The sequence below is a fragment of the Polypterus senegalus genome, chromosome 5 (assembly GCF_016835505.1).
Source record: "Polypterus senegalus isolate Bchr_013 chromosome 5, ASM1683550v1, whole genome shotgun sequence".
NCBI classification, from domain to species: domain Eukaryota; kingdom Metazoa; phylum Chordata; class Cladistia; order Polypteriformes; family Polypteridae; genus Polypterus; species Polypterus senegalus.
This window is the reverse complement of record NC_053158.1, coordinates 57,769,042-57,913,220: the sequence shown is the minus strand read 5'-3', so window position 1 is coordinate 57,913,220 and position 144,179 is coordinate 57,769,042. Positions and strand designations below refer to the sequence as shown.

Below are 144,179 nucleotides of genomic sequence, written 5' to 3'. Positions count from 1 at the left end.
TAATTTTATTTGACTTTCTTCTAGTATTTGGGTGGATATTTTCAGATTTATTTTAGATTTTGGAACATGTGGATTGCAGTTCTGAAAAGGGTTCTCCTGACTGAAATGTATTTAACTCACTTATTTGTGTATCGTTTTGATGCCATTTTGTTTGTCTCTGGAGCAGTTGGTACCTCACTAATAGGTAATGACAATGGAAGTAATCAGCCCTGACATTACAGGGTCATGGGTGTAAAGGTCACAACAAACACTTCCTAATCATCTGAGTTTACAGGGTGAAAACTATGGGACAGAATCCTTTCTAATACTGCATGTGTTTAACTTTCTGGTTATGAATCTTTGCCGGGTTTCTTGTCCACATTTTATCTTCTAGTTCAATTCTAAATTATTTTCTGTCTCACAATTTTTGGCAGAACAGGTAGTAGCTCGGACCAGAAGAACAATAATTGAGGTAATCGCATTAAGAGTAGGAAGAGGTCATAGATTTGCAGATAAAGATATCGTGAATGAAGAGTACATTATTGGCTTTGCAATCAACCTAAAAAAACTTAGTAAACATTATTCTGAAAGCTTGTAGATTGCTTATAAACTGTATATGTTCTATAAAGCATAAGTCCTATGCTACAAAGTAATGAATTTGAAAGGTCTGTAATATAAATAAAAATATTTGAGAATTAAAGTGTAGAAACCATTTAAAGCACCAAGAACCATCATAACTTACATAATTACCTGATGTTGCATTGTTGTATTAATGTTGTAATGACAAGATGAATTCATAACACCTAAGTTGCAAGTCAGCACAATCAATTCATCTACAGATAACTAGAGACATGCTTCTGTGCAATGTATACAATTAAAACATAAAAAAAAATAATTTGGTTTCCATTAAACCCAAAACCATTAAACCATTAAAATGAAGTTTAATCTTACATCCAGTTTTATCGTTAACTAGTTATGAAGAGAACAAAAACATGGTGCTTAATGAGCACTGCACGTTTTCCAGCTTCTGATAATACTCAGTAGTTGTCACAAGCCTTTCAGTTATTTAGAGGCACACTTGGGATGTGCAGCTTAGATTTTTGCTACCTTGCAATAATCTTGTAATGACGAAAAATATGTCAGTTGTTGACTACAATATTTAAGGTTTAGTTGAATGCACTTTTTATTTTCTTATACAAAGATTAGCATATACCAATGTAGTCATATTTTAATTCTAATTTAATAATGTCATCTTAATTGTGCTTATTGTCACCATAGTTTTGTGAATGTGTGGATACAGTTCTTACTGTAAACTCCTGCTAACCAATAAACTAGTAAATTCTGTTATTTTTAGGCAAATTTTACATGTTTAAAATGAAAATGTGAATATTTGGTTAATAAAGTACTGTCTTAAAATTATTCTATGAATGGATTCAAGTTAGGTTAGAACAGGACATTTTTTTATAAAATGTTTGATGTGAACATCATTAAAAAGAAAACATTGACAGAAAAAAACAGATGTAAACTGTTCTACTAATTCATTAATCAGGCATTGATTGTCCAGGGAAGTTGTGGAGAGGTGAACGTGTGACAATTAGTCCAGGAAAGTACATGAGAAAGCAGCCTGTGTATTTTTGCAAATTTGCTAATTTACGTCCATCTAATACTGTACTGCAAAGCTAGAAAAAGAAAACATGACTTTTTTCTGTGTAGTTTTTGTTACTAATCACACAAATTCGCAGAAAAAGATTGGGATAGAAATCCCTGTTTAATTGATGGGTGCGGGTTGTGTAGTTCGGGTAGTTGTCAGTGCTGCTATTAGACAAAAATAAAGTAAAGCAAATCTTAATTCCCACGTGGTGTTGTGTTGTGTCTGACTCTTCCTTTTTAGAATTAGACATGGCAGAGAATGAAAGCATGTGCGGGGAAGACCTAATGTCAAAGAATCCTTCTGGATTGATTGTTTCAAGACTAGAGAAGAGGCAGACGTGTTTGAATTCCCTCTACCATGACCCTTTTTGTTTAGCCCCAGTGGGTTTGGACACACAATCATGCTGTTAGGTTACAAAATTAGTCCTGTCTTTACCTTTAGCCTTCTATTGTCTGTCTTTCCCATCTATTCAAACACAGACAGGCAATTTCAATGACTGTCCTCTTCAGGGAGTAGTTTTAAGTTCGATTCACAGACTGATTATATTTGGAGGTGTATACTTATTTTATGAATTGAAGATATACTTTAAATACATAAGATAGTTTCTTAAGGTCCAGCAGTTATTGATGTTGTAGTGATTTGAGTCTCATTTATTTTCCAGTGTGAATGTGTGCCCATGTTGCACTGACTTTGCATCTATAAAGGCCTTTTGTCGAGCATCCATTGTTGCTTCAGTCGACTATTCCTAACCTACTATTCCATGTACACTTAAACTTCATGGATGTCTGGTATGTTTACTACAGGAGCAAAAAACAAAACTGATAAAAAGTTAACATTATGTTAACAAAATTCTTTATATGACAATTTGGGGTTAAGAAAACCTAGCTTTGTTCATCAAATTTAATATTAAACATTGTGTATAATTAGGACTGAAAATAAATAGAGAATATAATCCCTTAGGCAATTCTCAACCCACCATTAGGGCTGACTGATTTTTCTTACAAAGCACACACAAAAGTTGAAAATCTCAAGTCCTCTTACACAAAATGGAATCAACAAGCAGATATTTTTATTCACACAAAAATAACAATCCACTTTATTGTTACAAGAAAAGCCATTATTTTGTTTACTTCACGTGGGAGGAGGGTGGAGGAGTAACAAGAATGCAAGCAAAAAAAAAGAAAACTTTGGCAGGCTATAAAGAAAAACTTGGATACCTGCTTCTAACGTCTGGCATTTGGCACTGATTTAAATCCAGACGGGGTGCATCAATTTTATAACACTTTCCCACTCTTAAAGTAGTGCCAACCTTACAAAAATGCTGCTGTTTGAAAAATGAATGTCAGTACACACTGAACACACTTTTTACAAGCTATTAAAGTTCTCCTGCATTTAACTATGCCGTCAACATACACTACATTTAAATAGAATTGGTCTATTATGAACTGAAAGCGGCTTTTTCAGAAGCTTCCATCTACCATATCTGTCACTCAAAACAAGCCCCATAATATTTTTGAAGTGGATTTATAAATAAGTGCTTTGTAAAAAGTTTTTACCACTAGTTAGAAATTCCATACTGACTTTCCTCACTTGACTAATACAAGTACGTGTGGTGGCTGCGATTATATCCTTGTAAAATAATGGCCAGAGTGACTTACACATAATTCCAGTTTTATTGTGTGCCTATGAAAAATAATTCTTGTGTTCATTTATGTAGATTACAGTGTTGGGAATGAATGATGTATAACATGGCAGTGACCTTTTAATTAGACCATTTGTAGCTAATGACTTCATTAATTACTGTGCATTTGCATAATTTTCATCTTTTGGAAAAAAGAAATCCCATTGTTTCCTCAAAACTCAAGAAACCTGTCAAGTTTTATTTTTATTGCAGTAGAAGGCACATTTTTGCATCCCCCCTACTAGGCATGAGACAATGCGGTTAATCCACATATAATGCATTTTGTGAAAGGGGTTGTAAATGTCTTGCCATTTGTACAATTGTCATGTATTGTTCATGAGTTTAAATGTTTGCAAATCATGAAAGGTGATTTTTATTGGTTAGTTGTAGGCACTCACTTTTTGGTAATGAACATTTCTCCAGCATCGGATTAAATCTATTCATTTTCTAAACCCACTTCATCTATCACATGAGCCTATGTTGGCAGCCATCATTGTAAAGTAGTAACCAATCTTGGATAGGTATGCTTGAAGACTTTGACATTTATTGATTTATTCATTTTATGAAATGGCTTCTTTAAATGCTAAATCACAAGGAGCCAATCTATCCCAGAAGCATCGGGCACAATGCGGGAACCAACATTGGATGGGATGCCAGTTAATTGCAGGGCACACTTATTTTTTGATTTTCCAAGCATACTTATTTCAGTACAAAGTTATATAGGCATGGATCCTACTCTTGCAACATCAATCAAAAGGAAGGAACCAACCTTGGACTAGGAATGAGTCCATGACAAACTACACCCATTCTCTCATCCAACATTCACTCTCCCAAGGACATTGTTATGAGTGAATGCACAATAACATAGTAAATGGTTGTGAGGCCTTGTGAAATACCCATAAACCAGGGCCTAAGTCCTTCCCTATCCTGACCAAAAAATCAGCTTCACCCTGGACAGTCTGACCCCAAACTGTAATGGCAGGCATTGGCATATTTAAGCCCCAAAAATGGGAAAAAGGCTTTTAAAGTGTATATATATATATTGAAATACCTCACAATGCACAGAAAGTGTAAAACCTCAGACTTGAGAGTCAAGTCCAATTTGAAATATTTCTAAATAAAGAACTACAGACAGAAGAAAATAAATGAAGAGATCAGAAGAACTATATTTACTATAAAAGGACTATACAAAAGACAATCAATGAACCACCAAAGGATCTGTACCTCCACCTGAGGGGAGTCCTTCACCTGTGATGACCGCAATCCTTGGGGCTCCACCCACCAAACACAAGGGACACATGAGAATGTGCAATACACAGGTAGGTAAATAATAATCAAATTGAACAAAAGTGTATAAGTATAAAAAAATCTGAAAAACAATACTTTAAAATAAACAAAGAAAACATAGAAAAGGAAAATAAACATGAACCAGTTGATACACCCTGCCTGAAACATAACAGCCAACTCATTGTCATAATGTTACCTAAACCTGCATATCTGGGATGTGGAAGAACACGTGAACACCCAAAGGCAAATGATGAGAGCACAATGACAACATGTAATCTCCACATTGTCCTTAGCTGAACTATAATTAAATGTGGCTCCCTGGAGCCGTGAAGACGTTTTATTAAACCACTATACTAGAGCACTACCATGTTAGAGTGTTACATGGTTATTGTGTAATCGAGCCATTAACTAACTCTCATATGTGTTTGGATCACAGTGAGTCTGGGCTTGTTCTGACAGTCCTGGTGAACACCAGCTGATTGCGGGACACTTGTAGTCTTTTTCAAGGGTTCCATTTTTTTATTTTGCATTTATTGCAGCAATTTTCCCTAAACTTTTTCTCCTTCTCCCATTCATTCTAGGATAGTTCAGTTTGAGGTATTGAGTTTCACTCACTCAATTATACAACTGTTGTACTGTTATATAGGGAATCCATACCTGTTCCACAAAAGGAATATTTCATCCAAATCATATGTTACCAAGAGCATACCAAGATAAGAAACTTCAGTGGAGTTTTTTTCTTATTTTCATTGGAGAATAACCTCCACTTCCCCGCATAAGAGATGACAACTTATGTTGCCAAGTTAAAAAAAAAGAAAACTTTGCTGTTTTATGCAAAATGAAGTGGTGACAGATTGAAAAAACTTAAATTTAGGTGTTGCAGCAAATCCATACCAAGAACACACTCCCTTTAAGGGGAATTATTTTGATTACTACATTAGTATAAGTAATGGAAATACCCATTAGGGGCATTGGAGAATTGGAGACCATTCCTTTTAGTATTGCAATATAGTTAGACACATTAATGAAATGAAAAATGAATAAAGACAATGCAAAATGAAAGAATAAACCGTTGCCACAGTATTAGATGAACAGCACATTGAATGTAGTTTCACTGTAGGAAGCCATGAACCTACCTCGTACATCATTCCATGTTATGTGGTGCAAAATACATAGATTCCTTCGATTCACAATCTATACTAATAAAAGGCAAAGCCCTCACTCACTCACTCACTCACTCACTCACTGACTCACTGACTCACTCACTCACTCACTCATCACTAATTCTCCAACTTCCCGTGTAGGTAGAAGGCTGAAATTTGGCAGGCTTATTCCTTACAGCTTACTTACAAAAGTTGGGCAGGTTTCATTTCGAAATTCTACGCGTAAGGGTCATAACTGGAACCTATTTTTCTACATATAATGTAATAGAGTTGAGTTGGAGATGGCCGTGGGGGGCGGAGTTTCGTGTGACATCATCACGCCTCCTACGTAAGTACGTAGAGAACAAGGAAGAACTCCAAACAGCGATGAGCACAAAACGCCATTTCACAATTGAGAAGGCAGAAAAACATTATGAAGCAAATGATGCATACAAGCATATTCATAAGTACAGCTACTGCGGAAACAAAGCACGGCGTGAACCGTAAGTTTATATTAAATTAAGTTCATAGACAGGCTGCCACTAGCGTTTGTAATTTAGTGCCTGCCCATATAAGGCCGTCCATCAGCGGCAATCCAATACAAACACTGCCGGTAAATATTCACGTGTGAAGGACTGTGCTTATGCAGAGGAAGATGAGATGGTCAGGGTGGTGTTTGGCACAAACTCATTGAAACTGCGAGAGAAACTTTTAAGTGCCGGGTCTTAGCTGACATTACACGAGATGGCACCAGCACAGCTGGGAACCTTCGATGCAAGAACACCAAGCGGCTCACGTGAACTGACGCAGTGCACAGACAAAAAGCAACAGTTCCAAAGAGTGCTGAACAAAAACCGAATTACACAATTGAGAAGGCAGCAAAAAAATATGAAGCGTCTGATACATAGAATCATATTCATAAGTGCAGCTACTGCGGAAACAAAGCACACGGTGGAAAAAGTGAATGTCCCGCTAAAGGAAGACAGTGTAAAAAAACCCGTGCATGCAGTTTGTCACATCTCAGATAAAGAGGAAGGCGAGCTGTTTATTGATGCAGTAAGAAACTAATCGATGAATGAAACCTCTTATCTTTACAGCGATTGACAAACACGGAATGTAACTTGAACACAACACATCGTACAAATACGACCTGATTGAAACAAATAATGATAATCAAATCCTTGATGACAGCAACATTCAATAACACTCACAAAACAATTACTGTATATTGACAATCATGTTACGTTATTTTTAAAATGTTCCCTTTTTCATAACTTCTACTTCTCCACTGCGATACGCGGTATATATATAAATGTATATATATACCCGATCTACAATACATACTCGCATAGACAAGCCACACGCTGTGGCTAATTGTAGAGTCTTACCTCTAATGCCGACATTCGAGGTTCGATTCGAGAGGGATGCACTGAGTATGTGCGCGCTACCGATTCATTTTACCTTCGCATCTCCTTGGTTTGGGGCGTATGAAAAATATTAGGTTAGCAGAATCATTTTACGTTATTTTTAAAATGTTTCCCTTTATCAGCACAAGCAAAGCTTCGATGCATGTACTCCATAACGCGTTAAAAAAATTACGCATTTAATCACACTTTCAATTCCAAGCAAACGGGAACTTTTGTCAATGCATGATTTCCTGGTACATCCATTACACTGATGCACACATCACAGCTACAAAAATGTTAGAGTCGGAATAAAGCGCGTTCCTACGACTGATCATTTCGACTTCCCGAGCAAAGCCTTGATAAAAGCATGGTTTTGTGCACACTGAAAAGCAAGCAAAATTAGATGCATTACAGAAAGCGGACTTTGTGGCTCTTACTGGGGATCATTGGACTTCCGTGACCGTTAGTAATTCTGATTACATCTAATTACAAAATGTTCAATGATCACACTGTTTTAGCCTAATGTACAAAATAATTTTGGCTAAGGTTACTCAGAGTTTAAAGATTAAGTTGGTCAAATTACCTTTTATGTTTCTGACTTATTTTTTAAGAAGAAAAACTGCACTTTATGTTGAAATTTTGGTTATTATTATTTAAAGACAATACTATTCTGAAAATCTACTTAAAGTACTTAAACTACCACTTTATTTTTAAGTCTGCCCAATTTTAACCAGGGATGATATTTTTGTTTCTGTTTTGAATTCAAATGCAGTTTAAAGCTTTTTTTCAGAAATTAAAACAGCTTCAGTTTACAATATTCATGTACATGTCTATTATTTGATTCTGTAAGCCCACTAAAACACTTTTAAATTAAAAAAAAACATTTGCGATTTGGGGCAAATTCGTGTCTTGATTACATACGATTAATCAAGATTAATTCTTACACAGCCTCTAATTAATTGGATTAATTTTTTAATCGAGTCCCACCTAATATATATATATGTGGATATATATATGTAGATATATATATGTATATATAGTATATGTAGATATATATATGTATATATGTATATGTATATATATATGTGTATAGTATGTATATATATATATGTATATATATATATGTATATATATATGTATCTGTGTGTGTATATATAACACTCATGACAATGACAAAACTATTACATTGTCAATCATGTTACGTTATTATTAAAATGTTTCCTTTTCTTTTTACTTCTCCGCTGCCAATCGCAGGTATTTTGCTATATATATATAAAAATATATATGTATATATAAACAGATAGATATGACAACAACACTCATATCAATAACAAAACAATTACATTACCAATCATCTTACGTTATTTTTAAAATGTTTGCTTTTCTTTTTCATAACTTCTTTAACACACTACTTCTCCGCTGCGAAGCGCGGGTATTTTGCTAGTTTTATATATAAATGTCTACTGGTGGAAGTGTGTGTGCCTGTCCTGCCCGGAAGTGAGAGGTGGAGTTGGGGTAAGGGCTCCGCCTCCGAGGAAAAACTCACTTAGCCGCTAATAGTCCTAGTGAGCTGAATGACTTCTGGCCTGTCGCTCTGAAGTCACATGTGATGAAGACCATGGAGCGGCTGCTGCTTCACCACCTGAGGCCACAGGTCTGCCAGGCCCTCGACCCTGGGAACGGAGGATGCCATCATCTATATGCTACACCAATCCCTCTCCCACTTGGACAGAGGCACTGGTGCAGTAAGAATTATGTTTCTGGACTTCTCTAGCGCCTTCAACACCATCCAACCTCTGCTCCTTAGGGACAAGCTGACAGAGATGGGAGTAGATTCATACCTGGTAGCATGGATCGTGGACTATCATACAGACAGACCTCAGTATGTGCGTCTCGGGAACTGCAGGTCTGACATTGTGGTCAGAAACACAGGAGCTGTTCAGCTTATATACATATGACGTCCAATACAACTCGGAGTCCTGCCACGTGCAAAAGTTCGCTGATGACACTGCTATCGTGGGTTACATCAAGGATGGGCAGGAGGAGGAGTATAGGAACCTAATCGAGGACTTTGTTAAATGGTGCGACTCAAACCACCTACAACTGAACACCAGCAAAACCAAGGAGCTGATGGTGGATTTTAGGAGGACCAGGATCCTCATGAACCTCGTGACCATCAGAGCTGACTGTGTGCAGAGGGTGCAGACCTATAAATACCTGGGGGTGCAGCTGGATGATAAATTGGACTGGACTGCCAATACTGATGCTCTGTGCAAGAGAGGACAGAGCCGACTATACTTCCTTAGAAGGCTGGCGTCCTTCAACATCTGCAATAAGATGCTACAGATGTTCTATTAGACGGTTGTGGCGAGCGCCCTCTTCTACGTGCTGGGGAGGCAGCATAAAGAAGAGGGACGCCTCACGCCTGGACAAACTGGTGAGGAAGGCAGGCTCTACTGTAGGCACGGAGCTGGACAGTTTGACATCTGTGGCAGAGCGATGGGTGCTGAGCAGGCTCCTGTCAACCATGGAGAATCCACTGCATCCACTGAGCACTATCATCTCCAGACAGAGGAGCAGCTTCAGCAACAGACTACTGTCACTGTCCTGCTCCACTGACAGATTGAGGAAACGTTAACATTATACAAAGTTATTGTCTGTTATACCTGCATTTTTAATCACTCTTTAATTTGATATTGTTTTTTATCAGTATGCTGCTGCTGGAGTATGTGAATTTCCCCTTGGGATGAAAGAATGAAATTTCACTGAAAGATGCTGAGAAATTAGTTCATGCGTTTGTTTTCAGTCGACTAGATTACTGTAACGCAATCCTCTCAGGACTACCGAAAAAAGACATAAATTGTTTGCAACTAGTGCAGAATGCAGCTGCTAGAATCCTAGCCAGGAAAAGAAAATCCGAGAACATTTCTCCAGTTTTGATGTCACTAAACTGGTTACCTGTGTCATTCAGGATTGACTTTAAAATTCTGCTTATGGTTTATAAAGCCTTAAATAATCTCGCTCCATCTTATATATCGGAATGTCTGACACCTTATATTCCAATTCGTAACCTCAGATCCTCAAATGAATGTCTCCTTAGAATTCCAAGAGCAAAACGTAAAAGAAGCGGTGAAGCGGCCTTCTGCTGTTATGCTACTAAAATCTGGAATAGCCTGCCAATAGGAATTTGCCAGGCTAATACAGTGGAGCACTTCAAAAAAACTGCTAAAAACACATTATTTTAACATGGCCTTCTCATAACTTCACTGTAATTTAATCCTGATACTCTGTATATCCAATTCATCCATCCATTTTCTAACCCGCTGAATCCAAATACAGGGTCACGGGGGTCTGCTGGAGCCAATCCCAGACAACACAGGGCACGAACCAATCCTGGGCAGGACACACACAAACACTAGGGCCAATTTAGAATCGCCAATCCACCTAACCTGCATGTCTTTGGATTGTGGGAGGAAACCCACGCAGATATGGGGAGAACATGCAAACTCCACGCAGGGAGGACCTGGGAAGCGAACCCAGGTCTCCTAACTGCGAGGCAGCAGCGCTACCACTGCACCACCGTGCCGCCCTTATCCAATTCATTATAATAACTATTCATGGTGGCTCTAAAATCTGTACTAACCCCTACTCTCTCTTGTTTCTTTTTCCAGTGTCCTTTTGCCACCACCATCTACTCAAAGCACCGTGATGTTCCAACAGTGATGGATTAAAAGCCAGAAGTCTGCATGACCATCATCATCAAGTCCATCTATAAGAACCCTAAATACACAGAGGACTATTTCATTTATGTTAGGTAGAATGCTCAGAGGTGATTGGGCGGTCTCGTGGCCTGGAACCCCTGCAGATTTAATTTTTTTCTCCAGCCGTCTGGAGTTTTGTTTTTTCTGTCCTCCCTGGCCATCGGACCTTACTCCTTTTCTATGTTAACTAATGTCTTATTTTAATTTCTTATTTTGTCTTTTATTTTTCTTCATTATGTAAAGCACTTTGAGCTACTTTTTTGTATGAAAATGTGCTATATAAATAAATGTTGTTGTTGTTGTTGTTCTAAGTAAAAACAAATTAACATGATCTATATGGGTTAAATACATAAACATGACATAATATTTTCTTAGGAGACTGTACTCCTTTAATACGGGTAAAGACATCAATGACAAGTGTGATGTTCTACACTGTGGTGTGCTGGGCCTGTAACATCACTTAAATAGAGGCCCCAGCAAGTTAACAAGCTACATAAAAAGGCAGGCTCACTTATGGTGCACACTTTCGACTCACTGGAGGATGTAGCAAGAGTAGAGAGTGCCATTATGAATAATACTACACATCTTCTGTTGGACACACTAGCATTGAGGACTTTTGTGGCAATAAATTATTCAACAGAAGTCTTTCATGAAACACTGCTGGATCTCCTTCTTACTGTAACTGCAGCAATACGATTTATCACTGGGACTGTGATGACTCTTTTATCTCTTGACAAGTGTTGTTTTTTACTTTCTGTTCCTTTTTAGTCATTCTAGTGTGTATCTGACAGAGGGTTTTTCTTTGTCATAATATAAAGATATATTTATTTATTTATTTATTTATTTATTTATTTATTTATTTATTTATTTATGTATGTATTTATGTATTACCAAATAAACAAATAAAGTATCTATCTATCTATCTATCTATCTATCTATCTATCTATCTATCTATCTATCTATCTATCTATCTATCTAATAACACAAGCGAGGCCAGCACGTCAGCAAAACAAAACCTCAGGAGAAAGACAAAATCGCTTAACTGCTACAGGTATCCCTTTTACTTTTCCTCCTGCCACTAATGCACAAGTGATGTGAGCACATCGGCAAAACAAATCCTCCTAGAAGAGAGAAGCCCAGAGTAATTCCTTTCAGTTACCTGACATCTCTACTTTTCAGTTTTTTTCTGACGATTTCAATAGTTTTTAGGACTTCGGGCTTTTTACAGCACAGGCTTACACAGCTGGTATAATATAAAAAGTCAATTGACAGTTCACATAGGAAAACTGAAAGAAGTGTAATCCTCCTGATTGGTGAAGCCATATATTCCAAATGAATGAAGATGGTTGAATAAAATTATTGTTTGTGAAAATTAAAATGTGTGACAGGAGCAGCAAAGATGAAGAAACAAAAGGAGATAGACCATATGTGGATTTTATATATTGTCAGTTAACACTCATACGTTAACTTTGGTCCAATAAAAAGAATAACATTATTCATTAAAATATACTTTTTATAATATTTTGGTAATGCTGAAATGCCACAATGAGATCTACATAATATATTAGTTGGGGTAAATCTTGGTTATGGAGACACTAATTAGGATCAGTCAGACGCTGTTTAGGAAAGTAAAGTTAATGTTCATACAGAAATGAACTTGAAGTATTGGATACATAAAATAAAAAAACAAAAATGTATCCTACAATACAGAGTAATTTAGCAATATCCCACAATACACAAGTGATTTGCATTTCAGAGTCTGAAGTTGCAGGATAATACTAAGCATGAAGAAAAGTGCAATGCTTGCCCCATCATGTTATATTGATCTGTGATATATGGGAAAATAATCATCTTCAAGCATCCAGTCTTCATGTAAAAGGAAATTAAAAATTCAATCTGTTTATAATATTAAAACACTGAGTGTCTTTTTTTTTTGAGGAACATCTGCAGTTTGCTCATAATTGTCAGTTCAATCTGTGATAACATCATACATTATGCGCAGGCAAAGCTATTTAAAACAAGTAGATGGAAGCCATAGGATCACATTATTTGATTTTGTTAGTGACATGAGTGAATGAGAATAGCAACCCTGTTGGGGGTTTTACGCATACTGTAACATGTATGTGACGAATGAGCCACCATCTAAAAAACATTCATGTTATGTCCCAAAGAAGGAAAGCATAACTTCTGGAGTATAACAGAGGGGCAGAGTCAGTCCTACAGCAGGGGTACTGACAGAAGTAAATCAGAAAACCTAACTTGTAGTAATGTCATGACAATTATTTATATGAATGGCAGACAATCATGCAACCAAGGCTCCACTCCTGTTGGCAAAAACAAAATATAACAATCTGGAAGAGATATAATAGAAAGTAATGGATTGGAAAAATATCAGCTAGTGCAATTAATCTTGGTTTAGGATTATTCCTGCTGATAATAGTCCAGTATTTTATAAAACCAATGAATTCATCATGCAGGATGTCCATAATGCAGGATAGAATGTAGTGTCACACACGTTTGTGATGCACATGTTGGGTTCTTTCATATGAGCACTATAGAGCAACATTTGGATGCCATTGAACATCTGAATACTGGTGAAGATCAGGCTTATGTCTAGCCATATGAAAACTAGCATCTCTTATTCACACCAGAAGTCCTTATGTGTGTATTTGGGGGTTGTTTTGCTTGTTATAAAATTAAAATATATATTCTTTTTTTCCTAAAGCATCTGTAAAGGTTTAATTTCACCATTGGGACAAATAAAATATATCTTTTGTAATCACCCGAGTAATCTGACAAAGTCCCAAGGTAATAGTTGGCGAGCCACCTGGGCATGAGTGTTCAAATAAACAAGTGCACAATGAGTCTGCATAATGAGTCTGCATAAACAGAAACCAACAATTTTTATAAGGCTGTGACCAGGGGAGGCAGAGCCTTCTCTGCGTGCATCAAGATGCCCTTATTGGGCAGATTCTAGGAGCTGCTGGTGAAAGAAACAATAAGATTAGTGACAGCAACCCCCATGTTCCAGAATGTTATTACCTCTATCTATCTATCTATCTATCTATCTATCTATCTATCTATCTATCTATCTATCTATCTATCTATCTATCTATCTATCTATCTATCTATCTATCATTCAAAAGTCTGGACTAACTAAGGGTAAGAGCACTATTGGAGCACTAAAGGAATGGCTTTTGACTGGTAGTGTACGTTCATTAAAAGAGAGAAAAAGAACCAGGCATATCATGAACAATTTTTTTTTTAAAGCATTTTATTGATTTTATTAAAATCAAATAACATTCCATACAAGCAAGTCAAGTTTAACAAAACTAGGTTCGAAACAAATCAACCCCCACTCATAATATCATGAACAATTCCGAAAATGCTTTAACTGTAAGTTAAAAAAAAATTAAAAGGGTTAACTGGCAGAGAAATGCTCAGAATAAGATCATTTAGAAAAAGAGTGAGGGAGAGAGGGAAGAGGATTTTTTTAATAATTACATTTTGGAGAGATTCAACAGAGTGATCAGTCAGACAGGGTTAGTTTCACTAGAGACCATATTAACAGAAGTAGGGTTATATAACGTGCTTGTTAAACAGTGTGGAGCCGACCCGGACACAGACAGGCGGACATGTTCTTAATCACCACCACACGTTTATTATTTACAATATTAACAAAAGTCCAGTGTCACTCAGACACAAACAAACCCCAACACACAGTCCTGGCCTCACAATGCCTTTCTTCAGGCCACCTCCACACACCTCTCGTGCCTTGTCATTCTTCCACCCGACTCCAGCCTCGAATGAAGGGAGACGGCCCCTTTTATACACTCCCAGACGAGCTCCAGGTGGTTCCCGGCATTCCCCTCTTGGCCATGCCCCAGCGTGGCGGAAGTGCCGGCTGTTCTCCCGGCAGCTCTCCGGGTGTCCTCCTAAATCTTCCCCCCAGCATTTCCTGGTGTGGCGGAAGTGCTGAGGTCACAAGTCCCTAAGGCATTGGGGCGCCTCCTGGCGGTGACCACGGGCCCCTACAGGGTGGGGCTTCCATGCTCTGAACCCGTGGCCCCCAAAGCAACCAGGAAGGCGGCCCCACGTGATCCCAGATGGGCACACGCCCACTTCCGGTCCTCCAAGGCGTCCCGGCCGGGTCGTCGCCCCTGGCATCCGCGACAACAGGTAAGAATCAACAAAGTAAAAAAGTTGGCAGCTTTTGAAAAGGACAAAAGACAAAATAAATCATGATGTACAAGCAAGATTAAACTTTGGGGGAAAAAAAGACACCAAACGCTGTATGAACAAATCTGTAATATTGTCTCTGAGAAGTTGCACAATGTACTATTTGCATAAATAAATGGAACAAAATTACACAAATTCTGACAGACAACACTTAGGTGAGCCAACAAGGACTTGCTTCACTTCACTCATCTAACCTTGCAAGCCAACGGTACTTTAAACTCCCATCTAATTAAGCTGCTGTTATTCAGCCCGGGTGAAACATCACAGTGCTGAGAATCCAAAACTAAATGTACAAGCAAAAAAATATCACTGAGAGCACATTAAAACAGAATACGATCTTCAAAAGAAAAGTTATCATTCTGGAAAATGTCAGAAGCAAATTAGGCAGAAGTTCACAAAGATGGCTGGCATTAGGTTGTCCAGTAAAGATCAGATAAATTGACATTTCTTATGTATTATTTTATCAAGGAAAACTCACCAAACACAACAACAGAGTAGCCATTAACAGAACCCAGAAAAATAACAGATTGGAAGTCAAAGAGATGGAAATCAATCAATTTTAGAAATTAAAAGCTAGAAAATGCCCTCAACTGGCTGGTGATCCTGACCCATACCATAAGCCTAGATCTTTCAAGGAACGTAACTATAAATTCAAATGAATCTTATGGCCTTCCAAATTCAATTAAGGGGCAATAAGATGTATTGAAATGCACTACTATTCATCAGCAACTAATATGCAGCAATGTAACACATTGTAGCCAATACAGGCCTGCATTACTTTAATATACTTTTGACACATCTTCATGAAATTAAGACTTTTTTAAGGCAAATAATGATATCTGAGTCACTTTATGTTAAGTATGCCTGATAAAGTGCCTACTCTATGTAACCTTATGCTTTGTTACTCTAATCTAACACAATGTCTGATTAATTGTTATCCATGAATCATGGTTTGTTTTATTCCAGTAACCCTGAACTAGACTAGGCTTTATTTAAATATGTTTTAGTTTTATGTATATTTCTTGTAATTATGCCATTGGTAAATCTGCAGAAAAGTCCTTGGCTCGCCTTGACCATTCAATTGGATTGATCAGGTTTGGAAATGGATGCTGGCAAAGTAAATACAATTATTTCCCAATATGTCACAATGTGCAGTATATGAAATTACAGTCTTAGATAGTTTATCTTTCATATATTAAAAAAAAAGAAAAATAAATAATTTTACAGAATTTTCTTATTCTTTCAGGAAGGGTAAATAACATGCACTTTAATATCCTAAAGACTGAAGAAGATGATATGCACATTGTCTTTCCTGAAATATTTTTACATGGAAATATTACTTTTTCCCACCACATTGCTGCACACTGTTGTCAAGCTTTTCTTGCAGGTGTATCTCCATGTGGTATCTCCAATGTCCCTCGAGCAAAGACTGCTAAAGTTTACTGCAAGCTATTGAAGAGATTTGAACATACGACTGTAGGATTTCAAGGCCACCTCATTAACCTTTCGTTCATGCTGCCTGGTATTATTGGAGTTCTGCCTTAATAATGTATAGAATGGATTGAGGTATAGAACTGATTTATGTAGAAGATTGCAGCCTTACCAAAGAAAACTGAAATATTAAGGAGCCATATTTTAGCTAACAAATTCAGGAAAATGTGAAAGCTTTCAGAATTTACCAATAAAGCTGAAAGGTTTTAAATTAAGCATCACGTGTTCCCTTAAAGACCTATGATCCTAATACATCAAAATAACAGCTTTAGCTTAAATCAGCGTGACTTATTTCACCACAACTGCTTTATTTCTTTTTCCTCAATAATTGTAAATCTACACTGACATGTCTTTGTGCACAAGCTTAGTGGAAGAAATAGGCTGTTCTGTGAGCTGAAAGGAACATGGATGATGTTACTTCTTGTAAAGCAAACTGATAAAAGCACCACATAAAATAAAGACTAATGCTTATCCAAGATAAACAGAATCTATAACCATCTGCACCTCTGAATCTTTCACCAGCCCTTCAACGTTCAGGTCTTTAAGTCATTGACAGGCTTGCTTTATCTAAAGCAGGCACACTGCCCCATTCCTTATGCTCATGGAATGAATACTCATGTATCCCATCTCATTTTCCTCACATAAATCAATCTTCTCTTTACTATTAGCTAGGAGGTATTTGGAATTACTTCCCAAACCTCTTGGCTTTACCCTCTTTGTCAAGGAAGGTCAGACATCTCCAACGACTGTTGGGTCAGTTGTCCTCTAGCACCCTGGGGCAATGTCCTTTATTCTTGGAGAAACATTACCATGCTTTTCTACCTGGTATCCATTTTAAATCCCATTATTATTTCACAAAAACTTTGAACAGCACAGTCTGATTCTGAATCGAAAACCATTGAGCTTGGCATTTCCATCAGGACTGATGGAATGTCAGTAATGGCTGGCTCTGTTGCAAGCCCAGTCGTTTCCGTGGAGACATCCACTTGGTACACACCTAACATTTGTAAAGGCATTAAACACAAAACTCAAGCAAACTGGCTCTGCCACACCTTATTTTGTTTGTATTACACATTCTGTCCCATGTCTGACACCTGCTTAATGTTGTACAGCAATTAAAAATGATACAATGGGCCAAGGGCAACATCCTGGCTAATACTCAGTTATGAACAAAGTCAAAAGTTACAATGGCGTATCCAGAGGTGGGTAGTAACGAGTAACTTTTTTAAAAAATTGTACTTCTAGGAGTAGTTTTACTGCACCATACTTTTTACTTTTACTTTTAGAAACGCTACTCTTACTCTGCTACATTGGGCAACACTCGACTCATTACTTTTTTCCATTTACACATTAGACAGTGGATCTTCTGCATGACATTTTCACCAATCAGACATGGCAATAATAATCACAAGATTCCATTTCAACAATTAGACGTAGCAGCAATAATCACAAGATTCTGTTTCACCAATCAAACGTAGCAACAATAATCACATGCTCCGTTTCATCAATCAGACGTAGCAACAATAATCACATGGCTCCGTTTCACAAATCAGACATAGCCATGCAGTCACATGACCACACACAAACTGTGGCAGCATAGCGGCACAAACTCCTCACAGACAGCTGACAGGGAAAGACAGAATACAAGTGGAACCTCGGTTTGTGAGCATAATTCATTCCAGAAACATGCTCGCAATCCAAAGCACTCGTATATCAAAGCGAATTTCCCCATAAGAAATAATGGAAACTCAGGTGATTCGTTCCACAACCCAAAACTATTCATATAAAAATGATTAATACAAAATATAAAAATACATATGAAACAAATTAACCTGCACTTTACCTTTGAAAAGAATCATGGCTGGTGTGAGTGAGTTTCTAAATTCTTGTAGGATTTCACCCAACGGGACAACACACGGAAGAGCGTCCCAGAGCAACCGCAGGCACCCAGCGCCGTAAAAGCGAATCTGAAAAGATCACGGTCATTCTATAAGCACCTGCCATTGATGGGTGATACAAGGAACATGGAACATTATAAATGCGTAGGGCACAGTATTACTTGGCCACTAACCTGGCCATGACGCTGCCTGACTTCTGTGTTTGTGTATAGTACAGTGGCAGATCCCGCTACAATAAATAACCACTCTGTACCTGTTTCAAGCTGAATAAAGATGGTGTCGCTAAAGTATTGAGACTCAGCTTCGTGTTTTGGGGTGCAAGACGGGGACTCACATGTCACAGCACACACACATAGTCACAATGCTGTAATACACAGTATATGCTCGTATGGATGTTGACTATATGAGTGAGGCACACCGACTGACAATTGCCCACAATTCCGCAGAGAGAGAGAGAATCATCAGCTCAGTTGTGATCACGTGACACTCGGCACACAAAGTGTATATGGACTACTCGTATTGCAAGACATTGCTCATTTATCAACTCAAAATTTATTAAAAATTTTAGCTTGTCTTGCAAAACACTCGCAAACCAAGTTACTCGCAATCCAAGGTTCCACTGTACATGAAAAATGAGAGCCAACTCCTGCTGAAGCTTAACTATCACTTCACTGAGTGAAGAACAAGCATGTTTTAACCAAACATGCACAGACACAGACAGTCAAGGTAAAGTGAGACTTCTTGTACGTGCACAAGCTGCCTTGTTCTGTTATTTTCTACCAGCTGTGCTATTTGGAGGGCAAGTGAATATACAGTATTATACTGTCAGTGAACAGTAGACCTTGTCACTGTAAGTAGTTTGCACTGTTCAGACATACATGTTACCTACTGTAGGTACTGGCTTCAAAAGCTTTGTTGTGAAAAACTGAGATTTGGAACTTTGTGTTATTTGTGCGTTATTTATTTTTACTCATTTTTTTATTTTATTATTTGGAAATAGCAGAATTTGTACATTATTTTATATTACATCATTTCTAAAAAACAACATTATATTATAACATTTCTAAAAAAATAAATCATTTATTATGATCAAACAGTCTTTTCACAAAATACTTTTTTTACTCTTTCTTGAGTAATTTTTTGGATGACTACTTTTTACTTCTACTTGAGTAATATTATTTTGAAGTAACGCTACTCTTACTTGAGTACAATTTTACTTTAGTAGTACAACTACTCTACCCACCTCTGGGCGTATCGCTCTGTAAAACAAAACCAGCTGCACAAACCCAGATCCTAACAAGCCAATTTAAACAGAGGCATGGCATTGAGATTAACTGAAGTCAGTCATGTGACAATTCATGCTGTAAACTTCAACGCAAACAGATATTCTGCATTCTGCTTAGTAAGTTCTTATTCATCTTTAATTTCATTGGTCACAAGATGTTTAGTTCTATCGAAATATGGCCTAATTCAACGTGCCTGAAAACTTCATATGCCAAGGTTAAATATAAATAGAGTCAGTTACAGTTTTGGTTTTGTCCTAATGTCATATCCAAACAGTTTTTTTGTTCTGAAATCCCTCTAAAGATTTTGGTTTTGGCTATACCTCAGCTGAACTGAAATCTTTAGGGTTAGATCCTGCCTTATGGAGATCTCAAATTCAGACTGACTCTGATCATTTCTGCAGCTTTCGAGTTTCCAAACAACTAGCCTAATCCTGTTAATGGCATTATTGAAGAAGCAGAAGAAGCCATTAGCAGATTTGGTATATAATTTGATGCTTCTAGGTTATGATGAATGTTTCCTGATATCAACACCAGCATCTAGGTGGAGTGGTGGTGGCTAAAGGATCTAGGCTGGCAACTCGAATGTTGCCAGTTCAAATCCTGGGAGTGCTAGAAGGAATGCTACTCCATTGGGCCCATGAGCAAAGCCATAAAACTCTGAGTAGTTGGGGTTTGCAAAAAATAAATTCCAGATACACAAAATTGTAAATGACAAATAACGTTATTATTATGTTTAGTAATGCTTCCTGAATCGAGGCACATTTATGCAGCTTGGCCACCTTCTATATATATTTACTAGGCATGAGATATATATATTTACTTAGTCTACATAAAATAGGTATAGTGACACAAGCTTTATAATACAATATTCCCACAATACAGTGCATCCTTGGAACAATGGGCATATTAAGAAATAAATAGTATTGTTTTTGGGAAAAATGAAAATGATTAAAGGTTAAATCAATAAAACATACAAAAATTGTTTAAAACAATACAAATGTATAAATTCTTCACTGTTTCTGTCTGACACAAACATCTTTATTGAGTTTTGCGATGGCAACATTCAATGTGAAACAAAACTTGTGTGTTTCTCTCATACTCTCTAAATGCCATGCATGCTAAAAGGCTCTTGGCATTTCTAACTAAGCAAGTACAGAGCTAACTTAATAGACATTGTATCTGTGACTTACACTATAATAACATTTCAGAAATTAACATTTTATAAATTTATAATCAATATATACTGTCGCAGATGCCAGGGTCGACGACCCGGCCGGGACACCTTGGAGGACCGGAAGTGGGTGTGTGCCCATCTGGGATCACGTGGGGGCCACCTTCCTGGTTGCTTTGGGGGCCACGGGTACAGGGCATGGAAGCTCTACCCTGTAGGGGCCCGTGGTCACCGCCAGGAGGCGCCCCAATGCCTGAAGAATTAGGATGGCGCCCGGAGAGCTGCTGGGAGGACAGCCGGCACTTCCGCCACGCTGGGGCGTGGCCAGACGAGGAATGCTGGGAACACCTGGGGCTCATCCGGGGACTGTTTAAAAGGGGCCATCTCCATTCATTCAGCGCTAGAGTCGGGTGGAAGGAGGACAAGGCAGAAGAGAGTGGAGGCGGCCCGAGAAGAAGGCATTTGAGTGGCCAGGACTGTGTTGGGGTTTGTGCACTACTTTGGGTCTTAGTGACCATTAGTTGGGTCTGTGTGACCATTGAACTTGTCTGTAAATATTGTAAATAAACGTGTGGTGGTTGAGAAACAACATGTCCGCCTGTCTGTGTCCGGGTTGGCTCCACAATACACAATATGATCTGTGCAAAATGAGGGAAATTGATGTCAGGATCATTTACTGAAATGCAGGTATGCACCATTTTGGTTTTTAATTTTATTAATTTTATTGTAATCATTCCATACAAATCGATCAATTTTTACAAAGAATAGGATTGAAAACAAGTTGACCCCCACGTCTGAAAGAGAAGCTGGGACTTGATTGCAGCGTTCACATGTTGGATCATGACCTGGGAACATTTTGGACAGTTTTAGGTGAGACAGATGTGCTCAATATATAATTTTGAGTTGAATAATTGTATGCTTTGCGCATATGGAGCTCGAGTGAAGTCTTTGCATTGCTACTTTCCACTCCTTTTCTGATATATTGATTAAGAGATCTTTTTCCCATTGTCCTCTTGGATCTTTGAAAGGGAGGGAATGTAAAATAATTTTATACATTGTAGAGATGGTGTCTAAGTCCTTGAAATTGAGCAATATTTTTTTCAGCATGGACGAGGGTGCAAGATGAGGAAAATCGGGCAGGTTCGGTTAGGTATGCACCATTTTGATGCTCAGAAGCTTGCAGTGAAGGAAAGCAGTGCAAATTACAGTTCTCAGACATTTTAAACTATAAAAAATGAAAATATTTCTTACAATCTTTAAAAAAAATTTAATTATGCACTTAATATTTTAGTACAGTAACTGGTTTATACTTTATGTAAAGAAAAGTTACTGAACCTCCTTTATAGAAATGGCAATATTCTGCATTATGTTTCACTAGGACAGGGACTGCCAAGTCAACAGTTTTCTTTCTTTTTATATTTCTTTCTTTTTAGTCATTTTGGTGTGTGATCAGACCATTTCATCTACATGTATATATTTGTTTATCTATTTAGCTTCTGTAAAATGTCAATTTTTCCCCTCAATACAAATAAAGTTCTATCTATCTATCTATCTATCTATCTATCTATCTATCTATCTATCTATCTATCTATCTATTATATAGTGCCTTTCACATCTGTCAATGCATTTATAAAGCATTATCATATGAGTGAAGATGACACTGGGGCTGTGTTTTGCTGTACCTCTGCCTGTTTTGTCATTCATGCGCCATTTTAAATTATTCTAAAGCATTTGTATACACTCGACAGTTTTTACAACAAGCATATATGAGACCATGTGTTTCTGTATATTCAGTGCAAGAAGGGACAGATGAACATATTGTGCCTGATGGGCTCACTTACATCTGAGTGTACATCTGGTTACCCCTTTTAATTATTTCACAAGGGGTTGCTCTTTCAAAGTAATTATGACAAAATATTAAAACCTTAATTTTAGCCCCATACTACGCTGTGTATAAACTACCAGATGCTCACAAGGAATGAACAATCATTGCCTAAAGTAAATTTCTGTGTTTAGTTGTCTACTTAAGGGGAACATAACCCCATACACCTTTTTTATATCAGCTACTCTGGTATACAGTATATCTAGATATCACAGCAAACTGAAGTTTTCATGTGTTAAAGTGTTCTCTTTTATGTGTGTGTGATTCATATAGACACAATGGTGACAAATAATAAAAGCCTTCACTGTATTTTTTTAAATATGCATGACCTGAAAGTTTTGTTTTGTTAAATTCTTAGTATCAGTAGTTTTGTTAAGAATACATTTTTCAGATTTTACTCAATACCAATAATAGTTTGTCTCTTTGCTCTCCATTCCTCCACTGGAGTCAATGGCAGTGTTCCTTCCTTCTGTCCAATGTGTAGTGTATGCTCTCCAGTCTCCTATCCCTGCATTCCTCTCATTTATCACTTTCAGACATGTCAATCAACACCTTGCATGTGTAGTCGGTCTCATGTTACTTCTAGCTTCATGATTTCTGATCTCAACAAATTTTCAGTGGCTAACAAAATTTCATTCCCTTCAACTGACCATCAGCTAACAATATTAACTTATATTGCTGATTTTGTAAGATAGTCTGTTGTAAGATCTCTTTTTTCACCATCTTTACTTTGCAACTGGATTTTTTATGTCCATTTGCATATGTTATATTTTGCCTGTTTTACACCATGTTATGGACCCCTTATTTATTGTTTTGTTATAGTTGTTAACTTGCTAATTTTGAGTTAACACAACTCCTCCAGCTTCGTGGCTGTCACTTTTGTATCCATCCTTTAATATGTTTTTCAGCTTGGTCAAGATTTCTGAGCTCATAAATGACCTTCCCAAATTAGAATTAGTCATGCATGCCCAAGAAGGAAAAGAAAATGTGTCATGGCCTGTGTGCATGATTAGTCCATGGCAATGTTCTTTCCTGTTGTAATTTGGAAATGATTAAAAGAGACGTGAGACCACCTAAATGCTCCACAAAGCAAGACCTTCACTAGCAAACCGAGAAGAAACTCAATCCAAGCCAGCCATTTCCCCAACTGCTACCTGCAGGATTCGTCCTAGACAGGTCTAAAGTGGAAAACATGACAACAAGAAACATGAAAAATAATGATTCAGAATTAACAAAAACAATAATAAAACAGAAAATAAATACAAGCCAGAGGGAAAAACTCAATGGCTGTAATGCAACACTCCCTTGTGTCAAATAGTATGTACCCTAAAGTTGTGGGACTCAGAAGGAGGTTTGTGAATGTTGTGTTATGTTAATTGCAGTTGCACATTAATATATGTAGAATAGATAGATAGATAGATAGCACTTTGTTTATTTAGCTTTTTACAATACATACACACATAAATAAATAAATATCTTTATATTATGACAAAGAAAAACCCTCTGTCAGATACACACTAGAATGACTAAAAAGGAACAGAAAGTAAAAAAGCAACACTTGTCAAGAGATAAAAAGAGTCATCACAGTCCCAGTGATAAATCGTATTGCTGCAGTTACAGTAAGAAGGAGATCCAGCAGTGTTTCATGAAACACTTCTGTTAAATAATTTATTGCCACAAAAGTCCTCAATGCTAGTGTGTCCAACAGAAGATGTGTAGTATTATTCATAATGGCACTCTCTACTCTTGCTACATCCTCCAGTGAGTCGAAAGTGTGCACCATAAGTGCCTGCCTTTTTATGTAGCTTGTTAACTTGCTGGGGCCTCTATTTAAGTGATGTTACAGGCCCAGCACACCACAGTGTAGAACATTACATTTGCCATTTATGTCTTTACCCGTATTAAAGGAGTACAGTCTCCTAAGAAAATATTATGTCATGTTTATGTATTTAACCCATATAGATCATTAATTTGTTTTTACTTAGAACAACAACAACAACATTTATTTATATAGCACATTTTCATACAAAAAAGTGGCTCAAAGTGCTTTACAAAATAAAGAAAAATGAAAGAAAAAAATAAGAAATTAAAATAAGACAACATTAGTTAACATAGAAAAAGAGTATGGTCTGATGGCCAGGGAGGGCAGAAAAAACAAAAAAAAAAAACTCCAGACAGCTGGAGAAAAAAATAAAATCTGCAGGGGTTCCAGGCCACAGGATTGCCCAGTCCCCTCCGGGCATGCTACCTAACATAAATGAAATAGTCCTCTTTGTATTTAGGGTTCTCATGGAAGGACTTGATGATGATGGTCATGCAGACTTCTGGCTTTTAATCCATCACTGTTGGAACATAACGGTGCTTTGAGTAGATGGTGGCACACCAGGAAAAGAAACAGAAGAGAGAGTAGGGGTTAGTACAGATTTTAGAGCCACCATGAATAGTTATTATAATGAATTGGATATACAGAGTATCAGGGTTGAATTACAGTGAAGTTATGAGAAAGCCATGTTAAAATAATGTGTTTTTAGCAGTTTTTTAAAGTGCTCCACTGTATTAGCCTGGCAAATTCCTATTGGCAGGCTATTCCAGATTTTAGGTGCATAACAGCAGAAGGCTGCCTCACCACTTCTTTTAAGTTTTGTTCTTGGAATTCTAAGGAGACACTCATTTGAGGATCTGAGGTTACGATTTGGAATATAAGGTGTCAGACATTCTGATATATAAGATGGAGCGAGATTATTTAAGGCTTTATAAACCATAAGCAGAATTTTAAAGTCAATCCTGAATGACACAGGTAACCAGTGTAGTGACATCAAAACTGGAGAAATGTGCTCGGATTTTCTTTTCCTGGTTAGGATTCTAGCAGCTGCATTCTGCACTCGTTGCAAACAATTTATGTCTTTTTTGGTTATTCCTGAGAGGATTGCTTTACAGTAATCTAGTCGACTGAAAATAAATGCGTGAACTAATTTCTCAGCATCTTTCAGTGATATAAGAGGTCTAACTTTTGCTATGTTTCTTAAGTGAAAAAATGCTGTCCTAGTGATCTGATTAATATGTGATTTAAAATTCAGATTACAGTCAACAGTTACCCCTAAGCTTTAAGCATTAAGAAATTTTATTAAATATTAAATGATGTGGATTGATCAAACATCTGTATTCAATTGTTCCATCATTCATCATTTTCAGGCCTGTCTATCCATTGCATGGTTGTGAGAAGCCAATTACTATCTCAGCAGCACTGGACACAAGGTGGGAACCAACCCATAGATTGACTATCACAGGGTACTTTTGCATTCACAATCCCTTTCAGAAAAGGGCTATTCACATAAGGCAGATGTGTTTGAGATTTGGGGGGAGCACTAGTAGTACTTGAAGGAAACCCCATGCAGACTCTTAAGCGAACAGGCAAACTCTACAAAGACAGTGTCCAAGCCTCAACCAAGTCTTCTGCAGCTATGAGGCGGCAGCAGCACTAATCACTGAAACACTGTGCCACATGACATACAATTATGTAAATGTATGTATGGACACAAGCAGGTAGAATATCTACATTCAGTCCAGGAAACAACAAGTTGTTCAGCAATAATCAGCACCAACAGAATACTGAGATATAAGAATTGTATTTTTAAATAGAAGCCTTAGAAAAGCAGCTAAAAGCAGCTAATGTCTGTGGTGGAAACGAGAGATGGGTTGCTTAGTCAGGATTTCCTCAGATAACTGGCAAGTGTCAACCTGTAAGACTTCTTTAAGACATAACTAAGTATGGGGCTCTTTTATTTGATCATTATTAGATACTTGAAACTAAGTTCTAGTATCACTATATATTCCAACCATCCATTTCCTGATTCCTTTTAATCCATTTCATGAACATGGAGTACGAGAGTCTATTGCAAAAACAACATGGGCAAGTCATGAACGAACCCTGAATGGGCTGCCAGGCTATCAAGGAGCACATTTTCAAGCTCACACACTATCATTCATAATGGGCAAGTTTGGAGGTGTAAATATTCTGGGGAGAACCTCCAAACACCGCACAGATTGTCACTGTGCCACTCTCGTATTATACATATAATATGCACTCACTGAGAAAATTACATGTATTAGGAACAGTTGTACACCTGCTTGTCTATGCAGTTGTTCAATGTGCCAATCACATGGCAGCAGCCCAATGCACAAAATCATGCAGATACAGGTCAAAACCTTTAATTAATGTTCAAACCAAAAACCAGAATGGGAAAAAAATGTGATCTCGGTGATACTTATTGTGGCATTGTTGGTACTTGACAGGCTGCTTTGAGTATTTTTATAACTGCTGATCTCCTGTGCTGATTTACATGCACAACAGTCTTGAGAGTTTACTAAGAATGGTTTGAACAGCCAAAAACATCCAGTGAGCAGCAGTTCTGACAGACAAAAGTACTTTGTTGTTGAAAGAGGTAAGAGGAGAATGGCCAGCCTGGTTTGAGCAGGCAAAATGGCTACATTAACTCAAACAACCACTTTGTACAAATGTGGTGAACAGAAAAGCATCTCAGAATGCACAACAGATTGAACCTTGAGGTGGATGGGCTACAACAACAGAAGACCAAGTCGGGGTCCATTCCTGTCAGCCAAGAACAGGAAGCTGAAGTGGCAGTGGGCACAGAATAACCAGAACTGCGCAGTTGAAGACTGGAAAAACATGGCCAGGTCTGATTAATTTGTTTGCTGCTAACAGCATGAATCCATGTGCCCAGTCTACCTTGCATCAACAGTCCAGACAGGTGGTGGTGGTGAAATGGTGTGGGGAATATTTTCTTATCAAACTTTGGGTTCATTAATAACAATCGACTATCAGTTGAATGTCATAGCCTCTTTGAGTATTGTTGCTGACCATGTGAGTTCATTCATGGGCACAATTTACTCATCTTCTAATGTCTACTTCATGTATTATAATGCACCATGTCACAAAGCAAAGGTCATCTCAAACTGGTTTCATGAATTCAGTGTTCTTTAGTGGCCTGCCCAATTACCAGATCTGAATCTAGTAGAACATGTTTGGGATGTGGTAATAGAACAGGAGATTCACAGCAGCTCAGAAATCTGCAGAAACTAAGTGATATAATCACAACAACATGGTGCATAATTTTAAAGAAATGCTTCCACCATTTTGCTGAATCCATGCCATGAAGAGCTGAGGCTGTTTTGAAAGCAAAGGGGCCCTACCCAGCATAAGTACAGCGCTCCTAATAATGTGCTCACTAAGTCTATATTGAAATAGTGTTCTTATTTTTTTTTTATTATATTTTTATTAATTTTATTGCAATCCATACAAATTAATCAAGTTTTTACATAAAGAAAAATTGAGTTAAGGAGTTAAGTTGAGTTAAATCAAAAAATTGAGTTAAGGAGTTAAGTTGAGTTAAATCGATCCCCACCCCTGAGAGAGAGAGCAAGGCAAATGGTGTGAAATTTAAGGCTTGTAAACATACCTAAATTAATAAATTCTCTGTGCTTTATGAGCTTATTTTAAAATATTACTGATTAGATTCTGCCATGTTTCGAAAAAAGTCTGTACGGATCCTCCAATTGAGTATTTGATTTTTTCCAACTTCAAATAATAATAACACATCAGTTTCCCACTGACTTAAAAGAGGAGAGTTTGGGTTCTTCCAGTTTATCAGAATAAGTCTGCGTGCCAAAAGTGTAGTGAATGCAATCACATTTTGTTTGTCTTTCGCCACTTTAAGTCCATCTGGAAGAACCCCAAACACAGCTGTTAATGGGTTAGGAGGGATTGTGAGTCCACGGCTGTCTGAAAGGTAATTAAAAATTTTGATCCAGAATAATGTTAATTTGGTGCAGGCCCAGAATATGTGACACAGTGAGGCTGGGACTTGGTTGCAACGTTCGCAGGTTGGATCATGTCCTGGAAACATTTTGGAGAGTTTTAGTCGCGACAGATGTGCTCGATATATAATTTTAAGTTGTATAATTGTATGCTTTGCGCATATGGAGCTCGAGTGAATTCTCAGCATTGCTACTTTCCACTCTTTTTCTGATATATTAATTGAGAGATCTTTTTCCCAGTGTCCTCTTGAATCTTTGAAAGGGAGGGATTGTAAAATGATTTTATATATTGTAGAGATTGTGTCTAAGTCCTTGAGATTGAGCAATATTTTTTCCAGCATGGATGAGGGTGCAAGATGAGGAAAATCGGGAAGGTTCTGTTTAACAAAGTTCCTGATTTGAAGATAGTGAAAGAAATGTGTAGCTGGAATGTTAAATTTGGAATGTAATTGTTCATAGGATGCAAAGACGTTGTCTATATAAAGATCTCTGAGCAAGTTAATTCCAAATTTTTTCCAAATTTCTCTTGCAGAGGTGCCACAGATAGAAGCTTCTCCGTCTTAAAATGCTTTCTACATTGGTTCCAGATTCTAAGTGAGTGGAGCACAATTGAGTTATTTGTATATTGCCAATAACAATAGAATAAGGAATACAAAGAAGTACTGCAGGATTTTACTTCTATTGCGGACCAAGCTTGTGTATGTTCTTCTATTTGTGTCCAGGTTCTTATTGCCTGTATATTTGCTGCCCAGTAATAAAACTGGAAGTTAGGTAGAGCCATGCCGCCTTCTGCGTTTTGTCTTTGTAGGGTCGCTCTTTGGATGCGTGGATGTTTAGAATTCCAAATAAATTAGGTTATTGTTGAATCTAATTGCTTAAAGAATGATTTGGAATAAAAAAAGAAGCTTAGGAAGAATATTCATCTTAACAGTGTTAATTCTTTCAGCTAATGTGAGATGAAGGGTTGACCATCCGTGCAAGTCTTGCTTAATTTTTTCCATGCAGACGGCAAAATTTTGTTGATAAAGAGCTTTATGTTTACTTGTGATGTTTACCCCTAGGTATTTAAACTGTTCTGCAATGATAAAAGGTAGGGTGTCTACTCTAATATTATATGCTTGAGAGTTCACTGGAAAGAGTGCACTTTTATTCAGATTAATTCTGAGATCAGAAATCTTTTGAAATTCTGTGAGTGCTGCTAAGACTGCAGGCACAGAATTTTCTGGGTCTGATATATACAGTACCATATCATCTGCATATAATGAAATTTTCTGTTCCAGTCCTTCTTTGATAATCCCCTTTATCTGATCAGTATTTCAACAGTGTATTGGAAGTGGTTCAATGGCAATTGCAAACAATAGTGGTGACAAGGTACATCCTTGTCTAGATAGATAGATAGATAGATAGATAGATAGATAGATAGATAGATAGATAGATAGATAGATAGATAGATAGATAGATAGATACTAGTACCACGTTCTAGTTTAAAGTAGTCTGAGCAAGTGTTGTTGATACAAATTGAAGCTTCTGGGTTAGTATACAGTAATTTGATCCATGCACAAATGTTCGGGCCAAACCCAAACTTCTCCCATGTAGTAAAAAGGTATTTCCATTCAATCATGTCAAATGCTTTTTCTGCATCCAATGATAACAATATTTCTGGGGTGTTTGATTTAGTTGGTGAGTATATTACATTAAACAGGCATTGAAGATTTGAAGATAAGTGTCGGCCCCTAATAAATCCAGTTTGATCTTGTGATATTACACAGGGGAGCTTTTAGCTATGATTTTAGAGAGTATTTTAACGTCATTATTCAGAAGTGAAATTGGTCTGTATGATGCATTTTGTAATAAGTCCTTATTTTGTTTTGGAAAAACGGTGATTAGTGCTTGGCGAAAAGTTTAAGGGAAAAGTTTGGTTATCTCTGGCTTCTGTAAATGTTGCTAATAGGAGGGGAGCTAGCTAAGCGGAGAATTTCTTGTAAAATTCTGCAGGGTAGCCATCAGGGCCTGCTGCTTTCCCGCCTTGGAGTGACTTTATAGCATCTAGTAATTCTGATAATACCAGAGGTTTATCAAGTTTTTCCACAATAAAAGTGTCTATTTCTGGTATTTGTAATGTATCCAGAAATGCATTAGATTGTGTATTGGGGCCCTACCCAGCATAAGTACAGCGCTCCTAATAATGTGCTCACTAAGTCTATATTGAAATAGTATTCTGAAAATTCACATTAATTATTGAATGTAGGTGTGGTACCAAAAATATTAGCACTTTAGGGGCTTGCCATAGTTCATCTATGAGACACTTATGGCTGTGTAACACTAATTCTTTGTTAAACGCACTTACAGGAGCAAAGCATTAATGGATATGCAACAGGAAGCCCCTGTTTTCATTTTGTCATTGTTGCTTCGGAAGTCCTAGAAGATACTAAACTAAATATGTATTAAAGTCTTGATACATACAGCAACTGTCTAATAGATACATACATTAATGTATCCCCTATTGTAAAGTGTTACCCACAAAAATAAATAAATGCAAGGCTTATTACTTAGACAGATTAATGAAGACATGTCTTCTGGTAAGAAAGATGAAGCCTGCTCCGTTGAATATATTTTATAGAGCTCCTTATCAACTTTTAAGTACACTCTGGTTTTTATCTCTGGCGTGGGTCCATTTGCAGAGCAATGTAAACATTTCGATCCTGGGTCGCCTTTGTACAATATTTATGAAGACTGATTTCCAAGCAATTAAGCTTTTACATCTTTTAACTGCGCCATTAGCTCACCTTGGTGACAGGCAGAACTAAGCGACTAGCACTTCAAGTTCATTTGATGGTAATATTTCAAAGCAGAAAAAAAAAAATCCTTGAAGCAGTCCTAACATAAAATCCACCCAGCTTACTTAGTGCTGCTTTGCAGGCCATTTTCAAGGTGGGCTGTCCTTCTGGTAAGATAATGAATTCATTGTGTAATATATTGTATTCAGTGCTAGCTATTGCATTTCTTTTATGTGAAGATTTTCAAAGTCTGAGTCCAAAAATGGACACATTCATCTGAATTGTCTTACATAAACATTTTTATCTGTGTCTCATTGCTGATTTAGTGTGTCAAATCTGTTATCCTTTACAAAAATCTACATTTTTATCTGCTTCACAGATTTTTTGACTTTGATAACTTCGCCAAGCTTTGAAATTAAATGTTCAAAACAAAAGACACAGCGAATTTCCATAAATTTGTATTCAGGCTGGATGAACTGAAAATGTCTTTGGCTGCTTTCTTTCTTAAAATAAGCCTAGTTATCCTTTATAACCAAATACCGTTTACTTAATGTGATAAAGTATCAGACATAGTCCCCTTTACTTTAGATTAGACATCCATTGCCCTGTGATGAACTCAGAGTCATGTCCAGCGTTGGACCCCATGGTGCTAGGACAGGCACCAGCTTCACACAACTTTAAAATGAATAAATGGGTTAGAAAATGAAGCTGCTGTGGGGTAAATGGATAGCTGGAAAATACATATGCAGTAACTCTCAGTTTTAGTAACAAGGTTAATCTGTCATGGCAGTTTTAATCATGCTATGTATTTGTTTTGCTTTGCTCTTTGTTATACCGACTTCTCCCTTTCAGTCGCTGAAGACCAGACTCTGGGAAATAGAATTTTTTTTTTTTGGTTGAAAAGGCTATTGCATTTACATGCTCAGTAGCTGCCCCCCTTTATAGATGTAAATGCTTTTACAGAAAGCTAACATTCACAGCCATGTTTATAATGTTGATAAAGTGACCGAGTAACCAAACACAATCTCATTATTTGAGGTGAACTGCAAACACTCTTTATTTTAGACTCACGCAGCAGTGACAGGTTAAGTGACTAGCTTTGAGTCATGTACTGAGTCAGTGGTGGGGATAAAACATACAACCTGAACCATTGGACCGTACTGCCTGCCTACAGGAGCAAGTCATAAGGTAAATATGCCTCTTGGTATTCTGCCCAATTCTGTCTGCAAAGCTCACTTTCTTTGTGCTGTGCTTATTTTTGCTGCTTCAACATTCAGGCTCAGGTCTTTTTCTTCCATTTTCCTATTCCTCTGCATTCATTCATTCTAATGATGTAGATCTCCCAACTCTTATTGTCTTTATTTCTATCAATCCATTTTCTTAATCCTACTGTCTCACTTCAGGGTTGTTGGGTGTTTAGCTTCCAACAATGCAATAAGTATCAAATCATATTTCAGATGCAAAACCTGATGAAAATTACTAACATCACATTGCTAAAAATGTGGACAATCAACCTACTTTCCATTGTAGGCAGCCTGGTTAAGCATTAACTTCCATTAACCCAATAAGGAAATAAGCAAGTGGAATAATAGATAGAAAAAAATAATAATTTACCAGCCATGGGTGCCTTCTAGATGTGACCTCCTACTTTCAACCTGGTGCTATTAGGATAAGCACTAAGCTCCATGGCCCTGGAATCAAATAAACATGTTTAGGAAGTGAATTGATGAATATATGGAGGAATGAATGGAGAAACTGATATTTGATTGAGGTGGTGGTGCTTAATATGTAAAAGAATATTGTACTGGACTGTTGTTCCATCCAGAGAAGTCTCCTGCACTGTACCCGGTCCTGGGTAGGCTCTAAGTTCTGAAATGGAATAGGCAGATTTGGAAATTAGATGCACAAAGAGATAATCATTTTCTGGACTGGCACCTTTTTCAGGGTTGATTCCTGCCTTTAACCCAATGCTGCCACGTAGGGTACTAGCTCCTCAGGACTTTGCCAGGAAAATAAAGGATGGATGAATGGATCAAACAATAGCTGAAAAAAATGGCACAAAAAATTATTAGTCTTATTTCACCATGCTGCACTAGATTCTGCCAATATAAAGTATTCTTTAGTTCTTACTGGCAAATTTTTCCCCTAGGGGCAAATAAAGTTCTATCTAATCTAATTCATAATGAAACAAGCATGGCTGGAAAATGAATAGAAGAATTGAAGGAAGGTAAGCTGGGAAAATAATATTTTGTTAGGCTGGCATCCTACAATTTTTTTCCAATTCTTTAGCCTGACGCTTCTCAGACAGGCTCTAATTCCCTATAATAGTTTAATGGAATAAAGGAAATGGAAACATGGATGGACAGAAATGTGGAAATATATACTGGCCTTCTTTCCGGGCTTGACTTTCATACTGAGCTTCTTGCTACTGATTTAGACTGTTTTTCTAAGGACCCTGGAAAAAATAGGTGAGTTTGGAAAATGGAAGAATAGAGGGATGACTCAATTTAAGAATGGATGGGAAAATGTTTTTACATCTATTCATTCATCTATCCATCCATTCATTTTCTAAATATTATTTTTCCTTTTTTTCCTTTGATCTAGTTAGACTGATGTCCACAGGAAAAAAATATTTTGTTGTGCTGGCATTGAAAGTTGGTTTCTGCCATGGGCCAATTGCTGGTGAGGCTTGAATTTCATGTAACCCTGAAATGGGGTTCAAATTGGATGGGTATATAGAATAAAGGATATCCTACTAGACACTGTTTTCATACTGGGATACACAGGTCAACTGGAAGAGTAGACTTATTTTTCCAGAAGTCGTGTCTGTAACCTCACTTTGATCAGACATGGTTCCTCTATCCAGGAGTACGAAAACTATCATGGTGGTCAAACTAACAGTACCCTGAGAGGACATGCTAGCTATATCCCACCAATTCATGAAGGCCAAGTATCCAGATTTGATTGAAGTAGACAAAGGATGGCATGCAATCTTATCCCACATCAAAGTTGGCTGCTGGGGCTTCCCAGAAACATCAGTGTACTGTTTCTTACAGAAGACAGGTCACAGGTGAGATAACCTTGGCAGTTGAGACTGTCTCAAGATAGTAGTGCCTGATGGGAGCTCACAGTTGGAACCTGTTTGCAAGCGTGGGCTAACTTAGCCACAGCATACAAGTTAAAGGGCGAAACACTTCTGACTCTGAGGTACCTACTGAAGATGCACAGTGGTTTCCAACAATACACATGCTCTGATTTGCCATCAGAAAAGACAAACAAGACATTCAAGAAGAGAAACGAGCAGTTTGCGAGTTCGAGTAGCTCCTACAGTTTCTGCTTGTAGCAAAGCAATTTTGATGTTTACTTCACCTGAAACATGCAGACCTCTGGACTTCCCAAGATTAAGATTGCAGCCCCAGTCATTCACGAATACCACCGGGTTGCTGCACCACATGTGCCTGACACTTAACAGATGCTAAAGCTGTCATTCTTCATCTTCTTCCTGTCACATAATTGCTTTCTGGAATTTGCTGCACACTCAACAGATGTCACTGCTCTTCTTTTTCTTCTTCTAAAGAACAACTTTTTTGTTTTGCATTTTCATAGCTACATTTTAGTTCAACTCTTCAATGAACCAGCAATCTTTATGAATCTTTTATATTTATTAGTCTTTTTCTGGTATTTCTGTGGTGGTATTCTGCCCCACCACTATGTGATCAAAGTCCTGTGCAGCCACCTGTGACATTTGAATGAAAGTGGAAACCTCAGTCTGCCTCAAAAACCACTGTGTTGAATCCTCAGAGATTTAAACAGAATGCCCAGAATGCCTGGGTGGTCTATTAGCCTAGTACCCCTACACATTTTGGGTTTTTTTTTCTCAGGCTTAACTGAAGTTTTTTTTTTTTTCTATCCACCCTGGCCAATTGACGTTGTCAACAGAATGTCACTTAAAAACTTAAAAAATCATTTTTTTATTTAAGAATATTTGCTGGTACTATGAGCAACATTGTTTGTATGAAAATATGCTATAGAAATAAATGTTTTCCTTCTGCCTTTTCACTTCTTATGTATTTTGTCTGAAAGACACAGACTCCAATAACTTCAGGAAGGTTGACTAGATTAATATTGTGCATCACCAGCATGCATCACACCATAGGCTTTCGATTAAAACCAAGATCAAGGTTCTAGACCCAGTAGTTCATGATTAATCAATCTTGTAAAAGACAGACACAATATATTGAGACTGAGTTGGCATTTTATTCAGGGCTGTTTCCTGTGGTGGTCCTCATTCAGCTGGTTTAATCTTTAGTTTCTATGACTCTGTAATAGAATATGAGGTTTTAGAAAATCGATGGATGGATGGGTTGATAAATAATAATTGACTGAATCAGATCTCCAATATAGGCCATAGGCTAGAAGGCTATGCTGCTAAGACAGGTTCAGTAAATACAGTAGATTGTTGGCTATGGTCTATCAGCAAGAGTGAAAGATAAGGTCTACTAGACGTTAGTGAGACCAGCTTTGTTATATGGGTTGAAGATGGTAGCACTGACCAAAAAACAGGAGACAAAGCTGGAGGTGGCAGAGTTAAAGATGTTAAGATTTGCATTGGGTATGACAAGGATGGACAGGATTAGAAATGAGTACATTAGGGGATCAGCTCAGGTTGGACGGTTTGGAGACAAAATCAGAGAGGTGATATTAGGTTGGTGTGGACATGTACAGAGCTGAGATGCTGGGTATATTGGGAAAAGGATGCTAAGGATAGAGCTGGCAAGCAAGTGGAAAAGAGGAAGACCTAAGAGGAGGTTTATGGATGTGGTGAGAGGGGACATGCAGGTGATGGTGTAACAGAGCAAGATACAGAGGACAGGAAGATATGGAAAATGATGATCTGCTGTGAGTAGCCAAAAGAAGAAGAAGTCTATCTAATTTCATAATCTGCTTATCCAATGTATATTCACAGGAAGTCTGATTCACTCAGGCTGCCACAGGCACAAGCCAGGCACACACCCTGCTAGTAAGAAGCAGCTGCACACACATTGTGGCGATTTAGAGCAGCATAGGGAATTTGAGTTCTTCTCTTGTGGGTTCACCCTGTGTCTTGTGAGTTTTTACTGGTACTCTTCTTGTAAATTGCATCCCAAAGATGTGGCTTTAAATGAGTGATTGTACCCTGTAATTTGCTGGTGTCTGATTCATAGTTGCTTCCTACCTTGAACAATCTCACAATAGAAAAATTGCTGTAAGAAAATAAATCTTGATGTGACATATTGGCTTTCTTCGAGACCATGTCACATTAGGTGACTTTTCCAGCGATTTTCAGTCATAGCCTTCATTTATGTAATCTTAAAGAGTCTGAGGTAGTCCTGTGAATGACATTCCCAGCAACTCATTCCAACTAAGTCATGCCAACAGAATCAAACCGGTTTAGTCGTAGAGTTGGGCTGTGCGTGCAAGAGATGAATGCTCATTGGAAAGGCCAATGCATATATACAGTAACGCAGTGACAAAGAATAAGGAACATGGGTGTTTTGGACCTAATAAACAGAAAAGGAGCTTGCCTGTCTGAGGTTTCATGTTTTATAGAATGGAAAAAACAAAAAGAAGGGCAGAAATTGAAGCTGAACTCAACGTACCCGTTAACCCTTCATACAGGACTGGCTCCATCAGGAAGCACAATATTGGCTGTCACAAAAAAGGTGAGAGCTCAACTGTGCTTGAAATTTGTCATGTGGTTGCTAACTTTGACATACCCGGTTGTGTAAACTGACACGATCCAGCAATGAGATCAGCAACTGCTGCTCGTAAGTCTGATATAACCTATGACTATAAGTCACGTAATGTGACAACAGCTTCTGTCAGAGGGAACTAAAGTGTCACACTTACACAGGGAGAACGTGAAAACTTCATAGAGAACACGGCCCATTTAGTAATTAAACCAGGATTACCATGCTGATTTAAGGCATTTACATTTTAATAATAATGATTTCTTATATTTTGAAACAATAAACTTATTCTAGATTGTCAGGGTGCTGCTGAGGTTAGTGGTTCACAGACCCACCATCCTGGCTTTACATCTAGTGCTCCATTGTTAATTTGGGCTTCCATTCTCCCCGTGGTACTAAAAGATCCTCTCACATCCCCAAAGAAATGCTGGTTAGGTTAGCCGGTGTTTTCAAATTGGCCTTGATGTGGTTATATGTGTGAGTGTCCCCTACAATGGCCTGGCATCCTCCAACCCCTACCGTCCCAAAACAGAATTAAGTGGGATCAACAATGTTATGTTAAAATTATACTGTTTCTTATCATTTTCTTTTTACTTTTCCCTTTCCATCCATTTAACTGTTACATTAATACCTGTGTATATCTGTTTTTCAATCTGTTTATAAATGATCTCCTTTTGTTTTAGCCCATTTTCTTTTACCTTATAAACTATCAATAATAACTGAGGAAACTGGCTTTAGAGTTTCTTTTAAGACACCATTCCAGAAATTACAATATTATGGAAGCCTGATGTCTTTTGTCATCATCATTTTTTTTTTTTTAAATTAACCAGCACCGTGTCAAGTATTCTTCTGGTTTGATGAAAAAGGTTTGAGCAAGCCGTTTTGTGTGCTGCCTGGTTGCTATTCTTATCCACTCCATGGCTCCCTTTCTTCCATAATATAATTTTCCCTGACTCAGGGTGAAATCGGATTGACTAATATAGGGTTTGAAGTGAATGCCGGCAGCACTTCTGCGTGTACCATCTACTGAAAATCTTGAAAAGCCAAAACTGCTCTTTGTCTACTGAGATGACTCCTCTGTAGGGCATTTATGAAGGGGCCTCAGCTTACACACTGCTTCAAAAGATCGCAGATTTCCAAAAGGACACTGGTTTATAAAGCAGCACTGAAAACCTGCCGACAATACTGGCGCTAAGTGCAAAATTAGCAAGCCGTTTGATGAGGGCGGGCAAAGAAAAGGTTAAATCCTCCCAAGTTAATAAAATGTTACCAAGACATGTTACCTAGAAGGAGAAGGGTCAGCTTTCTTGTCTTTTTTTTTTGTTTACTTCAGTGGACTCCTGCTGAGTTTTTCAGTCAATACATTCTGATTTGCTTGCAGGACCTCGTTTGGAGGCACAGATCTCTCACCCATGCTGTTTGTGATGATGCTCTTTTATCAGGCATTTCATTTTCTCAGAACGTTCAGGTACATTTTCTTCCTGTCTTTGATTGGACCTAGGTGTTAAACATTTTAGTTACCCCTCCAGGCTCCATTAGATTGATCAGGATTTTGCATGGTAACGAGGGGATGCACACAGAGCTCATGCTGATTGAGTGATTCAGGGCAAAAAAATCATAAATTAATGATATGCAATGGAGGGTAAACAGAGACAGGATCTGAAAAACTATACACAACAAAAAGCCAGGTACAATACTGCATAAACATGAGGAAGAACTGATAAAAATGAAATCTTTTAATTGGATGCAATACTTGGCTAGCACAATTCCTCACAGCTTCAGAGACCTGGGGCCTGCCACACTTATTTATATATATGTGGGTATGTGTGAGTGTGTTCTTGTCCCTCTAGGTACTACAAGTTTTCTCCCACATCCCAAAGATTTGGGGTTAGTTTTATTGATTGCACTAAAGTGGACCACAGCAAGTGTGTGTGTGTGTGTGAATATGATGAATTATTGCCCCATCCAGCACTGGTTGTCACTTAGTGGACAATGCTACAAGGTTGATTGGATGTATGGCTGCAAAATATGAGTCTAAACTTCTTCTTTTTTTATTCTTGTTTTCATCTTCTTTTTATTCGGATGGTCAGAATTCTCCATCAGGTTTGGATGTCACCAAGGTCACAAATTTAGAGCAGAAACAAAAGCATCAGGAGATTAAATCTGGTCAATAAAACAATGTGGCAGCCTATGAACTGGTGCTTTGGAAGGATGCTATTTAGAGAAAGAATTGGAAATGCTATTGTGAGAAAAAACAATGATTATGTTACATTGCAAGTTGAGCACCGACTCACTGACTTACAAAGAGGATCTGTTTTTGGACTTTTGGCTTTCCTTACACTTTCCTCTTACAGTTTCTTCTTGCAGCTACTGTGGCCTGTGAGTTAAGCTGTTGGATCACAAACCAAAAGTATACCAGGGCAAGACTGTATGCCCCCAGCAATTTACTAAACCTGCCAGTGATCCAGCTCTAAAAATACTAAGAAAACTATGTTATACCTGGAAAGCACATTAGGATGGGATTTTCTATAGAAATATACTATGTATACTTCACATACACTCATATACCATGAATTTTGCAGATAGATGGTTTATGGGGTCATTATTGTCATGTGAAACTGTGACCGCCCTTGCACTTTTCTTTGACAGCTACCAGTGTTGATCGGTGAAATTCAGCAAAAAGGTTTTCGCTGAGAATATGATATGTTCACTGAAGACCTTGTTCACTGAATATTTCTTTGCCGTGCAAATGGAAACAGTTTTTTTCCAGATGTCCCAAGATGCTTTGGAATCCCTGTGTGCCATCACAGAGCAGTAGCAGCCAAGCATACAACTTTTACACATGACATGACAATCAGCAGGATGCAAGTGCACAAGGAAAAAAAACAAAATGCTGTTTCGGCTACTAAGATGCGCTGAGACCATCCATTGATGAATTTTCACTATCTCTAACCGCGCTTGTTTCCTGAACTTATTGTCGTTTCAAATTCCAGGTCTCTTCCATCACTGTATGTGGGTCGTCAGTGAAATTAAAAAAGTAAATATGACTCCCAAAGCCACAAAGGTTGAGAAATACGTCAGATTTGCTGCATATCTGGCATGCGTTTGAAAAAAATAAAAAACTTGCAGTATTGCGAGTACTGACCCCAGATACATAATACTGATCCTTGTGCTGCTCGCAGCGCAGCACTGCATGGTTAATGGTGCAGGTCAAATTAGCTATGTGCCCAGCAACAATCTCAAAATAAGCCTTAAAGAAGTCCTTTTCCTCCCCTTCCATCTTCAGAGAACACATGACTTACTGTGAAGTAATAGAAACAAAAGATTTATTACTATTTAGAAGGTGTTTCTTTCTTCTTAATAGAAGAAAAAAGTGCAAAGCATTTGCCCAGATCAGGGGTTCTCAAACTTGGTCCTGGGGGACCCCTGTGGCAGCAGGTTTTTGTTCCAACCAGCCTCTGTTTTTAATTGGACTCCTGGGCTAATTAAGTGAACTGTTGTTTCCCAGATTCCCTGTTTTAGGAGTAATATACAGTGGGATGCTAAAGTTTGGGCAACCTTGTTAATAGTCATTATTTTCCTGTATAAATCGTTGGTTGTTACGATAAAAAATGTCAGTTAAATATATCATATTGCACACTTTCTGTAAATCCAATAAACTTCATTTCACTTCTCAAATATCACTGTGTGTGTCTCCTATATGATATATTTAACTGACATTTTTTATCGTAACAACCAACGATTTATACAGGAAAATAATGACTATTAACAAGGTTGCCCAAACTTTTGCATCCCACTGTAGAAATTAAAAAAACTAAGTTTGGTAAAAAAAAAAAAAAAAAGTATTAAAATGTACTAAGCCATAGCAAAAACAGAAATATTTCTAAGTTTTTTATAAATGTAAAAATCATGCTGCTGTGCATTTCTGAATGTCAAATAAAAGAAAAAAATACCAGATAATTAAATGAGATCAGTACTATCAGGTATTGTTACTGATTAGGAGACTGGTTGGAACAAAAACCTGCAGCCACAGGGGTCCCCCAGGACCGAGTTTGAGAACCCCTGGCCCAGATACATAGGAAACAAAAAAGATGTGCCTGGAGCCGCAAAATAGAATGAGCCAGTCCCACACCATCACTTTGTTGCATAGCTAATGTGTGTCCCACAAATGGAACAGTGTGAGTACAATGATCTATAGTTTATTTGCTTGTTGCTAATTTGAGGCTGTTTGATGCAGTTTGCTTGTGGTATTCATTCCATCTGTGTCTTTTGTTGCTTAAGGCACAGTGGCACAGTGCTTAACAATGCTGCCTCACCACTCAGATCACATAGTTGGACTCAATAATGGGTCCTGCATAGTTGGCAGACTTTTCACCTGCCCCGAGGGACATCTAATACACCATTGCACCATTATAGCCTCTCAGAACTACTGTAGTTTAGTTCCTCCTGCCCCATTACCTTTAATGCATTATACAATTTAATATGAGTTTTTCTAAGCATTATAATAAACACATCAATTATAGTTATCCTTCTATATAAAAGCGGTCGGGATTGTCCTTCCGTCCCGTGAGTGCTACGCAGGCGCAGAGTTTCACACACGCCCCGTCTGTTTTGCAATGCACGATGGGATTTGTAGTTTCGTTTTTTCAGGTAACAGATGATTTTCTACTCCAGACTGTGTGATATCTTCTTCTTTCTTACTATATAAAAGCGGTTGGGATTGTCCTTCCGTCCTGTAAGTGGAAAGTCCGCTTATCACAGACTTACTATTTGCAGCTTGCGGTACGAAGCGACATGATGTGAGTAGAGTTCTGGTGCTCCCATCGTTCCCTTGCTTTTGTGCGCGATGCGCTGGAAAAATAGACAAAATTATGTCTCTGGAAATAATTAATGTTGATGGAGTACAAATGCCATACTGCGTAGTAAATATCAGGGGGGTTCAAAAGGGCGACCTCAATATAGAAAAAAAGTTTATATTTCATCACAAAAATAACAGAAACTATGAGTATTAAAGTAATACCGCTCAAATGCAATATAACCAAATTAATGAGTTTGTATAAAATACCAAATTGATCTACATATTGAATTGCCTTAAGAACTGGTCAACTTAAAAGTTGGTCGCCTTAAAAGGCGGGTCAGCCTAGTACAGTATATATTGCATATGTTGTATATGCCAATGGATACTCACTCTTGATCTTTTGTGTAGCTCTCTGTCCGTTGAAGGATGGCTTGCTGCTGTCGCACTATTTGCAATTCAAGTGACTTTGGCAGGCTTGCTGTTTTTATATGCTACCCTGCAACTGGCGCTCAAGCTGGTTTTTGCATGATGGCTGATGAAACTTGTCAGCCTCTTTGCATAGCCTTCCCTTTTGAATATGCTGTACCCAGAAACCACTTAGAATTCCTTGCAGTTGCACACAAACCCATTAATGATGAGAAAGACACATCAGCAGTGGTCTTGAGCACTTTGTTGTCAGGGGGCAGAGCAGGGAGGGTGAATGTTGCTTTGGCATGTAATCAAGCAGTGGTGTCAATCATATGTTTTCATCATATGTGGATTAGACAAAAATTCTTGTGTAGGTCTGCAGATGTAGTGGTCGTTTGGCTGTCATCCTGCACTGAACTAATGCTGCAAATGCTACTCCAGATCTCAACTTCAAAACTCTCCAGGAATGCCTCAGAAAAAAAACAGTCCATTTTAGGTCTTCTCCTTGTTCTTCTTCTGACAATATAGCCAGCGCCAAGTGCCAGAGGACTCTCAATCTTTATATTGCTCTTTTCACAAGCTGGCTGCTGCTACACTAGTTACTAATCATGCAACCTTGACAGTCTTGCTGTTTTCACATGCTCCGATGAAGATGGCTCTGGAGAAGGCCCACCAAACTCCTCTCTAGCACAAGAGTCTTATTATCTCCTGGTTTCCAACTCCAGAATCCCCTAGCCACACGTGAGAAGTCACTTTTAAGGGATAACCCTGAAATGCTTGATATAAACCAGAAGAGTCAGCCCCGAGCAGCACAAAGCTGTTAGACCATCACACACATCTGCCTGATGGTCCCATAACTGACAGTCACTGTGTTCGCCTCACTTTTGGCATTCATTTTATTTTTAAAAGGAACTCAGGGAAACTACAGCAAATAATTCTTTTGCTACTTTACCTACTCCTATGTCTTTTTTAGCTTTCACTGCATAGACTGTAGGTGTGCATGTGAATATAAAAATTTTGAGTAGATTTATACATTTGTATTTATACTGTACATGTCTGTGTCAGGATGTGAGTCCATAGACAGTGTAAATCTAAAATGAGTCATTCAATCCAAATGAAATTTTGTGAACTTATTAGAACTGTAAATGATAGAAGTTTGTCACTAGTGGATTTTGCTCTACAGCAGTAACTAGATATATTGTGTATTATGTACATAGAAGGAAAGCATTGTGGAGGAGTCAAAATTTCAAAATCACAGCTTTATGTAGGTGGGAAAATCATGTGCTGGACACATTAGATATTTATTTTAATGCAGTATCTCCACTAGGGACCCTGGTGGCTTTATTCATGTAGGATTTCTTTTAAAGAAGCCTAAAAATTAGCTCTTGTTTTTTCTTTAAATCGTCAAGATAATGATAAACTGATTCTAGACAGGCCTTAATATTGTTTAAAAAATAAGGCACAGGCAAACATTTAAGAAATGTTTCAGCATTCTGCATATTTCTATTTACAAAGGTAGAAACAGTTACAGTCAGAGCATATTCTTCTTCAGGCAAAGATCACATACTGTTTTGAAAATGTTCTGAAATAAAAATAGACAGAATTAATGATAAAAAATGAAAATGGCAGCAGAACTGCTACTTCTCTTCCCTATAACACTGGCAGTTCCTTTCCTCCACTTGCTAGGCAAGTCAGCTCTCTTTTTGAGATTCTGACATGATCAGGGTGTCAGGTTTTAGAGCTGCATGCTTAACATTTTCATAGTCTCAGAAATGCATAGTTTTATTCATCTCCACAGAGCAAGTTTTTACAATCACACACACGCGCACACACATATATACTGTATATGTATATATATATATATATATATATATATATATATATATACATACACACTGTGTCTATACAAAGTATTCATCCTCTTGGACATTTTTTTTACTTTTGATATTGAATCACAGTGGATTTAATTTGGCTTTTTTGACATTGATGAACAGAAAATGGTCAAACGTTTTAGAACACCCTAATTTTTCCAGTTTTTATCAAAATTTAAGCAGTTCTTAATTGCAGTGGTTAACCTGAAGTTGTACAAAACTAGCAGTAAAATGCTAGAGATTAAAAAATATAAGGTTACCATAAACTGAAATGTAATGAGAGTTATGCAAAAAGTCCTTTTTCAGGGAACAATTAAAGGTCAAGATCTTACAGTATTTTCACAATAGAAGATAATTAAGACTTGAACGTTGATGCAAACAATTCCTACAGGTGTTCCAACTTTTGTTGATTACTTACAAATCCTTAGTCTGTAGAAAAGCACTGTTACAACAAAATGTATCACTACATCCTCCTAAGCATTATTTTAACAGTACTAAACCGCATATCACTATCATAATGGTGAGAAAAGGGCAATTAATAAGAGAAGACAGACAATAAGAACTCTTGAAAGTGTAGGTCTTTCCTTTAGAGAAATTGAAAAGAAAGCCAAAGTGTCAGGGACACCATCAATAGGACTTGGAAATTGGAGACAACTTTGACAGGAGGAGGTCTGGCAGATCCAAAGCCAAAAGAGAATCAGAAGACATGTTTCTGAGAGTCAACAGCTTGTGTGATAGATGTGTCACAGGACAGTGATCAAAGTAAGCAAGTGTCACTTTCAAATGATCTGCAGGTTTGACAGGTGAGAGTGGCAGTAAGAAAGTTGTTGCTAAAATTGAAAAATAAGAAGAAAAGGGTTTTTTGGACCAGGAACTACTGCCAATCTGAAGGCACTCTGAAATTAAAAAATTGGAGATATGTATACCGCATAGCTGTTAAACTGTTGGCCTCTGGAGCACCTATCATGCAAGAATAAGATGTAATTAGACTTTCATGAAATATCTAGTTGGTAATATTAAGAGATGGTAGCAGGGAGGTTCACTTCCTTATACTGTATATGCCCCCATGCTATTTTATATGCTGGACAAGTTCCTTGGGGGTTGCCCCATCATTTAAGAAGGAATTAGGGACCAGAACTGCACAATTATCTGTGATTGATAAGGAAAGTACTAGAACGACCATCCCAGGGTTTTCATGAGACATCCACATTCCAGAAAGTAATTCCTGGCCTTGGCTCAGAATTCATAAGGCAGGCAAGCTTGGAGTCCAGTGGGTTGGTAGATCTATCTATCTATCTATATATATAATAGAGAGAGAGAGTCAAAGTTTACTCTGTCTCCCTTTGAAGGTGAATTCAGGAGCAAAAAACACCTTGTGCGAAAAGTTGAGAAAGTACAGATGTCTCAAATCATATTCTTCCCTCTTTCCAGGAGTAAACTAGAAACATCTACAGATGGACACACCATAGGAGAGAACTGGAAGACAGCAGAAGACAACCTCATACAAGTAGGTCATAAATCAGTCACTTCACTTGTTCACTTTTTGAAGTGGCTGAAGACAGAACTCTGCCAAGGACAGACATTCAATTCTAGATTCTAAAAGTGACCCTACACTGTTAACTAGGCACAGGCTGTTTGGAGACCTATTGAATGGTAACATATTTAAACTGTCCTGTTAATCTTTAAGTGAACTAACTGTAAAAACTATAGGAAGCCAAGGACTAGAAGACATTAGAACACAGCTCCAACCTCGGTTCAGGGGGTAATCATTATCACCAGAGCCTTTAAGCTATCTCCCATTTGCATGCACATGACAGTATATATAAACATTATCGCAGATGACACAGTGGCACACTGAGTAGTCTAAGAATATAAGATGTTTGCTAAGCAAGAAGAGACCAATCAGTTAATTAAAGGTAGCTGATTAACAGTTAGGTTGTCTCACAATCTCATCCAGATACTTTTTAAAATTTGTCAAGGTTTCTGTTTTAACCGTGTGACTTGGTAGTTTGTTCCAGATTCCAATGTCATTTTCTGCAAAAATCTGTTTCCTGGCTTCAGTCTAACTGCAGTTTCCCTTAACTTTCACTAATGATTATGTAATTGAGTATGTAATTCCACTAATACCTCAAGTACGTAATTCACTAATTGAATGAATCCAACAGGATCAGCTTTATCAATGCCTTTGAAAATTCAGAAGGCCCAGGTTAGGTCCCATCATAGTCTTCATTTGTCAAGACCACAAAAGTTTAAATTAGTCTATAAGAGTCAGACATGTCTTTTGTTATGCCAGTCGCAAATATTTAAACTGCCTCGGCTGCAAGCCTGACAAGTAGAGGGGTAGGGGAGCAATGAAATTCCCTGAGCCCATAATTCCAAGGAGCCTGAATAGTACTTTTTTTAACAAACTCCATGGGGAACCCTTCCCTTTTACTGAAGTAAATGCCCATGGGAACACCCTCCTCTCTTCATCTGTCGCTGAACCCCACAGGGTCCCCTTCATCCCTTTCTACAACTCCCGCTAAACCAAAAATAGGTAAAACCATTTTTTATGGGGCCAGCGTTTACTTTTGACTCCCTGCCTGGCTGGACTGCAGTACAGACTTGCTTCACATGCTTATTTAATTCTCCTGGCACAGTGGATGGTAAGCAACCGCAAAGGTGATTTTAAAATCAGACTGTGAAACTGGAATAAAAACTGTTTTCTAGAATGAAAAAAATTGTTTTCTAGAGTACCAAGAAGTATTGTTATCAAAAACCAATATCTGGCTAAACCATACACAAAAGCAAAACAACAATTACCAGGGGTCATTACCAAAATAAATGAGAATATCACCACTGCCAAAATGTTAAGACTATGAATTAGTTTGAGATGAGGGAAGCTATGAGTTGTTAAACACTAACACTATGACTGCAAGACTAAAACTATCCTACGTATCTCAGAAAGAGAGCTGCAGCATTATATTGAGCTTTATTAACAGAACAATAATGATGCGACAGGCAGTGCATCTTTGCAGGCATTCCTAGAAACTTACCAACAAGCTTTTGAGACTTTAAAATGGTGCTGTGACATAATTAGAAATAATGAATCCAAAACATTGTCATGATCTTTAAAAATAAAACTTTAAGAATATTCATAAGAAATAAATAAAAAATATATATCTAAGATAAAATACTGTATGTTTTTTTTTTTTGCTGAAATGTCTGAGGTTTACCATTCCTTTACGGTCTTGGGTCCTGAGATGCACATGGTTGCTGTTTTCTGCAGAACTGCTAGTGCTGTGGTTTCTTTTTTGTAGAAGAAGAAATGCACCCAGTAGTACAAATTTGGCCTTACTAATGCATTAGAGTTGAAGCTTAACATCTATTGATTTACTGCACATTTAACAATTTTTAGAATTCAATTTAACATTACATTTGTCTTTTTAATTGCCTCTAGACATTGCCTACAGAAGTTTGTGTGTAGGCAACGTGAAAAATATTATATATATAATTTCAAGATGGTATTTTTTTAAATAGAATTTTCCTGTTCTCTTTCTGTCTGCAAATATTTTTTTCAACTTATGGTAATTTCAGATGCTGAATTAATTTAAAATAAGTTCTTCAATGAGATCTGCTGGTGGACAGCTAGAATTTGTTGTTAAGCAAATTTCATACAAAATTACTCATAAGAGATTTATGTATTTTTCCCTCAATGGACTCCTGCACTTCTATGAGGGAGAACAGATTCAGTTTGATAAGTAAACTTACAGAAAGTTTTATGGATTTAAAAGAAAACAGTATGCAGGCTGAAGGCCCTATTCACACTACTTTTCTGTTTTCCTTTATTAACTCATAACAGAAGAAAAACATCTTCCCACATAGCGGACACAGAAGAGTCGCTTCCATGTGTTGCTGCCTGCATCTAAATTGCATTTTGTGAGGTCTGAATGCTGAATACATGCACAAAAGACAAATAATTTACCAGGCGGTACAGTTTTCCAATAAATACCATGGTTGGCCGAGTTATAATCCCTGAGTTTCACCCATACGTGCATATACCATCATCCTCTGCTTCCTGTGACTGAGCCAATTTTGCACCCATCTACAAGCAGCACCCTAAACTCCCACTTTGTTTAATTTCATGCCAAACCTCTCATGTGGCATCTTATCAAATGCTTTCTGAAAGTCAAGATAAATAACATCATCTGCTCCACTGCGTCCTGCCCGGGGTTTGTTTCCTGCCTTGCGCCCTGTGTTGGCTGACCCACGTGACCCTGTAGTTAGGATATAGCGGGTTGGATAATGAATGGATGGACGGATCTGCTCCAATTTGATTATATCGTTTTGTTGCTTCCTCATAGAACTCTAACATGTTAGTAAAACACAACCTCCCTCTTTCTGAACCCATGCTGACTGTTCAGAAAAACTCCTGTTCTTGCCAAGTGTTGCTCAATCTTATTCTTAATAATTCCTTCCATTAATTTTTCTGTGATGCACATTACACTTACTGGCCTATAGTTGGTTGGGTCTGTCTGATCACCCTTTTTATATAATGGGATGATATTTGCCCTAACCCTAAGCCTAACTCTAACCCTTTGGAATTTCCCCAGGGCACAGTGACTATCTAAAAATGTGTATCAAAAGTTTATATATGTACTCACTAACCTCCTTAAGAACTTGAGCATGATACCGAGTAAACAGGTGTGACTTAATGCTGACTTTAATACGCCATTGTTTTGCTATTTGCTTCTTTGACTTAATACATGGTTAATATGAGAGTGGTGGTGCCTTTTAAAAAGATGTAGAAGAAATTGTGTGAGCCTTTGGGATTACATATTCATTGGGTGTTTGCTTTATAGGAAGCATTTCAGAGATCTTGAACCCAGTCCATAAGATAATACCTCATACTGAGCTTGTCGTGAGATAACCGTAGAATCATTTATTGACTTTTACCCGATTGATTGCCCATGAACTGAATACATAAACTTGTAAGGCCTAATAAGCTGCCATACATGAGAAGACACACTTGGACACACCTTGCTCCCTGACCCCAGTTGTTTCTCTGTTAATGAACTGTAAATTCTTAATATTATTATAATTACCCATCATATTTATAATATAGTTACTGAATTCAATATAGTTACTGAATTCTCTCTAGTTACTGGGCAGAGACCCATTTCTAGCTGGTGAAGAAAGATATGTTTAACAAGCTCAGCTGAAGACAGCCTGAAAGTAATAAAGTAGCCCCTTTGTTCCTTTTGAACAGCAGGCAATTATGTGTGATGGCTAAGTGAACTAACATGTTGGCCTTTCACCTCCTGAGCCCAATTATCACATTAAGTGCAGAAACAAAAGATGAGCCAAAACATGCATTGTTCTCCTGACTGTGACTTACAGGAAATTATGCGCATCACCCCCACGCTGAATGTGTATTCTTTTCTTTAATCTGCATAGATAGCTACAGGACATCAGCATTCTTTATCTATTGCATTCCATTTCCAAGTCTTGTACCTCACAAGAGAATGTCTCACTGTAGGAAATCAGTGACCTTTCTGAAGCTGAGGGCAAAGGGTTGAAATCAATACTAATTTTGATCTGTCATTTATATCAGGCACCACAAGGATGGCTGTGCTTCCAGATAAACACACAAATGATCTCAGTAGAACATGAATGGCGGAGTGGCGGTTGTGGCTCCTTCCAGTGCCAATCCTGTAGACATGTGTTATTAGTGGGTCAAGACTGGGATTGTCACTGTATTCTGTTTGTGAAGATTAGATATTTGTGACAATGTTACACTCAGTAAAGTACAAATCCATTTTCATCATTCACTTCGGGTATGGTTTTTCAACAAATAACTGTATGTCAGAATGCAAGTACAGGAGAGTGAGTCAATTATTTTTATTTATTTTATTTTTTTGCATAAAAATTCCACCATTTTAAACTGTGCAATTCCATGAGAATGAAAAAAGATAAAGTGCTGAAAATGTTCCAAATTAGATTGGTACCGTTTAAAGCAGAATACAAATCAGTTTTAAAAAGAACTTTAAGTACAATCATTGCAAATATCATTTGAATACAAAGCAGAACATTCACTTGTTGCAGTACCTTTTTATTTTTGTAACAAGTTCAGAGCTGTTATTTTTCAACAGAAGAGAAAATGATAATTACATGGTGAAACTGCCCTAGTCTCTCAAGCTTGAAAGGAGCATTATGAGTTCTGAATATACATAAAAAAAAAAGAATCAGGCGTCTCATTTGAAAGACATGTAATACCACATCTGTTCAAATTGTTCCTTTAGATGTACTTTTAGCTAAACAGAAATTTATTGTCTCCACTTCATGAAGAAATAGTACAGGGCAGTATGATGGAGTAGTGGTTTGCACTGCTGGCTCACAGCCCTCGGGTTCCAATCCAAGGCGAGGGAATTTTTGGAGTTTTTTCCAAGGATAATCCAGTCATTCTTGTCCATGTATACTATGTTAATTAATAACTATAAATGAGCTCTTCTTTGTACCCCAGATAGATAGATATTCACATACTGCAGCAGCAGCATACTGATAAAAAACAACATTAAATTAAAGAGTGATAAAAATGCAGGTAAAACACACAATAACTTTGTATAACGTTAACGTTTACCCCCCCGGGTGGAACTGAAGAGTCACATAATGTGGGGGAGGAATGATCTCCTCAGTCCGTCAGTGGAGCAGGACGGTGACAGCAGTCTGTCACTGAAGCTGCTCCTCTGTCTGGAGATGATTCCGTTCAGAGGATGCATCGGATTCTCCATGATTGACAGAGGCCTGCCCAGCACCCGTCACTCTGCCATGGATGTAAACCTGTCCACCTCCATGCCTACAATAGATCCTGCCTTCCTCACAAGTTTGTCCAGGCGTGAGGCGTCCCTCTTCTTTATGCTGCCTCCCCAGCACACCACCGCGTAGAAGAGGGCACTCCCCACAACCATCTGATAGAACATCTGCAGCATCTTATTGCAGATGTTGAAAGACGCCAGCCTTCTAAGGAAGTATTGTCAGTTATGTCCTTTCTTACACAAAGCATCAGTTTTGGCAGTTCAGTCCAATTTATCATCCAGCTGCACTCCCAGGTATTTATAGGTCTGCATCTTCTGCATACAGTCACCTCTGATGATCATGGGGTCCATGAGGGACCTGGTCCTTCTAAAATCCACCACCAGCTCCTTGGTTTTGCATCCTGTCTTAAAATAATTTAATTAGATGGGCTTACTACACATATTATTGCACTGTCTTCTTTTTCTCTGTTGCTTTGAATGCTTGCACCTTCTAATCATTTTACATACATTATAACTTGCTTTTTAAGTCCCTTTAGATAAAATGCCTGTTAAACATATAATAATAATAACAATAATACACATGACAAAGGTGACATACAGGAAAGGGAAATGCCAGAGACCTTCATGCCAGAGAGATTCAAATCGACAGAGAGCAAATAGACCTATGGTGCTCTAAAACTGCAAAGGACATCATTCACAAAAAAAGGAAAAGAGAGTGACAGCCATGGTGGAAACCTGTGATGTTTCTCCAAGTTGCTAGAGAGAAGTTGTCCTTGCAAGTACAATATGGGCCTGACCCACTCCTTAGAGAGAGGTGGATCAAGGAGAGCTGGAAATAGGACTGAATAACTATTGAATAGAGTAACTGGCCAGAAAAATTGGGCCCAGATAACAAATTCCAGACCAAGCCGAGAGAGGCTTGGTTGGTGGCAAATACTCTCCCACTTAACTGTATAAAAGGGTAGCACAGAGGCCCTATCCACACTTCTACATTTTCATTTAAAAACACACGTTTTCACTTAGTCCACACTAACCCCCGAAAATTGAGACTTTTGAAAACGCTTTTCAGAACTGTATACGTCTGAAAATGCACTTTCGGCATTGTAAAGTGGACAGGGGAAAATGCAGCTTTTTGAGAACACAGATTCTAATCACACTCTATTTATCATGTGTCCCTTTTTGCAATCAATTCTTTGGCCTCCAGTGTTACCACCCCTTCCAGGTTTCTTCAGCTGATCTGCACATTATCAGCGTAAGTTTTTGGTTGTTTTATTGTGGACAGACATACTTTTGTAAATGATGTGAGAGTACTAGTATGGACAGAGATCTTTTTTATTTAAATCATAGTAGCCTTAGACAGTGGGATCAGGTTGTTCCTTTTAGAGAATGGATATTAGATAAGTTACCAGTGAGACAATGCCCATTAGAGGCTACTAAGCTGCATACAAACATATTCTCCTCACTTCTGTAACCCAGAACAGGCAGAAACACCTAGCCCTACCCCCTATTTCCATGTCTGTTATAATATAACCTTTGATCTTTCTAATACATTAGACACTTAGAAATTTTTATTTTTGGAAATGGCTCTAATGCTGTGAAAGACACATATCTTGCCTGCTTCTAATGTGAAAAAAGCAATGTCAGTCAAAGTCAAAGGGAATAGACCTGTAAACTTGACATCTCAAATCAAGAAGACCGAGGAAAAAATAGTGTGAAACCACCTCAGACTACCCCAATTCAAAACAGCACCAGATCTCCTGCCATTGGCTTATTAGGAACATTTTGATATGGATGACACCATCATCCGTCTCCTACCCAGGGGCTACTCCCATTTGGATAGCTCATGCAAATAAATGAGGATCGTATTTCTTGAATTCTCTGGTAGTTTTAACACCATACAGCTCTAAGTGCTAGGAAATAAACTAAGGTCGATAAAAATAGATGCCCCCTAGTGTCCGAGATCACTGATTGCTAATGGGAGACTAGCAAAATAAGTACTTCAAAGAACAGTCCTTTTTCCCTTCCTGCTAAACCTAGGCGACTTTTTGTTTTTCCTTTGCTTGTTTTTTTTTGATTTTATGAAGACTAGGGGGCTTCACCAACTACTTGCTTCGCTCGCCAACCCCCCGTCCTGCGCTACGCGCCAGCCACTTTGCACCTGTGCCGCTCGCCTTTGTGGATTTCACTTTCACCAAACAACAGATTTCATTCTCACAGATACGCCTCTTCATTGGGAAGAAAAACTACTTTTCCCTGATGGCAACACAAATTAGACAAACTACAAGTCTCCAACTTAAAGTTGAAATCCAAACCATAGATTCAATCTCTTTTTGCTGTTCTGTTATTTCACTGAGTAATAATTTTCGTCTGTTTGCACTAATGCAATATTTGCTATCATTTTTTTGAGACTTTCAAATTTTAGTACTTTCATTTTGCCTAACCTGCTCTGCATGTGTATCGCACCAATGTTTTTGAACCTCTTTGCGACATTCTAATTTGTCTTCTATTCTTTGTCATTTATTTCCGGCCCCGGGCGTGGTTAAATCTTTTGGCACAAAGTCTCGTCTCACGGGACTTGAAAGTATCTCTCTGAAAAAGTCACGTCTCGTTCCAGGCTTAAAAGTCTTGTCTCGTCCCAGGATTTTTTATACGGTAGAGAGATAATGTGACTAACCTGGTAAGACTGCAAACAGCATTGGTAGTGATTTGATGTAGCGGAGTTTTGAGCAAATAACTTCCATGACAGCAACTTTCCTGCTACACATGCAACTGTTTTAGCATTTCAGTACTTTGTATTGGGGATTTGTTTTGCCTTTGGATAAATGAAAGAGAAAGATATATAAAATATACAAACTGAAATAACCTCACTTATGGAAAATGTGAAACAGTAAACTAATCCAGAATTGATGCCACACAGAATGCCACTATATTTTAAGTCAGACGATTTAAAAAAAATTGGCAAATGCTTTTAAATGCTATAAAATTTTAAAAAATTTCCATAAGCACTCTTTGTTTGAGATATCTCTAAGGAAACTTCCTTGAAGAATACGTGTATCAAATGTCAATGAAATTGGTCTACTTTTGGGCAAATTGTTAAATGAGAACAGACAGACATGACAACAACAGTAGGTGCTTTTAGCAGTATTTATGAGCACAGCAAAAATGGCAAGGGTCCACTGTGTTTTTCAGGTTATTTGAGGTCATTTTTGCACGTCTTTTATCAGTTCATTGTTGCAAGTGTCCTCATTTATGCAGTGATATGTTCAGAGGATATTAACAGGGGATGTCAACCGACCTAACAAGTTCAACAGAAAGGCCTGCCCTTCTTAGGACATTAGGCTGAACTCTTTAAAAGAAGTAACAGAAAAATGGACTTGGGCTAAACTGTTGGCTGTCATTGACAATGTCTCGGACCCTCAGTATGACACCTTGAAGAGTACCTTTAGCACAAGGCTAATTCTCCAACCGAGTGCTAGCAGCACTACACCTGGGAGATTTTAAATAACTGCTATGAGATTTATTAAAATTTTCTGCACCTTAAATAAATTCATTTTTAAATGTTTATAGACACATGTATTTATTTGAATTCCATTGTACTAAGGATATAAATCCCCCTTAATAAAATTAAAACTTAATCTTCCTTATGTTGTTCTTAGTGAAGGCTACCTTACATTAGGGTTCTTCTTTATTCTGTAAGTTAAATACTGTATGAATAAAACAGAAAATGAATGGATGGCTTTGCATAGTTGATTGTATGGTAGCAGTTTGATGCAGAAGGTTCATTCATCATTCCATTTACTTTACAGTTAGCAGCAAATGGTTGATTAAAAATCTTTTATGAAAGTATTTTAATGATACCTCAGCTCTTACGCTGCAACAGAACCATTTACTATAGCCTGTTATAGGAGGAAAAAAATTACATTTTTGTGTAGCACTTTGTCACATAGTCTAATAAAAAGAAGATAATGTGTTCTGTATTGTTAAACTACATTTAAGCTATTGGATTTAAGCAGAGATTTCTTGTAGTTTTAAAGTTCAATTCCTGCAGAAGCAGCATTTTAAATAACACATTTATTTTTTTCCTCTCTTAAATTAGATCTTGCTACTGACACTCAGCTCTGTCAATTAAGTTATTTTTTAAAGAAATCCATTTGCTATTTTGTAATTTTTTTTTTACTTTTATTTCCCTATCTCAGCATAAGCATGAATTCTTAAAATAAGTTAAATGTCTTTAGAAGATGCAACTTTTATTCCTGCTAACAAGTAGCAATATTTGTTTGAAAAGTAATTTGATTGTATATTTTAATTTTGATAGTAGCACATAAACGTGTATGCAGATAATTCACTATTAATGACTTCTTTACACCATTCTTTGTATGTTTCTATTTTTGATTTGTTTTTGAAATATTGTATGCTGCATTTATAACACTGTGTAATTGAAGGAAAACTATGATAACTACAGGTGTAAAGCTCTCTTCTCATTGAATGGATATAACATATTGTATAAAGTCTCCTTTCTGGGTTAGTTGTCAGCACTGAAAACTTTTTTTATAGATAGCACAGAAATTGAAATGGGTTCATATGCCGTGACTGCAATTTTATCATACAAATAACACATGATTGTATGTAACTGGAGAACACTGGTGATCAACATATACCGGGAGCACAGGTGGGAGACTTCCCTGGAAGGGTGGATAGGCTCTTGGCCAGAGCGGGGGTGGATCCAGTTGTCATTGTCCACGTTGGAACAAATGACATACATAAGGGTAGTCTGTCAGTTCTGCGATCCAAATTCAAAGAGTTAGGTACCAAGCTGAGGAGCAGAACTGACAAGGTAGTCTTCTCCGAAGTTCTGCCTGTGCCACGCGCCAGTCCAGGTAAGATTGAGGAGATTAGAAGGCTTAACGCATGGCTCAAATCTTGGTGCAGGGTAGAAGGGTATAGGTTTATGGGGCATTGGGACTCCTTTTGGAACAGATGGGACCTGTTCCGCCGTGACGGGTTACATCTGAACCGGAGAGGCACCAATGTATTGGGAAGGCGTATGTGTAGGCTAGTCGAGGATTGTTTAAACTAGGGAATGGGGGGGCAGGGAGTTTAGGAAAGGCCAGATTTAGATCTATACATGGAAGAACAAACAATGGTGTAGAAATAAAAATGCATAGTAATGTAAATTTTAAGCAAACACGTAAAGATAGAAGGATTAACACATTAAAAATAGCTTGCCTTAATGCTAGAAGTATCAAAAATAAGGTAAGTGAGTTGGAGTTGTATGTAGCAGAGCATAATTATGATATTATAGCAATAACGGAAACCTGGCTAAATAACAAAGATGGCGATGAGTGTAACATAGAGGCATACACATTTTTAGGAAGGATAGACAGAACAGAAAAGGAGGTGGGGTTGCTGTTTATGCCAAACAGGAATTAAATGTAAGTCATCTTCAGTTGGATGATGAGCCCCATCTTAGTGAGGACATGTGGCTTCGCCTGGAAAATATTAGGGAAAAGGTCTCATTTTAGGAGTGTGTTATAGACCACCCAATTCAGACAGTAATTTCAACACACATCTTTTAGTAATATCAAAAGGCAAGTTTACAGGGGATATTATAGTCATGGGGACTTTAATTATCCAAATATTAACTGGGATAACCTTACAGATGGAGGAGCACAAGAGCAGGAGTTTTTAGAAGTAATCAGCGACTGTTTTTAACACAGCATGTTAAAGCACCAACAAGGGGTGAAGCCTGTCTGGATTTAGTATTCTGTAATAATCAGGATAGAATTGAGGGTGTAGAGGTGATTGAACCACTAGGGTCAAGTGACCATAATGTAATACAATTCTCAGTATTTTGTAAGAGTACAGATGCAAAGACTAAAATTGTTAAGTTGAACTTTAGTAGGGCTAATTTTGAGCAGATGCGACAAAGTCTAAGTAGGATAGACTGGGATAAGCTTTTAAATGTGGAGACAGTCGAGGAGCAGTGGAACAGGTTTAAAATGTTTTACATGTAATGCAGGACAGATACATACCTAAATTTGGAAGTAATAGGAAACTAAAAAAAACTCCACGATGGATTAATAAAGATTTAAAAAGAAGTTGCAAAGGAAAAACTGCTGTATAAGGCATATAAGACTAATGACTGCAAAGAGAACCGTAGCGTATGAGAAAATGAGGGCAACCATTAAGAAGGATATCAGAGAGGCTAAAAGACAGTTGGAGAGGAATATAGCAGATAAGGCAAAGAAGACCCCAAGAGATTCTTTCAGTATTTTAGTAGTAAAAGAACAGTTAAGGAGGAGGTCAAGTTCATCAGGAATAGTAAAGGGGAATTAAAAGATACAGACAATGAAATAGCAGATGCCCTAAACTTACATTTTTCTGAGGTGTTTACAAGTGAGCAAGTGGATAACCTGCCAGAGGTAAACACAACTACTAAGGAGGTACTGAGGGATTTGGAAATTGTAGAGGGAGAAGTGCTGCTCAGATTAAATAAGATGAAATCAAACAAATCACCAGGCCCAGATAATATTTATCCTCGTGTTCTTAAGGAGGCTAGTGAGTACATATATAAACCCTTGACACATATTTTTAGGAAGTCACTGTGCACTGGAGAGATTCCAAAGGACTGGAAAATGGCAAATATCATCCCATTATATAAAAAGGGTGACAGGGCAGATCCAAGCAACTATAGGCCAGTAAGCTTAACAAGCATCACAGGAAAATTAATGGAAGGAATTATTAAGGATAAGATTGAGCAACACATGACAAGGACAGGAGTTATTCTGAACAGTCAGCATGGGTTCAGAAGAGGGAGGTCGTGTTTTACTAACATGTTGGAATTCTATGAGGAGGCAACAAAGGATACGATCAAAGTGGAGCTTATGATATTATTTATCTGGACTTTCAGAAAGCATTTGATAAGGTGCCACATGAGAGGTTGGGCATCAAGTTAAAAGAAGTGGGAGTTCAGGGTGATGTTTTTAGATGGGTGCAGAATTGGCTCAGACACAGGAAGCAGAGGGTGATGGTGCGAGGAACCTCATCAGAACTGGCGATGTTAAGAGTGGTGTTCCACAGGGGTCAGTGCTAGGGCGCTGCTATTTTTAATATATATAAATGATTTAGATAGGAATATAAGTAACAAGCTGGTTAAGTTTGCAGATGATACCAAGATAGGTGGATTAGCAGATAATTTGGAATCCGTTATATCATTACAGAAGGACTTGGATAGCATACAGGCTTGGGCAGATTTGTGGCAGATGAAATTTAATGTCAGTAAATGTAAAGTATTACACATAGGAAGTAAAAATATTAGGTTTGAATACACAATGGGCGGTCGGAAAATCGAGAGTACACCTTATGAGAAGGATTTAGGAGTCATAGTGGACTCCAAGCTATCAACTTCCAAACAGTGTTCAGAAGCCATTAAGAAGGCTAACAGAATGTTAGGTTATATAGCACGATCTGTGGAGTACAAGTCCAAGGAGGTTATGCTCAACCTTTATAATGCACTGGTGAGGCCTCATCTTGAGTACTGTGTGCAGTTTTGGTCTCCAGGCTACAAAAAGGACATAGCAGCACTTGAAAAGGTCCAGAGAAGAGCGACTAGGCTGATTCCAGGTCTACAGGGGTTGAATTATGAGGAAAGATTAAAAGAGCTGAGCCTTTACAGTTTAAGCAAAAGAAGATTAAGAGGTGACATGATTGAAGTGTTTAAAATTATGAAGGGAATTAGTACAGTGGATCGAGACTTGTATTTTAAAATGAGCTCATCAAGAACACGGGGACACAGTTGGAAACTTGTTAAGGGTAAATTTCGCACAAACATTAGGAAGTTTTTCTTTACACAAAGAACGATAGACACTTGGAATAAGCTACCAAGTAGTGTGGTAGACAGTAAGACGTTAGGGACTTTCAAAACTCGACTTGATGTTTTCTTGGAGGAAGCAAGTGGATAAAGGACTGGCGAGCTTTGTTGGGCTGAATGGCCTGTTCTCGTCTAGATTGTTCTAATTCTAATTCTAATTCTACTGTAAGTATTAGTGCATTGCACAGTGAGTCAGCCGTTCACAGACCCAGTTGGTTTTTGTATATGTATTGTTAACCACAATAGCGTAGAACATGTCTCATGATTGTTGAGTTGGCTAATGGTGAAGGGTTTGAATGTAACACCGGGTCTAACCCAGTTTCCATTTGGCTTAGAATAGAGGAGAACCACCTAGAGGACTAATGAGATCAAATCCACAGAAGACAACAGCCACCCTATTTATGACACTTTTGCTTTGACATAAATACCCCCACCAACAGGAAGAAGGCACCATCCGCAACCAGACCTTCTGGTAGAAACCTTTGAAGTGCATCAGAAACTCACCCTTTTCTTTATTTTGCAGTACAACAAGATAGGACATTAAAAGGAGTTACCCACTGGTATCCCAACCCTTCTTTTGTTTCCTTTTCCTATTTCTGCTATATATATGTATATATTTACTGCTCACAAAAATTAAAGGAACACTTTTTTTATTGGGCCTGGCATGAAATCAATTAAACCTGTCTGATAATTTTCTGGTTGGTTGAGCAGCTGAGGTCATTGTTAATCACTTTCAGCTGTATTGGTGTTCATGGACTTAACGACAGGTGCACTAAAGTGGCAACAATTAGAAAACCCTCAAAACAGGACTGGTTTTACATGTGGAGGTCATTTCAAGTTTCTCCCTCTTGATTGTTTTTGGCTGGTTTTCCACTCGTGCTAGTTTTGGCTTGAGTAATTATCTCTACTGGCAGTATGAGGCGATTCCTTAACCCTACAGAAGTTGCACAGGTTGTCCAACTTCTCCAGGATGGCACATCCACACGTGCTGCAGCAAGAAGGTTTAATGTGTCTCCCAGCACAATCTCCAGAACATGGAGGAGATTTCAGGAGACTGGCTGTTATTCTCGGAGAGCTGGACAGGGCCGTAGAAGGTCCTCAACCCATCAGCAGGACCGATACCTGCTCCTTTGTGCAAGGCGGAACAGGCTGAGCACTGCTCGTGCCCTACAGAATGACCTCCAGAGGGCCACTGGTGTGAATGTCTCTACCAAAACAATCAGGAACAGACTTCATGAAGATGGCCTGAGGGCCCAACGTCCTGTAGTGGGCCCTGTGCTCACTGCCCAGCACCGTGGACCTCGACTGGCATTTGCTCAAGAACACCAGAATTGGCAAGTCCGCCACTGGCGCCCTGTACTTTTTACAGAAGAGAGCAGGTTCACCCTGAGCAGCTGTGATAGACGTGAAAGAGTCTGGAGAAGACAAGGAGAACGATATGCTGCCTGCAACGTCGTTCAACATGACAAGTTTAGTAGTGGGTCAGTAATGGTCTGGGGAGGCATATCCATGGAGGGACGCACAGACATCTACTGCGTAGGAAATGGTGCTCTGACTGACATAAGGTATCGAGATGAAATCCTTGAACCCATTGTCAGACCCTACGCTGGTGCAGTAGGTCCTGGTTTCCTCCTAATGCACGACAATGCCCGGCCTCATGTGGCAAGAGTATACAGGCAGTACCTGGAGGATGAAGGAATTGAAACAATTGAATGGCCTTCACGATCCCCTGACTTAAACTCAATCGAACATCTGTGGGACATTATGTTTCGGTCCATTAGGCGTCACCAGGTTGCTCCTCAGACTGTACAACAGCTCAGGGATGCCCTCATACAGATCTGGGAGGAAATGCCACAAGACACCATCCGTCGTCTCATTAGGAGCATGCCCCGATGTTGTCAAGCATGCATACAAGCTCGTGGGGGCCACACAAGATACTGAAAAGCATTTTGAGTAGCAGAAATTAAGTTTTGAAAAAATGGACTAGCCTGCCACATCTTCATTTCACTCTGATTTTAGGGTGTCTACACAATTGAGCCCTCTGTAGGCAGAAAACTTTTATTTCCATTAAAAGACTTGGCATCCTTTTGTTCCTAAGACATTGCCCTGTCGTTATTTGTATAGATATCCAACTTCATAATGAGATCTGATGTATCTAAGGTGTTTCTTTAAAGTGCTCCTTTAATTTTTGTGAGCAGTGTATATATATATATATATATATATATACAGTATATATATATATATATATATATATATATATATATATATATATATATATATATATATTGTCGTGGATGTCTGGGGTCTTTGCCTCCATGCCAGAAAGAGCAGGGGAGGAGATGTGGCCAGAACATTACCTACCCTGGAATGCTAGGTGGCAGCTGCCCTATATGACAGCGGTACCTCGGACTCCCACAGGGCTCCGTGAGAGTTGAAGTTTGATACAGCCCTGTTAGGGTCCGTGGGTGCCACTGGTGGGTTCTGCAGCAGATGCTGAGCCCTGGAGCACAGCACTTCAGCCACACCAATAAGTGCTGCCGGAAGTCCATCACCGAGCACCTAGAGGACTTCTGGGTGCCTTTTATAAGGGGCCAGTGGACACTACTTAATGAGCCAGAGTCGGGAGGAGAGGAAAGGAAAGGAAAGGAAAGGAAAGGAAAAGAAAAGAAAGAGAGTGAGAGTGTTGTGCTTGCTGGAATTGTGTTGTAAAGAACAGCAAAAGAAAAATAAAATCTGTGTGCTTGGACTTGTGCCTCCTGTGTCTGTCTGTGTCAGGTTGGGGCGGTTGGAGCGCCCTCTATCTGCCACTACATATACTTTGTATATATATATATAGTAATAGTTTCTACTTAGTTCTCATAGATGTTATCATTTGTCTATGGTATGTACAAAAAGACATGCAATTCAGAACAGGTAATCTACCTCTTAGTGTGTTGAGGCCTGGTGAGGACTTGGATGGAACACCATTTAGGAAAAGCTTGGGTTACTGCTTGAAGAGGTGTTGGAGAGGCCAACAGGGGTGTTTACCCTGTGGTCTGTGTGTGGCTTCCAATGCCCCAGTGCAGTGACGGGGACACTGCTGTAAAAATAGAGATGTAAAACTGAGGCTCTGACTCTCCATGGTCATTAAAGATCCCTGGGCATCCTTTATGAAGAGTAGGGTGTATCCCGATGTCCAGGCTAAATTGCTCACCATGACCTAGTCATTCTGGTCCCCTAATCATCCCTGGTCTCTAATTGGCTAGCTCTCTCACCCCTTAACCACATAATATCTAATGTGTGGTGAGCGTACTGGCGCAAAATGTCTGCTGTCATATCATCTTGGTGTATTCTGCACATTGGTGTTGGGTGAAGTGGCTCCCTACTCTCTATGTAAAATGCTTTGAGAAGTCAGAAAAGTTCTATTTAAATGTAAAGAATTATTATTATTTCTGTGTGTCAGAGGAAGGTCAGAGGAATGGTGAGGATGCAGGGAGTAGAGTTGGCAAAGGTGAATGAGTTTAAATACTTGGGATCAATAGTACAGAGTAAAAGGGATTGAGGAAGAGAGGTGAAAAAGAGAGTGCAGGCAGGGTGGAATGGGTGGAGAAGAGTGTCAGGAGTGATTTGTGACAGATGGGTATCAGCAAGAGTGAAAGGGAAGGTCTACAGGACGGTAGTGAGACCAGCTATGTTATATGACGGTGGCACTGACAAGAAAGCAGGAGACAGAGCTGGAGGTGGCAAAGTTAAAGATGTTTAGATTTACACTTGGTGTGGAGGATTGAACGAATTAGAAATGAGTACATTAAAGGGTCAGCTCAAGTTGGGCAGTTGGGAGACAAAGTCAGAGAGGTGAGATTGCATTGGTTTGGACATGTGCAGAGGAAAGATGCTGGGTATATTGGGAGAAGGATGCTAAGAATAGAGCTGCCAGGTAAGAAAAGAGGAAGGCCTAAGAGAAGGTTTAAGGATGTGGTGAGAGAGGACATGCAGGTGATGGGTGTGACAGAGCAAGATGCAGAAGACAGGACGATATGGATAAAGATGATCCACTGTGGCATTCCCTAACAGGAGCAGCCGAAAGAAGAAGAAAAGGACTATGTGTCAGTAGTAATGACTATTTCATTGCATCAGAGTGAAAAGTAGTTAAAGGAACAGTGTTATTAAACATGCAATAACTGCTTTTGGGTACATATTTGCCCAAAGCAAATACAATACTTGTTAGAGATGAATTCCGGTGTCTGAGTAGAGGATATCTGCTCCAACTTAAACCTGTAGTTGTCAATGTTAGGACCAATTCTTTGCATCAGGTTCAGCCTTCAAGGTAAAATACTCCCTGGTTGTCAGATTGTGAACACATATCATACTCATAATAAAGACAGGGAGAGAGTAATTGCTGTGTTGTAATTGTCAAAGTGTTAAAGGCAAAGTCTGAACCCAAAAATGAAAGTAAAGGTGAAAACAAAATTTTAAAAATAGAAAAATAAATATGAACAACAAAATAATATCCAGAAAACATCTAATTCTGCACAACAATTCTATTTTTAAAGGTATAATGAAATCAGGGAAGGGGCATAGACTGATGTCAAAGTAATACTGGAACCACCAAAGTAAAAAAGAGGAAAACAGGAAATGTATGTGGAGGAGTCACCATATTAGAAAGGATTCCACAGCATGACACCAAAGACAAATTACAGAGAACTAGAAAAACATTTGAGTATTTTCTAACTAAGACAAGACTGCTATAAAAGACTGCAATTAACAAAACAGTGAGAACATAGTTAGAGTCTACATTGTTTTTAAAATGTATACTTCAAACACAGGAGAAAAACTGCTGAGTGTCATTTCTTAGCGAAAGCTAGACAAAACAATATAAATTCCCTGGTGTCACAAAAAAACACAACCACTGATTTAAAAAATAAACAGGAGCTTAGTCAACCTGCATGAAGTGTACGAGATGTGAATATAATTTTTGAAATTTTTATACATTTATTTTAGTGCATTTGTATATTGTATAATATTAGTGTCCTCGGAACATTTTCTGTGTTTTTTTTTGTATAGTTGCAACCATTTTGTATTCAATCTTTGGCCATGTTCTTTATACAGTAATTGCTATGACTATTATCGGTCATGTGACGTAGAGATCATATGATATGCTGTGTCATTGCAGCCTACGTCTTTGCACCTCCATGGTGGAAACCAAGTATTGGACTGAAAATATATAACCAAGCTTAATGCAAGAGAAGGACTGCTTTAATCGGACTCGTGTTTGGACCTTTGCAATTATTTTTTTTACTATGATTTCCTGGCTTTATGTTTTGGTAAACAATTTAGAAGGTTTATTTTGGTTGTATTAACTACTGGTCTCTCTCCAGAGTATGATTTTGTTTGCTCCTAAAAATAGTTTTTTCTATCTCCTGACTTTTCTGGGCTCATTTCCAACCTTGGGCATTTGTTTTTACCTACAGTAAGTATTCATGAGAGCAAGCAGTCCATCAGTCAATTAAAAAATAATATGGAGAAAGCAGCTCTAAGTCAGATTGAGAGGATGTGTTCAAACAAAGTTTATGGTGAGATGGAAAAATTGCTTGAAAAAAAGGCAAAGAGTACTTGATATGTAGAAAACCGAATGATTGTGTCATAGTGTGTTGTTCTAGCCAAGAAAAAGTAGAACAATCCATGATTAAAACATTTGATTTTATCAAAGTATGTGTGCACAAAAAATGGATCAAATTCAGACTTGATATGAATGCTTAAGTCAACACATTTTTATGGATATTTTCACTATGGATTCTTGTTTTAAGGATAGTCTTTATTAAGGTTGTATTATCCACATCAAGCTTGTCACAAGAAATTAGTCTGAGCTGAGCCTGAACAACAGAATTGAACTGGGTGAGTGCACAATGCATCTTGACTGTAGTTTAAACGTGGTGGTCTACTGCTGAGCTGAACACCTCTTTCTCTTAAAAAGTCCTTCTGAGAATCTTGCATCACTGTATATATTGCTAGGACTGCAGCAACCACAGATTTCTTTGCAATGTTTTGTTTGTGGTAGAGGATGTTATAATCTCTAGAACTCCTAGAATACATTTTTTTGGAATTTTCGGTTTGCAAATTTAGTTTTTTGGAATTTTTTAACTCTATCCGTATTCAGATGAGGCCATTTTGTGTTCTGTTTTTAGAAGGTTGGTATCACTGTTTACCAGTCTTTGCCTGGAACATAGCCATGTTGTTTATCACCTGTATGTCAGTTGCTGACCACAAAGACACAATGGTAATGTGAAGTATTGATGTTATTCCCCACGTACATAAGATAGTGGTGCACTGTTCATAACATCGGTGTATTGTATGCTCTCTGTTATCAAAACAAAATTCATTATTTTTTTATTTAGGAGTAATTCTAAGCAGGAGGGTGAATGTTCCTTTGCTTTGTTTCCTGGCTTTAATGTTTTCCAAACCTGCTGAGTTTGTCATTTGAGCCTCCTTATGAATTATTCTATTTCTGACCTCCTAATTGTCTCGGACCTAATCACCAGTCTAACCTGCCTTCTAGGCTTTTTCTTTCTTTTTAATTAAATATTCTATTTTTTTTTTATAGAGAAAGCTGAAAAGCATTTCAAATAAGATTTTAGTATATGTACCTCTTTCGGTCCCTGTATTGTGTGTAAATTCTTCGTCTCTGTTTTTGCCTCCACAGCCTGGTTCTTCTCGCCTATTTCCTCGTTTTGTTTAATCTTTCATGATGATAACAGAGAAGTAATTTTCTGCAAAATTGAGTTTATTCCCAACTCAAGGAAGGCTTAAAAACATCTGTAAAATGTGCAGTACTCTTTGCCAACACCAGCTGGTGTATTCTTCTTCAGAGTAATTGCTGATCAAGACACTGGGCCATCAAGCCCATACATGAATCATTCAAGATTGCCACTTTATTGTTAGAATTCTTCCAATTTCTGTTTCTAATATTAAAAATTATGTCACTTCAGCAATAAAAACTGACAAGAGTATGAAGGCATTGATTGAGTTGCAGTACTCAAGAACAAGACCAAAATAACAGAAACCTTTCTGTCATGTTACAATACTCTTTTAAAAAAGGGAAACAATTTTTAAAAAGTTTCTCTCCAGCGTCAAAACTTGAAAGTTTCAAGTGGGATGCCCAACATGACACAGCATCCATCCATCCATTATCCAACCCGCTATATCGTAACTACAGGGTCACGGGGGTCTGCTGGAGCCAATCCCAGCCAACACAGGGCGCAAGGCAGGAAACAAACCCTGGGCAGGGCTCCAGCCCACCGCAGGGCACGTACACACACACACACTAGGGACAATTTAGGATCGCCAATGCACCTAACCTGCATGTCTTTGGACTGTGGGAGGAAACCAGAGTACCCGGAGGAAACTCACGCAGACACAGGGAGAACATGCAAACTCCACGCAGGGAGGACCCGGGAAGCGAAGACACAGCATCCAAATAATTAAAAAACCTCATTCCAGGATAATCAGGGTTCATGTTAGGTTATTTAGACATCAATAAAAAATATGACTCTAAACAGTTGCACCGAAATCTGGGTTAGGTGCTGTTGGAGAAACATCCATGAGATATAGAGGTACACAATATGTGCTGGAGTCGGTCTTTGAGTAACATAAAACTGAAAGATGTTTAACTCTAGGGCTAAAAACAGAACAAAAAACATACACGAGGAATGGCTTGAGGGGAGGAGAAAGTGCTCTTAAAGCAGAACTTTTGTACTACACAGACAGGTTTACATGGTTAAATGTCATCAGCATCAAAGATTACTCCAAAGCAATTCATAGCAGAGACAGAGGGCAAACAGAGACCTTCTGACATTATGATTTAATCTGGAATGTGAAAAGAAAATTAAATACACAGCAAATATTCCACGTAGTGGTGTAACTAGAATTTGATTGGCCCTAGTGGAGAAAAATAAATTGGGCCCCCACATGTGCAGTTAAATGAAATCTAATTAACAAATAACCACCATTACCATTATACATCAAAGATCAATAGTCATACTTAAACTTTATGGTGTTGCAGGATTGATAACATCATTAATTTTCTCATCCCAGTGTCAAGTAGGTAGGTATGCTAATAATAAATAAAGATCTGCGAAGTAACGACCATTCAATAAATGTTGTGGCACACAAAGGTAAGCACACATGCTTTTTATTTTTTATTTTTCCCTCGTGGGAAACGTTTTCCCCCATTTCCCACAAGAATAGCACAGTTCGCAGCACAGTTCATACAAAAACTCTTCTTCTTTCAATTCTCTTTCTCTTTCCTCCAAGTTCTGTCTACCTCTTCCTGACTCTGGCTCCCCGAGTAGTGGCTGCTGTCTCCTTTTATAAGGCACCCGGAAGTGCTCTAGGTGGTCGTTAACTTACTTCTTGCAGCACTTCCGGGTGTGTTAGAAGAGCTCTGCCAAAGGGGTCAGCAGCAGCTGTAGCACCCCCTGGCAGCGTTCACGGAACCCAACAGGGCTGTATCACACTCCAGGTCCCATGGAGCCCTGTGGGAGTCCGAGGCACTGCTGCCACCTAGTGATCCGGGGGAGTTAATGCTCTGGATATGCATCCTCCTCCAGTCCTTCCAGCGTAGAGGCGTCCCGGCCGTAAGCCACACTGTGTTCCCCCTACTGCAACTACACTGCTCACACTGCCTATAAATATTCTGCTCATTCCACTTGTTTCAAGTAGCAGCTCACAAACATCAAAGAAAGCTCTATCTATGTTGATTTTCAGTCACAAACCTAATTTTCTTAATATTAGTGAGCCTGATGCACTCTCAGAGAACTCCCATGATTGGAAATCTTGTAGTGCGATATATGCAGTGACTCAGTCCATCCCGTCTGTTAATCGCCCCAACAAAACAGGTTGAATTTTGTGTCAGGTTGCAGGGGCAGGGTCAGTGTGTATAAGAGCTGACAACCAATGAACACACATAGGTTTAAGGCATATATTGCAGCCAAGAGTGAATAAACCACGTGGATGTTTATGACTTCACAAACAGAAGAGAGGCTCATCTATCTGATGTCTCATGTTTTATGTACCCTGACAGTGTGGAAAAAAAAGAAAAAAAAATGACAGAGATTTCAGTTGAACTCACTCTATCTGGAAAGGATTTGTATGGTCAGGCTGTCAGAAAAAGAGGCAAGCTTGCAATCCATTGAAAATGTGAAACTGCACTGGAAAGTCATTACGGAGTTATTTAATTTGTCATCCCCAGCAAATTCAAGTCATGTACTCTAACATCCTCAGGTAAAGAGATCAGCAACCGCAGTCATAAAGTTTGACATTTACTTTGACTAGAAGCTATGTGGCCACCGGCTTAAGCCACTTGATATCAGATTGGACACAGCAAGTTGCAAGTGTCAAACTATTCATCTAGAGTTTCTCAGCCTTTGAAACCTACTTGGTATTTTGTATTTGACAGGCTAGTATGCTCTCCATAGTATACCAGAGCCCTCCATCTAGGACTCATTGACTTTTGTAATTAGATTGAAGTTTATCTGCTCCACAGCAACATTACCTTCAATATTATTATCAAAATATGTGATTAGACTTGAAAGTCATTGATAGAAATGGGCATAACAAAACAAAGTATCCATTATATTTATCTCTTAGAATACGGCTATTCACTGGTTGAGAATTTCAGGTCTCCAGCACAGGTGTTTAGGTATCACTGCTCAATCCTCACAAGTAACAACCAACAAAATCACAAGTTTGACATGTACTTTAAAGTACTGTGGAAGTAACCCCCGAGGAACACAGGAATAGTTCAATCAATCAGTCTTTATTCAGTTACAGATGAGTACCTGGATTCATGCTTTGCAAAGCAGAACCGCAAAGTTCCCCTGTTTCAATTGGCTTTTAATATTCATTTTCTTCCATCTCCCTAACTTATGAAACAGCCTCTAAGCGTTTCATCTTATATTACGAAAATTGGCCAACTTTTTCTGTTTTGTGTATGTATCAAGAGGGACCCCAAAGATTGAATAGTCATCTTTCCTGTGTCTTACGGACGCATGCTACATAAAGAAGTTTTTCTTGGTGAGCTTACTGCTACCTGTCTTATGAATAACCTACCATTACAGCAAAACAGCTTTTAACACTTAATAGCTTGCAAGCAGTTAAATTTCACTTTCACTGTACATAAAAAGATAAAATCACCAAAAAAAGAGTAATAACTGGTCTGCCATACCACATCCACAGATACATGAAGAGCAAGCAATTAGAATACAGGAGCATGGCTAGAGACAGCAGGGTGCTTAAATACAAAACCATTCCTAAAATCCAGGTCTAGGCCTTCCAGTGAGATGAACCATATTTCCATCTATCCACCCATTTTCAGACCCATGTGTAAGATTAAAGGTGGCAGGAAACTATTGCCTATTAGCACAGGGCACAAAGAGAGAACCATTCCTGGATGGCTCAACAGTCCTCACATTCTCATCTGACCAGTTTAGAGCTGCTTATTAACCAAACGGGAATTGTTTTCAAATGTGGAAGGAAAATCCTTGCAGACATTCCACAGAAGTAGCACCCCTCCAGGATTCTAGCTTCATTAAAATGGAACACAGAAGGCCTCAGTTCCCTCACGCAAAGTGAACCATTAAATGCTTTTAACACATGCATGCAGCAAAAGGAACCTGCCTTGCAACATGAGCTCACATCAAATATTGCCTTTAGTAAATGGAACAAAAGCATTTGTAATGGACTATTTCCCACGCTGTGCTTATAAATCTTCAACGCTGATGGACGGATTTTGTTTCAGTCAGCTTGCACAGTAGTTCAAATCTGATAAATATGAGAATCCTCTAAGTCAGGGTTTGCTGATCAATAGAAAAAAAATGCTTGAGTGTCAGTATTGTTTACAGTGACCCTATATATGTGAAATAATACCAATTCCAGTTAAAACTATTTTAACCACAAGCTTTCAGAAATGTAACCAATTTAAAATTATTCCTCAAAACAAACCAAAAAATGAATATAATTTATTTTTTTTTAAGTACTGCTCACCAGGTACAAGCACAATTCCACATTCACAATTCAAAAATGAGGCTGTGTGTTGCTGAAAGCATAACGTGACAGACCTTTCATGTACTTTAGATGGCTCTTTACCAGAGCTAAAGTAAAGATTCTGCACCAGAGCTCAATGCTAATCTGGAGATTACAGAATGAAAGCTGATTTAAACCTTTTTGCTCGCACTCTTTGTTCATTGTATTTAGTCTTATACCCCGCTCTACTCACTGAACCAGCGAGACACACCCAAACATGCCAGAGGCAGAGGAAAAAAGAATCCCGACAATAGAATGTGCAAACAAAGCGCACAAAGGATCTCTCACATGGAAGAGGCTTGAAAAATCAGCTCGTCTCCCCTCTCCAATTCAGTGATTTTTCCTAAGACAATAACAGCCTGGCCTTTTCAATGTTGTTCATATCTGTTACAGCACTATGGAGGTTTTCTCTGAGTGTCCCCTACAAAGGCAGACATCTCACCATGGCTGAGCTCTTGTCTTTTACTGTTACTATGAAGATAAGCCATTTTTTCTTTGCCCCTGAAAGAGAATATATATTTTTTTACAGATAGCTAGATTTTTCCTGCATTCTTTTTTAATGTTCAGTGTAAACATAAAAATTTTGAACCTCATTTCTGTCAAACTGCCCATGAAGCAGTGAGGTGTAAAATGATTCATCCATCCATTTTTTTAAAATGTTTTTGTATAACAGGTTTGAACTGGGGCATTGGACATGGATGGGACATCACATTATCTGAAGGCACACTTGCACGCATCTCTGGATTGGGCTATTTGTAATAACAATTAACAGCATATGTTTTGGGTGAATGTATGAAACCAGGGTTACCTGGAGAAAGCCAACAGGAACCCAGGGAGAACATAAAAACAACACAGAGAGACAGGGAAGTTAATCTATGTTTGTGGAGCTGTGACTACATATGATAGTATGACAATCAATTAAAAATTGTGAGAAAACCCCAATATTTTCTTTAACAAGATGATCCTAAGAGTCACATGTGAGTTGGCTGGGTAAGTTTCAATTATTTTTTTATTACTCTTTAGCAGTTCTAACAGAGTAAAATATCATTAGTCTTTCTTTTGATGAAAAGAAGTTCAACGATAATTTTGTTAAAGAAGTCCCAAAGTTCACTGCTAACTGCAGGGTGAAGAAGTACTTAGTGCATATCTTTGTTTTCCACAAATCTTAGCAGAGACAAGTTTATACATTAGATGTGGTTAAACGAATTATAGTTTTTCCTATGTAGGCATGGTGGCCCAGCAGCTGAACTAATTAAAAGTAATCCTTAATGACTGAACCTGCACCTCTGAAAACGAGCAAGTCACGTAACCAGCCTGTACATGTAAAAAAAAATATGTAAACACATTCATGATAATTGTAGTTTTAAGATGCCTTGAGGTAATGAACAATTTGGAACGTTACTACAGAGAAACTGAGCTAGTCTTCATTTAGGTTTGCCGCTACCTCACACCTCCTTAGAGTTACTGTTATTTCAAATTCCAGCCTGGTGGCCGTCTGGAATTGGTACATTCATCTCATGCTTGAATGGAGTTTCCTCGCATGGCTCAAAGCCTAATAGATGTTGATTTGTGACTCCAGGCCTGTTAATGTGTGTGGGTGGGATGGAAAGCCACTCCATCCATGGAAGGATGGAGGGATTTCATCTTCACATTACTTTGTCCAGAACATGTACTGTAAGCTGTAGGTAACCAGTTGGCTGGGATCAAGAGAACTGTGGCATTACCAGTTAAACTTGACTGTGGGCCCCTCAAACCTTGACTGGAATTTTTGTTTTCCTTTTTTCCAAGGTGAGCTGACCATACCTCAGTTATGTCTATTCTCAAAATTTTATATTAATCAGATTGATAATTGTTTTCAGCTCATCATTTTACTTTGCGTTCAACCACATTTGTCTGTTCATGTAACACACATGCAAGCATTCTAAGCTTCTACTCAGTTTAAAGCTTGAAAAAAAAATAATTTGAATTGAATACTGATTCTCATTTCAGCTAGTTTTGGATACTTTAGCCATATTATGGTTGGAAAAATTGGGATCAAACTAAAAGTTTCCCATCTTCACTAGTCGGAAGTGATGTCAAACGTTGAGTTACTGATTTCACTGCCTGAGGATATCTGATTACATGTTAAATATTGCAGGGCATGACAAATGGTGGAGTGGTGGCTCTGAGGCTAAGGATCTGCGCTGATATCCTGAAGGTTGCTGGTTCAAATCCCCGTCACTGCCAAAAGAGATCCTACTCTGGTGGGTCCTTGAGCAATGCCCTTAACCTGCAATTGCTCCAGGGGTGCTGTATAATGGCTGAGCCTGCAATCTGACCCCAAGGGGTATGTGATAACTAACAAATTCCTAATATAAGAAACTGTATAAGGCAAAAAAAAAAATGACATGACAACTTTCCAGCAGAGTTTTACATTTATTGCTCACTCGCTCCTTTTTCTATCAGAGAATTACGTGCTTCCTGACGATGCTGGTAGTGTTGAAGTATGGCAAGTTCTGCCACAGTTTCAGTTCTTTTTTGGTTGTATCCATTCAGACATGAGGCATCAGACTGAAAAGCTTCTCTGTTCTATGTGCAAAGTCCAAACACCCACTTCCTTATTTCTCACAGCTGCATTACCGTATATGCATTTTACTTCCGGGCAAACACTCTTTGCAGAAAGAGTCTGCCTCTACAACTTAAGACAAAATTGAATTTGATCGATTTTGTCGGGGCAAGTCAAAGACTGGTTGGATTGAGTTGCTGGGTATATTACACACAATTGGTGCTCACAGCAGCACACCATTACTACCTACGAATTGTTAAGTGTAAATTAAGTCCACAACTGCAAATCTCTGAAAAGTCATGTAGGTGATCCCGTTCATCTGTCCATTCATGTATAATGAACTGCATATCAGCAGTGGAAACTGAAGCTGAATAACATCACGTACAGTGCAGTTGTACTGAACAGAACACCAGTCCATTGTAGGTTACACGCACATTCGCACCAACCATCACACTTACTGAGGCAAAACAGAGTTTACAATTAATCTGTTGGGTTGTGGGAGGACAAACCATTTAGTTCCTCTGGTACTTGACAGCACTCCTATAGGTGAACAGCCATTTATTTTTTTGTACTGTTTTAGCTGCATCTGTTCACAAGTTTTTTTCAAGTTCAGTAATAACAGTCATATTAAACTTGCTTCCTTTTGTTCTGAACATTTATGGTCATTTAGAATTTACTGTGAAATGTGCACCCACTACTTGTATTTGTCATATATGAACTGTTTTTGCCACCTGTGCTGAAGCTTTCATGTTTATTGACTCTAGGTCCTTTTAACTGAGTAAATTCTGTTTTTTTGTTTAGTGCGCAATGTGTTATTCTTTTTTTTTTGTTTGGATAGAACATTTTTTAAAAGAGCTTTGTGTGCTTTTAAAGGCACTTTATAACAGACTGATTCATAGAATGATTGATTGCTTTTTACAAAAGATACAAGAGACAGACATTTTAGCCCAATTTTGCTGTAAGAAACAAAATAAACACCAAATAACCTCTATAACAGCCAAACTACTGTACAAATAAGAGCACACCATGCACACAATGGCTCCCCAATAATGACTGTTTCGTCTTCAGAACATCCCTATCTATCCTTTGTACTGTGCTCTTACACTGTCTATTGCTAACAACCAGGTCAAATAATCAGAGATGTCTGCACAACAAAGTCCAGGTCAGCAAGTCCATCTTGAATCAGTGAGCCTTAGGGTGCTGCATTAATGGAGTAGAACAACAGCACCAAATCTCTGAAGAAAAAGGCTATTGTAGTTGGGCAGTAGATGGGAACAATCAGCATAGCTGTAAAAACAAAATCCTTTGTGTCTGATTTTATGGTGAAGGTATAATTTAAGACTTGAAAAATATTACACAGAGATTCAAATTCTGCTGCTATTCACTTAAAATACAGAGAGCACTGATAATCAGGGTCTACTTATACCTGCAGACCTAAGATTTGTTAACTGCAAAACATGGAGAATTTTAAATTCCCTTGTGTTTAAATCTTTTGTGTTCATCAAGTTGGATTTTTAAAGTTCTTTTCCCTGTAATTGGGAGTCAGGATATGTGAGAAATAACAGTTACATTTTTTTTCTACTGGGGCAGACAACCTTTTACTGGAAGTTGCAAGCTCTCTTTCAAGAAAATAAATCTTTTCTTTTCATGCAGCCAGTAACCTTGAAGCTTTTGGAAATGGAGTTAGGCTACTGTGTATAACTTTTATGATCTTTTCTTAATGAATAGGATTCCCCCCTTCAAATCACAAGATGGTCTTCTAAAACTCAACCTCTTTTAACAATGCAATTAGAAAAAGGCAGAACTATAACAACACAGTATCTGGACTAAACAAAGACTCACTATTTTAAGAACAAGCTGACACAGATAATGACTGCCAATGACTAACCAAGGCAAACATTTTCTTAATGTGACTGAATTCACACAGTCTGACTTCAGCACTTAACAGGTTAGTCACACTTAAAGTGTACTGAAGTAATAACTAGAAGAGAAAAAAAAAGAGTTACACCTTTTGTATAAAGTAAACACCATTTAATATGAAGAGTGAGCACCAAGATAGCAAACTATACAGCAGGCATGTCAAACTCACTACCATTGGTGGGCCGCTTCGACTGCCATACGTGCGTCAGCGGGCCGCACTGTAACAAATACTATTATACAAAGTTACTGTAGCTTTCTTTCCAATACTGAAAACTTTAAAAAATGTAACAATTAAAGTTTAAAGAAAAGCAATTTATTTCCATACACTCTTCGTACAACAGCGTACAATTAGAGTCATAGCCTCTTAGCTAGGTCCTTATATTATTATATTATAGTCATTATATTATATTCATCAGTCTTACAGTGTGAGATCTATTTCTTTTGTCCCGACACTTGGCATATTTTTTTTAGTAACCAGTTTCTCAATATCAGGCTTGAAATTTTGTTTAGCTGCACCTTTTCTGAGGGATGAAATGTGCTGGACAGTAAGTCTTGAGCGATGTGGGGTTTTGGTAGCTTTCATTAACGAAAACAATTGCTCACAAAGGTAAGTGCTTCCGAACATAGACAGTACTCTCAATGCCAACTTACGGATCTGCACATACGAGGGTGGTAGGTAAGCATACAAGCCTGGCACACCAACTTCGTTGTATTTTGCCTTCAGAGTAGAATGTGAATGCAGTTCAGTCAATTCCATTTAGATATTCTCAGGTGAATTCTCAAAGTTGTAAGAGAACAGCACAAAGTCCTGTTCGTGTGAACTGAAATCACGAAAACGCTGACTGAATTCATTGCTCAGTAATTCAAGTTGGAAAACATGCTCCAAAAATCAAATTTTACTTTACTAAGTTTACTTCAAAGTTTATATTGTAAAATAAGCCGATACGCAAAAAACCACCTGACCTACACTAATTTTACAAACTCAAAATCACAAAAATATGTTAATAAACTACTCATCAACTTCTCGCGTCCACTTCAGATCTTCAGCTGTAGTCTGCACTAACTGTTCGTTACAATACTAGCACAAAATGACATAAAACTAGAGCAAAAAAACGTGAAAATATGTGAGCTATTACTACTCGTGCTGGTCAGTTCTGCTCAGTGGCCAGTCTCAACAGCCCAGCCAGTAGTGTAGCCTAGCAGGGGCTGCTCTAGGCTCATGGTTGCTCTGGGCAGAGAAAGAATCGGTGGCCCCTTTGCCCGCCAATGTCAATATGGTATCTTATGCACGGCGGATGGCCACGTCCGTTGCGGACACTGCATAGCTGCCTCATGCTCATGACACGCTTCTATATGCGTGTGTCCATAACTTGAAAACCAAGTGGCGGCCCATGATATTCTCATTACGGCAGAACGTTATAATACTACATATAGTTTACTGCCCTGACTCTAGCGACATTAGTAAATACAGCGTACTAATTAACAAGAAACACAATGTTTTTAGGCCACATTGCCATCGACTGTGTCGTTATTTTCTCTTTCTGTTTTATATTCAATATATATTGGCGTGGCGGCCCTGTGCAGGTGCACAGTTTCCACATGCCTAAGGCCACGCCTGCTGCAGCCTAGCACTACACTTGTGACATTGCGGCTCATTCACTTTGGTCAAGGCTCGTGGCTATACTAGCAGATGACGTTTCTGGTACTGTAATGCCATGGGAAAACGTGCTTTTGTCAGAAGGCAGAAGTAAGAAAAGTCCATAAGTAACGCAGAAGATGCAGAATGATTCAATCACAAACGATAGTAGTCATTTTGTACAAGTTCAGTGCTAACTAGGATCTGTCACGCGGGCCGCACAGATTTGTGTTGCGGGCCGTATCCGGCCCGGGGGCCGCGTGTTTGACATGCCTGCCATACAGAATTGGGATGTAATAGCATCAAAAAGCAGATAAATGGAATATGGGCCTATGCTCCTTATACAGATTTGTTTAGAACTAGTTGACCTAATCCACAATAAATTGTGAACTGTTGGTCTAGTGCTTAAATCTAAGTGCAGAAGCACCGTCTAGTTCAGGGGTGGGCAAAGTCAGTCCTGGGGGGCCGCAGTGGCTGCAGGTTTTTGTTCCAATCCAGTTGATTAATTAAAAAACAATCCTTGTCAGTTATTTTATTTCATGGCTTGTTAGTGCTTTAACTCTGCCATGTCTGGTCATTCCCATATCCTTGATTTTCTTTCCCTTTCTAAAGATATCATCCAAATGATTTGAAGTCTAAAACAGACAAGTTATTTTTAGTGTTTCACTTTTTTCTCTTCACTTTCCTTGCAAGTATTTAATTAAACCCTATAGTGCACGATAAATACACACAAGTGTAAATGGAAACAAGCTAAACAGAGAACTGCTGGTTTCTTTTGTCGTTTGCATCTTATTGATAATAAGGAGCTATTAAAAACCAAGACCACAGCTGTTTAAGACTAAAATAAGCAATAAGGGTTCAAAATCTTAACGAGTGAAACCACTAAAGTGAAGCAGAAGTGTTACTTGAGCAATAAGTGCTCCTTATTAGGCCACTGGGTTCGGAGCAAAAACCTGCAGCCACTGCGGCCCTCCAGGAATGACTTTGCCAACCCCTGGTCTAGTTGAAATGAATACAACAGAGTGTATCTGCAGTGCACAATACCTATGACATCAATCAATACACTCATTTTCAACATACCCATTCCAAGGTGTTTGCTGCATATACTAATAAAATACACTGCATTTTTCATTTCAACAGATGGTGTACACATTTGACACTATAGCCTACTTGTAATAAGGGAATTTCAAATGGACAAAATTATAGGAAATAGAAAGGCTGATAAAGGGAAGGTCGAAACCCCTTGGAGACCACTTAGTTAAATATCCAATGGTATGACCACCAGTCCAAAAGAACGACATAGTGGTGATTGAAGTGGCTCCCCACTTTCTATGTAAGTAGTGAGAAAACGCTATATAAATGTAAAGAGTTATTATTAGTAGCACAATTAATAATCAGGAGATACAATTGTCAAAATTTACAGGGTTAAAGCAAAATAATGGTCAATAATGTAGACAAGCCATGGAGACTAAAAGGCACCAAAGGCTAAAGAGCAAATTAAATAAAATCAAAAGCAAAAAACAAAAGTCGTAACTAATAAGCCAAGTGTTCTGCCACTGAAAGATGGAAAATAGCAGACTAAAAAAAGAGATGAACTAGGATATGCAGAAAGAGCAGTTTGTTAATCTTGGCCAGAAAAAGAAATAAATAAAATAATATAATACTAAAATGATTTTTACCAAAATGCATTATCCAATAATCAATGAAAATGACAAGCCAAAAATTAAATAAACATATCATAAAACACAATTAGCATGAGTAAAGTTTAAGAGTGAATTTGCAAATTTGATCACAAGAGGTAATGTGCCACCATATAGGTGGGGAATTATGTGACATAATATGTCATGTGACCACCAGGTTATGGATTTAGCAACAAGCTGTAAAGGTCAGCCCTGACACAGATGGGCATAGAACACAGGTTCAAAGCACACAAGCGTTTTTTCTTTTCTTCGCTCATGGAGAATGTCTTCCCATTCCCACGAGTACTCCATACAGTCCCAAACACAAACACAGGACTTTTTCTTTTCTTATTTTCTTCCTCCTCTCCTCCCAGAAAGCTTTGTCTCCCCCCTCCCAACTCTGACTTCCAGGAGTAGTGGCTGCTGGCTCCTTTTATAAGGCACCCGGAAGTGCTCCAGGTACTCGTTGACCTAATTCTGGCAGCACTTCCAGGTGTGGTGGAAGAGCTGCTCTCTAAGGCTCAGCAGCAGCTGCAGTACCCCCTGGCCGTGCCCCCAGATCGCAACAGGGCTGTATCCAAATCCATCTCCCATGAAGCCCTGTGGGCTGCCATCTAGCATCCTGGGGGAGGAACTGTTCTGGCCATGCTTGCTCCCTCAGTCCTCTCAGTGAAGAGGCGGCCCAGTCAGGCAAGGGCCTTGGCCATCTGCCACAAAACATAAAAGCAATAAACAATATGGCCATGGCCATGCAGAAATACACAAAATGGCGGTGGCAGCAACTCTAAGCAAGAAAAACAAAGTGGCTGTGCAACAACATCACGAACAAGTCATATTAATTCTTACTTATATTGTTTTGTGCGTCGGTGTAGTTTTTTGACCATTGAGAAATTGTTTTTTGGGGTATTGAACCATTTTTATTTACTTTGGCAAAGTTTATTTTTTATTTTATGTTGTGCTCAGTATCTGTGCAGAGTATGGACATCCCCTTTCTTCACAGGCATGTTTAGTTAAAATTAATGCCATTCCTAAGCTGTCATTTATAAATTTAAATATTGTACTGTTCTGTACACTGTATAAATTAACAGAATTTCACATGGATTCACTGCACTTTTTCACATTAAAATACTGTATTGGAAAATGCACCATGTGTCACAGCAAGCTAAACCATCTTCTGTCATAAGACAGCAAATTACTATAAACTTATACAGTATGTGGATTTGTTTACGTTGCATTGTGTGACGTTTTCATAGCATTTCACTGATATGTGTGGTAAGATGATAGTTAAAATTGGTTACAGAGTCACTGATGGAAACAAGTTTAATTTTGTACAAACTTTTGAAAATTTTCATTCAGAGAACCAAAGACACAAGGAGTACGTGACCAAGTAATGAGGCAGACAGGAGAAGATCTTTATGAGCCTTCAAAATTCAACTTGATGTAAATTTTGGGGAAAACAGGCAAATACACTGTAACAAAAATCCTCTAAAAATTCATTACATTAACTGTGTCTTTCACAGTCAAAAATACAATACAATGTAAATGGTTAAAACAAGGATTAAATGCACATAAACTTACATTTAAGCAGTGTTTTAGCTGTCAATATCAATTCATTTTTTCAATGTGCTGAAGTATTTTATGAATAACTGTTGAATTGCTGTAAAGTCACAATGCACAGAAAATTACATTTGCATAAAGTTAGTATATTTGCATAGGGAACGCCCCCTTGTAGCAACTGTTTGCCCAATGACTCCCACACCTTTGCAATGTGAGAAACAAAATCTTAAAGATGGCTAGGAAGCTCAGTTTTCCATTTTTGCTAAAGTTTCTTTGTGATTATGGAAGATGACTTAAGGTATTTGTTTTGATAAATTGGTGAACCTGCAGCACACCCTATATTACAAAAGCAACCTTTCCTTTTCCATCAGACTACAGAACTAAGGTGTTGTACCGTGTTAGTCATTACAAATGTAGTGAAAAGTCAAACAAAATGACACCAAATAGTTATATGACCCACTAAATAAAAATGATGTTCTGTATGTCTCATGGCCAAGTGAATGGTAGTTGAATTACTAGTCATTTAACTTTTAAGTTATAGACACATTTTTTCATTATGTTTATTATGAAAAATGTTTTTAGTAATGTTACAGTAAATTAGTGACTACTGAATTGCAATACTTTTACAGTAAAAATGTAGGAAATTCCTGTAATTCAACAGCAGTGTACTACAACATCACATTCATCATGTGGAACAGTTTCGTGTGAAGTTACTGTAAAGTATTTTTCTTGTACTATACAGTAATGTGATATAGTAAAATACTGTAAAAGTAATGCAATCAGTAGCCAGTAATTTACTGTAAATTCACAGTTAAATGTTTTACAATGCAATTTACTGTTTCTGCATGAGCCTGTCATCATAAAGAGTGAGATTTAAGAATAAATTAGATTTAGGCTAAAATAAAAAAAAAAACAACTAAATCTAAACAAGCTAGCCACATTTATTTCATGTCCATTTAATCAGTAAAATATAAAGTATGCTTCACGAAACCTAGCTTGTTCAAATTAACCTCGTGATGTTGGGAGGTGTCATGAAAACAATGGCCAGCTGTAACCTAAGCTAACAAACAGCAGAACAGGTGTAAAAGACAAACGTATGTTAAATTAGACTATTGTAACGTAACCCTTGGGTCGTAAGCTGTCTGTTGTAGTATCATATATACTGTATATACATATACTGTAGAGATTTATTTATAGCCCTGCAGCTCTAATATTAACTTTCTTACAAATGCTTTGTTTGTATCGATGACCATTTCTCACATCACTAGGACTAATGAGACTATCCAAAGCATTGCCAAAGCACTGCCATCTGCTCATATTCTTCTTTATTTTCAATCAATTATTTAAATATGTTATTGTATTGTTGCACTACTCCAAGTAACACTTAATATTTTGCTTTTTTTGTTTTCTGTAATTTTGCTTTTGATATTACTTTTAAAGCTCTGTGAAATAGGGATTTTATTCCTCTATTTCTGGTAAAAACGAAGATCTGTATTTTAATAAAAATGGATTGAAATGAACCTGAGCCCCATCTGTTCATAAAACAAATCCCTTTCTAATCAAAGGAATTTAATATTAGGAGGAACAGGCAGAGGAGGGGATACGGTATCCAAAAATATGTAATATATATAGAAGCAGTGTGTGCAGATTCTAATCATGCTTTCTCTGGTACCTCTGTCTGCACACTCTTTATTATATTTTTAATTATTCTGGTATACAGGGCTTCAAGCTGTATTCATCATACCACACAAAAATGCTTAGTGTTTTAATATAGATAAACATATTCATCTTTTTTTCTAAACACCGTGGACAATAATGAATTAACACAGTAGAGTTCCAACATTGACCCTTGACCAAAGATTTTATTTTTATCTCTGTATTTGACAGCTTACATGATACAGCTGTTGTCTGATGGTCATAATAATATTCTATATTATTTTTCTGCCTTAAAAAATTTTTAATTCAGTGCAATGAGTATGGTGAAAAAAATAATTAGCTCTGCGGTAATTTAACTGTAATTTAAATGTATGTGTTTGATTTAGCAAGAGCATATTATATTAAATGTGTTTGGCTATGTATTCAATTATATTTCTTTACAGTCTTAATTATTCAGCAATCTAATTTACTCCTAATTAGTCTAACTTTACGATGAGAATAAATGTGTCATAAAGTACTATAAAGGGCGGAAGGATGGTGCAATGGTGTAATCTGTACTTGATTAAAGAATGATTCCCAATAAAGTCCCTATTTCCCATTCCCAAATATCCACAAACCCTTCCCATCTCTCTGTGTCATCGCTATATGAAAATATACAACACAACTGAAACAAAGGGGGAGATGGTTCTTACCTTGTTTGTGTGACTTTTCTCAGGGACTCTGTAAAGGTTAAAACAATGGTGTTTTGTTTTGTGTGGGATGCAGGTATGAGAGAAAAAGAAGATCTGATGTGGAACGACGTGTGGAAAATGATGATAGTGTCACATACGTGTGTTTAGGGGACAATTAAAGGGCCTGAATAGATGTAATTCCATGCTGGACCAAGGGGTGGCACGCATACTGATTCTCTCTCTCAGTCCCTTGCAGACCATTCTCAGGAAATCCCATCCGGTTGTGGGGCAGCCAACAACGTTACTTCTGGTCCCGGTCCTGATGACATCACTTCCTCTACTGGCCTTTAATGCCTCCATCTTGGTTCCAGTTAATCAGTTCTGTTTTGGACACAGTCGTGTGAACATGTCTGTTCTTATTAATCAGTTTTAATCAGCCAGGAAAAATTATATGGGTGGCTGCCCCACAGTTTCCCAATGTCTTTTGGTCGTTTTTGTGACAGTAGAGATGTGACAGACATTCAGCTTAAGGTGGACTATGTTTTTTATACATCTTTGCATTCGACCTTTGTACATAAATTCCAATATTTCATGGCTCTGAGGCCTCTGACAGTGTAGTTGAATTTGACACCAAAGGCACAGGAGAGACCAGGAGGCTATGAATATTTGGCACCATTAAAAAACGATTACAGAGAATTTGCAGATGTTGCTTTGTGCTGCAAACAGAAGGACTTGTATAAGGCTGTTAGGTGTACAATGGACACGGGGCAGAGTTTAAAAATAAAATCTGAAGTGGGGATATGGACGGTCGCACAGTCAAAAGGGCTGGAAAATACTTTAAAGAACTTAAAGTGGATGATGGTGTTGGGGGAGACTATGCGTTAGGGAGAGGATGTTTAGACATGGTTTGTCACAGACAAGGAAGTGTCCAAGGCTAGACTGTACCCAGTTAAAGATAAATACACACGTGTTTTGGTACTGCAGCTGGGCACAGGGAGTGTGGGCTGATGTGGAAGGATTAATAAAAAATGTAGACGATTCAGTTGTTTTGTCTTATGATTTAATTTTGAGAGGTGAGAATCTAGTAGGAAATGATAGAAGCTCTAAGCTTTTTTGTTATGGATGATTATTAGTCTGGCAAAGATAGTCTGATGTGACCAGAGATGTGTAGTGGATACAACAGAGTTTAGAATAGGAGCTATAAAGGAAAGTGAAGATAGATATTGAGAAGTGGGGATTTGCAGCTACTAAGGATGTAGTGAGAAGTTAAGCAAAATGACACCTTTCATTGGTTAAGATCTTGCCTGAAGAAGAGGCCTGAGTTGCCTTGCATAATGTAATCTTTCTAGTTAGCCAATAAAAGGTGTCATTTTGCTTAACTTCTCACTACATCCATAATGGCTAACACAGTACAACACCCTAGTACTACAGCTACTAAGGAGTAACGGAAGACTTTTGATATTGGGGAATGGGAAATAGTTCATTTACTCAGAACATCTTGCTAGGTAACACTTGTCTGGGGGTAACAAAAGTGTCTTCTGCCCATTCATTTGCATGACATATTTAGTAATAACAAGTGTCACTGCTCCCTGAAGGCACCATATACATACACATGAGCCGATACAGGGCCTGCCCATTCAACAGCTTGGGTTCTTCTTTGTGTTGATGCTCCCTTGGAATGCTCCACATGGCTGTGTCCCACTAGCCCTTGTCAGCTGGGCCACCTCTCACAACAAGTAGAATAAGATAATGGAAAGGGCTAAGAACTCTGTGGAATTTGAAATAATGTAAATACAATGATAAGGCACTGTTGGAGAGGCCGATCTCAGTTTGTGCCATTTGGCACATGTTTAACTCTGGCTCACTGCCATGGCTCAGTATACAGTGTCCTCTGTGTGGAAGGCAGCAGTGAAAGGATTCTTGAAGAGATGTACAAAAATAATGGATTTTTTTTATATATAATCCAGCTATTTTTCCAAATTGTGTGACTTCTACTGGTATTCCACTAAAACCACACACTATGTCTAGTAACACAAATAATTTCCTACTGCTTATAACACTCACTACAGTTTCAAAACTTACCTTTTAAAAAAGGGCCGATTGTAATGTTTTCTTAAACAAATGTAACATGAAGAACTGGGTGTGACCTGGTGGGCATCCCTGTTGTCTAAATTGAACACATTAATACACATTATCACCTTACTTCAACCCAGGGTCATGGAGGAACAGTGGCTGTTCCAACATCATCAACAGCAAAGCAGGGATCAGCTTTGGATGTCATTTTATCAGAGGGTGCTCTCGCACATCCAGCTGCATTCATACAAAACACCTGACTCTATGTTTAATAACCACTTCTAACTTAGTCTGTGTTTTAGGTTTTCTTTGCATTTGCACATTTGGTTTAGCTTTGTCACTTTTCTGAATGTTATCGTCTGGAAGAGATTTCAGAGAAATCCTTTTGTGAACCTAAAATATATAAGCACCACTGTCCCAAAACAAAATGCAGTACATGAACTTGCCATTGTCTTTCATTTTCTGGTGTTTGTGATTTACAGTATAGTATACTGTCAACATATTGTTTTTTATCCCTTGAATTTGGAGATAAATGTTTGTGTATCACTTACCTTGTTCTAACCACAACTATCTAGTACAAAAATCACTCTTGTTTTTCATATTTTTATAAAAATTAAGCATCTTTGAAAAGACAACTCCTAAAAATAAAAATTTCTTCAAAGTATGAGACTGACAAGCAGGGTACAAAATACCATATCTTTTGGGCAGTGATGGCTGGTGAAAAAAATTTGGGTGGGGGCGCAATTTTTGTGGTGGCAAACTGAAGCAGCACCTTATATCTATTATATAACACTTTTCACATCTATCTATCTATCTATCTATCTATCTATCTATCTATCTATCTATCTATCTATCTATCTATCTATCTATCTATCTATCTATCTATCTATTGTGGGAGACGGGCAGCAGTTCAATGGAATGGAAGGATGGGGGAAGACAGCTACTTGTTGACACTACCTCACCCAAAATGCTAGATGGCATCTTCCCTGGAGTATAGCGGTGCCCCAGATTCCAACAGGGCATCCTGGGACTTGGAGTTCGGATTCTCAGCCCTGTTGGGTGCTGTGGGTGCCGCCAGGGGGAGTTATTGAAGGACCTGGGGGCTCACGCTTTCCTTATAGCCCAGAAGTACTAGGTAGAGACGAGGACAGAAGCCCTGAAGTACTTCCAGGCTGACTAAAGAACTTGAATTCTCCATCTGACCTGAAAGTGCTGGCAAGTCACGTGGGAGGAAGAACAGAAACATTTCCGGGTCGGGCACTATATAAAGGACTGTTGGGAACCCAGCAAGCGAGCCAGAGTCAGGTGGAGGTGGACAAAGCTTTCTGGGAGGTGTAGAGGAGAAAAGGAATTATATCGTGTTGATCATTTAATTGTTTACTGGTGGCTGTGGTGCTTGAGGGCACTTAATAAGAGGAAAAGCAGTTAAACGCTTCTTATTGCTTTTATATTGTGTCCTGAGTATCTGTCTGTTGAGGTTAAAGGGGCAACAGCAACCCTTAGCATCTTACACTATCTATTATATACTGCCTTTCACATCTATTTATTAAATTGTGCATTTCATTTCTATCTATCTATCTATCTATCTATCTATCTATCTATCTATCTATCTATCTATCTATCTATCTATCTATCTATCTATCTATCTATCTATCTATCTAGTTATTCCACATGCTCTTGTGGTCCCCATTATAGTCTCAATGCATATTTTGGCCTGTCCAGTAAAAGACCTATAGAACAAATCCAAGGAATCCACTATGCTGCCCAATCTGATTCCAGCTATCCCACTTCTACTGTACTCCAAAACCTCAGTACCTGATGTCCACAGACCACTTATTCTTCCCATAATTTGCCCTACAGATATGGAAAGGGACAGGTGCCCAGACTTTTATATTACACCTGTCTCTAAATTGCCAAATCCTCTGCCAACCTGCCCAGTATCCCGTTCTGCCAAAACCCACACCATAATGTCTGCAACTCCACCTCTGTAATCTTCCAGTAACGTGCAGTTCCATCTGTCCTAGAGATTTGGCTTTTTAACACCTCATCCTCTAATCCTTGTTTATCTTCTGGTCACTGCTATAATTTTTGCTGACTCAGTAGCATAACTTGTGCCCAATATATATTTTTTTATTTTCACTTGCCTAGTGGTCATAAAACAATGGTGCTGGATGAAGAAGGTGCCTTTTTTTTGTTTATATTGAATCCTTCTTTTATGTAATCACACAGGCATCTGGATGAATGACCGTATACACCATATTCTTCATTTTCTAGTACTTTTAAAGTGTGAAACATATGCAGTGATACTCTTTTTTTTGAGTTGGTTCAAATGTAGCTTTAGTGTCTGACCATCAAATAGGCCATACAGACTCTCATGGTCTATTAAAGGGTAAACTCTGAGTCAACCAGGAATGACAACCAATTCTAGTCAAAATGTTCGAGGTCACCCTTTGGAGTTATGTGGTGAAACACTTTTCTACCCCTCTATTTCAGAAATGATTATGGCATGTTTTAGTAGGCAAAGATAACACAGAAAACAGACGCTCACAAGTAAAACTTTGAACCAACTGATACTGTTATAATTAATTTGCAATTATGTACATTTATATTTCATAAAATAAATCATTTTCATAGGCTTGAATACAGAATCATGTCTATTGTAATAACAAAGCAAATACAGTGAGGAGTTTTAGGGCACTCATAGACAAATAACTGATATAATTGATATCTCAACAGGAAAAGAAAATGCAGGTAAGCCATTATGTTGCATGTTTTCGGGTGGGAGGCTGGATATAACTAAAAAAGATGGCAGTTCTTCCAGTTAAGACAGTTTCCAGCAGGAGGAGGCGGGTCCAGGAAGACGAACACCGGAAGTGATGTCAGCAGTGAAAAGCCCTCAATCTTCTCTCTCTGAGGTAGAGAAAGAGAAGTTGTTGTTGTAGAGTGCCAACCCCTGGAGTGGAGGGTAATTACAATCACCAGAGCCCTATTCTCACGCTCGTGACAATATATATGTTTATATTCCTTAAATTTACTTTTTAAAGTCCTCAGCAATAGTAAATGAACCATCAGGATGTAAACATCCATGCTTTGTATTGATTTTGCATAGTTTGTTCAGTGCAAAGCTGGTGTTGGCTTATGATCCGGTATGTAGAGAAGTATTAGAAAAACAAAGGAGAACCATTTGGGGTGGTAAAATGTAAAGCACATACTTTTTAAATACTCCAAGTGAGCGATTTTGTGAAATGATTTTAAAATATTGCAGTGCAAATACTGCCTGCAAACGATTTTCTCTAGGTAGTGCAGGTTTCTTCTTTACATCCCATAGATGATGAGATTAGGTAGACTGAAAGCTCTAAAGTTCTGTAATGGACCGGCACCTCATACAAAGGTAATCCCTGCCTTACACATAAGGCTACTGAGTTAATCAGGGACTCCCAGTTACACTATAATTCGTTCAAAAAATGTATGCACTGTACTTGCTAAAATGGAGTAACGTTTCAATATATCCATATTCCTACAAACTATAATTTTGATAGTTTACAGGAACACACTTTACACTTCTGAACTGCAAGTTTCACTTATTATCCACATATAAAGAACTCTGAGTTTTGGTACCTGTGCCACTAGTCACTATTATATTTGAAAGAGGGAAATTGGGCGCCCTTAAGTGCAACTCCAATCTCCTTTTCTTTATTCTCTGAAAAACTCCCCTGGCAACAGAAATCAAACTCTCATCGCACAAATGCAGACCTAACACCATAAGGCTGCATAATTGAACCCAATAACTCAGTTAGGACACTGTGCACACACATAACAGTCACAATTGTAGTATTTCCACTAAAGGCACCAATAATTTCTGTAAAATACAAGTTTGAGTACAGACTCCCTTGAAAACCAGTAATAGCTGTGAAACAATACCAGCACCATTGGTTTGATTGGTCTCATTAATACATCTGGTTCTTGCTGCTGTTACTACTAGTGGAACATTAAAGAGAAAATGGAAAAGTCTAATAAAAACGAATGACTCCTAAAATTTAAGAATTACTGTTGTGAAATATCCATTATCAGTTTATCTAGGAGGAGACAATTGAAATAAACTGTGTGATGAAGTGCTGTCCAAATATGGCAAATTAATCTTGTTCAAAGGCCAGAGCAATTCATTAGCATTAAATAATAATCATTCTATGCTACACATGCTGTTTTTTTATTTCCATTAATCAGAGTCTTTTGTCCTTATTTATAGTTGCATATGTCAATTATCAATGTTTCATTAGCTCATTGATGTGCTGTTCATTATTGATTGATTAATATAATTATTGATATTAATCATAGGTTAGTGCATGCTCAGAAAAGAACAGCACAGTACAGATCAGCACCCTATTAGTATAAATTGAAGTTGTTGCACTTACACTGTGTTATACAGTACATTTTTACCAGTGGCCATTGACCCTTTTTAGTTCTTTACATTTACATGTTCTGCTCATTTTCTGATTCGGATGGAGCGAACTGAAACTAAAACATTCACATGCGGTATGTCTTTGAAAATCTGCCTGTAGCAAGTGTCAGATGTCAGTAACTGTTTGTTTATTTTGATACAACTCCTGCACACAGTGTCAGTCAGACATGTTTCACAAAGGCAAAAGTGACATCAACTCGCTTCATTCTTTGTACTCCAGCAGCCTTTGGTATTGTGCCATTCTTTAAAAAATGCAAAGCATTCATTTCCTTGAAAGGAGACAGAAAGATAAATCCATGTTTGCTAAAAATCCTGTCTTTGAGTATGCGGCATCTATTTATTACTTCTTTAGCTTACAGTTTCATTTGGTTCGTTCAGCTGCAAAATGCCCTTAAGTTACTTATGATGCCACTTCATTGGTCACTCTTTCCATCCTTCAGATGTATGCCCTACATTTTTAATAGCAGAGCAATGCCTTGTATTGATTACTGCTAACATAATTGATGTTTCCAGGTCAGTGGAATTGGAAATATTTACAGGCAATTATGTCAGAACAAATCTACAGTACATTAACAGAAATATCCATTTTGAATAGGCAAGCATATCCGTTTTTCCCATGAGTTTTTCAGATTTTTCCCTTTTAGAGACATCTAAGAAATGTATTTCTCATATAGCTTCACTGTCATTCAACAACCCTGCTCTTTAAGGAGGGAGTCATGTTGCAGCTAAATTAAATACAATCCTGCATCTTTTTTTCACAAACTCTTACTACCTGGAACACTTTACCTGAAAGAGATGGCTACTGTAATTGAAGGATGACATTTCAGCCAATACTGGACCAAATATGGATATAAAATGCAAAGTTCTCTTTAATTTGAATAAGGGCACAGCAATATTTTGTGATGGTGGACATCAGTACTTTACTCACAATACAGGCATAATGTTCTACATTAAAAATAAAAGAATAAAATAAAAATACCAGATTTCCAATAATAGAAACAAGAAAATGATACAGTTGTGAAATGTACCTACTTAGTCATTGCAGTTTATTAATATTAATGTATTTATTTCCAAAAAGTTAACAGTAACACTTGTAAATCAGATCCTGAATTCTGTTTTTATTAAGGAGCTCACATTTGTGCAACAGCAAATGGGAGGACTTGATAGACTTAGTGGAGGGGACCATGTCTTCTACAAGGATTGATATGTTCATCTTAGAAGGTTTATCTTGTCTTAATACAGTATGTGCACGTACCACAACATGTGTTGTGGGACAACAGGGCCCAGAGTGGATTTGAGCAGCACTGGGTACAATGCAGAAGACAGTCCTGAACATGGTGCATTGCATCACAGGACCTACTTAGGCACACACTCACACAGGGGGCAGTTAGGAATCACCAATTAACCTAATCGGAATCTAATATGCCCTCTGAATCAACTTACAAGGAAACAGTGGTCAAACACTGGGGGGAAATCAAATTGGCTTTCAAGTGTCATATGTGTCCCCAAGGTAGGTTCTACAACTGACTGAGTATGGGTGAAAATGTGCATGAATTGGCCCAGTGATGGACTGGTGCCCTGTTTAGAGCTGGTTCTTGTCTTGTACCTGACGCTCATGGGATATGCTCCAGCCCCCTTGACTCCATAATGGTAATCAAGAGGGTCTGAGATATTTTAGCAATTTTAGAATACAGTTCTCCTTTGAAACAGTCATTCAGTAAGTCAGTCAGTCATTTTGTAAACTGCTTAGTCCTGACTATTTCAAAGGAGAAAGGTATATAGACCGTGTTAAAAATAACCCATCAAATAAATCTATTGGGGTATTGGACACATGCTCTTTTATTTTATATTCTACTGATTACAAATCTATGTTTGTTACCTTTTCACTAGAGGAAATGTAACCGAGTAAAATGTGTAGAGTGTATCTTTTTGAGGTGAGGTGAATAAGTACACCGGCCTTTCTAAATTAATGATCGCCAAAAAGCTCTCCATGATACTGAGGACCAGTGTGTGGGGTAAGGGGACCAGGCAATCACCTCATGTGGCACTTTGATCCGGGTGGCATTTTCATACAAAAGTATTTTTTTTTAAGTTTATGAAATAGTAATACAAAAAATAAAAGTTAAGTGTTGGATACATGTGAAGAGCCTAATTTATATTCTGCCTTTAAAAATATTTTCAGTTTAGAAGTTTCAAATACCTCAGAACTAATTCAGACTGCTTTCCCACACAGCAAGCATCAGAGTATCAAAGCGGTGCATTCACACCTCAAAGCTACAAGAGTACAGTAACTGATGTTTGAGTTCAATTTCCTGATATTTGAATTATATCATATTGATTTTCATTTTGAAAAATGTTAATTTATGGAGTGTTATTAAGGTGTCAGTTCCAGATTCAATGTCTGACCCCTTACACCCTGGGGGCATTTTTCAGCAGTCTCCACCTCTGGGTTACCCCAAAGCCTTATTATTCAAAAAATATACACAGGACAGGCAATTTTTATTATATTACATTATATTATATATGCACACACACACACACACGTACAGTATATAAATAAAAACAGATTTGCTTATACACATACACATATATAAATTAAAACAGTATTGCTTATGCTTACACTTACACATGCACATCTCTCTATTATATAAAAAAATCCTGGGATGAGACGAGACTTTTTTCAAGAGATTTTTTTCAAGTCCCATGACTTTTTTAAAGTCATGCCCTCTTCTCAACCAAATTCAACCACGCACACGGTACTCTCACCTTTCATTCGTGTGAATGTTTTTGACGGACACAGTTACAGCTCTCTCAGTTCTTATAAATTTTAACATTTTTCTCACTTTAAGTTCGAAATTAAAGATGTATTATGTCCAAATCTTATTGAAGAATTTCATCATGAAGGGTTATCAACAGAAAAAAGGAATACATGGGCAATCCTTGCACCAAGAAACGATGAAGTCAGACGAATTAACGCTAAAAATGTTGATCGGTTGCACAGCAAATTGGTTAAATGTATATCTATAGACTATGCTGAAACAGTTGGTAGTGATCATGCGGAAGATGAAAACATCAACTTACAATATCCTGAAGAATATCTACAACTGTTAACACCATCTGGTCTTCCAACGCACAAATTACTGTAGAAATAAGGATGTTTCCAAGAAAGGCAATGTAGTACATCTTCCGCGGATAACATTAGAATTCGAAAAAGCCGTTTTATTACATAGAGAGAAAGAAATGAAATTCAATCACGGGCAGTTATACGTTGCTTTGTCAAGATAAAAGTACAAACACAGAATCAAAATTCATTGCTATATTGACGGAAATGTAATTCAAAAAATTGTTTTTACTGAAGTTTTACAGTAAAAGTGTAAGTTTAAAAGGTATTTGCATGTTAATTTCAAAGCCAAACAGAATAAAATCATATTACGCAATGAATAACTCTAAAGCAATATGAAACATAATTTACTTTCAACTTCTTACATTATAATAATTTTAATTTGGTAAATTACTCACTGTAATGTAAAATAGTTAGTTATATTATGTATAAGTAACAATTCCCATGAAAATAACAATCTGTTTAAGTTGTACATCCGCATCCCCATACACGAGCAGCAGATCTGCAAAGTGGTTAGCACGTAGCACAGGCCCAGAGGTTGGTGAGTGAAGCGAGCAGGGGGCAAAGCCTCCTAGTATAAATATAACAGTTTTGCTTATACAAATATATATAAATACAAACGGTACTGCTCACATATATACACACACACATACAAATACATAACTATAAATACAAAACAGTGTTATGTAAACAATATTAAACACCTTTGTATAGACAATTACAAACAATGTAAATGGAGATGAAGAGTTATGCATTGTAATATATAATATATACATATTATGCATTTTAAAATGTACATTATGGCTGCTTGATGGACTCAAAATCAGCCAGGTCTTTATTGCTGCTTTCTCAAAGTGTGTTTTGGTCTACTTGAAGCCATTTTTTCCAGAAAATAATGCAAAAATGATGCTCAATGAAGCTCTACAATGCTATACAATGCACCATGCGTCTTTTAGAGACTTATAGTTGTTTATGCTCAAACTCAGCTGTGTTTCATTATGTTCAAATATGGACATCTATGAATAGCTGGAGACATCACAGTTGCTGCCATCCAATGGTATGAAGTTTGCAAATGTGTGACCTATTGAGTCAGAGCTACTGACCTAGAAATGTGAGGTGGTACTAGCCAAAGTGACTTCACGGCTCCTCTTATTTAGAGGATTTCTTATGATTGATGCATGGTACAATAATGTGCTTAGACTTGTTTTGATCAGGAGAATTGGCTGTAAGTACTTCACCAGGGTATCAAGATGGCACCACACTACACTAGGGCAAACGGCTGCTGATCTAAATTGTAACACAATTATGCAGAATAGCATTGTCTCCTGTTACTTTTCTTTACTACAGAGGAATGCCGAATCTTACAAAAATTACCAATGAGAAATAAAAAATAACATTTAATAGATATTTTAAAGCTATTATGCATGACTCAGGACTTTTTTTCCAGATCGCCCCTCACTCTTTATGTGGAGAAGTAATTTTTAGTCTGTTTTGAATATACTTCGCTGTGATTTCTATCAAAGTGAAAAGAATTTCCTGGTTGAACTTTGCTGAGAGTTTTGAAGTTCTGAGTTAGGTCAAACACGGCCTTCTCTGCTGTCTGTGAAAGTGAGGAGAGCCACAGTTTCCAAATAGGAATTAGTCTTTGCACAACTGTGAATTGCAGAACAGACTAACCACTGATTAAGAGTATCTAATGTTTAATTAAAAAAAATTAAAAATCTCCACCTTTTTAGTCAGTATTTCCACACTGTTTAATTTTCATTCATTAATTGTCTTATACTTATTTATTATGGTGTAATGTGCTTGAGTCACACAATATTTTCACCTGTCCATCCATCTTCTGCATTTCAATTGCATTTTAATTTATTTAATTAACTGTTTTTACACCTTACAGTGTAATGAAAGGTATTTATTCTTGCATGATTTGATGTTTCTTTACTGTACTAGGGGGCTCCGCCCCCTGCTCGCTTCACTCACTCACCCCCGTGTTTTGTTTACCGGATATACAATACAATAAAATTTATTTTGTGTTATGCATAAATCACATAAGAAGTGCCGCAATGGGCTTTAACAGGCCCTGCCTCCTGATAGCCCCCAACCTTGAATCTCTAAGAAGACCAGAAAAAACTCCCAAAAAAAAAACCCTTGTAGGGAAAAAATCAAAGAAACTTTGGGAAAGGCAGTTCAAAGAGAGACCGGTTTCCAGGTAGGTTGGGTGTGCAGTGGGTGTCAAAAAGAAGGGGGTCAATACAATACAATACACAGAACAGAACAAATCCTCAATACAGTATAAAAATAAAAATTCTGGAAGTACGGAGTAGAATTTCACATTAGATGATATCACATAATATGATTTGGATTTAAGTCCTGGAGACCTCATTCATCAAGCTGCCTCCCCCATTTTGCCATTCCAGATCTGAAATAGCGCTAATCTGATGAAAGGACCCCTCTTTCCCATGATTCCTGCGATCCTCCATCAGGGAGGACTTTACCTTAGGCAGGCAATATACAATTTGTAGAGATTGTTATTTTCTTGGGAATTGTTACATATGAATTATTTTCACTTTTACTTTAAAAAGTTTGTAAAAACAATACGTGTCCTTTATTTCCGGCCCCGTGTGTGGTTACATCTCCTTCTTGCCAGACGTATAATGCTGCTCGTGTTGTGTTTGGGGAGGGGGGGGATCAGCTGAACGCACTCTAAGGATATCCCTTTGGATCATTTGCTGTCTTTTTGCTGCTTGCGAGCTGCCTCTTCTGCTTGTCGCATGTCATTTTTTTAAGAGCTGGGAGCACATGATGTTTGTCTGCCACACGCAATACAACAACTGTTAGATGTCTGTGGACTTGTTTTAAATGATGGCTTACTGCCTGGTCTCATGTGACGTTGTTAAAACAATACTTGTTCTTTATTTTGAGCCCCGGGCGTGGTTAAATTGTTTCTTGCAGGATGTATAATGCTGCTTGCATTGTCGGGCAGGGAGGGGGGCTGCTGTTGCACTGCCCTTCGATCTTTTTAAAGCCTGCACAGCCGCTGTCCTTTTTTCTACTTTGTGTCTCTACTGCTACACCTGACCGAATTGTGTTTTCTTTGAAATTAAACTTGTCGTTGCTTTAACTGTTGCGGGTCCACAGATTCTCGTAGCATCCTTCTATATAAAAGCGGTCGGGATTGTCCTTTTGTTCCGTGAGTGCTACGCAGGCGCGGAGTTTCACACACACCCCGTCCATTTTGCAATGCACGATGGGATTTGTAGTTTCGTTTTTCCAGGTAAAAGATGATTTTCTACTCTAGACTGTGCGATATCTTCTTCTTCTTTCTTATTATATAAAAGCGGTCGTGATTGTCCTTCCGTCCCGTGAGTGGAAAGCGTAGCGGTATTCCACTTATCACAGACTTACTACTTGCAGCTTGCAGTATGAAGCGACATGATGTGAGCAGTTCTGGTGCTCCCATCGTTCCCTTGCTTTTGTGCGCGATGCGCTGGAAAAATAGACAAAATTATGTCTCTGGAAATAATTAATGTTGATGGAGTACAAATGCCTCACCGCATAGTAAATATCAGGGGGGTTCAAAAGGGCGACCTCACAAAAATAACAGAAACTACGAGTATTAAAGTAATACCGCTCAAATGCAATATAACCAAATTAATGAGTTTGTATAAAATATCAAATTGATATACATATTGAATTGCCTTAAGAAGTGGTCAACTTAAAAGTCGGTCGCCTTAAAAGGTGGGTCAGCCTAGTATGTTCTATTATTGTGTAAATCTGTGTATTGTGCGTTGAATCTTGTGAATACGAAATGACTTTTTCTGCTCTTTTCCTTTTATTTCTGACCTTGCTTTGTCCTACTATTTTTTCAATTACACCTGGTCCTAATGATTTCCATTTTTTTTTGCGCTAATGCGATCTTTAATTCGTCAACAATTCATTTATAACATATTGTCCTTTATACGCTTTATATGCAGAGACACCTGTATCTGTGTGTGCTGCTTCCCTTTACACTACTGATTTTTTTTTTTTTGCCCATTCCCTTTCGTCTTGCGGCTCTTTTATTTGTCTTTCGTGATCTTAACGTGAAGATCGTATTGTCTCCTAGTCATTCATTCCTTGGGATTGTTTTTATAATTGAGAGATACTGTATAAAGAAATGCTACTGGTTACTGTCTTGTGTCAGGAAAACCGTACACTAACAGAAAACTCTGAGTTGGTTCGTCAAATCTCACCGTAGTTATGGGCTTCTCAGTTGGCTGTCTGGAGACAATCTCTCTTCAAACTTTAGACATACTGTAACATTATCCTATAATTTATTTGATTTAAGTTATGCTCTTGTGATTTCTAAGGAAGGCAATGCATTTGCCTGTCATCCATATCTGTTTATTTTTTGACTGTATTTATAATGCTTCTGGTCTTCATTTGATACACAGGCTTATTCCAAGACAAATAAACATTTGCCATGTACAATTTATTTGCTGAAAACTGTCTTTCTGCATCAAATAAGTAGTTTCAAACCTATTTGTGTTATTGACTGATTCATCTGTATTGCTGATAGAATCAAAGCCTAATTTGGAGATTCATAGACTTATGCAGAATAAATCTATAATGAATAAATGAATACAGTGTTAACCTTTCATGAACTAGTGAAAGATGCATCCCTCTAATGAAGAGATTCAGATATAAAGAGACACTAAAAAGATTCATTTCATTTCAGATTTGTGTAAAGGACCTTCAAAATGGGTGCAAAACAAACCCTGCCATATGTCGTTTTCATACAATGTACCTACTAATACTAGCGACTCAGATTTTGCATTTAGATCAAAATATATTTTAGCATAATACAGTATTTTGTTGCTCATACTGTTTCTTATTACTGTATTATGTTGATTTTCAATTATATGTAGGAGTTGTTTTTGATTTGTCATTATGAAGTCTTTTCCCTTTTCTTTCTCTTTTTAATGTCTCTGGGAGGTACTTTAGCTGCTTTTCATGTATCATCGATACAAATGAAACTGTCTTCATTTTCCTTTGAAATAATCCTTTTCAGAATGCTGCTAACCTGGGGCACTTGGAATGTGTACTTAAAGCCACTCTGTATACATATATATTTTTATATACATTGCATTATATTTCTCTGATTAGGTGTCTATATTGAATTCCTTTTTCATATGTGTATGTTTTTCTATAGAGTGCTAGGCTTATAACGTGAAAGTGCTGTTAATAAGAATATTTTGAATTGAATTGCCTTAAATTGTACTGTGGGTGAATAGCGTCCTGAGTTTGTTCCCACTCTCATTTATTTGCCATGTAATTGCTGCATTTTTTTTTGTCACTTTTTCGTTTGGTTTCCCATTTTTCTCCCACATTCCCAAAGACATGCTCATTAGGTTGATTAGTGATTTCAAATGATGGCCCGATGGTGATGGTTCGCACCTTGTGTTGTGTTATTTCCTGTCTTGCATCCAGTGCTTTCTGTTTAACACAGGTGCTTCTCCATGGACTGGTGCATACAGAGCTGTAGAAAAATGACACCCACACAGGCACATAATATGTCTAGAAAGTTCCAGCAACCTATGCAGATTCTGTTCTGCAACCTATGCACGGTCAGTTTTAATAATCTTTGACTTTAGCAAAAGTAAATTTGGCCTGGCATATAACAATCTGTTTTTGCTTACGGTAAACAGAACTGGTAAACTGACCACTGACCATGACCTTAATGCCCTTGATATTTTATATTTGGGGCAGAAGGCATTAATGACAACAGTATGCAATACTACAGGATGACCCAAGGCCTTTGATGCTGATCTCTGACCTTAGTCGTGGGATATTTGCATTGGCCTGTAAAAGGCTGCCATCTGTTAGTGAACAATTAGGTTTAACTTGGAGAAAAATATAACTGACGCTAATGGGCTGGAAAGGATGAATAACCAATGAATCTTTTGAATGTAAGAATGACAAATAAAAATAGTAGGTGAGCAAAGCAACATTCTGACCATTTAGTGAACAACACCTATGTGTGCTGTTAGAAAATTAGAGGAATGGCTGTTGTTGCGGCACTTTGTGATTTAGGTTGTAGCTTATCAAGTATAGTCTACAGACTAATAATAAATCAAGTATTTAAGACAAAAAGTGTATTAAATAAATATATTATAATAAAGATTATTTTTTATCTTGAAACAGACGTGGTGGCTCTAAGGCTAGGAATCTGCGCCAGTAATTGGAAGGCTGCTGGTTCAAATCACATAAACACCAGAAGTGACTCTGCTCCTCTGGGCCCTTGAGCAATAGAGCAATTGCTTTGTCCTGGGTATGATATTAATCTGCATTCAGCCCTGCAAGCAGGTTCTACAAATTACAGGGTAAACTTAGCCACCGTAAAAAAATCTCACACTGTTCCAGTGTGGTGCTGAGGTGTCACCTGCTGGACATGGGTACCAATCCAGGTGGTTTGGCATGTGCATGCTCCCAACCTTTTATTTTTTAAACAGACTGGTAAAAAGTCAGACATTCCAATGAGACTTAAACTGATTAAATCTATGTATTATTCTGATTCTTACTTTGGTTATTATTTTTATTGAATAGAGAGAAAACTTGCTAAAATATCATTATCTTTTTTGTGTTTTTAGATATATTTTATGTGTCCTAGTAGCCACAGCTTTTTATTTTAAAGAAATAATTTGCTGGTCTAATGTTATCATGAACACACAGCACATCTTCTTCTTCTTTTGCCTGCTCCCATTAGGGGTTGCCATAGCAGATCATCTTTTTCCATATCGTCCTGTCTTCTGCATCTTGCTCTGTCACACCCATCACCTGCATGTCCTCTCTCACCACATCCATAAACCTCCTCTTAGGTCTTCCTCTTTTCCTCTTTCTTGACAGCTCTATCCTTAGAATCCTTCTCCCAATGTACCCAGCATCTCTTCTCTGCACATGTCCAAACCAATGCAATCTCACCTGTCTGACTTTGTCTCCCAACCATCCAACCTGAGCTGACCCCCTAATGTACTCATTTCTAATCCTATCCAACCTCATCACACCCAATCAAATCTTAGCAACCCATATAACTTAGCTGGTCTCACTACTGTCCTGTAGACCTTCCCTTTCACTCTTGGTGAAACCCGTCTGTCACAAATTACCCCTGAGACTCTTCTCCACCCATTCCTCCCTGCCTGCACTCTCTTTTTCACCTCTCTTCCACAATCCCCATTACTCTGTACTGTTGATCCCAAGTATTTAAACTCATCCATCTTCGCCAACTCTACTCCTTGCATCATCACCATTGGGGGTCCAGTACAATCAATCAAAATGTATTTTATATAACAACATTCTCATAGTATATCGCTAGGTATTTTACAAAAAAAGCAACAGACAATTCAAAGCAAAAATATACAATACTACTTTTGATGAATTTGAAGAGTGATGCTAAAAAATAGGGGTTTGTTATATTATTGATATTGGGGTTTAGTGATGGGATGGGAAATATATCAACCTTACAAACATCATAAACACTTTAAATGATTACCTAATACCTGTCCTCTACTAAGCTAAATTAAATTCCAAAAAAGGAAAATATATAATACAGATTATAACATATACTTTATTACAGTAATTATAAATTTACCAGAATTCACATAAAAATCAATCCAGATTTATTTGCTTTCTATAATACATAAACACAGTTGAAATTAGTTAAAGATATTAGATTTGTTTTTACTTCTACTATTATTATTTGTTTTTACATCTGATATATAAAAATTAAAATTAGATTACTTTTGTCCTCATTAAATTGAGATTTATAGAACACAAGTATCTTGATTACTTTGTGGTTGGTAACTAAAGCATAAATTGCTCTGTTTATTTTGTTGACTATAAGATGATCATGAAAACAAACATCATGAAAATGTTTATAAGGGCAGAAACAACAGTGAATAAAATATTATATGGAGAAGGAAAATCTTCTACCACAATTTGATAACCATGTAATAAACAATACTTGTATCTCAGAATTGAGAAGTCATGGCCATCTCCATTTGACACACTGCTGCTAGCTTTATCATTTTAAGAAGAATGTCTGGGCTCAACTGGGGGATTGTTCAATTACTCTTTACACAAAACAGTAACACCATCATCATTAAGAATATTGTCATCAATGTCTCTGTTTTTGTTTAAGCAGTAGGAACTGCTGCCAGTTACTAGATGGTTTCAGAAGAGAAGAGCCTAGAAGACTTGACAATTTATGTAGCTTTTGGTTGTGACAGTCGTGCTTCAGGATGATAAGTAAAGATTGTGTAAGATACAAAACAAAAAGTATTGAAGGGTAAATACACACGCATATATACAGTATATATATATATATATATATATATATATATACTGTATAAGGGTAGGCAAGGTAACACATTGTTATCGCTTTAACGCATTAATAAATTAATGCCAACAATTATTTTATTGCATGTTAATGCAGTTTTTGTTATTATTATTATAATTTTGAAAGCCTCAGTCTCGCTGCCGATCGATACAGATTAATGATCTTGTTACAGCTCTTTTCGATACTCTTTTGCTAGAAGGAAAGTTAGCTTTGTTGATTTGACCTCGATCCCCTGTGTGTACATGAATAACAAAGAGCAAACTGCTTCTAAAATGGCATGTGGAGAGATACCAACGTGAATGCTCAAAGCAAAACTTTTTTCGTATTATCACTGAATCTGATTTTTTCGGACTCCGATTTTGATGTAAGTGATCTGGATATGTAGATTGAAAACGAAAGTGAGGTACCGGCATCAGCTGATCAGTCCCCAGCTGATCGTTGTGCTGAACACGCTCGTTTAGCGGATGCACCTATGGCAACGTTCACCTGGGAGGACAGACACTTGCGATAAAAAGAGGTACAAACCATATTGCATCTCACTGTGACTGCCACCCCCACCCACCTGTCTCACAAAGACAGCCAGCCCACCGAGCATTCCTGCTTGCCGTCGAACCACTACTACTGCGAACAGGAACCGACAGCAGGTAAAACAGGCAGCAACAGACATTTTATGTTGATTTATGTGTGAAACCATTGCTTTGTGCGCTTTTCAGAAAACTGAGTACGGTATTAGCCCTTAGAGAGCTGCTACTGAACATAGACTGTTTATGCTGGTCCCTGATAAAAGAAAATGTTTCTGCTGGTATCTGTTCAGGTAAAAAAGAAAACAGATTTTAAAATGTTAACTTGCTGTTGCTCAGAAGGTGCATGTTATAATGTTGTGATCGTGGCTCTTGACTCTGAGGGTAACTTGTGTTACAACAAAGAGATTGTTGAGATTGTCTGTGATTAATCATGATTAAGAATTTTAATCGTTGCCCAGCAACGTGTATGTGTGTGTGTGTGTATATCTGCATCTTCTTCAAGATCAAATTGTTAATCTAAATAATTGTTAATTCATTTAATGGAAATGTAATTATAAGTGAATCTAGATGTACATGTGTGCTTCTTGCATGATGCTGTTGGGATAGGTTCCAACTCTTCACAGTCAAATAACCACATATACCACATAAACAGGGTTAGAACATAGAGTAATAGATGGATAGAAACTGTAGGTTCTTAATGGGTGAAACTATAAATGTGAAATGACCAAGCAAAGCCAAAAAACTAAACGCAAATAGAAGCGTTTTTAGGAGAAGGAGAACCTTATCAACAATTTCACTATATTTTCTCAAGGGAGTCACTTTTATAGATCTGATTTAACGTCAGCACTATGACATCGAAAATAAGTAATGGCGGTTGAAATGATCACTCAGTCTCACCCCCGACTATGCAGGAGCCAAGAAATCAAATAGGAAACTAGCAGATTGACAGAGAATTCAAATTTGAGGATGAAATCAGTCATGTGAACGAAAGGCTATAAACTAAATAACCTAATAGGAACATTTTGTAATTATAACAGCCCATGTCTTAGTACATTGCTATAGGGCCCTGCATAGGCCTGGTTTCAAGGAGGGAAATTTGTATTTATGAACAAATGTTCAAGTCTTTCAAAGGTTTATCTTAGACTTTAGTACTAGGTTGTTAATGTTGGTTAAAAATGGTGGTAATAGAACATCTGAACAGCATAAGAAAAGAGAAAAGGTCAACATAGCTTGTCGACCCCTTGTCAAGAATGTGGTTATTTACACAAGCCTACCTGGAATAAGAAATCACAAAAAAGGGTGTCAAAAGATACTCACATATCCGTTTGCCCTGTAACTTCAAGACAACAACAACATTTATTTATATAGCACATTTTCATACAAAAACTGTAGCTCAAAGTGCTTTACACAATGAAGACCGTCAGCCCTCATGAAGATCTCTGACCAAGGCTGAATTTGCCGTCCAGAAGTTTTCCTGCATCACTTAAGGTTCTTTTAAAAAACAGTTGGACGAGGAAACTATGCTGACTACTAATGACAAGTGCACAAAGACTCATTTTTCTATCTTGCTTTGTTAAACCAAATTCCCAAAGATCGACAATGTCATTTTCCCATTGGAACCCCAACCCTTTTTGTTTCTTGTTTTTTTTTACACCCTAGTCACTTACATTTTGTAAAATATTTTCAGTTCCAAATGTGAAGGCCCCCAAAGTAATATTATCTACTGTAACAACTGACAACTTTTTCCAAGTGTTTACTATTCGCTTTGTGAAATTAGTGTTAGGGTTAACCAACTTTGAAGATAAATGTACCCTTAATTGTAAAGTTGAAGAAGAAGAATTGAGAATCCTTTTTCCTTCATATATGGTTATAGCAATAAGCTGGTCTGAAACGATACTGCTTTATTTGTGTTTTATTATAGCCTAAAATGTAGCATATATTATGGTAAATCCTTGGTTGTAGTTTCCAATTAAAGAAAAATATATCAATAAACCAGCATTATTTACTTTCATCACACAGTTATTTTCTATTATTACTAACGTTACTTATATATCTAACATCCTTAACTCAAAAGCCATTATTTGCATATCTTCCTAGCCTAAATGACTGTATTATTGTGATCGAGTCCTGCTACTCCTGAAATAGTCCACTTGTCATAGTCACATGCAGTTTTTCTTTTTCTTTCATGTAAAATGCTGTCAGCTGCCACTGTTTTCTTGTGACCTCCTTGATATGTTAGGTTTCATATTTTTGGGAGCCTAATTTGTTGGCATGACCTTAATTTCAAGGTGTGTGGTGATGATTTAGCAGCCTGTGATGACATGTAATCACTGTTTCCATATAGTTTTACTTCTTATGCCTACATGCACACATCAGGCTTGAAATGAATAATTAACAGTAAATTAATCAAACCTGCCGAGATGTGGGCCATTTATTAACCACTGAGCAGCATGAGCATTCACACTCTGACTTGCTACATCCATTTCTCTGTTTGATAGTTGTCATGCTCATCTCAGTGGCCATTTCTTCTTAAATCATTTAGATAAACAAACATTTCACACTTCTATAAAAAAATAAATTGAGATCAAAAACAAATACAGTATATAAGTTAAAAAATAAAAAATATCTTTATAATGAATAGCTTCACTATAATTTGTTTTTCAATTAAAATTCAAAAAGTAATTTTTTTAACTGTATGTAATAAAAAAAAATCAATGTGCCTTCCTACTCCTCATATAAAGGAATTTTTGCTAGGAGTTCCATCCATTCCACTTATCCATTTTATGAACATATTCCAGTAAGCTGGAATTAAACCAACATGGCATGATCACACCCATATCAGCAGTTCAGAATTACAAATTACCAAATATTGCACATTGTGATATGGGAGAAAATAAGGGTCCTCACAGAAAACGTGTGAAAAATCTGCAAACATCACACAAGCAGTCACCCATCCATAAATAAAAGTTGGGTGAGGCAACAGTAAATTTAATTTAGGCCACGTAAGTAAGTAATGTTTTCCCCAAAAGTGCCATTTTGTTAGTGTGTTACTTACCCCATGTAGTTTTTAGTGATGGCTGAGAAAAGTGGTTAGTCTCAAGTTATCAAGCAGAACAACCAGATGTCTCTGGTGACCAATGCTGGACAAACACGATCAAAAATGTCCATTAAAAAAAAAAAATCATGTTTCTTGTGTTGCACAATTCACTTGACAAGTCTTAAAGACATTTGTTCACAGCGTTCCAAACATACATGTTTTTTTACTGAAATATTTTAAATAAACAACTTCTAGGAAATGCTCTCATAAATGAAAAGTGTACGCACTCAAACACAAACAGCATTTGAATTGTGGATCTGTCTCCCGTACATTTACATTTATATCAAATCCACAACTGGAGTACCTCAGGATTATTTAGCAGCAATCAGTGAAACTGAACTGACCTTCTTCTTGTTGAAGCACATCAAATACCCACAAGTACGAGGCATATTTCCTTCCTGATAATGTTTTCACTCGCTTTTCCTTAACTTTTAATCTTTAGTTTTACTTGTCTCTCAGAAGACATTGCAAGGTTTATCTCATGTATGCTGTTATCAGACTGGACTTGTGACCAATCAATGAAGGAGGCGGGTCTACAAATTAAATGCTCGTTTGCTTTTGAGTGAATGTGATTTTTATGTGGTAGAACATTTCACTTAAAAATATTTCAGTTGCGAGTATATGACTGAATGATATGTGATACAATATTGTTAATGTTTTTTCATGGATATTTTTGAATTTGTTCAGTGTTGTTCAGCATTGATCACCACAGACGCCTGTTTAATCAGAAACTTTGTATTCTCCGTTCTGCATGAAAACATGAGATTAACATTTTTTACCTGACCATTAATACAAGCGTATCAGATAAGTAACATATAAAAAAATATTACTTGTGAGTGAAGTATTCCTTTAAGTAACACACCTATTTTAAATACTGTCACAAAAGACTCCAGATAATCACAAAGGTTTGGGGCCGCCACCCGTATAATATGATCCTGGCTGCAAAAGACTGTAAAGAGTGAGTTGTTTACAAAACTAAGTCCAAAACAGAACTAAATATGTGGAGGTAAGATGGGGGTTTTAAGGGCTAGCAGAGGAAATGATGTCATCTATGCTGGACCCGGGAATTACATCCTTGGGACTGAAAGTGACGTCATTAAAAGCACTGGAACTGGGAGTGACGTCGTTAGAGGAGCCGGAACCTGGCAGGATTTCCCAGGAATGGTCTATAAGAGACTGAGAGAGACAGTCAGCACACTCCGCCACTCCCTGGTCTGATATACTATTACAGTTACTCAAGCCCTTTAGCTGCCTCCTAATCGCACATGTGTGACAGTACATAGAATCTACCTACCAAAGAGCTGGTGTTAATTGTTATGCATGCATGTCAAAGGATCATCTTCTGGCTTCACCTAAGGTATGTGGAACCAACCTGGGATGAGAGACGGTACTGACGCTAATGGTCTTGTCTCCCTTTTTTCTCACAGCCTCGAAAAAACACCCCTTGAGGACAATGAAACTAAAGAAGCCCTGCACTTTCCAGTCCAGCTGGTATAAAGGAGAGATGTTCCTAAGAAATGGTGTCTCAGGTCAGACCTGATGAGCCACAAGGAAGGTCACATAGACGCCTCAAAGCTTTTCAAACAATGGCAACTTGCTGATCCCTATTGCTCCACTGTGCACTCCTTTCTCTTAAAAATGTATTTTTTGTGGTAACGTATTAAATGGGGTTTAGCCCAATTGGTACTCCAGTTATTTTTGGTCTCACCTAGAGTCATCCCTCACTCTGCCACACCATAAAGGAAACAGGCTGGAAGGAACATATGGAAAGTTCTGGAGTTCTGGTCAAGTTACAATCTAAAAAGGGCAAACGTTCTGGAGTTCTGGTCAAGTTACAATCTGTTAAATCTAAGATGGTGTCACAGATGGCCCAAATCTATCCTGGCCGAAACATCCCTGTATATGATACCAGTCCATTGGAGAGATGATGCGCACTGTCACTCACACAGGACCCATTTGCAATTACCAATTAGCTTAAATTGCACATCTGTGGGAGGTAAACCAGAGTAGCAAAGTACCTTGGGCAAAACCTTTGAAGACACAGGAAGAATATGCAAGATCTACACAGTCAACAAGCTGGTGCAGAATTCTCTAATAGCATATTAGATTATGTGAGATAGCAGCACTGCCTTCTGTGCGAACGGTCAGGTTAATGCCTGTGTTAAGGCTACAGTGTACCTTGACTCAGACATGCCAGGTACCACTACTGACTTTGTGAGTGCAGTCAAGGAGTCAGGAACCCTCAGTAAAATGATTCTGATTATGTAAGATTTCTTAGTTCCTTTATAATTTCAAAACAGTGACTGCCAGTGATCAGTGCTGAATACATCTATGAAAAAAATTATTTTTTTATCTAACTTGTGGATCATATTTGAGTAGGAGAATTCATCTTTTGCTCAGCTTGTACTTACACATTAATCCACCAGTCCATTTACTCAAATCATTCCTCCCTCCTAGCTGTTCATTTTTGAGGCCACTTAGTCATATTTCATTATTGCTGGACACGGTAACCTATCCTGTCAGCTTGAAGACACAGCAGGCATCGGCCTCTGCCTAAATGATAAGATAATAATATAACCCTTTAAAAATATATTATATAAAATAAAGGCATTTTAAGGGAATGGAAGGTTGGGAACTACAGACAAATATAAAAATGTAAGTGGTAATATATTTGTATTCATCGTCAAACCTGCTTAATTCAGTCGAGGATTGTGATGGATTGCACACACCCACACCTACAAATGGACGATTTGAAATCAGTCATAACATCAGTCATCAACATAACTAGCATGGCCTTGGGGGATTGGGATGAAAACTGAAGTACCCAGAAGAAGTCCACACCAATCCTGGTCATTGCATATACAAGAAGCAGATTCATTTTGTGAAATTTCAGCCCTGAACTTGTGTTCACTGAGCTGGGGTGGGATATCTGTGGCATTCTCTTTAGGCTGGACATAAATCAAAGGCCCCTTCGCTGAAGAGTTGACAGTTTGCTTATGAACACACTTTTATTAGATTTTACTCTTATTGTTCCCTTTACATTTTTATCATACTTGATATAAGTTTGTGTTTTATAAATGATGTGTATACCTGAGTTCTTCCTTAATCTTTTATACTTATTTAAATCTTATTTAATATGTTTTTTTCTGAAGGAGATCTCTCCAGTGGAAGGTGTAGTCACAATATGGTATTCTATTACAGATTAGTCTGAAGATGGGATATAGTTTGAAGACTCATTTTCTTTTTCTTGGCTGGGACATATTTGCAATATTTTTTCCTGTCTCAACCCACTGTGGAATATTTTCTGTTCTGGGAGTGTCATTAATCACTAACTGCTTCTAGCTGACTTTTAGTCCTTTATCCATATATTAAATTTCTGTTTTGAGTATTTAAAGGAAAACAAATTAATTATACAGAACACATTTTAGAAATTCCTCAAAAATGTAAAAACACTTAAGATTATAAGAAAATAAACTATATCCTACAGAAATAAAAACATGAGTTTTTACTTGATGTGTATTTGGATATGTGATGTACAGGAGTCTGCATGGTGAATAATCCTGTGCAGCTGTTAAGTCTTAACATTTATTTTTCTAAATTCAAGCTCTTTTTTATATAGTAACTTACATAAACACAAGTTGGTAGGATCTGGTTTCAAGAATAAGAAAATACAAAAATAACTTACTGCCAAAGCAAGAAGATTAGGAAAAATATGTGGAGAGCAAGTTGAGTAATGAGAAAAGCGCTATACAAATGTAAAGAATTATTATTATTACTAAATATTAACTTTGCTTGCCCTAAGGAATTGTAAATGTATCACTTTATTGATACCACATTTTTGACAATGAAAGAAACTTTAGACAAAACATTAATTTTATTGCAATCATTCCATACAAATCAATCAATTTTTAAAAGTAGGATTAAGAACAAGTCGACCCCCACCCCTGAGAGAGAGAGAGCAAGGCCAACGGAGTAAAACTTAACGCTTGTAAACATAGCTAAATTGATGAGTTTGATAAGCCAATAGAGATGAATGGATAAGAAAAAGAAATGCAGAAATAATTGCTTCCTCTGTGCTTTAAGAGCTTATTCTAAAATATTACTGATTAGATCCTGCCGTGTTTTGAAAAAAATCTGTACAGATCCTTTAACTGAAGATTAGATTTTTTCCAATTTCAAATAGTATAACACATCGGTTTCCCACTGACTTAAAAGGGGAGAGTTAGGATTCTTCCAGTTTAGCAAAATAAGTCTGTGTGCCAAAAGTGTAGTGAATGCAATCATAGTTTGTTTGTCTTTCTCCACTTTAAACCCATCTGGAAGAACACCAAACACAGCTGTTAATGGGTTAGGAGGGATTGTGAGTCCAAGGCTGTCTGAAAGGTAATTAAAAATTTTGGTCCAGAATGATGTTAATTTGGTGCAGGACCAAAACATGTGACCCAGTGAGCCTGGGACTTGATTGCAATGTTTGCAGGTTGGATCTGCCCTGGAAACATTTTGGAGAATTTTAGGAGAGACAGATGTGCTCGATATATAATTTTGAGTTGTATAATTGTATGCTTTGCACATATGGAGCTCAAGTGAATTCTCTGCATTGCTATTTTCCACTCCTTTTCTTAATTGAGATGTCTTTTTCCCAGTGTCCGCTTGGATCTGTGAAAGGGAGGGACTATAAAATAATTTTATATATTACAGAGATGGTGTCTGAGTTCTTGAGATTGAGCAATATTTTTTCCAGCATGGACGAGGGTGCAAGATGAGGAAAATCAGGCAGGTTTTGTTTAACAAAGTTCCTAATTTGAAGATAGTGAAAGAAATGTGTAGCTGGAATGTTAAATTTGGAATGTAAATGTTCATAGGATGCAAAGATGTTGTCTATATAAAGATCTCTAAGCAAGTTAATCCCAAATTTTTTCCAGATATTAAAAACTGCGTATGTTTGCGAAGGTTGAAAGAGGTGGTTCTCTTGCAGAGGTGCCACAGATAAAAGCTTCTCCATCTTAAAATGCTTTCTACATTGGTTCCATATTCTGAGTGAGTGAGGCACAATTGGTATATTGCCGATAACTTGCATTTATTGCGGCACAGAGCAGGGAATATAAAGAAGTACTGAAGGATTTTAGTTCTATTGCGGACCAGGCCTGTGTATGTTCATCTGTTTGTGTCCAGATTTTTATAGCTTGTATGTTTGCTGCCCAGTAATAAAACTGGAAGTTAGGTAGAGCCATGCCACCTTCTGCCTTTTGTCTTTGTAAGGTCGCTCTTTGGATATGTGGATGTTTTGAGTTCCAAATAAATGAGGTTATTGTTGAATCTAATTGCTTAATTCGTATTTTCCAAGCTTCTTAGAGAAGGAAACCTGTTGTAACTGGCTGAAAAATCTCAAATTTGGTCCAACTTTTAGGATTAGGAATAACAGCATTTTATTAATTTTACTAATTTAGGAAACTACTCCTACTTTCACCAAGATTTAGGAGAGCCAGTGAACTATTGTAACTTGCTAATAGCTGCCAAAAGATGGCCTTCAAGCAGAGATCACCATGCACTTTCCAGGAAAGTTGGAATGCTTTAGAAATGCTGGACACCAATAATCCTGTAAAAAAAAATACAGTATATATCTGAATTTGACAGAGATGGAATATTATTCATAACAAATCTAGTATGTCACATGATCTCTCCATCCACGTGTAGAAGCCATGAGTTGTCCACTGAAATGAAAATGTTGGTAATGTGATGTTATCTGGTTTTATGTAAAATGCAGCTTTGTAATTTCAATGATTTGTCACAAATAATCATTTCTCGAATTTAGGGTTAGGCTTTGACATATCTAATAGTTATGGATATACTGTAGGTTTTCTGTTTCAGACCAAGGCCTCTAGGGACTGACAGAAGGCAGCTACTCTCCTGCCTGGCTGAGACTCATGCGTCATCTTTCAAAGTTGTAATGGCACCATTAAGCCATCTTATTTCAGACTACACAGGGCTCTGGGTTACCAGAACACAAAACTAGAAAACCCTATAGAAGTTCCTGTTGTCATGATCAGGCTTTGTGTTGTTGATTTTTTTTAATAAATTCTCCTTGATCTCTAAAAATTATTTTGGGTTTGTTTGATTGGGTTATGTTTCTAATGTTGCACACAGCAACCATTTTGCTTTCCTTATGGGCACCGCCATTTTTTGAAGTATCTGAAGTCTGCAATACCGCTGCTAGACAAAACAACTGGAAGTGTGCAGCATATACCATTTCTAGGTCAAGAACATAAAGGTCACATCTTGCATTTCCTGGTTGTCATTGATTTGATGCTCCCAAAAGACTTTCGCTTACAGTCTTTATTGTTTTTGTATTCCTGTTTCTGAACAGTTTTGCCCTTCGTTTTGACTTTGATATTATTATTTTGGTTCTGGTAATGTACATCTCTTTATTTTTTGGCTACCAAACCTTCTCTGCACCATTCTGCTGACTATGATTCTTGAAACACATCCTGAGTACTTTTTGTTTAACCAGATTCGGATTACTTTGGACTCTGTTGCCACATCGTAAGTACATGAGTAGCCAAAAAGGGCTTATCCCTTACCCATGGAGGTGAATTATAGATGCTCCAGGCTAGAGCTGCATGGCATGTAGAGTCACAATGAGAATTTGGCAATAATTTGCTACTGGGATGAACACACTGCAGCCATGTGGGAAAAATACTTTATTGTTTTAATCAGGAAGTAGGGAAGGCATTTTATTAGATTAACAGGCAAGTGCAATGAAGTGTGGCAGCAGGAGTTTGACTGGACTTGGCCTTCTTCTACTTCACATTTTCTCTTTATGTGACCATTCCTGTGTGTTATATAAAAATAAAGAAACCTTTTCTGATAGATTGTGGAGAGAGACTAGGAAGGTCCCCTTCTTGCACATTGTATATATCAAAGATAAGAGTGTTTGTGTGTCTGAGTGTGTCTGCTAACATGTTTGGGTATCTCCAGAGGTTCCTGGTTCTTTCTGTGTCTGCAATCACACCATGTGACTGTTTTACAGTCCTACTATAGCAGGGGTCCCTAACTCTGGCCCTGGAGGCCCGCAGTGACTACAGGTTTTCATTCCAACCCGTATCTTATTTGGCACCAGTTTTTGCAGCTAATTAACTCCTTTTCCATTCATTTTAATTGATTTGCTTTTTAACATTCATTCCCCTGAATGTCTTCATCGTTCCTCTGAATTGCTTCATTTTTTTCTTTAGACAGAAATGAAATGAGAAGTGAGTGAACCAACAGAATACAATTTACGGTATACAGTAATCCCTCGCTATATCGCGCTTCGACTTTCGCGGCTTCACTCCATCGCGGATTTTAAATGTAAGCATATCTAAATATATATCACAGATTTTTCGCTGGTTCGCGGATTTCTGCGGACAGTGGGTCTTTTAATTCATGGCACATGCTTTCTCAGTTTGTTTGCCCAGTTGATTTCATACAAGGGATGCTATTGGTGGATGGCTTAGAAGCTACTAAATCAGAGCATGTATTACGTATTAACTAAAACACCTCAATGATATAAGATATGCTTCCCGAGCAGTGCTTGATTGTTTGCTTTTCTCTGTGTCTCTCACTCTCTCTGCCTGACGGAGGGGGTGTGAGCAGAGGGGCTGTTTGCACAGAGGCTGTTTGCCTAGAGGATACGGATGCTCCTCTAAAAAATGCCGCTTTATCGCAGTGCTTCGGCATACTTAAAAGCACGTATTGATTTTTTGATTGTTTGCTTTTATCTCGCTCTCTCTCACTGACATTCTCTGCTCCTGACGGCGCTCCTTTGAAGAGAAGATATATTTGCATTCTTTTAATTGTGAGAAAGAACTGTCATCTCTGTCTTGTCATGGAGCACAGTTTAAACTTTTGTCTAAAGGGTGTTATTTCATGTCTAGAGGGCTCTGATAATGTTAACAGTGTGGGAGACTTTATAAGGGCTTAAAATATATAAAAATAACCATAGAAACATATGGTTTCTACTTCGCGGATTTTCATCTATCGCGGGGGGTTCTGGAACGCAACCCCCGCGATCGAGGAGGGATTACTGTATACTCGAGTATAAGCCGACCCGAATATAAGCCAAGGTACCTAATTTTATCTACAAAAACTGGAAAAACGTATTGACTCGAGTATAAGCCAAGGGTGGGAAATGCAGCAGCTACTGGTACGTTTCAATAATCAAAATAAATACCAATAAAATTACCATACATTAATTGAGGCATCAGCTTATTAATTGAGTACACAACCCGGAATGAGTCTCACAGAGGCTGCACAGTGCAGGCATGTGTGTCTCTCTCATGTGTGTGTGTGTCTCTCTCTCTCTCTCGTGTGTGTGTGTCTCTCTCTCTTGTGTGTGTGTGTGTGTCTCTCTCTCTCGTGTGTGTGTGTCTCACTCTCATGTGTGTGTGTGTTTGTGTCTCTCTCGTGTGTGTGTGTGTCTCTCTCTCTCGTGTGTGTGTGTGTGTCTCTCTCTCTCTGTACAGGGAATGACTCGAATGTAAGCCGAGGTGATGTTTTTCAGTACCTTTTGGGTGCTGAAAAACTTGGCTTATATTCGAGTATATATGGTAAGTCATGGCCAATTTCACTCCAACCAGTTGCTTAGTTAGGTGATGACTCCCGTGTCCCACAGGCCCTATACAAAACAAAACACACAAAAAAAAAAACACCAACACACTCTTCTTCCTCCACTCCTCCAAGGCATCTTTTTCCTACTCCTCCCGACTCTGGTGCCCTGAGTAGTGGCTGCAGGCTCCCTTTATAACCCATCCAGAAGTGCTTCAGGTGATGATTGACCTAATTTAGGCTGAATCACAGCACACACGGACTCAGGAAGCCGTGACGCATCCCCTGGTGGTGGCCATGGAGCCCAACAGGGCTGAGCTCCGGTGTTCCACAATTGTGGCCCTGATGCAACCCAGGGGGCTACCACCAAGCATGCGGGAGGAACATAGTGTGCAGCCCATGGCTGTTCCCCTGGATCCAGTGACAAAGGGGTGTCACAGCAGGGCATAGGTCCCAGGCCATCCATGACAGCAGCTAATTAAGGAAAAAGAAACAATGAAGGGGTCTGAGTCTTCAAGAGCAAGTCACTTAAAATGAATTCAAAAGAAACTAATTAGCAGCAAAAATGGGTCACTAATTAAGAAAACAGTTAGAATGAAAACCTGCAGCCACTGCAGCCCTCCAGGACCGGAGTTGGGGACCCCTGTACCATACCCCATACAAAATTACAATGGACTAGAAAAGTCAGCAAACATGAAACCACTACACTCATTGAGAACAGATTCAGGTAAACAGTCAAGCATGTCAAATTTATAACTACCAAATACTACCATATTGCACATAATTTTGTATTCTGTAAATATGTACATATGTATACATATTTTAAATATACTGTGCATATGTGTATGTATACATATGTTATGTTTAATATTGTTAGTGATAACAGACACACTGAAACATTAATTTTTGAACAGGTAGAGATCGGACATTTCAACAGTAATTTAATTAAAATCAAACTTCAAGATACATAAACTGATTTTTATTCTTTCAAAAGTAAACAAAGGCCCCAGTCATTAAATAAGATGCCTTGAGTTGACATATTTGCTAAACCTTCTTGAAAATGGCAAAGCATTCCTAATAACCAGTAAAACAAATGAGAGATCCTATGTTCCTTCCTGACCACTCAAGTCTTACGAACGGCGTATGGTGATGCCACCTCTGTGTGGTATCAAATCTCAGTCCAGTTTAAGGTGTAGCTCATAGCTGATGGGACAAAGTGGCCAACTTCATTTGAAATGCTGACTCCCTCAATGTGCTTAAGAAATGTTTAAAACCTGTCTTGTTTGGTAAATTGCTGTCTGATGTTAGCTATGGGAACTGTAAAACTATCTTATATTTTGTTGTGAGTTTTTCACTTGTGGTGATCAGTTTTGTGATCTTCTCCTGTAACACTTGTTCCGAAACTGTCCACCAGACTGATATTTACTTGAGTATGTTGACTTCTCTTACAAGACAAAAGTGTCTACTAAACAAATAAATATAAAGAAAACTTAACAGAAGTTCCTGTTGTCATGACCGGGCTTTTTGTTTTTGATTTTTTATAAATGTTGCTGGATTTCGAGATATGTGACAAAAGTGTTATGCAGTGAGAAAAAAGACAAACAGAAAAAAATCACACTTTTATTTAAGACAGTTTAAACAAAATAAAAATGACTTCAAAAAAGAACATCTGACAACATTCTAGAAGAAAGTTATCTGTACCTTCAAACCAACTTCTAGGAAAAAGGATGGCTATGTCAAGTAGTACACCATAAACTGAGGGAACTGTGCAGTAGGAAGCATTAGAAGATGTGGGTCTCAAAAAGAAGAACACAGTAAGCAGGCTCTCATAAAAAAAGACAAGTGTCCCTAGTGAGGCTGATTGCAGTCTGAGGGAGTGCAGTGTGCAGAAGGCTGCTGACTTTATTGAAGAGGAACATAGAAGAGGAATGGTCTTTGTCACAAAATGTCCATGCTGAGGTATAAGTCATGTTAGTCTGAGTGCTTGTAGGAGTGTCAAGACTATGTAGGGACACCAGTTCACCTAAACTTAGAGAGATAAAGACGCTATCAAACCACAGAAGATGATGTTGTATCAGGGCCTGGAAAGATCCTGAACAGGGCTTCCTTATAGCATGAGATGTTTGCCAATAAGTGGATGTCTGTAATGGCAGTGTTTAATATGAGCAAATACGTGTGCCCAGTGGTAACCATCTTCTATAATTAAAATATTAATGTGTAATAGATGCCAGATTGCAATGATAAGTTATGATTAATGCTGAAAAATGGTTGCACTGAAATGTTTTTTTTTAAATATTATCTTGTGTGTAAAAAGAGACAAAGTACATGAGAGCTAGATAGACAACAGATCAGCTGTATAAAGCTGAATCTTGCTAGAGCTATAATAACAGCCTCTTATTTGAGAATTAATCAATAAGCTCTCCCCAAGGCAGAAGAGGCTCCAGAACCTAATAGAAGAAGGCAGTCAGGTTATCAGCTGACAAGGGATTCGATTTGCCACTTCAACCTTCAGATCACACCTAGGGTTTTCTCATAACCAGCTCCTTGTCTTTTACTTCAGGTTGGCATACAAGAAATGATCCCCAAGAAAAGAAGGCTAACTGTGCCCGTGGCTAAAGGACTGAGATGTGGGGCAAAGTTAAAGTGCCTGTTCTTGCTAGGAAGAGTTTTTATTAATAAATGAATATTGAAATGAAACACAGCTGGCGCTCTGGTTTATTTCTGAATGCAGGCCTGCAGCTCTTTTTCACTTTTTTTCACACTACTCTTTGAACAGTGCAGTCATGTGTAAGGCATACTTTAGAGGTGGCAATAGCTTCAAAGATCCTGTAGCAGCACATGATATTGTAGAAAAATAAAATCTATACCCTATCTATATTTTGAAAGAGTCAGTATGTAGTATAAACAGTAAAAGGCTAACTTTTTAAAAGCGGATCATACAGTATGATATGTATAATATGTTATTTATTAGTGTGCAATGAAAATAGACAACCAAGGTGTTCCTCAACCATTACACTGCATGTAGTAAAGTATTGCTAAAACCATAATTCATGATGTACTGTATTTTAATTACTTATCAGCATAGATTTTTTTTTAAATAATTATGATTTATCTAAGAAATAAATCATTTGAATGGAGGTGGACAGCACTGGTACCTTATAGTGAATCTGTTTCCTTGTGTGTGTGTGTGTGTGATGATTCCACTTCTTTCTCTTGTCTTTACTGGAAGCCTGAAATGTAAGGAGCCCACTATAAAAGAGACTGACGGTCAGAAGACTTAGAGCTTTAGCTCAACTGAACTTTCTACTCTATGCATGGAAAGGGCACCTGATTTTTGTATCCTCAAAGCCCAGAAGAGACATGCAATGAAGGGAATACCGGTAAGCAAATAGAAGCTTGTTGCATCTACGTAGAACGTTCTTTGAGCAGTCAGATTTGGTCCCACTTTATAGATAAATGCATATGAGCTTTAGTGGGACCTTTAGTACCCCTGGTTGAAGCGTGTGTGTAAAGTGATGGATTGGCATACCATCTACAGTTGATGCTTTGTATCCAACGAAAAAAAAATCAAGGTCAAGCAACACACAAATGAACATATACAATTTTCTAAAAATTCATTAAAAATGAAATTAGGCTAATAAAAAATTAAGTTAATATTTACTTCTCTATTTTTGGATTCCAGCTTCTTTGGCCCAAACTACCCAATAAAAAATAACTAAACTGAATAGCACATCTCATCTTGAAGTTCTCACAGTGCAGATAAACATAAGCCCAAAATAAAGTGTGAAGGACATAACTATAAAAGCCATGCACTGTTTTGTCTGATCAGGGAACAATGAAGCAGTTTGCTCCAGACAGCAAGACATTCCTGTTTTCATCAATGAAGACATAATGTACTTTGCAGTCAGATTAGAAGCCACAGCAAACTAAAGGCATAGTAACTTTTTTTATTATTATCTTTAAAGGTACTTATCTCTCAATCACTGTAAGATGAACAATGTGTTTTTATTTAAATTTTATACTAGGTTGAACAGATACTTTCTATCCATTTCTGAAGCTAACTTTTTAATTCCATCCATCCATCCATTATCCAACCCGCTATATCCTAACACAGGGTCACGGGGGTCTGCTGAAGCCAATCCCAGCCAGCACAGGGCATATGGCAGGAACAAACTCAGGGCAGTGCGCCAGTCTACCGCAGGGCACACACCTACACACTAGGGACAATTTAGGATCGCCAATGCACCTAACCTGCATGTCTTTGGACTGTGGGAGGAAACCGGAGCCCCCAGAGGAAACCCACGCAGACACGAGGAGAACAACTTTTTAATTATAGGGTCATAACAGGATTGGGCACACACACACATTTGCCATTTCCCTCACATGCGATGGAGTATACAATATGGAGAGATCCACATGCACACTTCACACTGTCACACTCCTGGAGCTGTGAAGCAGTAGCACTTACCACTTATACCACAGTTTAAATCCATTTTGTAGTAGAAGTTTTGGCAATGACATCTTTTAACAACATTGTTATCATTTTCAAATGTACTTAACCCAATTCAGAGTCCCAGAGACTCCCCTAACCATGTCTGGTGCAAAACAGGAGCCATTTCTGGATGGGGTGCCAGTCATGCCTACTCAGGATCTCCAAAAAACACATGGCTTCAGAATGTGGGAAGAAAACCAGAGTTGATTATATCAACAAAAAATGAAATAGTTTATTTGTTAAATCATTTAAATTATGCAAATATATCACTATGTAGATGAAAATACACGTTCATTTGTTTATTCATTTTCCAAATGCTACTTAGCACATTCGGATATGTGAAGAATACCAGAATGATCCATTGAAAGATAATAAACAAAAATGAAATAAGTTCCATAATAAATCATTTAAATTACATTAACAATATAGATAGATAGATAGATAGATAGATAGATAGATAGATAGATAGATAGATAGATAGATAGATAGAATATATCAGTCTGCAGATAGAAATGCAAGTTCATTTATGCATTCATTTTTCCAAAGAGTCATCAGAGGGACCTAAAGTCAATCTCAACAGCACTGGGCACAACTTTAAATAAATATCCGTTTACTGTATATTTACTTACTTACTTATAAAGAGACCACCTGAGTCGCAGATTAACCTAGCATAGCATAGCTGTCTTTGAGATGTGTGAGCTCCTAGAAAAAATATCACTCAGACACACTGAGGTCATGCAAATTCAGGACAGACAGAGCTTGTGCCGTGATTTGAATCCAGGCCTCAGGAGCTGCGATGTTATAGCACTAACTGCAATGCTACACTGCTTTGTCTGACAAGGCCGTATATCTGATTAGAAGAAGACCTATAAAAGGAAGAAAAAGGGTTAACTCTGTTGACAGCAGCATATGTTACTAGAAACCCATTTGCTGGAGCCAGCATTGGTAAAGCATCAATGAATTAAATGCTGACACAGAAATGAATTTAATTTGCAACTTGCTAGGGCAGCACCAAACTATAAAGCCAGAACACTTAATGACTTGGATAAAAAAAAAAAAAAAAAACTGGGTATGAAGCGATTAAAGATGAATAATAGCAAATAGACTCATAAGATAATCATCTTTACCTTCTAGCTCAAATACTATAAGACAGAATGAAATAGTTTAATAGAAGAAGACTGGTTATTGCTTGGCTATGCAGACATTAAACAAAATAAAAGTAACCGCATGGCATACTGTATAAATGCATTTTCCTGAATTTGTGTGCATTGTCTATTATATTGTAGTGCTGGAAATCAAAGACAGGCACCAAGACCATCTCTTTCCAAATGATTTTTTCTCAGTTCATAAAATTCCAAATTTGTCACAAAAGCAGATTTTGTTCCTGAATTATAACTGATTATAGTAGCTTTCAGATATTTAGATTGCTCCTACTTGCTATGAACACTCAGATTGATTCAATCACCCAATACACTAATGGTGAGCTAATTGTAGAATATGCCTGTCATGTCTAACAGAGGGGTCTCAGCTGGAATGCTGAAATGAGTTCAGCGTCAGGCTATTGATGGGCTCAGTGTTCACATGTTTCAACAAGGACATAATGCTAAATTTGTAATATAATAAGTTGGTGACTGAACATTGCACTCTGGTGACTGAACATTGCACCCAATCCTTATCTTTTTGCATAGTTCAGTCACACAATTTTATGGAATGGCACACTCTGCATTATCACATAATCCAAATGTTTTCTTGTACCATAAGATTTGAATCTGCTTTCCAGGCAGTGGAAGTATAAATAACTGTGAGATAATAAAAAAGAACAGGACTAGGGCAATGGCCTTGGAAGGCTGAATACCAAGGGGAAATAATAGAGCTGAAAATTCAAAAGGTGCTCTATACCTTGAGGACAGCAACAAGAAAAAAATGAAGGATTTTGTACTTTATGAGTGTCATAGTCTGTCTTTTGCTTTTAATTTTGCTAAATGGCTTTCGGCCACTAAACATCACTTTGGGGGTTTCGATGTCCAAGAAACCCACTGGTTAAGTTTAGTTGTAGTTTCAACATGTTTTTGACAGTGTTAAAAATTAAATGATTTCTCCTATGGTGCCATTTTATTTTTCCTATGGTCACCAATATTTTAAGACCTTTTTTGTTGACAGTTTTCTATGTCATTCCTAAGCAAGGTCAGAAGTGTAAGGCACATTACATCACCAAGTTGAAAGTATAAAGGCCAGCATCGTGCAGTTCTTGGTTGTCCAAGTTTCTGTTATCACCTGCGCAGGAACAGGCAAGAAACAAATGCAACCAGAAGATGAAACATTACTGAGAACCAAGCGTAGATTCTTTAACCAAAAGTCTATCCTATCTCTCACTACATTTGACAGCTATAAACAAAAATCAAAGACACAGAGCAAAGCAAGGGTTCCATTAAAACAGAAAAACAAACACACACACGCACGCACGCACGCGCGCACACATACACACACGCACACGTACGCACGCACACACACACGCACACACACGCACGCACACACACAAACAAGAAGTATGTTATCCAATCTCCAATATCAGGAAGTGCATGCAGCAGCCCTTTATATCCTTGACCCCTGATGACACGTACAGCATGACCCCGGATGACACCCATAGCAACACCATAGCAACCGCTACAACAATCCTGCACAAAATGGTGATATCCATAAGAAACAAAATGGTGTTGAAAAAACTAAACTATTTTTAGGACCTTAAAACAAGGGAATGACAGAAGAGTAATCCCAGAAACAAATTCTATACATAGCAAAACTCAGTCAAAAAGAAATATCAGAATCAGAATTACATTTATTGGCCAAGTATGCTCACTTTATGGTAATACTTCCAGCTATGTCTTCACAGCAAACAAAAGGAGCTGTATCATGACTGTTTAATCCCATAGTTGTACTTTTGCCCTCATTTCATGTTTTCATTTGTCTGAACATTTTTGGCATGCATACTTTTGGGCTTCCTGGTGAGAGGCTGCTTTACTGTATAAAATATATTATTACGCTTTTGCAATGGGCCATGACTGAGGGGCTCCTTTACTTCTGTTTCTTCCATTTCCGCAAAGATTTTGGACTTTAACAGGTGCTGCATATATGCATTCGCTCATTTCACAAGAAGCAGCCGTTGTGTTCATTGGGAGCAGCTGTATATAAAATAATAAAGTATTTACTCTTCTTTTTGAATTCTAAAGTTCACTTGATGTACCTGTAAACTATCCTACCATTTTGTACCACCTATACTGTCCAATGTTTATATTTCTTTTGAACGTTTGCTCCATGTTGAAATCTTACTGTCATGTGTTTATCTGTGTATTTTCATAAATTTTCTTTTTGCTTCTAATCAAGTAACTGAAACAACATGAAATTCTGGAGTTGCAGGTTTATTGGAAAAATGTCAGAAAAACAAATCAGAAAAGGGTTAACCTGGACTGGCGTCAGCTTATATCAGGACAAAGGTATAACATCGCAATAAAATAAAATCTAAGCCAAATGAAAAGCATTTAAATCAGGACATTAAATCAAATTTTCCTTATTATAAGAATTACAGAGTTATTTAAACATTTGTATTTATGATTATTTAGCTAAGAAGAAATCCTGTCAAGTAAATTTTGCCTACCCGTATGGCAGATTTTTTTGTTAAATACAAGCTAAACAACTCCACTATAAAGTTGTATTCTCTAGTTTTTGCATATTCATTTTTTTTGCAGTAAAGGTTTTGGTGATCTGTCATAGCCCCTTTGTTCAGTTATTTATGTATTATTAAGCTCTACATGACTTCCTGAAAAGCATTAACACTTGAATTGTGCTAGAGAAAAATTATTATTATTAACAAAAATGCAATACACTGGCAAAACTCATTTTGTAAAAAAAAAAAAAAAAGACTTAGCAATAATGTTAGAATTACTAATGCAATAATTATTCACATATTTTATAAAAATGGTTTGTGACTTCTGAAAAGATTTTAAAGCCCACGGTAGCAGCTCGGGTGATGAGAAAGCCTCTGTGAAATTAGCATGGTTAATATTATAATTTCTTGGCCACCATCTTTTATCCAAGGCTACTTACAACATTTATGATACAATTGGCTACATTTCTTTTGTTTTTCCAATTAAACCACAAGCAGGTGAAGTAACTTGCTGTGAAATGATGAGCCTCGACACAAGACAAAGGTTTGGGGCAGCCACCCATATACTTGACCTTGGCTTCAAAAGGCATTGTTTTCAGCACAATAGCGTACAGAAGAGACTGCAAAACAGAACTGCCCAACAGAGGAAGGAAGTTGGGTTTTATAGGGAGGCTTAAGGAAGTGAAGTCATCCTCAGAGCTGAGGTGGAAATGACGTCTTCGTACTCAGGCAGAACTTCCCAAGTCTGGTCCACGGGGACAAAATAAGAGGGTTGAGTGCACCCTGCCACCCCCCAGCTGGGCATATAATTCTCTTCTTTTAGTCCCTGTGGCTGGCTACCATGCGCACATGTATGATACTGCTTATGGTCACAGTGGTGGGATTTGAACTCACATCTTCAGGGTTTAAACTCCAAAGCCTTTACCACTATGCCAGCTATGAACTATATACCTCAGACCACAGAGGAGTTTAATCAAAATAAAGTGGCAGCCAGTTCTTTGCACAGGCTATCTTTTGTAAATACCATTTCAAAATTCATTACAAACAAAATATGATAGTGATTGCAAATGAGAAAAATGTTGATATTTTATTACAGAAGGAGTTCAAAGAAGTCTGATGTACACAAATTTCAAGTTTTTACCTTTGCCCCCCCAGCAATAACATATCGTGGCAACTAAAATCATAAGACCTATAATGTCCAATATAAAGTCCATTAGGTAATGCAGGCTAGGGTGGCACAAAACAAAAGCCTAATTAATATTTAGCAATATATTAATATTTATTAAAATATTAATATTTATTAAATAATAATCAAACTTAATAAAGATTGAATAAAAAGAAAACAGACTTGAGTTGGGGTAAATCCCTGGTTATAACATAACAGGCGGCAATGGACATAAGGCAGGAACCACCCCAGGTCAAGATTAAGCACATCTCACTGTGTATTTGTTTCTTGAAGTATGACATCAGTGCTATATTATATATACATTTTAGTACTAGTAATGAATACTGACTGCCTTTTATGAATATTACTCCTACAATCTTCTCTTGTATTTATTGTAATGCCTTGCTGTCATGTAGAATTAACTGATTGATATGAATTATCCTGATGATCTGATGTTGTAAAAACTTGTTGAAGAGACTGAACTGTGCCCTTCATTTTCACATCCCTGATTCATTTCCATTTTGGTATGCAGCCTTGTATAACTGATTACAACGGAAAATGAATATTTAATTTACATTACTCACATACACCAGTGGAAATCAAAGGGAGGTTCCAGACACAGAGGTTAGGAAGCACTTCTTTATACATGTAAATCAAAATTTACCAAGCCATGTAGTAAAAGAGGAAATCTAGGAAACTTTACAAAGGACCTTGATGAGATGTTGGACTACCATATATTCTCATGTATAAGTCAGGTCTTGAAACCTGAAAAATCTAACATAAAATCAGACCCCGACTTATACGCCAGTTCAAAAATGCAACACTTCAATTTTTTTTTTATATCTTCTTGCCTCCTCCAATCTCGCATCAGACACAACAAAGTTTGTTGCAGCAGCGCAGTTACCAATTTCTTTTGCTATTTCAACGACTTTTAATTGAAAACCAGCTTCATATTTTCTTTTGATCGAATGCTCCATCGTAGATAACGGATGCTCTTACGATAAATTTGTATGAGGGTGTGAGATACAAAAATCACAAATCAGTGCAAATGTCGCTTTGGGTATTACTGTGTGGTCATGTAGGCACAATAGGACTGACATTATAAAATACCAGAAATTATACGGTAAAATCAAGCCCCAGCTTATCCCAACGAGTATATACGGTACTTAAAAATTAGCTTATCAAAACATCCTCATAGAATGAATGGTCTTCACTTGTTTGTCAGACCATACTATTAGATGTGACAATCAAATGAGCGACTGAATTAGGCGATATTTTTGCAGTGAGAATTACATGTTCTACATTTCTTTAATCTATGATTATTCTTTAATTATCCCACATAAAACATTAAAAATGGGAAATGGGAACCATGATAGGGTTGCTTGTTTCTAAAAAGCCACACAAATTGTTTATTAAAAAAATAAATAAATAAATAGGAACACGCAGGCTTTGGCTCCAGAACTCATCTACTTAGCAACTGCAAAGTACGTTATAATGTAAAATATAAAGTAAAAAATTTATTTTCATAACAATGTCTGCTGCATAGAATTTGATTTTTGTGATGCTCATTCAAATATATTTCAAAAATATAACCTAAAGAATGCAATAATCTTCATTTTCGAATAGTCTGTGAAAAACCAATTTATCACACTCACATAGACATATCTATTTAATTATTGCAAATAATAAATAATGACTATAAAGTATATGCATCTCAAAAGATCAAAATAGACATATTCTGTCTTGGAGAAACACTCTCAAAGCAATAAAAGCGGCATTAAAACTAACGTAACAAAGGTTGCCTTTCAATATCTGTGATTTACGGCTGTAAACATTTCTAATAAGCCTGTTAATTTTGTACTTCAGTGTCATTTTAATTTCACAGAATTCCTTCCAAAGGACTTATTTGCATAATATTAGCATCATTTCATGTATGTTTATTTTGTAGTGTACATACTAACATCACTTTTAATTCTGACTAACAGGAGGAACCTGGGTTTGGGTACTGTATATAGTGAACACCCTGGAACAATGTTAATTTTCACTTTTTTTTTCCAAGTGAACAATTCTTACATTCATACCAAACACCATTTGTGTTATTTAAATATATATAACGCAATTTTGTTTGAATTGAGTCAAATTTAAATAAACTATGTATTTATATATACTGTACATATATGCACGCACACAAAACCCACATATATCTTGTGATCCTTGGCCAGAAAGCAGACAATTCAATGAGAGAAATTGGGGTACCACCCCGGTAACCTCGTTTACTTCTTACTCAAATGAACGGAAAAAATGTTACCACATACTGTACAATCCCAACCATAATGAACACAGGCTTCAAAAAAACTGAAATGGTTGTAGCAGAAATCTCTTATATAACACATAATGGCTTATCCAAGCTCCTCTCTCCTCTGTGGTCCTCTCAAGACAGCACTACTTTCCTGGGGTTCTACTTGTTGTGACCTCGGGACTGGAAAGGACAGGAGTTTCTTCTGAACTTACTGTTGGGCTTTTTGCCCTCACTGGATATGCTTTCTGGGCTGTGGAAAAAGGAGAAGACTGTTAACAATAGCACCCCCTCTTGTTTGGGTGCTTACCTCAGCTGAGTTGATCGAGGAGCGCATGTGTGACAATACAGTAATCCCTCCTCGATCACGGGGGTCACGTTCCAGAACCTCCCGCGATAGGTGAAAATCCGCGAAGTAGAAACCATATGTTTGTATGGTTATTTTTATATATTTTAAGCCCTTAGAAACTCTCCCACACTGTTTATAAATATTCTCCGCACAGTTATACAGTAAACCCTCGTTTATCGCGGTTAATCCGCTCCAGACAGATAAATGAATTTCCACAAAGTAGGATTCCTTATTAATAAATCTAATATTTTTGCAGTTAGAGCATAGAAAACCTGTTTATGACCTTCCAAATACGTTTTTTAACATTATTAGAACCCTCTAGACATGAATTAACTTCCTTTAGTCAAAAGTTTAAACTGTGCTCCATGACAAGACAGAGATGACAGTTCTTTCTCACAATTAAAAGAATGCAAACATATCTTCCTCTTCAAAGGAGTGCCGTCAGGAGCAGAGAATGTCAGAGAGAGAGAGAAAAGTAATCAAAAATCAATAGGGCTGTTGGGCTTTTAAGTATGGGAAGCACCGCCATAAAGCAGCCGCACTGAAGGGATCAATGTGAAGGTAGTCTTTCAGCATTTTTTACAGGCGGGTCTGTATCTTCTAAGCAAACAGCCCCTCTGCTCAAACCCCCTCCGTCAGGAGCAGAGATTGTCAGAGAGAGTGAGAGAGAAAAGCAAACAATCAAAAATCAATACGGGCTGTTAGAGCTTTGAAGTGTGCGAAGCGCCACGCGGGAAGCATATCGTATATCATTGAGGAGTTTTATTTAATACATAATACGTGCTCTGATTGGGTAGTTTCTCAGCCATCCGCCAATAGTGTCCCTTGTATGAAATCAACTGGGCAAACAAACTGAGGAAGCATGTGCCATGAATTAAAAGACCCACTGTCCGCAGAAATCCGCGAACCAGCGAAAAATCCGTGATATATATTTAGATATGCTTACATTTAAAATCCGCGATGGATTGAAGCCGCCAAAGTCGAAGTTTGATATAGCGAGGGATCACTGTATATATACAGGGGGAGTCAAGCTAAAGTTTGATAATATAATTTATTAGAAAATGGAACAAACCTTCACAAAACTGATAATGTCATTTCTCAATGTAGTCTCCACCCTTCTCAATGCACTTACGCCACCAGCCTGGAAGTGCCTGGATTCCACCAGAATAAATTTTTATCAAATTTTATCATCTGCTCTTGTCTAGTTGTGTTCTGGGTTGTGGTTCTACTCAAGAGCAACTATATATTTATCGTATACCTTTCTTTCTGCACATGCTGTAACATGCTTGGGCGCAGAGCAATATTATACCTTAGAAGAGTTTGTACATATCTTTTTAGGGTCTATTAAGTAATATTTTTAAAAAATTAAGAGCTTTTGCTGTTCAGGAAATATCTTAATTTTATCATGGTATTAATTGTAGGATAAAATCTATTTGAGTTTGAGTGTTATATGTTTTGTTTTTTTTCATGAGAAGAGAGCCGACTAAAAATCCATTCATGAGTCAGTGTGCTGAATATATCTTTATTTTAAAAACAGTGGTCGAATGTCCATGTTCATCTGCCCTAACTCATAACTATCACACTATACAGGAGAGAAAATAATGACAGAGATTTCATATTTTCATGTGGCCATTATTGTTTTAATTTTGTATAAAGTATGTGTATTATGCGTCAAACACTCTTATACTTTTCTAATTTTAAATTATTCATTTTTCATAATTCCTTGATTTTGAATGTGTTGATTTCCTAATATAGCACTACTTAAAGAGATTAACAATGCAAACAAATTATTCTTTTAAATTATGTAAGAATTTATAAGAGTGATGAATTAACAGAAAAATAATTTCTTATTATGAAAGAATTTCAATAAATGTCAAGTTTCAGAAATAATTATTATGTTTTGTTAACTCTTATAGAAATTTAATAAGTGTAATTTCAAAATGCATAAAATGATGTAAATTATATTTTACTTTATTTTCTGAACATAATAGGATCATTAAAAATAAATTACTTTTTTATATATTATGGTTTAACATTACATTTGTACTCATTACAGATGTTATAATGTATTATAACATTTGTTTTCATTTTACATAAAAAATTGTTTTTTGTTTCGTGTTCTCATTCTCCTTTGCTCTTATTTAAATGTAAGAAGATATTTTTTCACAGATTTGCTTGTTTTTCATCAGTTTTTAAACATTGTTTATCTTTTAATTACATATATTCATTTTATTGTATATTTATTATATAAATGTTTGCCACAACAAGCTTTGGTTCTCCCCAATCCTCAGCAGAAATGAGGAATGTATGGATGATGAAGGTTATTTTTTCTTTTTAGTTTTTGTTTGGTTTCGTCTTTTCGATTACTCTGTGGTCAAATGAAAGTCATTTTCAAGTTTCTTTTATCTTCTTTATTTTTTGAATGTTGTCACATTTTAATGGACTACATACATTTTATTCTTTGAATGCGGCTTGTCCATACCTAGCAGTCATACAATCATTGAACAGTGTTATAAAAATATTCATGTGATGTGAAGATGTCAATTTTTCCAATCTAGTTCAATCATTACTTTTCATCCGAAATGTTATATAGTGTGGCAGATGGCTGGGACCCATGCCTGGTCGGGACGCCCCTTTAAAACTGGATCCGGGGGACCTGTCATGGGATGCACACTACGTCTCCCGGAACACTTGTTGGCAGCCCCCCGGGTTACATCGGGGGCCAATAGTTTGGAACACCGGAGCTCATTCCTGTTGGGCTCCATGGCCACTGCCAGAAGGAGCTGCACGGCCTAATGAGCCTATCTGAGCGGAAACGCAACCACACCCGGAGGTGCAGCCAGAAGTAGGTCAACGAGCACCTGCAGCACTTCCAGGTGGGCTATAAAAGAGGCCGACAGTCACCACTACCGACACCAGAGTTGGGAGGAGGAGGACAAAGCTGCCTGGGAAGAGTAGTGGAGGACAAAGAGTGTGGTTTGGGGTGATTTACTTTGTGTGTTGTTTTTGGGACTGTGTTAGGGCTGAGGGAAACGGGGAAGATGTAGCCCCCAGCTGAAGAAAATTAAAAGTTCCTTTTGTTTATTTTATATAGGGTCGACGCCTATATAGCCGTGTGTAAAACCGTGTGTAAGCCAACTTCCATACTTAAACTTAACGTTTGTAAGTACGGTGTTGGGCTTCTTACATATATTGGAAGTCGCAGAAATAGTGAGAAGGCGTTTCCCCTATCTATATATACAGTTTAGGGGGTACATCCGTTTCCCCCCCTTGGGTGTTGCAGTAGGGCATGAAACACTGCAAGGAATGAGCACACGAAATTTCAGCTTCCCACCTATATGGAAAGTGGGAGAATTAGTGATGAGTCAGTGAGGGCTTTGCCTTTTATATGAATAGATTTCTTATTATTAATGTAAAATATTCTCCTCCTTCTAGGTCATCCCACCATTACCTAATTCTATCATCTGACCGAAACTGGCCATCATTACTTTGTACCCTGTGCAGGTGCCTGGAACTTATTTACTGATCATTTCTCACCATTAGAGTCAAGGCTAGGAGGACCCATATATAAGGTAAAGTTTTCTTAAGTTTTCTTATTATGCACTGTCCTGTGTTATAGTGGATCTGTGGCTCAGAAAGAATGGCCAGTTTTAAAATAAATAATTGTGGTTTAAAGAGGGGGCTTGGCTGTGTGGCCGGAGCGGTTCTTTGACACGATGTGGTGTGGGCGTTTCCTCGCTTAAGTGCACAGGTGAGGAATCGTCTGTATCTGTAATTGATGCTGGGAGCTATTAATTGCCGCACCTGTGCCATGTCCCCATTATATATAGTGGGAGCACGAGTGCGGAGGGGAGAGATTAAAGAAAGGAAGAAAAGAACGGAGGTTAATGGAGAAGAAGGCAAGAAGTGAAGGAGCCAGTGTGAGCGAGCGAGAACAGGCTCGTTGTAATAACCACAGGCAGCTGGGAGAAGTGTGCCCTAGTGGACACCCATGGACAGATGGATTGGGTCACTCCTGTTGAGTTTTACAGAAGTGACCACGTTCGAGGACGGCTTGCCGCAGAAGGCAGCGGGAGTCGGAGGCCTGGGAGGTGGAAGCCCTAGTGGGAGCGCCCTGGTCACTGGGGGAGCCTGAGACTCGGTCTGGAGGAGCTGAATGAAGCCAGGGATCAACAAGCTACCAGACCAACAGAAGAAGGTCAGCTGCAGGTTGGGCAACTCTCTTGGTGCAGGGCCCGGATGGGAGGCCACCAGTTAAAGAAGGCACCGGGAACTACTTCCTGCCCTTGTTTTTAACCTCATTTTTAATGGAATTATTTATTGGAATTATTTTAACCTCCACTTTGGACCACTTGTTTTTAATGGATTATTTATTTATGGACATTTGATTGCACTGCACCATTTGAACACTTTGGATTTGTTTTGTTGGTTTTAAATAAAACCACTGTTTGCACTTTGCACCTTTCCCCTTGCTTTCGTTTGGTGTCCTAATTGTCCAGCTCATCCTGTTACATTACCAATGGTGTCGGGTTCAAGAGCACCCAAAGAGGAAGTGGGAGCATGGAGCAGACCCCCATCGTCACATGTCCTTGACTTATCATGCTACTATCCGAACAAGCAGGCAAATGAGCCTATAATAATTAACTCTTACATAACCTAAAGCTGGCTAATACAACACGTTTGCTTTACCTTGATTGAGGATAGATTAATACATAAGTTTAAATTCTCTATACAAGCAGCTTATCCAAAACTAATACATTCTAATCAAAGCCAGAGGTTAAACAATTAGGCTAATTCCACACACTCTGTATAAAACAGCTAAAAATTTCCATATTCTAAATTCTCAATATTTTAAGGCTCTGGCTGCCCACCACCCTGAATAAAGAACTGGTTTTGAAATTGATGCAATATATTGATTAAAAAAACTCTTTATACTAAGAACAAAGTGACATATCGATAACTGCTTTAAAATTTGATCAACTTTAAAACTTGATCTTTAACTCGTTTTATAAAATGGATCACCATGTTTTTCTTTAAGCATATTTTAAGCCCAATCTGATAACTGTGCTAAATAGACAAGATGCAAGATACGTACTTTATCCATATTGATATACTCAAAAAGGCAAATGGTACTTTATCTTGCATTTCCTTATATTTTCAAGCTAAAATACATTCAATAACTGCTCAGGATTAAATGGAAAGTTAAACATATGCTGTATGTGGGTAATTTTGCTCACATTAGGACTGACTATTTTTTTCATATTCAGAAATGGAACAAAAATTTGTCATCAATATAGTGCTGTTGTATTTAACAATGTTGTAGTAATGATTGATAGCATTATTTTAATATATCTGTGACATTTTATTTTTATATTTTTATTGTGTTTAAATAAATTATGTTATCTTTGTAGTTTGACTTGTGCTTTTGATACATTATCTTACAAATAATGAATCTAAGGAAATTAGGAAATAAAACACAAGATAGTTAAACAAAGAAAGCTCTTTTCTTACTGATGAACAGGAATGATAAGTTAAATGCCGTGTTCCACTTGAACTAGGGAGGTGGAATTTCCCAGGTCCTATTTGGAATTTTCAACTGGAATGCCCCCACAATTTATATTTCCTCTCAGAAAACCAGGACTGTTTTGTCTTAGTATGCTCAACTTCAGATTATTACATCAATTCAAAATGGTGATGTACACCACAAGCTTTAGTGAAAACAAATAGTATTTTACTGCGTATTAGCGCTTCTGTCTGTTTGTGTCTCATTAAATCAGTCATACACACAATACTGTCCAATCTCTATCTGTGGATGTGTTGCTATGTTTGTGTTGCATTGTTCAGTTGTTGTCCGTATGCCGAAAGCTCAAGAACAACAAAGTTTTTCCCGGAAGTGTCCATATTGTTTTTCTAACGGTTTTATTGGAGAGCAGTCAACTCGGGTGTGACGTCATTTCCAGCTCTGACATCTGACTTCCAAGGTAAATGAAACGCAGCATTTGCCTGCCTCTTTTGATACAGTACCTATTCCCAAAAAATACAGTGTCTATTATATAAAAGGTGCTATTAAAATAGCAAAAGAAAAAGGAGATTAAGGATTAATATTTTTAAACCCAAAAACATGCTGTATTATACACTATTTCCTTCATAATATTTCATGTAAAAGCATTTTATTCTGTATAAAAAAAGGTATTTTATCCTAAGACTCAGGTTACTACAGATTGATAAACTATGAAGCTTGCCAAGGTTTTACATCTTGAATGATCAAACTGAAAATTTAAATTTATGTCTTCAGAAAAGTGTTTTTAAAAAGAAAGTGTCTAACATTTCATAATACAGTGTACAATTAAAATTGTCATAGGGATCATTAATTGAAAAATGTAAAACTCTTGGAGCGCATTTTACCACAATTAGAAGTAACTCTGTAGCAGAGAAAGTTTCTTACCAAATCAGAGAGCATATACTTAATAATTATCAGTAACCTTTCAAGTTTGCCCATACTTTCAAACTGAAGTACTATGAGGAAATAATAGCAATATTAAAAAAATATTATACAACATTCTATCCTTTAGTGCAGTTAGAATTGATTCTCTGGAAATGAATGTGTGGAGATCTATCTGTAAATGAAGAAAAACATTTTAACCAATAGACCTTCTCTAAGTAATATACACACTATCAGGCTGTAATGCTTGGATTATAAATGTCTACAGGTTCTTAAAAAATGAAGTTACTGTACAAAAACGAGGCATTCATTTATTTATTACAATTGAGAAATTGTATTTTTTTCTTTATGCATATTGTTTGGGTGGCCTGTACACTGGCACTGTGAGTGCTGTGCAGAGTGGAGGCAGGACCTCTGCACTTTTCCCAGGTTTTTCTGGGGTTTGTCAGCAGTGTGTTGTTGCTCCTACTCCGTTCAAAGCTTTTATGGACTGGGTGTTGGGCAAGGTCATGGGGTCCAGCGACTGTTGGGCATCTGTTGGTGAAGAAAGGTTCATGGATCTTGACTTTGCTGACGATGCAGTGATCTTCGTGGAGTCAATGAGGCTCTGATCGGGGTGCTCAATAGACTGAGCGAGGAGTCTGAGTGTCTGGGCTTGCGAGTGTCCTGGATAAAAACCAAGATCCAGGCCTTTAATGACCTCTTGGGCACAGCCATCAGCAGTGTGTCTGTTTGCGGAGAGAGTGTCGACTTTGTTAAGAGGTTTACTTACCTTGGCAGTGACATTCATGTTTCTGGTGACTCTTCCTATGAAGTCAGTAGACGGATTAGGAGAGAATGGGGAGTCATGAGGTCGCTGGAAAGGGGTGTGTAGCGCTCCCGATATCTATGCAAAAAGACGAGGGTCCAAGTCTATAGAGTCCTGGTGCTTCCTGTCTTGCTATATGGTTGCGAGACATGGACGCTATCCAGTGACCTGAGATGAAGACTGGACTCCTTGGTACTGTGTCTGTCCGAAAAATCTATGGGTACAGTTGGTTTGACTTTGTGTTGAATAAGCGGTTGCTCATGGAGTCCTGAATGAGGCACATTACCTGCATTGTGAGGGAGTGTCAGTTACGGCACTACAGCCATGTGGCTCATTTCCCTGAGGGTGACCTGGCTCGTAAGATCCTCATTGTTGGGGACCCGAGTGATTGGACCAGGCCAAGGGGTCACCCACGTAACACCTGGCTGTGGCAGATAGAGGGTCATTTCCGGAGGGTCTGCAGAATGACAAGATGAAATATTTCAAAACATTTTTGATTTTTAATTCAACTAAAATATTTTTATATTTTCACTTAGTGACCATTACAGTAGCGTTTTAAAGCATTTTGTGGCTATTAAGTTTTTCTTTAATTACTTTAAAAGTGTCATATTAACTGATGTACAGAGGGAATGTGCAAAAGACACTACAGGTTATAGTTTTTCCTCAGGGTGCAGACAAATGACCCATGCCTGGTTCGATTAAAAACAGGCTCTTCAACAATGTTAAAATTAAAAAAGAATCAGGCATGACATGATAAGTGAGGACATTAACAAAGCAATATTGACCTCTGGCCATTTATTGTGTTCCAAAGAATTACTTACAAATGCTGTGACATCATTTCAGGTTTTTTGCACTGCATCACTGACTCACCAGTATGAGAAAAGCCCCACATGTGATAAGCCATTCAACACGTCTTGATGCATAGTTATGAAAGACATTAACCCTTTTGTGGTTACCCCCTATTCTTGGCCCTCTTCACCTGAAAAACCCTATTTTTGACCATATTTTCTGCAGGAAATTACATCCTTATGATAAAGAATAAACCAATAAGCGTCTTCAACTAAAATGATTAGAAGGACTTTGCAGTTGTGCATACCACATCAACTGACCCAGCGTTTCTCAACCTTTAAGCATTTGCAACCCCAGTTTTCATAACAGTTTTAAGCCCTCCTAACGTTTTTTTGAAAGAAGCCCACTAATACCAAGTTGTTCATTTTTTAATTAATGATATATCATAGATGCATATTTTATTATACCTACTTAACTTTTATCGACATTAATCTAACTCTATTTTTTTTCCTAGTATCAGAATGTAGTTTAAGTTAATTTGTTTTGATTTCAATAGATGTATTTTTCATATTTTTGATTCCTGTTTTCTTTTGTTCATATCTTCGCACTCCCCTTTTTGTTACTTCGCACCCCCCTGGGGGGCCCACCTCGCAGCTTGAGAACCACTGAACTGACCCAAGGGGTTCACAAAACTTGAAAAAATGAGCATCTGAGGTCGCTGATCATGAATATTATAATATTTTTGATATTTGATTCTTTATTGGTGATTGTAGGCCTCTACTAGTCAGAAGCTCAAAATATCAAATTTGAAACATAAATGTAATTATGAATATAATTTTGTTTTTAATCCTTTACTAGGGATCTAGTCCTCTATAGAGCTCAATCAAAGGGTGAAAAATTACAAATTGTTATTGCAATCGAACATATTTAGACTTTAAACATTTAAACTGAAGCACACATTTTCATATTTCAAATATCTGATGCAACTATTCTTGTTAACTATATACTTCAACCCCATGTAGTAAAACATTACACCTTACATTAAGGTGGCTCAGGCTAATTCAAATTTGTGATACCTCCACAGACCATGGCTTGCTTCCTGCCAAGTTTATCATCTGTGTGGAGTTTGCACATTCTCTGGTATTATTCTGGGTTTTTCATTAATTCCTCAATACCCAAAAATAATGCATATTAGGTTATTTAGTGAAAATAAGTTGGCCATGTTTGATTGAGCATGGATGTATCCATGAACATATCCTGCAATGGACTAACTTTGTACCCATGTTCATTTTTGTTTTACACTTAGTACTGACTGGCTACCAGAAAGTGTGTTTGGAAATTTAATTGAAGAATTTAACTTGTGAAAGTGAGAAAAATGATGTTATGATTTTTTACTGTGCATACTTGTTAATGCACATAAGGGCTAAAGAGTGTGTGCTGTGACTTATCTGGTCCATTTGTAAGACTTATTAGAAAATACGTTCTGTCAATGATGAGAAAAAGAACCACAAAAGGTTTGGGGCAGCCACCCATATAATTGTTCCCAGCTGCAAAATTGTTTAAATGAGTGTACAGTTGTGTACAGGTTTGAGTCTAAAACAGAACTGTCTTGATGAGGCAAAGATGGCGGTTTTAGTGGAAAGTAGAGGAAGTGACATCAGTAGGGCCTGAAACGGAATTGGGGTCATCGGGCCCGGAGTCAGAAGTGGTGTCATCAGGCCTGGAATCAGAAGTGGCTTCATTGGTGCCACAACCGGAAGTGACGTAATCAGGACCAGGCGGAATTTCCCATAACCGCTCTGCAGTGGAAAGAGAGAAAGGAACAGCACACTCCACTATCTCCTAGTCTGGTGTGAAATTACCCTCTTTCAGGCCCTTTAGCTGGCTCCCATGCGCACGTGTGTGACATTTCAAAGCGCAAAGATAAAGAATGGTCAGTCAGGCAGAGATTATTACCAAAAGGCCTGTAATCTGTTACCAAATCAAAAGGACAAGATGACAAAACAAAATAAATTTAAAAAAAAAGTAAAAGTTTCAGCAGCTTAAATGTTTCCTTTTGAAACGGAGTGCTGATGGTTTCTAAGCGTGTGACTCACTCTTATATACAGTGCAGTATATGGCTACTGTGAGGTCTTCTACACACAAATGTGGGACACGACCCTCAGCAAGGGCCCATTTCTTAGTAACCTGTTCCCAAATGGCAGCACAACATCTTCACTGACTACTAGCTATATACAAAGTGAGAAAATAAATACAAATAAAAAGAAAATAAAAGAATAAAACATTGATAATTTGTGAAAGTTAGCTACTCTTACCCCAGTAACGTAGAATTAAAATGTTTCAACAAATGATGTGTTTTTTATATATAATCATAAACTCACAAGACATGCATTTAGGACTTCACGTAATTATTAGTGCTTTAAACTTAATCATGTTGGGTATGTGTGTGTTTCTATTAAATTTTCAATGTCTTTATAAAGATATTCTGCTTTTACCAGTGGCTGTACAAATTCTCTGTACAGGTAACAATTGATAACATTTGTAGGGAAAGATAAACTGGCTATCAGATAGCTGACAAACCCAACACTAACATTTGCTGTGATATTGCTTCTATTGACTTTGATAATCTTGCTTATAAGGTGAACGAGTATTATTCAAATCCAGTTGTTAATCAGAGTGGAGGACCTTCAAGTATAAAGCACAAGAAACAAATCCAATTCCAGTTTGATTTATTCTGTGTACAAAAGGCGTTGCAGTTTAAATATTGTTTCTTGGTTTTATTTTTTGTTAACACAAAGCTTCAATTGAATTGTGGAGAATATATTTTATAAAATCCAAGTACCATATGTTTTTGATTAAAGTCTCAGTACATGGCCACAGTCCAGCACCCACCTAATTGTCCGCCTCTACTAAGAGTATTTCACTTGACATTGATGCAGCGATCACGTCTTGTGCAGTCCCTCTGATTTAAGGTATGGTTTTATGATTTCAGAAGCTGTAAAATCCTTCTGAAAATTATGTAATATATTCCAAGAAGTTCATGTAAATTATATCACAGTGGAGCAAGGTAATCAAGGTAAGCCATTTCAAGTCTGGGTTATGTAATAACGTTCATAATGCCTGGATTCTGTTACATTCTGTCCTTGTTTTAATTGTGCATACAATGCTTGGCAGGTCTGAAAAGCAGCATCACAGTAATCTTATTTAACTACTGTTGCTCCTTTGTTCTTGTTTGATCTTATTTCAATGTTCCTAATGTCAAAACAATTTTTGAAGACCAATGTGATAACTATTTTTTTTACTGCCTAATATCTGATGTCAAGCGAAAGCTGGAAAGGAAATCAGCACAACACTTTGGCCAAACAAGCTTTATATTGTTTGGCTAAATTCCTTAAGCCCACTAAGTCAGCTTTCCACATACAGTCTGTATCTTAAACATAAATCTTTTTCTTTGTAAATTGTATTGTAGCTGGTTTGTGAAAGGTATAAAAGTATCTACTAGACAGCCTTTCACAAAGCCTATCACTATTGTGTTAATGACATGAATACAGGAGAGCTGCTTTCAGAGGATCTTTTACTGTATAAGACCTTGAATGATAGTGGGGTTATGTTTTCTATACAATACCCCATGAAATATTCCAAGATGTTACAAAATCAGTCACATTTTATTTAGTTTTACAGCTATATTATTTGACTTTCAGAACACTCAGAAACATTAGCATTATCAAAATAATAATCACTGTAATCTAAAATGGACTGGCACAGGCTTATGCCCAATACTGCCAGAACAGGCTCTGTCACTGTGCAATCCTGAAAATAATGAATTAGATGAATGGATGGACGAATATTTCCCATAAATATCTAAGAGATCATTAAGCATCTCATATTATGAAAAAGTATTATTATGGAAAATACTTGCACTTTAGTGAATTACTACGTGTGATTTTATGTAATGTCAATCCAATGGCTCCACTGAAGTACGGCTGATTTGTCAGCTCAGTCTTGAGTTTACTTACAGTTACACAGCCTTTGTTGAAAGGCAGAAAAACATTTAAACAATGTGTTGCTGTTGTATTTAGAATGTTACGCTATGATTTACAGAAGACACCTGTGGTTTTTTGAAGTTCTCTTGCAAGATCAATCCAATCAAATTTGCATTGAAAGAAATTCCTAGTTTGGCTCAGTGAACTAGTAGTCAGCCTAGCCAGTTTTATCTAAGGTAATGTGTTTGACAAGTAGCCTAAAAATGTTATGTAGTAATAACCCAGCAGGATTAAAAAAGTCTGTACTTTTATTATCTCTGTCCTCAAATGTTTCATTCTGAACATTGGAACTTGGAGATTGACTAGAGTAGGGGTCCCCAACCATTCCTGGAGAGCACCAGTGGCTGCAGGTTTTCATTCTAACCCTTTTCTTAATTAGTGGCCTGTTTCTGTTGCTATTTAACTCATTTACCATTGATTTTCAATGACTTGTTTTTTAAGATTTGTTCCCCTGAATTTCTTCATTGTTCCTCTTACATAATTTCTTTCCTTAAATGACACCCAAACAGAAAAGAAATGTGAAGTAAGTGAGCCAACAGAAGACCAACTAAGTCAGGGCCTCAAACTCCAACCAGTTGCTTAATGAGGTGCCAAGTCTTGTTGTTAATTAAACCCATTCTTTAATTCCATGGCTTGATGCTGCTCTCATGGTGCAATAGCATACATTTAACGAAATTGTTGATTTTCACTTTTCTAGGAGTAGTGTTAAATGTTTTAGGGACCTGAACAGATCAACATTCCTGAGACCTTCATCTTTCTTTATTTTAGATATTGTATGATGAACACAGTTTGATGGTCATGTTTTGGCACATTTTGTATCGCATTATTGTTTGGCAGCTAATTGAGAAAAAAGAAAAAAATTAAGGGGTCTGAGTTTTCATCATTCAGAAGAAGTTAAATCAGTAAAAACAGGCACTAATTATGAAAAGGGTTAGAATGAAAACTTGCAGCCACTGTGGTCCTCCAGGATCGGAGTTGGGAACCCCTGGACTAGAGGATAACTTAAGTGGAAAACTAAACATCAGTCAGTCGGATATCTGATAGGAAAGCAGGCATGTAAACAGCTGACACTTGTATGGAGACATGTAAATTCATCTAAATAACTGGTGAGATCATAAGGCAGCTGGCTTTCTGGAAATTAAGCAAATGCAAGGACATGATTAGTCAACAAGAACTCATTTGAAACAGCTGAAAAAATGTCTAGAAGGATGCTGGACCTCTACACTTAGCTTAAGGTAGGTGGATGGTAAAGAATTAGGGAATGTCAACCTTAAGCAAATAATAAGAAGAATGTATTTGGGGAGGCAGGAAGGCATCAGAGACAGACTTCTGTACAACTGTTGTGGTGAGTTTGGAAGAATGGATTGCCATAAAAAAGAAGACCCCATTGTTCTGCTGAAGAATATTCAGGCCAACTGTAAAATAAAGGTATTTTTTGAGCATCTGAGACCATTTCAAAGTACTCAACTGAAGCATCACTGGTGGACAGAATTTTTGTTTCCCCAAAAATCAATATGTTCTTTCATGTTTCTGAAAATCCAGATATATTAATATTAAATTAGTGAGTGTTTGGTCAAAGGACTTCTCACACAGTTGATATTTTCTCATTACTCACATCCCTTAAATGACTCAAAAAAAAAATTTGACGGTTTAAAAATGTGTGGATGAGTTTCCATGGTTGTAGCTGAGATTTCCTCTTATTGTCAAAAGTGACCCAATATAGTTGCATCCATGCCCTGTAGTATGTGTTAATATACTGTACCAACTAGAGTAGTGGCATTAAGACTGTAACGATATTATTGAAATAGAGTATGCCCTTAGGCAAAAATGAAATAAACCAACCAGGAGATAAAAATGCTTAAGGGTAAGTGGCAAAATGTTCTCTTCGCAGAGGCAAAGGTTAAATACTATGAAGAAGAATAAAAAACTGACAAAAATCAAAACTGTTAAGGATAGTTTTAGAATAAATAGCAAAAAGTCATAAACCAATCAATATGCCTTACAAAATCACTATCCTCAAAGAGTTTCATTCCAAAACTAGGATGTCTGAACTATTGGCTTTTATTGTCAATACCATTTATGTGATACTGTTATGCATAGTTCCTATAAGCATCTGCTGAAATATATCAGCATAGACAATGCGACTCAAAATGGTGGTGCCTGACAGCAAAAACAATAACAAATGAAATCACAATGATGTGAAAAACATAACAAAATTTATTTATATAGTATGTTTTCTTACAAATGATGTAGCTCAAAGTGCTTTACAAGATGAAGAAAGAAAAATATAAAAATAAGATTCGTCAATACTAAGTAGTAAAGATTAAGTAAGGTCCAATGGCCAATACAGAAAAAACAAAACAAACAAAAAAAAATTCCAGAGGGCTGGAGAAAAAAAAAAAACTAAAATCTGCAGGGGTTCAGAGGCCACGAGACCGCCCAGCCCCCTCTAGGCATTCTACCTCACATAAATGAACTACTTCAGTCCTCGTGGTTTTCAGGCTTCACGTGGAAGAATTAGACTGTGATGGTCATGAGGACCTCTGACCTTCAAGCCATCAATGTAGGAACTGGATGGGGACAGGTCAGTTAGATAATTGGGAGAGTTTTGTGGGAAGCTTCATGGAGGAGGGAATACGAAACATATACTTGTTTGGAATTATAACTTACAGATGAGGAGGAGAGAAAAAACAAAACAAACAAAATTAAAACTCCAGAGAGCTGGAGAAAAAAAAAACAAAATCTGCAGGGGTTCAGAGGCCATGAGACTGCCCAGCCCCTCTACCTCACATAAATTAACTGAATCAATCTTCATGGTTTTCAGGCTTCACGTGGAAGAATTAGACTAGGATAGTCATGTGGACCTCTGACCTTCAATCAATCAATCAATGTAGTAACTGCATGGTGCTTTGATCAGGGGGTGGTGGTGCAGTGAGTGCAGTGTGCTGTTTTTGTGCAGTGATAGTTGCACTTGAGTGAAGACTGGTTTGTATTACTCCTTTTAAAACGGGGTATTCCTCTGCTTGGAATAAATGGATTGACCTCTTGCACTGAAGTTAGAAGATGCTCGTCTTATGCTTTTCAGACATGGTGGCTTCTCTACTGTCCAAAAACTTTAATTCGAACTAAATGAATCCCTGGCTTGAGTATGATTCAGCTGTTTCAGGTAAGAGGTTTGTCTGTTTTCAGTGGAATTTTTCAAATATGTTTTAAAATCAAAAGGCATTTCTCCAAATTCATTAAACTCAAATAGACAGTTGACCTCTCGGTTCAAGGGCTATCTATAACTTTATTTTTTATTAATTCTCTAGAAATGAGACACATTTGGGATGAGAATTTTGTGCATGTATAAAAAATGTATGATGCACGCTGTAGTGTTGTTTTTTAAAGTTCTTATATTTTTAGAGATTTGTTTTTTCTTCATATTTGGATAATACACTGTGCCCATATAGTCAGAGACAGAAAGGACAAAGTGAAGTTGACTGGATGGAGTTAATAATGGAGGGGTTAAGAGTTCAAACCATAAATCATTTCTCTGATTATTTTAAGTAAAAAGTGTGGTTTTTACTACTCTCTAACATGTATTAGTGAAATTATTAATAAATAATTATTAATAAATAGTTTACATCCTTCTCACTTTTAATTCATCTCATACTTTAGTTGTGTGGCTTCTCAGAGGTTCTTAAATGTTTTTTATTCTTAGTTAAAATATAGCTGTAAATGTCAACTTTTCTTTCACTGTTTCACTAGAGTTTGCCCCCTTAATTGTATCCAAATGTTGATCGTTGACATGGGGCAATGCAGGTGCAAACAACATTAACTATTAAAGGAGAACAATGACTTCAGTGCTATTTTTATTTACTGTATCTACTCGTTAAACATTTCTTAGGAATGAGCAGACCAACGAATGTGACACTGAAGTTTTTGCTCCCTTATAGCATTCAATGCTTTCAGCATTTCTATATAATTAAGAGAACAAACTCTAATGAAAAGGGTAAATTAAAAAGAAAAGGGCAATGGAAAACAAAATATTTAAATTTTTTTCAGAAATGCAAATATTTCATAATTTCTTAGAATGAGAGAGTATACAGGACAACTCAACTAGAGAACGATTAAAAAATGTGAAACTTGTTGGACTAAAACATGCAGGAATGGCAGTCCCAAAGAACTGGGTCGAAACCAAGGGGGTCTGCAAAGTCAGTCCTGAAGGGCCACAGTGGCTGCAGGGTTTTGTTCCAACCCAACTTCTTAATGAGAAGTCGATTATTGCTGATAAAGCACTTATTGCTCAAGCAACATTCTTATGCTTCATGTTTGTTGTCACACTTGTTTCAACTTCCTACCCTTAATTGCTTATTTTAGTCTTAAGCAGTTGCGTTCATTGATTTTAATGGCTTCTTATTATCAATAGGATGTATATGACAAAGACCTAATTAAGACCATTAATTCTCCATGTGACTTTTTTCCATTTACAGTTGAGTATCTGATTTAATAAAATATTTAGAAGTGAACTGAAGAGAAAGAAAAGAAGGACTGAGAATTACTTGTCTGCTTCAGGCTACAAACCATTTGGATGATATCCTTGGAAAGTAAAAAATATACGACATAAGAATGACCTGACATGGCGGAATGAGAATACTAACAAGCTAGATCTGTTATTGGTAAGGATTAGTGTCTAAATAAGTAATCACGTTGGGACAAAAACCGTCAGCCACTGTGGCCCTCCAGGACCACTGTTGCTTACCCCGATGTAGAACGGGGTCAGTCCTGAATAGCCCTAGTGGCTGCAGGTTATTGTTCCAACATGAAGGCTTAATTAGACACTAATCCTTGCCAATAACAGATCTTATTTAACTTTATTGTTTTCATCTTCATTCTTCCAAGTCAGGTCATTCTTATATTACAGATTTTTCCTTTTCAAATAAATCATCCAAATGATGTGTAGCCTAAAACAGATTAGTAATTCTCAGTCCTTCACATTGTTCTCTTCCGTTTCCTCCCAAATATTACATTAAACTAGATAGTTCATGATGAATTCACACAAGTGTTAACTGACAGAAGCTAATGCTGATTCCTTTGTCATTTTCATCTCATTACTTTTAAGGAGCAATTAAAAACTGTGAATGCAACTGTTTAAGATTAAAATAAGCAATTAAAGGTGGCAAAACCTTAACAAGCGAGACCACTAAAATGAAGTGTAAAAACGCTGCTTGAGCAATAAGTGCTTCCACAATAATAACTGACTTATTTCATTAAGAAGTTGGGTTGGAACAAGAAGCTGCAGCCACTGTAGCCCTCCAGGACTGAATTTACAAACTCCTGATCTAGGAGACAATTCTTCCCATGTCCTTCAACAGGAATACACATTAAATATGCTAACAATATATTGTTATATTTAAAATTTTTGGAAAGGCCAAATATGACTTCCAGTCATCCCACAATAGGTAGGTTAAAATTGGGGCCATGCAATAAGTCAGAGGTGGGTCATGAATCATCTGCTTTGTAGTTGAAGGCCCACTACCTTTACTTTACTGATCTAAAGTACTTAAGTTGTGAGGAAAACAGTTTTCCTGCAAAACTAATGCAAGAATTCAGACTTTTAAAGAGACATGATGAAATGAATCTTGCTCTTCTCTTTCAACTAAGGAGTAAATAACCCACAAAACAGTTCAGAGCTTAAACTAAAAGGAAATACATTCAAGTCAGAAAACTTTTTTTCTATTTAATGGATAGATGTGTGAAATAAATGTTCATTTGCAGTGTTGAAAGCAGTCTGGCTAGACTGAGATATAACTGAGATGATCGCCCACAAGCCAAGCAAATATGTTCAAAGAAATTAAACCGCCAGGCTTTCATATGATTTATCATATGATAACTTTCATATGATTCTCACTTTTCCCAAAATTTTCTCAGACCTTCAAAGCATTCAGTTGACCTTTTTCATTTAATAGACTTGGACACCTGGAACAAGTTTCACAGGACTGAAATTGTGTATCGGGTAACTGTCAAGGAACCAAATTTATTCACATAAAAATTGTTCCTAACAAACTTTGGTAGCAAAGCAAGCCCACAAAGCATATGTTTAGAAATGTGGGTATCAAAGAAAACATACTACCCATTAAAAAATATTGTTAAGCTTTTGATCCTAAGCACCACATAACCACAGTTTTCTTACATGAGCACACTGCTGATGCCAAGCAAATGTGAAACATCTGCCCAGCACAAAATAAATTAGCTTCAGTACTGTAGATCTACCAGTAAATACAACAGATCAAAAGCCGCCCAAAATTAAATGCTTAAACAATAAATGCTGTAGCTGCAGAATCACGGCAGGTTTTTTGAATACCTGTAACATTTTATGCCATTACGTGATCTTACTTAACAATATTGTTGAAGTGATATACATTTTTACTCTGCTTTAGTATGTTTTGATTTTTTCATTTACATTACCCAGGAGACAACAAAAGTCTGTATCACAGATGTATTACCATTACCGGGTTGGTTGGGAAAATAATATGCAATTTTGTTTTCTCATAATTTGTTGCTGTCAGAAAAGCATCAGTGAAAGCAAGCATCTTAACTCAGCGGATTCCTGTATAAATGTTTTTAAATCAATGAATGAATATACACGAGAAAGTCAGATTAATCTCAGCAGCATCAGAAAAAAAAAATCTCCGTGTTCCGCTAGTCTGCTTAATAAACAGCTTTTGCGTGTTATCTCGCAGATATATGAACTCATCATAAAAGCATGTTTTCTACAATGGGCGTCTCTGTAGTGTGCAGAATGTGCAGCAGGGACAGTCTGATGTTAAAAGGGGACTGTGGGCACTCGGAGAGAAAACTGAATGTGGCTATTATGCGACCACAAATTGTTTATGACTTCACAGAAATGAACGAGAAAGCAGCATCAGCAGGACTGCTGAAGTTTATTAACTTCATAACAAGAAATGTGAAGCATTTCATCAATTGCTTGTGGAATTTATGGCTTAGATAGGTTGCTGACGAATGCAAAGTTTCTAAGCTAAGGTTTTCATTTTAAAACATCAAGCTCATTGGCACTTGTAATGTTAGTTAAACTCCTTTGTAGATTCAATTAGTGTAACGTATAAATCATCTTTGCATTATTTATTCCTTTGCTTATTCATTTAGAACATCACCCAGAGTTTCAAAGACTATTCTTCAAAGAAACACGCCAATCTAATTTACTTCAGAATAATAAAAAAAATCTAATTTGATAGTGGAAAGGCAAGGGCACCTCCATTGTAAACCTTACCCAAAATAACACCAACAAATCCAAATATATAAAAATTAGATTACATTAGATAAACTTTAGTAATCCTATAGAGAAATTCAGATACATAAAGCAGCAGAATCATAAAAAACAAGGATTACATTCTCAAAGGACAAACAAAGAAGCCAATCAGTCAATCAGTTAATAAATAAGTAATAAATGTATATTGTGCAAATATTTCAAAATGAAAATTAAAGAGAACGTCGAGAGGAGGCACTGAATTGACCGATAGCAGTGGACAGAAAAGACCCCCAGAGGCACTTTGTGGTGGAATAAACCTGTGGCTAAAAGTGCTCTAAGACAGCGCCTCCTCGAGGGAATGGAGAGGAGTTTTCAAGATGGCATCCAATTTTGCCACCATCCTCTTTTCCACAACAGCTTCCAGTGTGCCCAGAGTTTGCCTTGTGATGAAGCAGGCTTTCCTGATAAGTTTGTTCAGGCATTGTGCTTCTTTTGTACTCTGGTTGCTTCCAGAGGAGACTACAGTGTAGATCACCACACTGGCTACTATGGACTGGTCGAACATTTCCAGCAGCTTGCTGCACACATCAAAACACTTGAGTTTTTTTAGGACATACAACCAGATCTGGTTCTTGTGTTGTCAGAGCAGTCCAGTTTGTTGTTATTTTGAGGCCCCAGGTACTTGTAGGTCTGCACCATTTCCAAATCCTCCCCTTGAATAGTCTCAGAGTCTTCTTGGAACATTGGAAGTCCATCAACAGCAATTCTGTCTTGCTGATGTTGAGTTGCAGGTTGTTGTCCCTGCACCACAAGACAAAGATCTCTACAACCATCCTGTACTTTGTCTCATCTTCATTATTAATGCAGGCAACTAAAAATTTCTAAACAAGAAGTTTAAACAGGAAGGCAGACAGGACAATTCCCTGAGGTGACCGGCATTACACACCATTTCTGACACACAGTCCCTCATCCTCAC

At 37.6% G+C, this 144,179-nt stretch overlaps 2 long non-coding RNA genes across 2 annotated transcripts; both read left to right on the top strand.

The window, feature by feature from the left end:
• Positions 1–32,546: 32,546 nt before the first annotated feature.
• On the top strand, positions 32,547–104,937 carry LOC120529976. The gene is made up of 3 exons (XR_005633838.1): positions 32,547–32,674; positions 45,724–45,799; positions 104,754–104,937. It is a non-coding gene; the product is annotated as an uncharacterized LOC120529976 (long non-coding RNA).
• Positions 104,938–126,793: 21,856 nt separating this feature from the next.
• Positions 126,794–128,210, top strand: LOC120529975. Its single transcript, XR_005633837.1, has 3 exons — positions 126,794–126,852; positions 127,305–127,441; positions 127,700–128,210. It is a non-coding gene; the product is annotated as an uncharacterized LOC120529975 (long non-coding RNA).
• Positions 128,211–144,179: the final 15,969 nt, after the last annotated feature.